At 31.3% G+C, this 116,715-nt stretch overlaps 12 protein-coding genes across 18 annotated transcripts; 6 read left to right on the top strand and 6 right to left on the bottom strand.

Moving 5' to 3' along the window:
• The first annotated feature begins 3,391 nt into the window (after positions 1–3,391).
• On the top strand, positions 3,392–4,968 carry LOC137828838 (UDP-glycosyltransferase 84B2). The gene has a single exon (XM_068635572.2). The coding sequence runs from the start codon at positions 3,442–3,444 to the stop codon at positions 4,864–4,866; it is 1,425 nt and encodes a 474-aa protein (XP_068491673.2). The 5' UTR covers positions 3,392–3,441; the 3' UTR covers positions 4,867–4,968.
• An 11,773-nt stretch (positions 4,969–16,741) lies between these two features.
• Positions 16,742–18,527, top strand: LOC137827820 (UDP-glycosyltransferase 84B2). The gene has a single exon (XM_068634160.2). It carries the CDS (start codon positions 16,936–16,938, stop codon positions 18,358–18,360), a length of 1,425 nt encoding a protein of 474 aa, XP_068490261.1. The 5' UTR covers positions 16,742–16,935; the 3' UTR covers positions 18,361–18,527.
• Positions 18,528–25,109: 6,582 nt separating this feature from the next.
• LOC137827819 (gallate 1-beta-glucosyltransferase) lies at positions 25,110–26,805 on the bottom strand. Its single transcript, XM_068634159.2, has one exon. The coding sequence runs from the start codon at positions 26,643–26,645 to the stop codon at positions 25,185–25,187; it is 1,461 nt and encodes a 486-aa protein (XP_068490260.1). The 5' UTR covers positions 26,646–26,805; the 3' UTR covers positions 25,110–25,184.
• Positions 26,806–33,744: 6,939 nt separating this feature from the next.
• LOC137828808 (gallate 1-beta-glucosyltransferase 84A24) lies at positions 33,745–35,823 on the top strand. The gene has a single exon (XM_068635520.2). The coding sequence runs from the start codon at positions 34,201–34,203 to the stop codon at positions 35,710–35,712; it is 1,512 nt and encodes a 503-aa protein (XP_068491621.1). The 5' UTR covers positions 33,745–34,200; the 3' UTR covers positions 35,713–35,823.
• Positions 35,824–36,856: 1,033 nt separating this feature from the next.
• On the bottom strand, positions 36,857–42,189 carry LOC137827655 (lipase 1). The gene is made up of 9 exons (XM_068633875.2): positions 41,806–42,189; positions 41,558–41,677; positions 40,710–40,850; positions 40,291–40,401; positions 40,060–40,203; positions 39,947–39,987; positions 39,777–39,853; positions 38,147–38,242; positions 36,857–37,356 (listed from the first exon to the last, which is right to left on the bottom strand). The coding sequence occupies exons 1-9, from the start codon at positions 41,974–41,976 to the stop codon at positions 37,034–37,036; spliced, it is 1,224 nt and encodes a 407-aa protein (XP_068489976.1). The 5' UTR covers positions 41,977–42,189; the 3' UTR covers positions 36,857–37,033.
• A 2,164-nt stretch (positions 42,190–44,353) lies between these two features.
• On the bottom strand, positions 44,354–50,255 carry LOC137828182 (sodium/proton antiporter 1). 3 transcript variants are annotated; one of them, XR_016522928.1, is made up of 10 exons: positions 49,837–50,158; positions 49,156–49,332; positions 48,892–49,020; positions 47,697–47,873; positions 47,067–47,173; positions 46,420–46,540; positions 46,056–46,117; positions 45,644–45,941; positions 44,870–45,164; positions 44,354–44,754 (listed from the first exon to the last, which is right to left on the bottom strand). XR_016522928.1 is itself a non-coding variant. In XM_068634646.1 (10 exons), exons 1-10 carry the CDS (start codon positions 50,077–50,079, stop codon positions 44,638–44,640), a joined length of 1,731 nt encoding a protein of 576 aa, XP_068490747.1. In that variant the 5' UTR covers positions 50,080–50,255; the 3' UTR covers positions 44,354–44,637. The 3 variants fall into 3 exon arrangements, 2 of the variants coding, with proteins under 2 accessions (XP_068490747.1, XP_090160446.1); XM_068634646.1 differs by having other exon boundaries at positions 45,644–45,946; positions 49,837–50,255; XM_090304320.1 differs by having other exon boundaries at positions 45,644–45,946; positions 49,668–49,867.
• A 2,661-nt stretch (positions 50,256–52,916) lies between these two features.
• Positions 52,917–55,316, top strand: SEP1 (stress enhanced protein 1). Of its 2 annotated transcripts, none has more exons than XM_068637639.2 (4): positions 52,917–53,116; positions 53,205–53,306; positions 54,281–54,456; positions 54,986–55,316. In XM_068637639.2, the coding sequence occupies exons 1-4, from the start codon at positions 53,071–53,073 to the stop codon at positions 55,088–55,090; spliced, it is 429 nt and encodes a 142-aa protein (XP_068493740.2). In that variant the 5' UTR covers positions 52,917–53,070; the 3' UTR covers positions 55,091–55,316. The 2 variants fall into 2 exon arrangements, with proteins under 2 accessions (XP_068493740.2, XP_068493741.2); XM_068637640.2 differs by having other exon boundaries at positions 52,946–53,113.
• Positions 55,317–56,652: 1,336 nt separating this feature from the next.
• Positions 56,653–58,646, bottom strand: LOC137830351 (ribosome biogenesis protein). The gene is made up of 5 exons (XM_068637638.1): positions 58,482–58,646; positions 58,344–58,396; positions 58,067–58,116; positions 57,080–57,234; positions 56,653–56,979 (listed from the first exon to the last, which is right to left on the bottom strand). The coding sequence occupies exons 1-5, from the start codon at positions 58,493–58,495 to the stop codon at positions 56,781–56,783; spliced, it is 471 nt and encodes a 156-aa protein (XP_068493739.1). The 5' UTR covers positions 58,496–58,646; the 3' UTR covers positions 56,653–56,780.
• Positions 58,647–64,117: 5,471 nt separating this feature from the next.
• Positions 64,118–68,096, bottom strand: LOC150025731 (uncharacterized). Its single transcript, XM_090304311.1, has 6 exons — positions 68,091–68,096; positions 66,493–67,587; positions 66,038–66,165; positions 65,736–65,857; positions 64,359–64,657; positions 64,118–64,225 (listed from the first exon to the last, which is right to left on the bottom strand). The coding sequence occupies exons 1-6, from the start codon at positions 68,094–68,096 to the stop codon at positions 64,118–64,120; spliced, it is 1,758 nt and encodes a 585-aa protein (XP_090160437.1).
• Positions 68,097–74,353: 6,257 nt separating this feature from the next.
• LOC137828355 (Leucine-rich repeat (LRR) family protein) lies at positions 74,354–76,178 on the bottom strand. The gene has a single exon (XM_068634886.2). The coding sequence runs from the start codon at positions 75,726–75,728 to the stop codon at positions 74,529–74,531; it is 1,200 nt and encodes a 399-aa protein (XP_068490987.2). The 5' UTR covers positions 75,729–76,178; the 3' UTR covers positions 74,354–74,528.
• Positions 76,179–97,425: 21,247 nt separating this feature from the next.
• On the top strand, positions 97,426–102,711 carry LOC137828305 (cyclase-like protein 2). 2 transcript variants are annotated; one of them, XM_068634806.1, is made up of 7 exons: positions 97,426–98,003; positions 98,222–98,266; positions 98,848–98,920; positions 99,926–100,023; positions 101,275–101,345; positions 102,190–102,361; positions 102,441–102,711. In XM_068634806.1, exons 1-6 carry the CDS (start codon positions 97,583–97,585, stop codon positions 102,313–102,315), a joined length of 834 nt encoding a protein of 277 aa, XP_068490907.1. In that variant the 5' UTR covers positions 97,426–97,582; the 3' UTR covers positions 102,316–102,361; positions 102,441–102,711. The 2 variants fall into 2 exon arrangements, 1 of the variants encoding a protein (XP_068490907.1); XR_016522927.1 differs by having other exon boundaries at positions 97,428–98,003; positions 99,139–100,023.
• A 690-nt stretch (positions 102,712–103,401) lies between these two features.
• Positions 103,402–107,771, top strand: LOC137828304 (cyclase-like protein 2). Of its 3 annotated transcripts, none has more exons than XM_090304318.1 (7): positions 103,402–103,901; positions 104,542–104,586; positions 104,710–104,782; positions 105,313–105,410; positions 105,781–105,851; positions 106,873–107,002; positions 107,736–107,771. In XM_090304318.1, exons 1-6 carry the CDS (start codon positions 103,550–103,552, stop codon positions 106,999–107,001), a joined length of 768 nt encoding a protein of 255 aa, XP_090160444.1. In that variant the 5' UTR covers positions 103,402–103,549; the 3' UTR covers position 107,002; positions 107,736–107,771. The 3 variants fall into 3 exon arrangements, with proteins under 3 accessions (XP_090160444.1, XP_068490906.1, XP_090160443.1); XM_068634805.2 differs by having other exon boundaries at positions 107,355–107,771; XM_090304317.1 differs by having other exon boundaries at positions 107,334–107,771.
• The last annotated feature ends 8,944 nt before the right edge of the window (positions 107,772–116,715 follow it).

The following is a 116,715-nucleotide window of genomic DNA, read 5'->3' as shown; positions in this document are numbered from 1 at the left end:
TTTTTTTAACAATTTCGAAGAATTTAAGAATTTAATTTATTTTGGATTTTTAATAATTTCGGATTTGCATTTATTTAGGATTTTGAATAATTTTGAAATTTTATTTATTTCACATTTTTACTTAAGTACAACATTCAATAATTTAGGATTTGTATTTATTTAGAAGTTTGAATAATTTAGAAATCTTATTTATTGAAAATTTTAATTTAGGTAAGACATTAAATAATTTAAATTTGTATTTATTTATGATTTTGAATAATTTATGAATTTTATTTATTTAAAATTTTAATTTATGTATAGCATCAAATAATTTAAGGTATGTATTTATTTAAGATTTTGAATAATTTTGAAATTTAATTTATTTTTTGTTTTTTTATTTAAATTTATTTGACATTTGAATTTCAAATTTAATTACCTTTTTCCCAAATTTTCAAATTTTGCAGCAACCCAAAAACACCTCATTTCTTGCTTGTATTACCTTTTGCTTTATGATTCTCATGCAAAATCTTCTAAAAAAACAGTTGCACAAAAACATCCAAAACACTGTCAATTGAAACGCAAAAAAAATGCAATTAAGATTTCACAATAAAAAAAAATAATGGAGGAAAATGGAGTTAACAATATGTACATAAAGATATATAAATGCAAACAAAACTGAACAGAAAACATTAAAAAAAATTGCAAAACGAAAAAAAAATGAGAACAAGAATAATCGAACTCAGTGTACAAAACTTAATACCTATAATGACAAACTCAGAAAGATGGAGGGACATGACATGAAGCAATGATGAGCAGTATCCATCATTAGATGTAATTAATGATGAAAACTAAAACCACAACAAAGAAAAAAAAATATCAACAAAAATAGAGAAATCAAACCGTAAAATAGATGAAGAGAATGAAAAAAATATATAAGCAAAAAACTTTTAGTAGAAAACCTTAAAAAACTGCATAAGTTGTGAAAAACTAAACAATTAGAAAACAAATAACATAAAAAAAAATAATTGAAAACAAACAGACTGTGTTTGGATGAGAGAGTGGAAATGAGAGAATGAATTTGAGATGATTTGAAGAGAAAGTGTAAAGAAAGTTAGGGTGTTTGGATTAAGATAAATAGAGTAGAAAGTGTGAGGAAAATTTATGAAAGTATGTGAGTGATGTGATGAATGTGATTAAAATTATATATTTTTTAATTAATAAAAATGTAAATTTACTAATTTATTCTTATATTTAGAAATTTTTAATTAAATATTAATTAAATATTTATAATTATAAATATTTAATAAAAACTTATTTTTCTATTAAATAATATTATTATTTTATCTTTACTCTTTTGTAATTAATATAATTATTACATAAATTTAATTTTTTATTATTAAAAAATATATTTTTTTACTATTTTTTATATTTATAATTTATTATATATAAAATATAATTAATTATTTTTATTTTATAATAATTATTTTTTATAATTTTGATTATATTTTAATATTTAAATTGTAATTTTATTTTAAATAAAATAATGATAATTTAAATATAAATAAGAAAAGTAAAAAAGTAAAATAAAATAAAATAATTAAATAAATATATATGTAGACAACTTTCTTCACATATTTGCGAAGGAAGTTTTGAAAGTAAAAATTGTCTCAATTTTTGTGTTTTTAAAAAAAAAAATCTTGGTTTTCCAACTTTCTGCGCTGCCCATTAAATTTTTGTCTTTCCATCATGAGAAACAAACAGAACCTCTGTTTGTTTCAGGGCGATGGAAGGAAGGTATTTACTATGAGCGAAGAAATTGTGAAAATCAATACACATACAGCCAAATATACAGAGAAATCGAAAAAAAAAATTCAATCAAAACTTTCTTCGCTGGATTGCAAAGAAAGTTACAATTTACTAAATATATATTTATTTAATTAATTAATTACAATTTACGTTTTTATCCTTTTCATTTTACATTTAAATTATTATTATTTTTATTTAAATAAATTTATAATTTAAATATAAAATTATAAAAAATAATTATTATAAATAACATAATTAATCATATTATATATAATAAATTATAAATATAAATAATAATAATAAAAAATACTTGTTAATAATATAGAAATAAATTTATATAATAATTATATTAATTAAAAAATAAAGATAAAAATAATAATATATTTAATGTAAAAATAAGTTTTTATCAAATATTTATAATTATAAATATTTAAATAATATTTTAATTAAAATAATTATAATTTATAAATAAATAAATCAAATTAATTTTTAACAAATTTTAGATATAAGGGTAAATTTGTAAACTTACATTCTTATCTATTAAAAAAAATATAATTTCAATCATACCTATCACATCACTCACCAACTTTCATAAACTTTCCCTACACTTTCCATTCTATTTACTTTAATCCAAACACCTTAACTTTCTTTACACTTTCCCTTCAAATCATCTCAAATCCACTCTCTCATTTCCACTCATCCAAATAAAACATAAAAGAGATAAAGAGAATGAGTACAAAAGATAAAAATCAAAAACTTTAGAGAGAGAACAAAGAATGTATAAACAAAGAGAGAGAAAAAAACATGACAAACACTAAAAAAATAATAATAAAAAAGATTAAGATAATAAAATAAATAAAAGCAAACATCATAAAAGAGATAAAGGAGAAGAAGAAAATCGCCAAAAAAGATAAAAGGAAACAACTTTGATAAAAAAATCCTAAAAAATACAAAAACGCAACAGAAATATGATAAAAAAATCTTATAAACTGCATCAGTTGAAAAAAAAACCCGTAAGAGCCAAAAATATAAAAAACAATATAAAAAAAAATTAGAATTGCCATTTTAAAATTCAAAATACGTGCCAAATGAAAAATACTGCAAAGAAGAGATTGATGGTATTGCAACGAGCAAAAGGTACACTTGCCAAATTTGTGAAAGAGGAAAGAGAACAGAAAAGTGGGAGTTTTAAAAGGAATGAAGAGGATTTGGGTTTTAAAGAAATGAGAGAACGAAGGGAGGGAGAAGAAATAGTGTTTATATGAGCATTACGTGGCACTCTGTGCTTCGGCAACGTGTCAATGTTTGATTGGATGGTATTGCTATTTTGGGTAAAAATGTTTTGAATTTTTTTGCCGAAATTTTGTGTGACGACTTTGCTTTGAAGTGGGCAGTATGTGTATTATTTAATGATTTATTGATTGACGTGTATTAATTATTTATTTATTGATTGATGTGTATTAATTATTAATTTATTGGTGTGTATTATTTATTGATATGACCAAGGTCTGAATCGGTAATTTTGTGTCGGATTGCCCCGTGTGGAACAAGTTATGCAGTGTAGTCGGGCATTATAAAGGGACCCTATTGCAATTTTCTTTCCACGTCTCTCCTTTACTTCAGCAACACCGTTTTCGATAAGGTCACTCTGAATCCATGGCTTCCAAAGACAAAACTCAGGAAGACCTACACGTTCTTCTCGTCGCTTTTTCCGCCCAAGGTCACATCAATCCTTTGCTTAGGCTAGGCAATACCCTACTAGCCCGAGGCCTCCACGTCACCCTTGCCACCACCGAATTAGTTTACCACCGCGTCTTCAAATCCTCCACCGCACACGCCGCCGACACCGTCCCCACTTCCATCACCACCAATGGGATCCAAATCATTTTCTTCTCCGATGGCTTTGGAATCGGCCAAAACACGGCCACTGTCGACTCATACATGGAACTCGTAGGAAAATTCGGACCCGTTAACCTCTCCGACGTCATAAAAAACCACTTCCTTAACACTTCCAAAAAACTCGCTTGCATCATCAACAACCCATTTGTGCCATGGGTTGCAGATGTAGCTGCCAGCTACAACATCCCTTGTGCATGTCTGTGGATCCAACCCTGCGCTCTCTACGCCATATACTACCGTTTCTACAACAGCTTGAACGAATTCCCCACTCTCGAAAACCCTTCCATGAGTGTCAACTTACCCGGTCTTCCATTGCTACAGCCCCAAGACCTTCCTTCTTTTGTTCTCCCATCAAACCCTTTTGGAAGCATGCCCAAGGTGCTGGCAGAGATGCTCCAACACATGAGAAAGCTCAAGTGGGTACTCGCAAACTCTTTCTATGAGTTGGAGAAAGATGTAATAGATTCCATGGCTGAGTTATGCCCCATAACAGCGGTTGGTCCACTAGTTCCTCCCTCCTTACTGGGCGAAGACGAAAACGAAGATGTGGGAATCGAAATGTGGAAACCACAGGACTCGTGCATGGAGTGGCTCACCCACCAACCTCCTTCTTCGGTTATATACGTCTCCTTTGGGAGCCTCATTGTGTTTACCGCTAAGCAACTGGAGAGCATAGCCAAAGCTTTGAAGAACAGCAACAAACCTTTTCTTTGGGTGATTAAGAATAAAGAAGGAGAGGAACCGGTTCCGCTGCCAGAAGGATTTGTTGAAGAGAGCAAAGAGCAAGGAATGGTGGTCCCATGGTGTCCGCAAACCAAGGTCTTGAGTCACCCTGCGATAGCTTGTTTCTTAACGCACTGTGGGTGGAACTCCATGTTGGAAGCCATAACCACGGGCACGCCCATGATTGCTTGGCCTCAGTGGACCGACCAACCCACAAACGCCAAACTGATTTCCGATGTTTTTCGTGTGGGGGTTCGGCTCACGCCGGGGAGTGATGGGTTTGTGGCGACGGAGGAAGTGGAACGGGCATTTGAAGAGGTTTTTGCGGCGGAGGAGTTCAAGAGAAACGCGTCGGAGCTGAAACGGGCGGCCAGAGAAGCGGTGGCTCACGGTGGCTCGTCGGACCGAAATATCCAATCGTTTGTGGATGAAATTATTGGTGGGAAATTAGATATTTAGTTCTTGTAGACGACTCTGCAACTGAGTGCAACTAGGTATCTGTCACTGTTGGTTTTTATTTTAAGGGAGTGCAATATTTTTAAGAATTTTCCAAAACGGTAATTTTTTTGTTTGAATATGAGTATATCCCCAATTCAATTTTTGAATACTAAAATCGGCAGCCATGCATACACATTAAAAAAAATCATATATATATATATATATATATATATATATATATATCTATATATAATATTTTTTAATTTTATAATATATAATATTGTTTCTTTGGATCCTTTGGAGATATTTAGTACTTCAACAATATTGTCCTCAGTATTTCATTAAATTCCTAACATTTATTTTCAATAGGATTTGATATTTTATCTGAAAAAAAATAAAAAATAATGATGATTCGTATTTGATATTTTATGTGACGACAACAAAAAGAAAATAATAATGATGATATCCTAATCCTACCTTCTCTCAGATGAACGAGATAACATCAAAGATCTTCATGTGGAACATAATTTTATAAATAATTACTGTATTTGTTAAATTATTTATTTTTTAAATTAAATTGTTATGTTTGTGTACTTCCATTTAATGTAATGTCAGTTTTCAATGTTTTTTTTAAACATATTTTTTTCAATTAAGGTTGTCTGTTTTAACTTTTTCGTTAAAGTTTTCTGGGTTATTTAGGATTTATTAAGCATCCGAAATAATTTTAATGTATTAAAAACTAAAAAGTTATATTTAATTTTTAATTATATAATAAAAAATTATCTTCTAAAATATATTAATAGGTGATAACTTCGAAAATACCTCTCAAAATTTAATTTGATGTATACCACGATATTTTACAAAATATTTCAGACATATTTTCTTATTTCAACATCTAATAACTTCCCTGAAGATATTTTATAAAAAATAATTTTCTTTAATTACATATATAAAAAGATTACAATTAATAAATTAAACTTATTTAATTTCTTAATATTTTTATTTTTTCAAATTTTAAATATTCAAAAATGTATATCAAATTATGATATATTAAAAAAATAAAAAATGTATATTTCATATACGGTTTTACCTAAAAATTGTATATGAAATATAAGAATTTTATATTTTTTTAAAAATTTATACATTATTATATATTATAAAATTAAAAAATGTAAATGAGATAACACATTTACGTTTAAAAAAAAACGTACTTTACATTTACAATTTACCTATTTTCGAAAAAAAAATTAGTCATTTTAAAAAATTCGTAAAGAAATTACACATCTTGAAAAAAACCGTTTACACCTCTCTCTCAACAAATTTATTTTAATAATATATTAAGAGAATATTTGAGTGGGTTGGTCAATTCATCATTCTTCTCCAAATGAACTCCTTCTTATCTTTTTGTTCCTTTATCTCTCAATCTCCAGTAAGTTCAGACTTAGATAATATTTGCAAAAGGCACTCCGACGTTCAAGTCAGAATTTAGTATTCGACAGTCGATATCGAGGTCAATGTGTAATGACATACTTGATTCTTGAAATTTGTGCTTATTTATATGATTTCATATGTCATTTCTTATTGGGCTAGATTAGGGAGGTAGTCATGTTTAGAAGTACATTACCCAACTCTTGATCCTTGAATAGTACACTTGCCCCCCAGACTCGAGGATATTTAATCCGAAGAGTCTTTGTCCAAGACCGTCGTGACAGTTGGACTTCCCGAGGTCTGACATGACGTTGGTGACACCGAACAAGTGACGTGATGCGCATTAATGACAAGATTTTTGGGGTGTCAATTGACAAGGACCGTTGGATCGAGGGAGATCCAACGATTGAGATAAGAATGATGATTCGTCTTCTGAGCCCCTTGAAGGCTATAAATAATGGTCCCCTATAGTGTCGAGTCACTTCTTCCTTGCTCAGACACTCAAAACATATTCATCCTGGCACACTGTGTTCCTTATTAGAGAGGTTAGTCATGTCTTCCCTGTCTTCTTCTTTGTCTTCCTCCCTTCCTTCTTCTTCCTCGTCCTCGTCCTCCTCTTCTTTTGGTTCCTCCACGACCGAGCCCTTGGCGGTTGGGGCAATTCAGGTATTGTCCCCTGTGGAGGATGTTGTGAGGGCAGATGACCCGGCGGGTGGTTCCGACAGTTCGGATCCACTAGCACAGTCGTTCCAGCTCTTGGGGATTGACTAGGTAGACCCTAAGGTAACTGGGTTTGCCTTTGTTTTCTTATACGGTTCTTCCATCTCTTCTTTTATGGGGAAGCATATCATTTTGAAGCCGGACTCCGATGATAATATTTTTGCCATAGATTATTGTAAACCGACCGACATCATCTGTATGGGTCAATCTCATTCAGAGGGTCATTTTTTCTTTGTATATTCCTGTCTTTTTTTCAACCTTCATGTCGCCCTACCCCTTGATAATTTGAGATTGGTGACCATGTCACCCCTACATCCAGATTTTCTAGCCTAGAGTTCTATTGGCAATTTAAACTAGCTTCACTTACCTGAACTTGAACGGATGCTTCCTAAGAGCTCCAAACTACCAAAAGCTAATGGTAGCCTAACCTGCACCACAAAGTCCTGATAAAAAATCTAACTATACCACTAGGGCCTTGAGCTAACAAAGACTACTTCTAAAGATAAAAACATCACATGCAAACTTAAACTAAAGACAAACCTAACCAGATCAAAACTAACTCAAAGAAAAAAGGAGTCAATAATGAACTTACTCTATTTTTAGATTTTGATAACGCAATCTTGTAGAGTTCACTGCCATGAGTTCAATAACTTCGATCGTCAAACTGATAAGAGAGGCGGTCAAAACTTAGAGAGAATGGAGAGGAAAGGAAAAAGAAACAAAAATGAAATTACTTTATCAGAAATTCTGATTGGGCAGTTTGATAGTCTTCGTTGTCAAAAGTCTAATGACATACTCTGATTGTCAAATTGATGAGTGAGGATGTCAGAATCTTAGAAAGAAGATTGAGGAAAAGAAAATTAAGTTTTTGGAGAGATAATGATTCTTTTACAATGAAACCCGAATAACTAAATTTCTATTTATATGCTCTTTTAAATTTAATAATAAAATATATAAGTGTCATTTAATTATACCACATTTACCCTAAAACTATTTTTCTCGATCCTAAAAAAACGAATACAATAAACAATGTAATAAAGAAACTTAATATAATAGTATTATATTGATAAATAATAAAATTTGATTTGATTAATACTCATATCAACTAGTTTAGATATTATTCAAATAAAAATATATACAACTTCTAATAAATAAGTAAATAAACAGAAACATTATTTTTTCTAATATATATATCTTATAATGCATTTTTTTTTCTGACGACGTGTTTCTCACCTCTATGGATATATTCATACCACTTAGAACATTTCTAGTACACTTTTCACACATTTATGACTGTACATACCTAATTATGATTGGGTACATTCAAATCAATAACTACACATTTAATATAATATTTAAGGCACATAAATCAAACAATAACTATCCATCTAATATTATATTTAAGACACATAAATCATACTATAAATTGGTTATAAGTTACTAGCGGTTATATGTTATTGTTATAAAATCTATTTATATCTCATGTTAACCATTGAATGCTTTTCTTAATGGTTTGAGTCCAACAAGACCTATAAATAGGTGATGACTCTATCAGTAAGGGGATACACTAGACTCTATTTTATACTCTTACTCTTAGATCTCTTTGTTAAGAATTTATCATCAATCTTTGTGCTTCTACTGACTTAAGCATCAGAGAATCTTTTACAGGTGGACCTCCCCTTCTAATCGGAGAACTGTTCCTTGGGGAACACATAGTCCTTGTCGAGTTGCACTCCCGAGTTTATTTTCGGTAGAAACATTTGGCGCCCTTCATGGTGTTGGGAATTAAATGATAGTTGGAATTGAAAACTGAAAAACCTTTATTAGAGAAACTGTGTGTTATATGATGTACACAAATGAACATAAGTGCACACCTATTTATACACTCTTTTATTTAGCTTATTCCAACACTCTTCCTTAAGCTAAATTCTGCAACACTTCTAACTCCTAACCACTCTCTTAGTTCTTCAAATTTGTCTAGTCTAAGTGGTTTGGTGAAAATATCAGTCACTTGCTCCTTGGTGTTGCAATGTTTCACTTCTAACTTTCCTTTTCCAACTTGTTCCCTTAAGAAATGGAACTTGGTCTCTATGTGTTTACTTCTCCCATGTGAGATTGGATTCTTTGCAAGGTTGATGGCTGATTGGTTGTCCACACAAAGTTGCACAGGCTTGACATGATCCAGCTTCAAATCATTAAGCACAGATTCAAGCCAAACACATTGACAAGCTGTCTCTGCTGCAGCTATGTACTCTGCCTCACAAGATGAGAGAGCAACTACAGTTTGCTTCTTAGAACACCAAGAAATTGGTGCTTTCAGATATTTGAAAAAATATCCATAGGTGCTCTTCCTTCCCACTTTATCACCACACCAGTCTGAATCACTCCAAGCCTCCAAACAGTCTTCAGATTTATTCAAGCTTACTGGAAACAGTAAGCCATACCCTGTTGTCTCCTTAAGATACCTCAATATGTGCTTTGCTGCTGCCATATGAGAGACTCTTGAATTACTCATGAATCTGCTTATTAGTCCAACTGCATAGCTTATGTCAGGCCTGCTGTTGCAGATGAACCTCAAACTTCCAACAATCTGTTTAAACAAAGTACTATCTACTGTAATCTCCTCCAAGGCTTCTGTCAGTTTCAAATTTCCAGCAGCAGGCACCCTAGCTCCATTGCATTGATTCATATTGAATCTGTTGAGCACTTCATTAATGTACTTCCTTTGATGCAGGATAATACCTTGATCTGTGTATACAAATTCCATTCCCAGAAAATAGCTAAGCATTCCCAAATCTGTCATTTCAAAAACAGCCTTCAATCTATTTTTGAATTGCTCAATCTCTGTCATTGAGCTCCCTGTGATTAACAAATCATCCACATATAGACATACATAGATTAAGCTTTGACTTTGTGACTCTCTTACATAAACTTCATATTCTATTGAACACTTTGTGAAGCCTAGCTTGAGCAAAAACGAATCTATCAGTTTATTCCACACTCTAGGAGCTTGTTTGAGTCCATAAAGTGCTTTCTTAAGTTTGAACACTTTGTGGCTGGCATCCTTTGCTTCAAAACCTGGTGGCTGAGTCACATAAACCTCCTTTTCTAAAATTCCATTCAAGAATGCAAATTTAACATCCATTTGATAGATTTTCCAGTTTCTAGAATTGGCCACAACAATCACCAATCTAATGGTTTCCAATCTAGCCACTGGTGCATAGACTTCAGTGTAGTCTATTCCATGTTTCTGCAGAAAACCCTTAGCAACTAATCTTGCTTTATGCTTGGCTATGCTGCCATCAGACTTGAGTTTTATCTTGAAAACCCATTTGACATCAATTGGTCTTTTTCCCTTTGGCAAAGCCACTAATTCCCAGGTTTCATTTCTCTCCAGTGAGTCCAGCACTTCAATCATTGCACTCTTCCACTTTCTATCAACTATTGCTTCCTTCCAAGTGATTGGCTCAATGTCTGCCACAAATGCTAAGTGAACCAACTCTCCTTCATCAGTGATCAAATTATCACTGTAAACTTCATGACCTGCTAATCTGGAAGAAGGAAATCTTTGCCTTTGTGATCTTCTAGATTCTGGCTCAACAGTATTTTCATGTTCTTCATCTTGTTGTTGTCCACTGTCTTCTAAAAAACAATGAATCTATTTTACAGATTTACTCCAATTCCAGGATGCATTCTCATCTACAACAACATCTCTGCTGATGAGAATTTGCTAGTTTACTGGGTTGAACAACCTGTAAGCACCTGTTGGATGATATCCAATTAAGATAAGAGCTTCACTCTTATCTTCCAACTTCTTCCTCTTCTCATCTGGAATATGCCTACAGCACAAGGAACCAAAAATTTTCAAATGACTAACAGTTGGTTTAAGTCCAGACCAAACTGTTTCTGGTACAGCTGCCTCCAATTTTTTTGTAGGACACCTATTGAGAATATAGGCTGCAGTGGTGACAACCTTTCCCCAAAAGCTATGAGGCAGCCCTTTGCCTTTGAGCATGCACCTTGCCATATCAAGCAAAGTTCTATTTCTTCTCTCTGCAATTCCATTATGTTGTGGAGTGTAAGGAGTTGTAACTTCATGTTCAATTCCTTTTGCAGCACAAAATTCTTCCATCTCTTTGGAATTGAATTCTCCACCTCCATCAGTTCTGAAAATGGTTAAGGCATAGCCTGATTGCCTTTCAACCTTAGCACATAATTTTACAAATCTTCCAAACACCTCACCTTTCTCCTTTAATAGGTAGATCTAGATTTTTCTGGTGAATTCATCCACAAAAGTAAGAAAATACCTATTACCTCCAAGTGAATTGCTATCAAGAGGGCCACATACATCTTAGTATACAACCTCCAAAGGCTTCTTTGCTCTTTGCAGTACAGAGTTCTTGAAATTCTTTTTTGATTGCTTCCCAAATAGGCAACCTTCACAAGTCTTATGAGATAGGTTGATTGGTGGCAACCCTGTGACCATTTGTTTACTGCTCAGTTGGTTCAAACTCTTGAAATTCAAATGGCCAAATATGTAGTGCCACACCAAATTTGTTTCCTCCTTATTCCCAATTGAAGACAAGCATTGTGCAGTTGATGTATTAAGATTAGTCTTAAAAGTCCTATTTTTAGACAAAGGTGCCTTAAGAACTAACCTTGATTTCTGATCATAGATCTTGATAGAATTCTGCTCCATTGACATTTTGAATCCCTTTTCCAGTAGTTGGTCTAAGCTGAGAAGATTATTCTTCATTAATGGCACATATAGGACATCATTCATACAACCAACTCTTCCATCTTTACAAGTGAATCTGACCTTGCCAATTCCTTCAGCAAAGATCATACTATTATCTGCAAATCTCACACTGTTTTTGACATTAGAATCAAAATCAATAATCCACTCCCTGTTTCCAGTCATATGATTGGAACAGCCTGTGTCTAAGTACCAACTTGAAGCATCTTCATCTTGATTTGTAGTGGCCATCAATAATACTTGATCTAAATCAGAATCTTCATCTTCTTGAGCTAGATGTGCTTCATCTTTCTTGGAAAATTTTCCAGTGTTGTTACTGTTATCAGCTCCCCAACATTCAGCTGCAAAATGACCATACTTTCCACAATTATAACACTGCAGTTTTCTTTTATCATGGAATTTCTTGGATCCATGATCTTGACTCCCTCTACCAGCAGCCAATTTCTGCTTCTGCACACTATTTTGACTCTGGTTCTAATTGCTTGAAGCAGGCCAATCACTTGATTGACCTCCTCTTCCTCTTCCTTTCTTTTTCCAGCCATTTCTTCCTCTGCCTCTGCCAGCAGTTTGAGCCTGGAAAACTTGCTCTACCACCTTTTCTTTACCTTTTCTTGAAAGTAACTGCTGCTCATGTGCTTCAAGAGAATTCTGCAGTTCTTCTACTGTCATTTCACCAAGATCCTTGGATTCTTCAATTGCCACAACAATGTGATCAAAAGCAGGAGTCAAAGTTCTAAGAATCTTCTCAACCACCTTTGATTCAGGCAGCTGCTCATCACAACCTCGCATGGAATTTGCAATTGCTTGGATTTTACCAAAGTAATCACACACTGATTCTTGTTCAGTCATGGACAGCAATTCAAATTGTCTTCTGAGTGATTGCAACCTCACCTTCTTAACCCTACCAGTATTTCCATAGGTATGTTCCAGTATGTCCCAAATATGCTTGGCAGATTCAGCTTTTGAGATTTTCTGGAAAATGGCAGCTGAGACACACTGATGCAGTAACATCCGTGCCTTGCAATCAATCTTTTGATTTTCTTTTGACTGCTTCTCAGACTTTTTCTTCTGCTCCTCTGTTTCAAGCTTGGTTGAATCTTGAAACCCAATCTTGACAGCTTCTTCTAATTCTTGAAAACCAAAAATGGCTTCCATCTTCACAATCCAATCATCATAATCTTTCCCATCAAACACTGGAAGACTCCCTGGAACCACACCAAATGCAGCCATGACAGTTATCACCTACAGCAGTCAACCTTCAATTCTTGGCTTGCAAAACAGCAGATCCTCCTCTGCTCAAAGTTCCAGCAACAGTCTTACCCTCACTGCCAAGAAACCACACAAGTCTCATCTCTATGCTCTGGATACCACTCTGTTGGGAATTAAATGATAGTTGGAATTGAAAACTAAAAAACCTTTATTAGAGAAACTGTGTGTTATATGATGTACACAAATGAACATAAATGCACACCTATTTATACACTATTCTATTTATCTTATTCCAACACATGGGACCCTGGTAAAACTTTTCCCATGACCGCTACAGAAATCCAAACATACACTCTTAATATGAATATCCAATAGGAAAATGCAAATCAGTCGATAGGGGACCCCTAGAACAAATGAGGAAGACCTACCTAGAACTGTGAAAGACGCCATTGGTCAAATGCAGGAAAAAATGGAACGAGATTTGGCATCCCTAAGAGAGCAACATAGGGCATAATTGTTTGTACTGCATGATCAGATAACTTGTAGGGACAACAACAACATCACTCAGGGTGATCAGCAACATTCAGAGCATATCGTCGAATCCAGGAGGGTACCCCCAAAAAAGTTGAATTAGCAGGAGAGGTCAATATCTCGTACTTCCACTAGAAAATCATCTTCGAGGGGAACCCCACCGAGATCCACATAGTGCAAGACAAAGCGAGGGAGTCGTGGCCACGGGGATCAACCCTTCAAGGCACTTCCTGACTTGTTCATCAACCGCACAATGATGACCAACCTAAGGTGTTTTCATCCCTTCACGAATGAGGTTAGGAGGGCCCAATTGTCCCATAGATGGAGTTGGCCCAATCTAGAGAAATACTCAACCTCAGATCCCAAGGTACATGTTAAAGCCTATATGACCTAATCTACACTATTCTAGAAGGACATGGATGTGCACTGCAAGCTGTTTCCCACCACTTTGGCCAGGGTGTCCTTGAAATGGTATTCCTTTACCCATAAACTAGGTAGACTCATTTGACATGTTATGTGGCAGGTTCCTTGCCAGGTTCGCAAATTGCAAGCCCGTGGCCTCCACCTCGGCATCCTTGCACAATGTCATGCAAGGGAAGACAAAAGGCTTGAGACAGTTCATGGCCCAGTTCACTCGAGCTACTTTGACCATACCCGACCTGCACTCGGTGGTCTCCATGCACACCCTGCTAGTGGGTGCTAAGTGTACGGAAATTCTTGGACACTCTATATGGGAAACCCCCCAAGGACATGGATCAACTACGGGTTAGGGCGACAAGATATATGATCATTGAGGAGAACGTAGATGCTCGGAGAAGGATAATGAAGGCACCAACCTCAAAGGCCTTCTCAAATATTTAAAGAAAGAGGTCGGGGAAGTTTGAAAATTACGCCCTCATGAATGCCTCGGAGGAGATCATACTCCGAGAGGCCTTAATCCTTCAGGGTACCAGAATAAGCATTGTAGCTATCACCAAAATATAGGTCATAACACGAAGGAGTTGGTCCAATTAGGGGCCTTAAACCACTTGATACAATAGATCGAGTCAGGGAGGAGGCTGCAAAGCATATAATAACCCATAGGTATAATTCACGTGTTAGAGCTCGGGTGCTCCACAAGAGGGACCTCGTTTGGAGAAAGGTTGACGAGGCAAGAAGGTGCAAAGACGAGGGAAAACTCGCACCCAAATGGGATGACCCATATTGAATAGTGGATAGCCTACAAAACGGAGCGTATAAACTCCAGGAACTAAGTGACAAGTTGATTCCAAGAACGTGGAACATAACCCATCTAAATGTGTACAACAGTTAAAGACGGAAAACTTGTACTTTGTTTCCTTAGCTTGGGTTTTTTCTCCTAAGGACGGTTTTGCCAAGCAAAGTTTTAACGAGGTAAGCTCGGCAGAATAATGTCCTTTTTTTCTCGATACAATCTCGTCAAGTTCAATCAAGAACTAAAAATGCTCAACGAAGAGCACAACAACTCGTTCAACCAAGAGCGAAGCAAAAATAATACAAGTTCAATCAAAAACTAAAAATTCTCAACCAAAAGCACAACAACTCGTTCAACCAAGAGCTAAGGAAAATAATGAAAGTTTAATTAAGAACTAAAAACACTCAACCAAGAGCACAACAACTCGTTCAATGAAGAGCGAAGAATCAACAACTAGAAACGCTCAACCAAGAGCACGAAAACACGCTCAACCAAGAGCAAAGCAAAATAATACAAGTTCAATCTAGAACTAAAAACGCTCAACAAAAGAGCCCAACAACTCGTTCAACCAAGACCGGAGCAAAATAATGTAAGTTCAATCAATAACTAAAAACGATCAACCAAGAGCACAACAACTCGTTCAACCAAGAGCGAAGAATCAAGAACTAGAAATGTTCAACCAGGAGCAAATTAAAATAATGCAAGTTCAATCAAGAACGAAGCATGTTCAATCACGAGCATATCTAAAAACCAAATCCAAACGAGTCCAAGTTGAACTCGTTTATCCTTCAAATTGATCCACCTCTACTTCTTCTCGGATTTCGAGCTGGGGGACTTATGTACATACCCCTAATTACGATCGGGTACATTCAAACCAATAATCGCTCGTTTAATATAATATTTTAGGCAATCAAACACTAAATGCTCGTTTAATATTATATTTAAGACACATAAATTAGACCATAAATCAGTTATAAGTTACTTGTGGTTATAGGTTACTATCATAAAATTCATTTATATCTCACTATAACCATTTAATGTTTTTCTTAATGATCTGAGTACAACCAGACCTATAAATAGGTGATGACTCACTTAGTAAGGGGACAGACTAAACTCTATTTATACTCGTATACTCTTATTCTCAGCTCTCTGTTACTCCTACTGACTTAAGCATAAACGAACATTCTCGCATACCAATTGAAAACTTGTTTCCTGATAAACACACGATCCTTGTCGAGTTGCATTCCCGAATTTATTTGGATAAAAAAAAAATATTTCACATGTGTTAGAAAGTGGTGTTTTCCTATCATAGCCACCACCCAAATTCAAATCCATTAATTTATTAAAAAAAACTCATTTTTTACTTATCATTATAAATAATTAAAATTATAAAAGCAACACACAAAAATACCATAACAACATTTTGTCGAATATTGTTGACATATGTGATCCACCATATGTTGTTTCCTTCTATGTTTAAAATTATTTTTTATCTTTCTTATTACAATCTCATTTACTTACTAAATATAGAGTATGTAGTAGAATTTTGTGTATGTGAAGAGCATGAAATTAAAAGCATATTTTAGACAACATTGCAAATTTATCATGTTCCACAAGTAACCAACACATGCACCTCGTAATGATGATTTCAAAATTACACTATGCTATTTTATTTATGTCATATTACTTATGCCCTGTGCAGAATTTTAACCAATAAGTTATGATATATTAAATCTTAATTTTGGGTTATATGTTTTGTCATTACATATCTCTACCTATACAACATATGGAACCTAGTTATTTTACAATAACAAAGTTTATTCTCTTGTTTTAATAAAAGAATGATAACTTTAACTTTAACCGGATGTATCCGCGTGGGACATGATATTGTAGTATTATATTATTGGGTAATATTATATTCGGAATCCTTTTTTTATAAAATCATATTATAACTTTTTAATATTATTATTTTAATGTCTTTTTATAATATTTAATTATAGATTTATTATATATATATATATATAAATTAATCAAATTAAAAGTTGGATACAACATTCATCGTTTCAAATTCAAAGTATGATTTCTCTAGAATCGGTAATTATGTGTCGGATTGACCCGTGTGCAGCAAGATATGTCGAGTAGACGGCCATTATAAAGGGCAACTATGCAGTCCTCTTTCAACGTCTCTCCTTAACTCCACCATCACCGTTTTCGTTAAGGTCACTGTGAATCCATGGCTTCCAAGGACAAAACCCAGGAAGACCTACACGTTCTTCTCGTCGCTTTTTCAGCCCAAGGTCACATCAACCCTTTGCTTAGGCTAGGCAAAACCCTCCAAGCTCGAGGCCTTCAAGTCACCCTTGCCACCACCGAATTAGTTTACCACCGCGTCTTCAAATCCTCCACCGCAGACGCCCCCGACACCGTCCCAACTTCCATCACCACCGACGGGATCGAAATCATTTTCTTCTCCGATGGCTTTGGAACCGGCCAAAACAGGGGTACCCTCGACTCCTTCATGGAACACATAGGAAAATTCGGACCCGTTAACGTCTCCAACGTCATAAAAAACCACTTCATTAACACTTCCAGAAAACTCGCCTGCATCATCAACAACCCCTTTGTTCCATGGGTTGCAGATGTAGCTGCCAGCTACAACATCCCTTGTGCATGTCTGTGGATCCAACCCTGCGCTCTCTACGCCATATACTACCGTTTCTACAACAACTTAAACGAATTCCCCACTCTCGAAAACCCTTCCATGAGTGTCAACTTACCCGGTCTTCCATTGCTACAACCCCAAGACCTTCCTTCTTTTGTTCTCCCATCAAACCCTTTTGGAAGCATGCCCAAGGTGCTGGCGGAGATGCTCCAACACATGAAAAAGCTCAAGTGGGTACTCGCAAACTCTTTCTATGAGTTGGAGAAAGAAGTAATAGATTCCATGGGTGAGTTATGCCCCATAACAACGGTTGGTCCACTAGTCCCTCCCTCCTTACTTGGCGAAGACGAAAACGAAGATGTGGGAATCGAAATGTGGAAACCACAGGACTCGTGCATGGAGTGGCTCACCCACCAACCTCCTTCTTCGGTTATATACGTCTCGTTTGGGAGCCTCATTGTGTTTACCGCTAAGCAACTAGAGAGCATAGCCAAAGCTTTGAAGAACAGCAACAAACCTTTTCTTTGGGTGATTAAGAATAAAGAAGGAGAGGAACCGGTTCCGCTGCCAGAAGGATTTGTTGAAGAGAGCAAAGAACAAGGAATGGTGGTCCCATGGTGCCCGCAAACCAAGGTCTTGAGTCACCCTGCGATCGCTTGTTTCTTAACGCACTGTGGGTGGAACTCCATGTTGGAAGCCATAACCACCGGCACACCCATGATTGCTTGGCCTCAGTGGACCGACCAACCCACAAACGCCAAACTGATTTCCGATGTGTTTCGTGTGGGGGTTCGGCTCACGCCGGGGAGTGATGGGTTTGTGGCGACGGAGGAGGTGGAACGGGCTTTTGAAGAGGTTTTTGCGGCGGAGGAGTTCAAGAGAAACGCGTCGGAGCTGAAACGGGCGGCCAGAGAAGCGGTGGCTCACGGTGGCTCGTCGGACCGAAATATCCAATCGTTTGTGGATGAAATTATTGGTGGGAAATTAAATACTTAGTTCTTGCAGACGACTCTGCAACTTTGGTGTCTGTCATTGTTGGATGTTGAAAAACTATAGTTCTACACTTCCATCTCAACAATTTTATTTTAATAATATATTAATAATTTAATTAAAAAATAAGAAAATATAGTTAATCTAATGAATCGTGAAAGGTTTACTTATTTCTGGTTAATTGTCAGTGATTAATGTTTTTCCCATTTATTATCCATTCATATTATTTTATTATTTTGAAATAACTATCGTATTTTAATTTTTAAATACTATTTTTCTATTATTTCAATAAATTTAAAAATTAATTACTAAACTGAATAATTTAGTTCGTAATTATAATTAATAACATTATTTGCATGTCTATTTTATGACAAAATAGTAATTACTAATAAAATTTACAATGCATACATTTTTTTTAAAATGTAACAATTAATATAATATATTTAAAAGGTGGTATAATGTGTTTTACAATAAAAAAACAGATTAATATTTTTTTATAAAAATCACAAAAAGGTGATGTAGCATTTTAGAAAATTTGAAGTTTAATTCTTTTCACTTATAGTTATATGTTTAATAAAAAAAAATACTTTTAGTCTTTACACATTTAGTTTTCACCTTCTATTACATCGTTAAGATTTTTTTTTTATGAGTTAATAATAATAAACTACCGTATCATTTTTTATCTATTTTGGTCTTCTGAGTATTTGATAAAAAAAATCTTAAAAATTTCACTTATTTCTGCATAAGTTTTAGTTCGATAACATCAGTATAATTTATAAAAAAATTATTTAATTTAATTATTAATTATTATATATTACACAAACATTTTTAAAAGAATGATAATTATTTATCATTTGTTCTTGTGTTACGGACATTGATACTATACGGACACGAACACAAAAGATACATAATTTCTAAAATGGAGGATATGGAAACACAGATTTATATATTATATAATTATAAATTATATAAGTTGACAATAAAGATTTATGTGCACAAATATGTTTTAAATTATTTTTTGGAGATGTTTTTTATAACTGGTTCACAAGGATTTGTTTTTTAGTTTTATAATCATAATAAAAAATTTATACAATAAATTTGAATTTTTAGAAAATTGATGTATTTTTCTTTTTTAAAATTGTGTTAGAACCGTACTAGAATTGTGATAAATCCAACAAATATTTTTTGAATTGGACATTTCACGGATACGTGTCATACAAATATCGATATCGAACACCAACATAATATTTAAGTGAATTGTCCGAGTTTCATATTATTAATGTACTTATCATGATCTTTAGTTGGTGCAAGAAAACTTATTTTCTTTTTTTATAAAAATTCCTTAAATACCTCATTTTATTTTATAAAAATTTCTTAAATATCTCATTTTATTTTATTTACTCTTTAATGATAATAAAATTTATTAGACATGATAACACTCGTTTCAAAACTATCTTAATTAATTAAACAATAATAAATAAAGATATTTAACTTTTGACGAATTAGTATTTTTTAATTTGTCACATCAACTTTGAGACTTCTCAATGGACGTTTATGGGATCACATGATTCTGTTTGTGTGGCAGGGTTCAATTGATTTTTCAATGTCTTATTATATTATTATTCTGTGTTGTCATTTTCTAGTATCTCTTTTCTAGAAGCTCTCCTATAATATAAGACCATATTTTACTATAATTATATTATTTAATACTAAAGCGAGAGTTTATTTTACGAAGTAGTTTTTTAATTACAAAAATACATAAATTCTAGAAACATAATATATCTAATAATGTAATATACATATAATATTTAATTATTATATAAAAAATATATACAAATAATTTATACAATATTTCAAAAAATATAGATATATACATATATATATATAGTTTTTAATATATACACATATATAATACAAAATAATCAAAATAAAACATAAGAACTCACTCAAAAACTCTTTCACCTGAAACATTATTTATTTCCGTAAACAATAATACGATTATCATAAATAAATAATAATAATAAAAATTATAAAATAAAATATAATTTTAATAATAGTAAATTCATAAAATACTAATAATAAAATTGTAAAAAAAAAGTAATAGTAAAAATTAATAACTAAAATAATAAGAAAATTAGAATTTAATATTTCTCATTAGATTTCTTTCATTTTCCACATCATAAAATTTTGCACCCTGATCCAAACACAAACTTAAGAGAATATTACCTAAAGAAAACTATAACACATATCATAAGTTAAATAATTTAAGATAAATATCAAAAGTTAAATAATTTGAGATAAAGGAAACCTTGAAATATTCAGTAAATTAAAAAAACACACAAAGAATATTTATAGCAAAATGAAATTTACTTTAAACAAATTATGATCAATTAAATATAATTTACCTTTAGGCATTTCCTAACAGATAGAAAACTTATTAAGAAAAATATGTACTTAGTCATTTTCTAACTGATAGAATACTATTAAGAAAAACTGCATCCGAAAGTCATAGAAAAGATTAAAATACAGAATGTTCTACTAGGGAGATGAGACCTAGAGAACTATTGAAGTTTTCTTTTCCTTCCTTCGGTCGTGAACTGGGATTCTTCTCGTCCTCGTGTTTCTCCTTCGGCACTCGGTCTCGAGTGAACACCGGATGGTGGGGTACCTGCAAAGGCACTTCGACGCTCAAGTCAATAAAACGGGTGGTCAGCTCTCAGGTAGGTGAACAGTAATAAATGACATACCTTATTCATTGGGATGCGTGCTATTTATATTATTCTAATGGGCCTATCTTGTTGGGTCTGTTTATCGAAGTAGATACCGCTTAGGGTTGTATTACGTAATTCTTAATGATGGATTAACTTAATTGATCTTGGTTTGAGCGTTAACGGTAATAGGGGTCGGTCGTCGGCCAAGTTCCCCTAGTATGGGTTGGCCATCGGCCAAATTCCAATGGTCGCGGTCGTCTCGACCAAGTCTTCTAAGGTCTCAGCCAAGTGGGTCATCGGCCTCGTCATCTCGGTCAAATCTCTCAAGTCTTCGCCAAGTTCCCCTGATTTCGGTCAGGTAGACTCGGTCTCGGGCAGCCAGGTGGGTCTCGGTCTCGCCCATACCGGTACACTGAACATTTTCCTTCTAAAACAAAATAATTTTCTTTTTGTCTTCTAAAAGTGTTTTTGGAAATTTTTCTGAAATACGCATTTAGTTCCATTTAAAAGACGAAAGCGAACACCCATTCACAGTACCATTTGCATTGTGTTGATTTTGATTCGAACAAAATTAGCGTGTGTCCACAAAATAGAAGCCAAAAACAAGTACTTGGTTGAGACACGCAGTGAAACTTCTTTTTGTTGTGTTGTGAGAGTATCAACGTTAATGTTTTGTTCAAAAGGATGGGGATTTGAACAGTCGTTTGGGGATGTGAATAGCAATATCATAATTAGGATAGTGCTGTGGACCATTATTGAACAAAAATGAAGATGATAGTTTCACAATTTTTGTATACAATTCTGTCTCATAGATTTAAAAATAAATATATATAATAAAAAATAAATTTATAATTACATAATAAAAAATATTTTATAATTACATAATATAAAAAAGTATTAAAATAATAATATTAAGAGATAACTTGTAATTATTTAATAAAAAATATATTAAAATAATAGTATTAAGAGTTATAACGTGTTTATTGTATAAAAAATTAGATTATCGATGTATCATTGTTTAAAAAAAACAGATTTGAGCCGTTTTCGACCTTCACAGTTTGTTCGGGCACTTTCATAAATTATTTCAGAATTAAAATAATTTTATAAAGTAGAATCAAAATAGATTGAATACTCTTTCTAGTGAGAAGATAAATTATGATGAATAATTCTCAACCAAATAAAAAAAGTATCAAATGATAGAATGATAGGGTGCTATTAAAAAAAATTAAAAACTTGTTACAAATTATAAAAACTGATATTTTTAATAATTTACTACAATATAATTGGTTTAGCTCAATTAAAAAAATTAAATTAAATTGTATTTATTAAATAACAATATAGAATATAATGTTATATTATTAAATATATGTTATTTAAGCTTATGATGTGAAACAAACCCATATATGGAATCTGAGCTGTCAAATGAGAGTTTCTACCACTCATACATGATAAGATTATGCTTCCTGTGTTACACATCCACATTTCAAGCATGAATATCACTTTGTATTTTTAAAGTTGAGATATAGTTTATAAATATTTTCTTCAAATAACGTACATGTCCTTCTTTTTATATAATGCATGCTATTAAAACTCTAAAAATAATATTTTTGTCTTTAACTAATTTTTTAATCAAATGAATTTTTAATTTTCTTGATTTCTTAATGAAGTATTAATCATTCCTATATCATATTATTTTAAATAAATATATCTTTCTGAGATTTCCAGAGCTATACAAATTTAAATGTTTTTATTTTATTCATAATTCTATCATCCATAAAGTAAACTTTTACAAACCAGTACTTTTTTAAAACTTTGCATTCATAATTTAATAGTCTATTTATATTTTAAAGCATAAATATGAAGAAATACTACAAACAAGATACGTGTGTAACATTTCTTAGCGAGAAGAAACAAGGAACAATGTCAAATTGTTGATGGAAGCAGCCAACACCACTACGTATTGAAAGATGTTGACTATATTTATATTATTGCAACATAGGTACTGACGTGCCTCAATATTCATATTTATTTTTATTTTTATAATTTATATATAATTATTTTTAATATTAAAATCGAATAAATGATATTATTATTTACATACTTATTGTTATAATTGTTATAAAAAATAAAAATAAAATCAGTAATAACAAATATGGAATTATAAGTAACTATTCAGTAAAAGTAAAAAATAATATTTTTTATTCAAATTATTTCATAAATAAATTAATAGTTCTGCTGATTCAAATATTTCGTAAATAAAAGAAAAATCATTCTGCTAATTCAAAAAGAAAAGTAACAAATAGAAAATTATATTTAAAATTGTCTACAAAATAAGTAAAAAATTCTCTTTATATTTCACTGTTCTTTTAAAAAAATTATATAAAAAAAATAGTTACAAAATAATAAAAATAAGAATAAAATAGAAATAAAATAAAATATTAATATATAAAATATTAATAAAATGTAACTGATTTTGAAAATAAACCAAACCGCTCCTCTACCTCTCTTTCAATTCATAACTGTTCCTCCACATCTCTTCCAATTCAAAACCACTCATCCACCCCTCTTTCAATTCAAAACCGTCTTCACTACATATACTAAATATTGTAGAAAAAAATAAAAAATGACACATGATATATAGGTATAGATTATTTTTTTATTTTTTTTTACTGTTAGTATGTTTATTATTATTATTACGTTTATTATTATTATTTTTTATTATTATTAATTTTAGTGTTATTATTATTATTATCATCATCATAAAAATAACCTTTTACAAGAGAGTTTACTTTTCTAGTATACTTGAAATGATCAATAGACAGGAATACGTAGAGATTTCATCATATTTTCTCTATAATCTTATTATGATATTTTCCTTTAAAACTTATCTTAACACTTTATCATCAAGACTTATAAATGTTTTATAAAGGATTTCGCATTATACATGTTTTCTAGTTTTTTCTATAGTCTTATTATGATCTTTTACTTTAAAATTTATCTTAACCCTAAACTCTAAATAGACACAAATATCCATCAGAACAGTTGATGTTGCTTTAAGTGTGAGGGGTCGTGATCGAATTATGAGAATTACTTTTTGAGCGTGCTCAAACTTAATTTTAAAAAGTATAAATGTTAAGTTATTGTTGAAAATAACCAAATTTTCTTTAAAATATCAACTTGACAGGAAGCATTACATTACTAAGTTTTATAAAACGAAAATATCTAAATATAATTTTATAAAGGTCTTTTCTAAACATGTGGTTTGAGGAAGAAACACTTTTATCCTAGCTAGTCAAATCGAATTTGCTAAAGTTTAAGATCTTTGACCACAAGAGCAAATCCAGTTTTAGCAGAGAAAAGATATCACATTTGCTTTATCCAAACACAATTTTAAACTGTCTCTCCTGTTTTCTCTAATTTAATACTTTATCGCTTAAAATCAATTTAATTAAAGTTTTCAAACTGAGAAAAAAAAAACCACCTTCACATAGATATAATCCTAAAAAAATTAATGGTTTATGTGGAGATGAGAGCTAGAGAACTATTGAAGTTTTCGTCTTTCTCATTCGGTCGGACAACTTGTTATGGTTTCACTGAGATCTTTCTCGCCTTCGTGTTTCTCCTTTGATTATCGATCTCGGGTGAATACCAAATGAATTACTTGCAGAAGACACTCCAACGCTCAAGTCAATAAAACAGGTGATTAGGTTTCAGGTAGGTGTCCAATAATAAATGATACTATTTATATTATTTTAATAAATTTACCTTATTAGGTCTGATTACTGAAATAGATCACACTTAGAATAGTATTACTTGATTCTTAAAATACTTTAGTTTTACTAACTTGTTTTGAACGTTAATGATTATATGTACTGATCGACCTAACCGTGCATAGTTTCTCAACCAGCTCGGTCAGAACGTCAGCGCGTGTATCTAAGTGATCTCCGAAAAAAAAAAAAGGACCGAAAATACATTAATAAAAAAAAAAGCATATAAATACAAATAGAGAGAGAACCGTAGTATTTGTTTAAACAGTGGGCAGAATTAATTTAACTTTTGCATTCAATTATCACTGAGATATTTAAACATTTATTTGTCAATTACACCCTCACAACACACTTACTTCTTTTCATGAGAAGACGCCTCCTCCACCCTAACAGTGGAGCTCTTTTTTACGTCTTCCACAAACGCATCAAGATTCTTGGCAGAGGAGCCATTTGCAGTCACTGCACCCTCTGCAGCTCTCTTCCACTTCAATGCCTTCTGCTTTAACTCTTCGGCTTTTGGCCCTATTGTTGCTTCCAATAAACGCTTCTTCACCTCTTCTCTGCTCACAACTTTGTTTTCAGCCTGCCCGTAACCCAGTTTAATCCCCACCCCATAAACATCCACCAAGAACTTTGCATTTGTCACCTGGTCACCCCATGCTGGAAATGTCAACATCGGCACTCCCAATGTTAGACCTTCCATTGAAGAATTCCAACCACAATGTGTCACAAAACACACCACCGAAGGATGGGCCAGCACCTCCTCTTGTGGGCTCCACTGCACCACTTTACCCTTCCCTCTCGTCTCCTCCAAGAACCCATCAGGAAGAACATAAGGCGGAATCCCAAACTCCTTATTGGGTGGTTTTAAAACCCACAAGAACGAGACTTGAGAGTCCATTAATCCATGTGCAATTTCGGTCACTTGTTCTTGAGGCAAGCTCACAATACTCCCAAAGGAAATGTACACCACAGATGCAGCTGCCCTCGAGTTCAACCACTCTATGCAATCATCGCTCTTCATAAAATCACCACGGATATCACTTGTGTCTGTTGCTCTTGGGATCTTGAACAAAGGACCGATGGGTCTTATATGCACCAACTTTGAAAGATAGTTTATGTGATCACGCTCTAGTTCCTCAAAACTATCCACCAGCACACAGAACGGCTTCGACAAGTTCTTAAACTGTTCCAATATAACTGTCCCCAGAGCTGGATATGGACTAAATGGATGCAGAAAGTCTGGAATTTCATTGTATTTAAGGACCACACAAGGTAATTGAACGTCAACATAAGGATCGACATCAGAGGGAAAAGTTGTCAGCTTGTGGTAATAACTATAGTAAGCGGTGAAGACAGCAGCAGATTGAACCCATAACATGGCAGAAGGAACACCATGGTCAGCAGCTACATCACAAACCCATGGAACAAAGGGGTTGTTTATGATGCACGAAAGTGGGTGGTGTGCTTCGGCATGCTCCTTGATCACTCGGGAAACATACTGCCTCCCAAAGTGCTCAATCTGAGCACTGAAGTCAGTGAGAGTTCTCTTCTTGGAACCATCACCATCACCATCCATTCTGCCACCATCTTCAAAGAAATCGAACTTGAGAAAACCTTCACCGACGGGAGTGACTGATTGGTGAGAGATGTTGTTAGCTGTTCGCATGAGTTTGCCAGCTGTCTCCGCCGTGGAGAAGGTTACAAAGAAACCCTTAGCAGCAAGGATCTTGGCAAGTCTAAGGAGAGGGTTTATGTGACCTTGTCCTGGGAAGGACACCATAAGCACGTGAATATGAGCTTCAGACCCCATTAATCACTCACCTTGCTTTTTCCTTAGGATGAATAGGAGGGGTTAAATAGGAGGAAGAAGGAGGTGTTAGAACTCACTTTTTCTGACACGCTTCTTCTATTGTGAAAGCTATCTCAAATAAAGGGGATATACTTTTACAGCCATAAAGTAAAGACCAGGACTGATAGACACTTGTCATTCATTTATTTAACAATTAAATATATTATTATTTTATTTTTAAATTTTATTTATATTAATTATCTTTAAAAAATATAATATTTTATTATTTATAAACCGAAAATGAGAAAAAAAGTAACAAATAATTTCTTCCTAAAATAAAATATATTTTTTATACATTTCAAAATATTAATTTTAACTTAAAATATCAATATATTATTATATTGTTAAAATAGTTATGAAGTGAGTATATTTGTTTTAGTTAGGTTATGATTAGATTGGGGAGAAGATTTGATGGAGTAAATTTGAGAGAAAGTGTAAAGAAAATGAGGTTGTTTAGATTATGGTATATTAAAGTGGATTTGTGAGGAAGGTTGATTGAAGTTAGTGAGTGATAGAATGATTTTAAAGAGATTTTTTTTTAATGTATAAAATGTAAGTTTATAAATTTATCTTTTTCTTAAAAAATATTTAAATAATAAAATATGAGATATTTTTGTATAAATTTTAATTAATTAAAATTTAATAAATATATAAAAAGTATTTTCATAAAATCAAATCAAATAAAAATTAAAATATTTTTTATTATTGTTAATATTATTATTTAATAATTTGTTTTAATTATTATTAAGTATGTAATTTGTATTTATTATTATTATTTTAGTTACTATTATTATTTATAATTTTTTTACTTTTTTATATATAGTATTTCTATTTTATTTTAAATATATTATTATTATTTCATAATTTTTACATGTGTATAAAAAATAATTGTTAAGGATAGTTTTTACCTTTTTATGATATGATGTAAATATTTTAGGATTTGATTGTTTTTCTTCTCTTGGCACATGAGATGATTTTTGGTTTTCTTTTACACCGCATTTTTTACCGTAAAAATCAGTGGAAACAAATAAAAAAATTTCTTGTTTTTCAATCCGAATGTGTTCACTCGGAAGCAAAGAGAAACTTAGTTTTTCTTTCTGATACCGCACTTCTATCGATCACCTCCGATCTAGGAAAAAGAAAAAGTATATTTAGTCTTGTTACGATTTTAATATAAGTTAGAAAATATATAAAATTATTTTTAATATTAATTAGATTTTAAAATATGGTAAATTATTTTTAATTGAGTGAGTTATTATTTAAAAAAAAATATTGTATTAATTATTTAAAAAATTATATTTTAATTTTCACTTTTGTTATTTATTATGGATGATCCGATTGTTTATTTTACAAACTCAAATAAAATATTCTAAACTTAGTGAAATACAACTTTTAAAATTATAATACTTTTTTCAAAAAATACGTTGTTTTATTTTATAAATTACGTATTAGAATAAAAAATTAAATTAATACTAAATAATAATGTTTGATAAAGATAATTAGAGTTTATTACTTTTATTATTTAAGTTTATGTTGCTTTGTTTGAGATTGAAAAATCAAACGGTCATACTAATTGGACACTAATTGGAGTTGAGAATAAAAGAATTAATTATAAAATATATTTTTTAAACATTTTAACATTTTTTTAATGAAGACTTAATTGAAAATAATTAAATTTATGAAAAATTTAAAATTTAATTAAATTAAATTTGTTTTTTATTTGGAGATATTATATAAATAAATATAAATATTATTTTTTTTAATGTTAAAAACTTTGTAATAATGAAAAATAAAAAATCTACAAAAAAATACATAACGTACTTAACAATAGAATTTTTTTTCACAAAACATTATATTTAAATAAATTATAACTCATAAACATAATAATTATACACAATATATTAATATAAACACAACAACAAATTTCATAAACATAATAATTATACACAATATATTAATAAAAAACAATAACAAATTAAATAAAGACAAAAATTCTGAAATTAAAAAAAAATTAAACATATATTATAAAATTAGAAAATAAATCACATATTATATAAATAAAAATAATAATATTTTTTAATATTAAAAAATCTTACAGTAATGGAAAATAAAAAAAAATACTATAATAGGAGAATAAATTAGGATAAATTTAGAAATAATACATGCTGATGTTTTTTTTTTCTACATCTCTTCATTTTGATAGGAGAGAATATTTATTGTTCACAAGTATATCCTTTTCTTCTTTTCTCCCACAAAATTCTAGATTTAAATAGTTGATATCCCCTTACTTCTTTACCTGTAAACAATACATACACAGAAGCAAAAAGATCCTTAATTTTACTTTCATAAGACATGTGCGATAAATTTGACTACAACCATTGTGTTATGTCTCCACAAAGCTACAAAAACATAAAAATTAAGTCCTCTGATATGATAGATCCATATGACTTGTCAAACCACAAATTCGATCATATGAATTTTCCTCAAATCTCACATATGAAATATCTAATAAAATTCAAAATACAGTAATATAAAATCATTTACATTAAAAACATCAATCACACATTATTAACATTTAATCAATAATTCTTTATAATTATATAGATCATATATAAAGTTGATTCTTATCTTAATCGAGAGCTAATATAAAACTTTTATGTTGAATAGTTTTCTTAACTTGATACAAAATTATACTTAAACGGTATTGAAAATATATAATAACGAAATGCATTCTACAATGCTGCACCATTGTATTTAGGGTGATACAATGAAATCTATTATTCAAATATCAACCACATCCCTATGACAAAACTCATGCAAATATGTCTATTAATAAATATTCTATAAGCCTTTTATACCTCTATTGGATCAACCACATTTTTATCCATAGAAATTTGATGCAAATTTTACTATGTTTTTTTTATTCAAAAAAATTACTAAAAAAAATTATTAAATAAAAATTAATCTTAGAGACTAAAATAATTAGTTACTATTTGACTAAATTAAAGACTCTTTTATAAATTAAAAAAATTATTGGTATATAAAGTAGTTTCTACTATTAATAAAAATTTTAAATTTTTTTTTAAATTAATATTTAACTATTAGCTACAAAAGTTTTAGTTAGTTAGTATTTTATATTCTAAATTACTGCGGATGAGGTTGGAGCGAGGATTAGCGAGCGGGTACCTTATTTGTTTCCTCGGTTTTGGAGGTGCCTATGCGGATAGAGGAGCGGGTAGATAACAAATTGCCATCTTCACACAAATGTGCGGATTTGAGAGGATTACACGTAGGAGCATACATTTTTACATTAATACCCTTGCCCTAACATTTGCATGCATCACAATTTTCTCAGATAGGGCAATGTGCAAGGAATCAAAGCATTCTGGAAAAGGTAAAATCGATTTTGCATGCAATGTGTAGAACAAAACTCGATTTTGTCATATAGGAAAATCGATTTTGGATATTTTGTATGGAAAGAAGAATCAATTCTTGTTTAGCTTTTAGTCATGAAAATCGATTTTGGAAATTTTGTACTCACGAGAGAATCGATTCTCATGCATTTGTAAAACACCCACAATCGATTTTGTTTTTTTTTTGTGCCATTGAGAATCGATTCTCCTTGCATTTAAACTGCATAGAGAATCGATTCTCTTACTGTGTTTTTATTTTATTTTATTTTTTTAAAATTTATATTTATATTTTCTCTTGCTTTTCAAATTAGGTCTTCAGTGGTTGGAGTTTTGTAGTTGAAACCTAAAAAAAATATTATAACTTATTGTTTAAGTATTTTTAATAAGAAAAGTAAATTTGTAAACTTACATTTTACACCTTTAAAAAAATTATAAATTCTCTTCAAACTATCATATCACTCACAAATTTCAATAAACCATTCTCACAAATCCACTTTATCATCCCTCAATCCAAACAACTTCACACATTCTCACACATTCTATATAATATTTACAAATCCACTCGCCCCATCCTCACAAATTCTTTCCCCAATCCAAACAGACTCTTATCCAAACAACCTCATATATCCTCACACATTCTCTTTAATCCTCACAAATCCACTCCCTTCCCTTCCTACATATTTACTATTCAATCCGAACATAATAGAGACTAATTTATAATCTAAAATATTAGTATCTAGAATTTTGGAAGTTAACTTAGATACTGATTTAAAAACCATTTTATATTTTTTTTATTAATAATAAAAACCACTTCAAATATCAATAATTTTTTAGTTTGTAAAATAATATCGAATTTAGTCAATATAGTGACTAATTATTTTTTATCTCTAAATTTAATTATTATTTAATAATTTTTTTATGGATTATTATAATAAAAAATTAAAAGTTATGTGTAGGTGGTCTAATTTAAAAACTAAACACATTAGTAGAAGCTATACTAACACAATTTCATTTTTTCAACCCAAGTCAAACACATGATATAAAAAAAAATCATTCATACAAATAAACCAAAAACAAAATACTAAATATATGAGAAAGAAAAAGCCTTACTGGCAAATTAGATTCTTTTTACTTAAATGATTTTAAACTCTACCACTTCCAAGCCTTGCGTTATAATCAAAGAAAGAAAAAAATGACAACAGAAATTCAAAGATAACTAAAAGATTTCTAAAGCTTAAAGAGAGGAAATGTTTCGAAAAAAAATATTTTATCCAATACATAATATGTAACATGTATAACTTTCACATAATACAATATTTATTCTTCATTTAACCTTAAATTTCTCCTTTCTCTACGATATTGTTACTTTAATTTGTTTTATATTTTAAAAATGATTGTTTTATATTTTGGAAATCTCATATCGATCAGAAATTGAGACATTTCATTGTATATAAATAAATGTAAACCTCATCTTATGAACCGGTTTTATGGAATTAAGTTAGGTTTAAAATCCAACTCATAATATTATATAATATATATAATATATACCTTTTATAGCATTTAAAAAAAACATTTATATTTTATTTAATTTAAATTTATAAAACAGGCCTTTACATATTTCATCAAACAATGTATAATTTTTAAGAAAAAAAATATTATTTCCTTGAAAATATTCTCTGAGAATCAAACAAACAATTAGCTAATGTTAAAAAAAAAACAAGTTGTTGCCTAGAAGTTATCGTTCTACAATCAAAAGATATTTGTATATACAAATATTCAAACAGTGTGCAGTGGTTTTCATGACTACAAATTTGTTTTACTCGTTACTTCCTAACCACGCAAACCCACTTTCTACGGATAAATATTAAAACATAAAATTTTATATCACTTTAATTTATTCAAAGTCATGTGTTTTGAAAAGTTTATGAGACCAATCACATGCATAGGTTGTATTTAGAAATTGTGTGCTTTTGTTATGTGAAATTTTATGTGTCAACTACCAAAAGTGTCTTTGTCTCTGCAACTTTTTTTTATTTTTTTTATTTCAATTGTTATTTATTAAAAATAAATACAAAAAAAATTGATTTACGTGGTAGATGGTTATTTTCATGCCGAATTAAAAAGTCAGTAGTCATAAGTCAAAAGTCATAACCTAAACCACCCACCCACCACATCCGTCTTGGCCACGTACCTTCCTTGTATCCCTCTGCACACTTACAAATATAAAATAGACAATAAAAGACACCAAAAGCACAGAAAATAAAAGATTAAAAGAATAATAAATATTTTAAATAATGTGTTAAAAGCAAATTCTAAATGAGTTGTATAAATTAAATATAATCACACTCAACCCACACACATATATACCAACGGAAACAAACAACGCATTTCTTTTTTATTCAATTTTTTTTTATAATAATAAAAATTTAATATATATACAAAAATAATATTGGATTAGTTAAAATTGAAAAATAAAAAATAACATATAAAAGAAAATTATGAATTGATTAAATAATTCTTTTTTCTTTTTTTCTGGTTTGATTCTCTCTTTTTCAAACTTTTTTCTTTTTTCATTGGTAGTTTTGGGATTGTAGAGTGTGATAGTGTTCACATTAAGGTTAAGATTGACTTGATAGTAAATACAAAATAATGATGATTTTATCCAAGAATATAGTTGCTTGAAATAGAGTGATTAGAAATTAAGGTGATTTTATTTGATATGTGATATTTGGTGTGAGAAAGGTTGAGGGTTTGATCTCTCTTTTTTGTTGTTGTCTTAAAATAATGGATTGAGGTAATAGTGGAGAATTAATTTGCATATAAAAATTATTCATTAATATTAATTTAAAAAATTAAAAAATAATTTTATTTTTTAAATAATTTATATAAAATGACAAAATATTTCATTATACTAATAAAATGAGATATATTAAATAAGGATAGAATGATAAAAAAAAGTTATAGAAAAAGAAACGGTTATAAAATGGAATCCTTTTTATATATCAAATATTTGAATACTAATGAATATAACGGTTGGAGCTTCTATTTGTTTAAAACTCCATTAGTATAATAAACTAATCTACCCTTTTATTTTATCATGTCACATGAGTAAGGATGATGATAGGTTAAAGCATTAAAATAGTTTAGTTCTTTTTAAGAATTTATAAAAATTAGTTTTTGTTTTTTGCAAAATTAGTGAGATAGACTACTCGTATTTCGAGACACAATATATTTAATTTAAACCTTTTTCTATATAAAGAAATTATAAAGAGTATTGTAAAATATGATACAAAAATTTTGAGCTGGTTTTGATTGAAAACTACCTTTAATCAACATTATCATTTTGAATAAAAAAAATGGAAAATGGCCAATAATCATATTGTCATGTCGATTTTCCCTAAAGGTATATATGTGGCTCCTTAAAATTGGGGACACGATTTAATTTGATGGTTGGAAGTGCTAATTAGCAAAACCTAATAAGGTTGCGGGTGTTTAATTAACATGTGGATATAGTGAATTTGGTGGTAAGCAGATAAGATTAATGTTTTGGATGTCAACGAATATAATGATTCTTCTAATGTTTTTTCCAAACTCTTGTCCACCACCGAGTACTTATCCGGTGATGCTCATCTCCATAGTTTCATTGTCTCTCGACGAATTCCTTTGTTATGAGACTGAGTTAAAAGTTGTTGTTCTCATGGGTTGTGATCCCTCCCAGATCACCAAGCGAGATCGTCATTGCTGTGTTCGACGTGACAGCGTACCGGGAACAACTCCGCCTCTAACAGCAAAGACCGTGTGCAGTCGCTGTCGTGGATGATGGCGCGGAACTAGTCGGCGTCAAAACAGATCCACACAACTCTCAAAACGCTGCCATTTAATGATTGAACTGTCGGAAAACCCTTCGCGAAAATTAAAGACGAAACTCGAAATTTGGGTCATATATTACGTCGGTTATATCATCAATATATCAATATAAAACTATCATCTTCCTTCGTTTGTTAAATGACTTCGTTGTTAAATGTATAAAAAAATATAATGTCAAACTATCATCTTCATTCCTCTTTCATGATTCTTTTAATCAATGGTTTTATGATATATAAATGAGACAGTGGTTGCACATTATTGTTATACACTCCAAGAAGAAGAAAAGTGGGCGAAGGAAGAAGAAAATGGAGTCTGAAGCTCTTATTCACGTGCTCATGGTGTCCTACCCAGGACAAGGTCACATAAACCCTCTCCTCAGACTTGCTAAGTTCCTTGCTGCTAAGGGTTTCTTTGTAACCTTCTCCACGGCGGAGATAGTCGGCAAACTCATGCGAACAGCTAACAACATCTCTCACGAATCAGTCACTCCCGTCGGTGAAGGTTTTCTTAAGTTCGATTTCTTTGAAGAAGGTGGCATGACGGATGGTGATGGTGATGGTTCCAAGATGAAAACTCTCAGTGACTTCATTGCTCAGATTGAGCACTGTGGGAGGCAATATGTTTCCCGAGTGATCAAGGAGCATGCTGAGGCACACCACCCAATTTCGTGCATCATAAACAACCCCTTTGTTCCATGGGTTAGTGATGTAGCTGCTGAGCATGGTATTCCTTCTGCCATGTTATGGGTTCAATCTGCTGCTGTCTTCACTGCTTACTATAGTTATTTCCACAAACTGGCAACTTTTCCTTCTCTTGTTGATCCTTATGTTGATGTTCAATTACCTTGTGTAGTCCTTAAATATAATGAAATTCCAAACTTTCTGCATCCATTTAGTCCATATCCAGCTCTGGCGACAGTTATATTGGAACAGTTTAAGAACTTGTCCAAGCTATTCTGTGTGCTGGTGGATAGTTTTGAGGAACTGGAGTGTGATCACATAAACTATCTTTCAAAGTTGGTGCATATAAGACCCATTGGGCCTTTGTTCAAGATCCCAACAGCAACAGACACAAGTGATATTCGTGGTGATTTTATGAAGAGAGATGATTGCATAGAGTGGTTGAACTCAAGGGAAGCTGCATCTGTGGTGTACATTTCCTTCGGGAGTGTTGTGTGCCCGCCTCAAGAACAAGTGACCGAAATTGCACATGCATTATTGGACTCTAAAATCTCGTTTTTGTGGGTTTTAAAACCACCTGCTAAGGAGTTTGGGATTCCGCCTTATGTTCTGCCTGATGGGTTCTTAGAGGAGACAAGAGGGAAGGGTAAAGTGGTGCAGTGGAGCCCACAAGAAGAAGTGCTGGCTCATCCTTCTGTGGCATGTTTTGTGACACACTGTGGTTGGAATTCTTCAATGGAAGCTCTGACATTGGGAGTGCCGATGTTGACATTTCCAGCATGGGGTGACCAGGTGACAAATGCAAAGTTCTTGGTGGATGTTTATGGGGTGGGGATTAAACTGGGTTATGGTCAGACTGAAAAGAAAATTGTAAGCAGAGATGTGGTGAATAAGTGCTTGTTGGAAGCAACAGAAGGGCCAAAAGCAGAGGAGTTGAAGCAGAAGGCATTGAAGTGGAAGAGAGCTGCAGAGGCCGCAGTGGCTGAAAATGGCTCCTCTGCCATGAATCTTGACGCGTTTGTGAAGGATATAAAAAAGCGTGGAAGTGTTAGGGTGAAGGAGATATAGGTGTACTTTGATCAAATCTTTGTTGCATGTGATAAGATAAATTAAATGGAAGTATCTCAGTGAAACATTAGCACAGGCAAAATAAATTTCCATACCTTTCAATTTGAACTACCCACTCTTCCAATTCCTTTAAAAAACATTCATCTTTTTAGCATATAAAATTATCTGTAATCTGTGTATTCTTTGGACATTTGAACGTATTGGCGAGTGGTGGTTGATCTTTCAGAGCGTCATGTTGGAGATGAACGTTGAATATCAATACTTTAGTTAAAAAAAATTTAACGTTTCCAACACTTTCACGTTACATGAACTTCAAAACAGACCATCAAACGTCAATAATTGTGGCCCTTGCACACTCCCAAAAGTGAAATCATGACCCTTCAACAAATTATTTGTTTTCAACTCAATTATTTTCATAAATATAAAAATTTATTTTTTTAATGCCCATATTAGTCTTTAAAATAGTCAAGTATTTTTTAGATGTCAAATCATTACTTTTCTTCCTCGATGGGAGATTTTTTTTGTCCAAATTGACTTAAAACATAAATAAAAATGGAAATATAAAAATGCCTACTTTTTTTATTTCTGGGTATCAATGAATCACTATTCTTGATCTTTCAAAATGAAAAATGATGAATGATAATATCTTACTCAACAGTTCTTTCGCATAGGACCATTCTCGTCGATCAACAACAAAAACAAACTCCTCACCCATGGTTGGTCTCAATATATGGACCAACCTAACGAGACAAACAACACACCGCCCTATATCTTATTTTACAAATGATACTTTGATAGTTTAAAATTAAATATATAATAAACTATAAGTTTAAAATTAAATAATAATAAAAAATTAAAATAATAATATTGACAATAAATAATAAATTAAACATAATTGAGTGGTTTCATGATTTTTTTTTTCAGTTGCTAAATAGCTTAGTTGTGTCATAACTTAGCATGCAAATTTTGTTAAGCAGGATTGCCCATTACACTAACAACTATTGGTTTTATGTTTATATTTATTTCTTTATTACCTTAATGATAATCTTGATAAATGCATTTAATTACAAATTTAGTTCAACATTTATGTCTTTGCTATGATAAATGTCCTTAGCTTTACCAATCAGCTGAAGGCAGACCTAAATGGGAAAATATGACCTTGCAATGCCGAACTTTATAGATCTGTAAATTCTTTACACGTAAAATGCAGGTTGAGTGGGGTCTACCCACAGAATATTAACATTTTAACTCTACAGAAAGTATAATGCTTTATGGACCCATAGACTTGTATCACATCCGTCGTGCCGGAAGGAAGCAAACTTTACATACTAGTAAATTTTCCGGTTGACTTGAAAAAACTAATCATAGGGTCATAAAGATCTTGTTTTGCTTGCAAGCTTAAAATGAAGTCAACATGACCGTAGTTTTCAAGATAAATCACCTCTGGTGTGGATTGCAATTCCTTGAGTGTGTGCTGGAAATCAGTTATATCTGCTAAAGCATCGTTTCCACCGTAAGCCATCCACAGAGGCAATGATTTGGGTATACGGCTAAGGTCGAACTTTGGTGGTTTGAACTTCCCGTACTCTATCATGTTTTTTAGCTTTCCATAATCATATTTGGAGAAGGTACCTTTGCGGATCACTGGTGAACAAAGGAGGTCATCAGAGACAATTCATTTAGAAGAATAATGGCACATGAAAATGAATATTGATTTCTAGACCAACACAAAAATATGTAGTAAAAGCCAGGGTGAATAACACGGTGAAAGTAGGTAAACACATTCGAAATCTCAGAACAGAAATTTCTAACTTAAGTTCAAACGACTTGCTCTTGGAAATCATCAGATATTTAATAACATCAGCTAGGAAGTGAGGAACTTTTGTACACGTGTGGTCTTTGGCAAGATAAAGGATGTAAAAAACATCATAAGCATATATCCCACCTCGTAATGGAATATAAATAACCAAAAGAAGAAAATATAGCGAACTTCACTAGCTAATCTACTTGTAAGTTTGTAAATAACAAGAACTATTTTGATGCATATTGCCAAGTACTAAGTAGGTGATCAATAATATCCACGAAGAGGTAAGCAATACAATCAAACAAAAAAATAAACCAACAAAAATTATGGTTGACGTTTAGACAAATTATCAAATTCATTTCCCTGGCTAGTGTACACACAACAAAACATTGTCTCCAGAGTTCAGACTTATTTTCGATATTTCTTATACCATCCCTACAAAGGCTAGTTTAGCTATTTGGCATCATGCAAATGCTATGATTATTATTAGACAGGATCAGAGGAAAATCTCTGATGATAAGAATTAATTGTATTCATAAGAGCAACAACTTTAACACATACTTGGGAGTTGGGACAGCCACAAAGAAAGTCTCATTAAAACGCTACTCAAATAAAGATAATGAAGCATACTCTGGAAAAGGTGGTTCAAGTTTTTGGAGGATGATGGGTGAGGTTCTTGTTCAAGATAAAACTCCACGCGTGACTCGTTGAAGCAACAATTCTTCCCTGTCATTTCACAAAAGTGTCTTGAGTAGAAGTATTTGTCAAAATAGAAAGGAAAAAAACACAGCAAAACTATTGAAACTTGTAAAATGACCCAAAAGAGCAACTTCTCATTAAATTGGTCAAAATGAGTTATTGAAATAGTTAATATGTTAGCAGACTACATCTATTAATAGAGAGAGAATATGCTTTCACAAGGCCATCAATGTAACCAGATCTGAACAGTTTAATCACCATGTTGAATTTAAGGTAAATTCAGTGAACCAGCAATGGCAAGAATTATTTTGAAGTGAAGATAGTTTTCAAGCCGATAAAACAATAGAATGAAGACACTTAATTGGGTCATTTCACTCTACTATCTTATCCTTGGAAACTTTTCTTATCCTGATTATATGACTTTGGTGCATCTCAATAACAGACAATGGCATAACGCACATACGGATTCCCACACAAAATCCAAATGCAATACACAGAAATACAAATTCAAGTTCATGAAAAGTGCATGCATGACAATAATTTAGCATACTGATAATTTTGTGATCAGTAAAAATAAAAAATTAGATAGAGTTGTAAACTAAACAAGTCTTTGCTACATAATCTTGACAAAACTAAATAAAAAATAATAATTTAGAGGATTATGAAACAGAAAAGCAAATGAGAAATTGAGAGAAACAAACTTCATTCCACGAATGGCATAGAGAGAATTGTCTTTAGAAGGGTTTTCCTTCGACATACAAACTTCCTAATATGCTCTGAATGATTCCTTCCATCCTCATTCCTACTATTTAACAAACAGATCCCCTCTGACAAACTGTCCCAAACTATTTGTCCCATCCCTTCTGTCCTAACAGAGAAGCGCACCCCCTCCATGCTCTACACTAGAGGATATAGATTTCACATAACATCCAACTCAATGATCCATCAATTTAAATTGAGTAAGCAGACAAAGTTTACGAATTCAGAAATTTGCAATTCTTTTATTTGGACCAAGTTGAACTCCCTTGCAAACTCAGAAATGTTTCAAATTGTAAGTTCCTGACGCTTGCACATAGCAGGAAGTATCACGGTTGCCGTGACAAATCAACTTATCTTAATTGGGTATGAGAGGAAAAAAGATTGAAAAATCCTTTCACGATGCAATTATCTTGTCTTCACATATCATACACACTCATCAATTTATGAATCACAGAGACAAGATGACTCAGCTCTACTAATGGATAAAAATAGACAAACGTACAACCGCAGATCCAAAAGAAAACAAAGAAATCAATCCGTTGTACTTTTAGTCCTCTCACAGACAATAGTAATAGAGAACTCCTTGATGTGGAAAATATTACTTGGATAGAACAGACGGTTTAGCATTCTCAAAGACACAATAGACTGGAGTTCTCATAATTGAATAAGGCAATAACATTCTCAACAAACAGCTAAATTCAGTATTCAGCATGAAAATTCACAGCCTAGCTCGTGAACTCGGAATCTAATACTTCTCTGAAAGTACGGAAGCATAGACTGATCCAGTGTGAAAGACATGAACCTGTTATGGATGAGAGCATGTCATTGCAACTTAGGCGGGTATCACATAAGGAAACCAAGAGATTGGCCCCCCATTCGCTGAAAGTGAAATAATAAAAATAATAAAGTGAAAATTTGCTACACAAAATAAATTGAAGAACATAAGCAAAAGAAAGTAGAAAAATGTAAAACCTTTTGAAGTTTAGTTGATGAAAACCCATGGAAAGAACCATCTGAACAAAACCAGTAATCATATCAAGGATCCATTTCCACAGTGAAAATTAATAGAACAAAGTAAGAAATACCTGATCAATGTGCATTTTAACCATTCTAAGTACAAGAGGTGCACTGACATGATCCAAGTATGATATTGGAGATAGAAGAGCTGCTGCTTCAACCTTTTCTACTATCTCCGGTTGAGTGAAGGCAGCAAAAGATATAATTGTCCCCTATGAAGCATGGGAAACATAATAAAAGTATGCTATAGCAACTGCTAAATAGCAAGTCAAAAGGACAACGTCAAGAATCATAAGTACCTGTGAATGCCCAACCACAAATATCTTTGAGTTTGTTACTGAATTGATGAAATTGATCATTTCTGCAACATCATACAGGGCTAATTCCTGCCAGCTCCAATCCCAGAATTGCTACAAAGGGATCAACCCAAGCTCAATTGATCACACATCACAGACAAGGTGAAATGTATAACAAACTTAACTAAATATTTCAGTACCGAACTTCAATGCTATATTTTCTGTTTTATCAAATACATCCTTAGTCCCTTAATAGAAAAAGAAGAATATATCCCATTTCAACCTGATATTTCTCCAATGGTTTACATTTATAAAAAAATCAGCTTCATTTGTTGAAAATAATAAAACAATTAAAACTATCACAAACAGCCAACTGACACTAAATGAATTTTATAACACGAAGGAAAAGGCAAACTATCCACCTTATTCTTCTCTGACAAAGATATATGCCCATGGCTCCAGCGTGTTCCACGCACATTTCCTACCCAAACATCAAAACCATGATCTGCAAGTATGAAGCCGAGTGATTGGTCCGGGGTATTTAGAAACCATGCGTCACCAGCCTGATCGCATCAACAAATCACTGCTTAGATTCAATCATACAGTTTAAAATTTAAAAAAGAATTTCCCACCATCAAGTGTTAGAGAATTCTCCTCCTGAAAAAGTCAAAGGTTAAAACATGATACAAAATGTTTCGACCTGAACATATCCCAACGACTCCTCAAGGTAATAATAATATAAGTTATCTCTCAAGCATTGAACATCAATCGATTTAGTTCCTGGTATATTTTCCTAACTTTGGATATTTGGGAGCCTACTTAGAATGATTTCTAATATTCAATGAACTACTTACATTTTTCTTTTACCTTAAAAGGTCCCCGTAAGAGAGAGAGTAATAATCTGAGATTAAAAATTGAGGGTTTACTCATTTCAAATTTGGTTGTAAAGGAGAAAAACTTAAAAATATCCCAAACACAGCCCAAGAACTGTGCAAACATAGAAGTGAACTATCCTAGACATCAAATCAACCACCGAACCGTTTGGATCTTCAGCAGTAAACGAAAAAAAAAAGGTGAAACTTATAATAGACCGTGGAATCCTTGAGTCAAAGCCAATCGAGTCAATATGATAAACAGAATGAGGAAATTGAAAACCAAAATATTAAGTCGGATGTGATCGACGGAAGCAAGCAAGCAGCATATTGTAGTTTAGTCAACGCATTTATTGCATGAATTGTGACGAAAGAGAAGAGTAAAATGAGGAAGCGACCATGAATAAGCCATGCAGAAGCAGAACCGGAGGACCTCGTTCTCCACGGTTCCGAAGACGAAGAGAAGAAGGAGAAGAGACGCGCTGAAGACCTAACAAGAAACCGTCCTGCGTTTGAGTCTGAGAGTAACAAAACGAACAAAGGAGTTGGTTATTCAATTTTCAGATTAAAAGAAAACAGAAACAGAATATGATATGACGATAGAAAGACAGAAGAAGTTTATTCAGAAGTGAAAGATTGCAGGCACCGTATATTCGGAACAGGGGTAACCGAAGGGGATAATGAGCTCTTGGCACAGAGTGGGTTGCTGTTTTTGGTGGCTACCACCGCCGTCGAAGCTGAGAACGGGGTTTCCGTTTCCGATCAGTACGGAGAGTGTTATGGCGAGAGTGAGGAAGAACCTCTGAATCCCCATCATCCCTCCAATGCATCCACCTGTGATCCTCTGCTTCGCTGCAACTATCACTCAATATTGCTTCCAGGTTCCACCATTCATAATCTACCACGCGCCTCTCCCCGCGCGTTCTTCTCAGAACTCCAACGTAACACTGTAAGAAACATCGGAGCTCTGAAACTGTTTATTACTCTCTCTCGCTGATGCGTGCCACAGGGTTAACCTATCATTCGCTTTATCTTCATTTTTTTTCCTTCGTTTATTTTTTTACAGCTAAAAATTTGTTTTTATATTTAAAATATTCATTTTAATTTCTCCATCTTTAAAAATATTATTTTTCAGGCTTTATAGTTTAAATTCATAAAACTAAAAAGATTACTTATGTATCTAAAATATTTTTTTATTAACTGAAGTAAACATCCATATTATCATGTATTAAATATTAAGGACTTTGGTATATTTCAAAACATACAATTATATAGATAAACCTGTCAAATCAATATATTATTATTATTTATGTACGGACCAAGTTAGAGATGTTAAAAAATCATCGATATATTAAAAATTAAAATAATATAAATAAACAATAAAATAAAATAACATTATATAAAAATTTAATAAATAAGTTCAAAACATTAAAAATATATTTTGTATTTGTAAGATGTGAAAATAAAGTCCAATTAAATTTAAAACTCAAACAATAATCACTATAAATAAGTGATCAGTTTAATAGATAAGTATAGTGTTTTTTTTATCTGATAATTAAACAAATTGATTATGACTTTATTATCCGAGCTTCTTGTAAGTACACACCCATTTAAGATTGATTTGAGAGTTGACTCAAATCCAATAGCTGAATGATAATCGACATGCAGTGTCTAAGAATATGTCCAAGTCTATAGAATATAGTAGCTAACCCAAACCGAAAGTTCAAGTTATCAATGAAAAGTCGAAAAAGAAAAAGAAAATTTAATAATAAAGTCATGTAATAACACTTTATATTTTCTATGCATATTATTTGTATTTTTTAACATTAATATATTGCATAAAATGAAATCCACATGGGTGAAAAATGTTGGAAACGTCCCATAATGACTTAAAAGACACTCGATTCAGTTGGTTGCATGTATTTTTGGAAGCATATTGATAAGGGAAGTTTCATGGAATGGTTTTGGGCAGCCAACAAAATTACCGTTTAGCAGTTATGTAAATGTGTTGAGAAGCATAATCCACGCGCACTTGAAAGCAGTGAAGAAGGATTGGATCTGTTATTATCTTATCCATCATCGTTTTCATTTGTTCATATTATAATGAATTATTAAGCATTAATAACTAAACTCTATTACTTATTCTACCAACTGTGAAGTGTATATAAAGAACTCTCTTTTATTGGTCCACGTGTTGTACTTCTGGACTGGCCTCAAAAATAATTTAGGTCCTTTTTTATTTCTCTTAGAATAAAATTAAAAATATTTCTTTTTTTCTTCTTCCTTCTTTTTCTCAGTCTCGTCACTATAAAAAGGTCAAATGAAGAAACACACATTAACATTAGATTCTTTTTAATTATTCCAAAAAATTCATTTCATATATATTCCAAAAATTTATTCTAAAAATCCTTTTTCAAAAAAACTTTTCTAGAAATTCTATTTCTTTTCTGGAAAATATTTTTCATGAATTCTAAAAAGAATGTCCCGGAAAAACTTTCAGAAAAAATAATTCAGAATCATTTAAAAAGAGAATAAATTAGTCTTTTTGAAAATTGATGGGAGCAGGGAAAAAACACCCAATTTTCTTGTTCATGGAATTGTGCAAATTAAGAGAACAAAAATGGTCAATATTTAATAATAATATTCATATACTTTTGGAGAGTAAAAGAATAATTTGATATTTTCAATATAAATTCTAATTTTTATCGTATTAAATTATCTAATAAAATTAATATGCTATTTTTACTCTATTAATACTTTTTTTAACTTAAATAAATTTACCTTTCCCATAAAAAAATTGAAAATATAAAAAAAAAATCAAGAAAACATTATTAAATTCCCACCATTCCTGTATAAGAAGCAATAATTACAAAATGATTGAAACTTTATACTGTGTATGATGAGATTGATACGTCAAAATGATTTTACATTGGTTAGGACTTGAAATTAAACAGTCCCACATTAATTAAAAATGTAATTTACATAACTATTTTATTTTTTTTCAACTTACCCGAGTTGTCTTTTTAGAATAAAATTATAGAAAACCAATGTGGTTCATTGATCAATAATTATAAACAAATTGCGTGAAAATTATTATCAATAATTATGTACCTGGAGGATTTTCAATTACATTAAATAATTATTTACTGAAAAATATTATACAGCATTATTTATAAAACTAAGGAATCAAATACTGAAAATCAAAATATTTAACTGGATAAATTAATTCGGTTATTGATCCTTTATATGGATACACATTTAGAACTTCCACATTAAATTTAAAACATTATACAATCCTAAAGAAAATATATATACATACATTATCAAGAGCATGGAAGTTTAAACAAAAGTAATCTAAACCGTTCTCATATCCTTTAGAGTTACATCTAAATAACTTTTTGTCTACCAAAATCTTAATTTTGGAACTGCTGCTTTTGATGCCATGAAAACCGAATCAAATGAGTTGTGAACTTTTTATTTATGAACCAGAAAGGAAAGGAACCTCTGCTAGAGTTGATAGGGAGATGTTGAGTTTATGAAGTGCTATATAGGCAACAATACCAGCAGCATAACCTGCAAAAGCAAAGCCACTAATCTGCAAAAAAGGAGATAAATGACTTCTGTTATGAACTACACACAACACAACACAACACAACACAAACATATCATATCAAATTATCATCGTGTCTGATGTGCACAGTAGGAAATACCTTTCGTAGGTACCAAAGGAAGTCCACCTTTTCCATCCCCATGAATGCAACTCCAGAAGCTGAACCAATAATTAACATGGAACCTCCAGTTCCAGCACAAAATGCAATCAGTTGCCAGAACACAGAATCTTGAGGGAAAGAAGTGACATCATACATTCCCATTGTTGCAGCAACCAATGGAACATTGTCTATTACTGCAGAAATGAGACCAATAGTACTTGCAATCAGTTCACTGCTAGCAATATGTGCATCAAGGTAGTTTGCTATTTCTCGAAGAATCCCTGCTGCCTCCAGGCTGCCAAACACGGTGGGCAAAATTGATGAAATAAAACCAGTTAACATGAAAAAATTAGAAATTTCAAGATGTCACATAGTCACAGTTCATGCAAAAGAGAAGATCTGTCTCATAACCATACAAGGTAAACCGGGAAAATATATCATCTTTTCCAGAAGGCAGTCCAACTATACTTTTGGGGTATCAAAGTTATGTTTGATTAAGTTTTCTGTAAACACTTGTATAAGAAGCTTTTTACAAGTTAAAATAAGTTTTTGAAAAGGCTAAATTGGATGGCTTTTACAAATTAGTTTATGGAGAAGTGCATTCTATTTTTTCTACTTTCTGGAGAAATTTATCCAAAGTCATAGCAAGTTCTCTTCTATTCAAAGGGACAATGACATATTGTTGACATTTTTTCATTGATTTAAATGCATGAACACTTGGTTATAGTCTAGAACTTGCCATAACAGAAAAGTTAAAATATATTTCCTCATTACCTGCTAACGGATAATAGAATTCCCAGGAAGAACAGTATTCCTTGAGTGTCTATCCTTGAGAGAGCCTGTGGTACTTTTAGCTTCTGTCTTTCAGATTCACCATAATGGATTGCATCTGTGAGGATCCAAAGCACACCGAGTCCGAGCAGCATCCCCATGTATGGAGGCAAACCTGTTAGAGCCTTGAATACTGGGACGAAAATCAAAGCTCCTAAACCCACTGAGAAAACAAGCTGTCCTCGAGGAGCGATTTGTTCAGATGCCAAGACATTGGAAGAATTTTGTCCCTTCTTGTTAACTTCGCTGAGCAGAAGAAGAAAAACTAACTAACATTATCTGAATTGTAATATGTGGAGCTAAATCTCACTATTCAAATAATCAACCTTTAACTTTTGCTGTGTAAAAAGAGTACCTAGTCAGAGACAATAGAGCCAGTGGAACAGCTAGAGAAACGACTGAAGGTACAAATAAACTCTACAAGTAAACAAAATGCAATCATATATACATTCGTTCATTCCGCATTGCACTTGGTTGAATCCAAGTGTTCTTCATGCAATCAAAGATCAGTAACAGAAAGACTTTCGCAAAGGAAATATTAATACAGGGCCATAAGTTATATGTTTAAAATCACTGAAACCAAAGAATATTTGAGGAAGATATTACTTATTAGTACAAATTTCATATACCACAAATTTATTGTGTAGTTTCTTTCACAGGAAAATTTTCCAGTGATTCAAGCAAACAAATCACACGGGAACAAATATCCAACAGATAACCTTCATTGTTTGAACTGTAGATATTTGGCCATGTATCCACAGCATAGTGGTTGTAACATCACCGATAGGAGTCCATGCACCCCCAGCATTTGCTGCTATTACAACAACAGCTCCAAGAATCCTGTCAGCAGAATCCAAATCAACAATCTGATGATTTGATAAGATGTAGCCAAACCATGGAATAGTTGGAGAATTCTAGAAATTGCAAATTAGAAGATTCACCCACTCCTCTAAAACCTTATGCCCTCAACAACTTTTTTTCTTCTAAAATATCACTAAATACAGATTGCAAATTTATACAAGGCCAACGCCCTTTCATATGAATCACAAGCACTAGAAGGAACTAATAAAGTAACAAGCTTAGGATTCATTTCAGGAGGAAAAATTGTCAAGATCCCTCATATGAGAATTGAGAATTTTTAGGAGAATGAAAAAATAACAAGCAAGCAAGAGTGTTGCAGTATAAAATTGCCCCAGGAAGGAGCAGAGCTATCAAGCTTATAAGTCTAGTGATCAAACCTTAGATAATGCATGATGAACGTTCCCAGTCTATCAATACTTGGTATTTCAGAAAATATGGTCATGTTTAATTCTTCACCACATGACTTAAACATTACATAGAAGTTAATAACATAACAGATACTCACTTTCGGTATTCAGATGGAGGTACTAATTTCCGCAATAGGGAAACCATAACTATGGTGGATGTAAGATTGTCTAGAACTGAACTGAGAAAAAATGTAACAAATCCAATCTGCAAATTGAACGTTAATTTGTCAACTTCCATTGTCGAGACAGAATAATTAGAGATACAAATACAGAAGATTTAGAACTTGTTGGGAAAGGGGCAGGGGGATTTGGAGTATGTCTGTGGTTCAGCTTATTTTAAAAAATAATTGTTTTTTATTCTACTTTTTGAGACCTTTAGAAGAACAATTATTTTACAAAAGCAATAAAGCAGAAAACATGCACCAAGCCTTTCGCAATCTTTTTCTTGTGATGTCTTTTATTCTTTTAAAATGCCAACATTTATAAGGATCAAAATTTGAAAAGTTGTTGCTATTGTGCAGCTTAATTGGTACAGCATCTTTTTGAGGAAAGGAGCTCTTGAATCTGAGTCCCTTCCTGCTGTGTGTATCATCCAAATTTGACCACAAACTGTAATGTTCAATAACTAATGTAATCAAATCTCCAAGAACTCTCAATTTGCCAAGAATCTGTAGGAAGCTTTTTTGGTAGGGTTGACCATGCAAGCACAAAGTAGGGAGAGAACTTACCACCCAGAGGAGGATGCGTGGATTTCGGGTTGTTATACTGTCAGTAACGAGCTTAAATCCTTGATGAGAATCAACAATCTCAACAACGGTCATTGCACCAAGCAGGAAAAATACTATTTCACTGACTTCCGCAGACGCATGTGTAAGCTCTGAAACGGCTATATCAGTTGAAGGAGCCTATATAAAATCCATACAAATAAATAGGAAATAGTAGTGGAAAATTCAATCAAAAGAAAGAGGAAGATAAAAACCGACTTCAAAACATAACATATAAACAGACCAGTTACTGGACATGTTGAAGTTCAACAAGTGAAGGGATATTGGGGATATAATTGGGGCAAAAAATATTTGTCAAGTCACAAGTCTCTACAGCTAACAGATCAGCGGGCAAACTATCATTTATTAAGTCATTGTATTCTGGGATACTGTCACTAAGGAGACAGCAACTATAGGGTCAGGAAATTACATTTTTCTACAACATATTATGTGCATCAATAGCTACAAAAAAAATGTAATTCCCATACGAAAAACTTCAAGGTAAAGTATAATATGTAGTTTGAATCAAAGCAACTTATATTCTTTAGGTCAAGAAAGCCCTCCTGAGTGTTATGATTTGTTCATAGACTGTTGTATTTGGATAACCATAGTTAGACCCATTTTTGACATGTGAAAAGTTAAGGGGAAAAGGGAGATTGCCCCCATTTACCTAATTGTATCTTAAAATTATTGCTAAGGTTAGGGGATGGGAGGAGAGCAACTCCTTATTTTTGCATCAAAATATACTGGATGAGATGAGAAAGCAATTTAGGTTCAAAAGCAATTTGAAAACATAGCATCCTTAGTTTCACCATTGAAACTGTGCTTCTACATAAAAGCGGGATATGGAAGGGTCATACTTTTGTCCTTGTTCTAATCCTTGTTTGTGCCTCCTTATCTCTTGCAAAGATGACTAAATAAACATTAAACAATCACTAAGAAAAAAGTGTATATGGTACTAGACACTTGAGCATCTCTTTTTCAATTGTGATTTACACATATGCATATATGGGAGTAGATGCATCAAGTGAATTCAAACTGTTCAGTGTCTTAGACATGATCAAACAAACAGCGATCTAAAACTTAAAAGCATGAGAATGGACACATTAAATCCAAACTAACTCAAAAATCAAAACAAAACAAAAATGTGGACATTTACCCCAAGACTCCGTATCACCCATAAGCTTACAGCCATCAACAGTCCCACGCCACTTTTATTGAAGGCTAGAGATTCTTCGAATATGATCCCTGCATATCCTAGTACAAATAGCAAAGCCATAGCAAGATCCTGCAGTCCAATGTCATAGAAAACAAATAACTACTGGAATATGCATATTTAGAAACGTTTTCCCAAGAGCGTGCACTTCATTGTGAAATGTGCAGCATAAATATCAGGATAGACCAACAGAGGACATCGATGAACCTGATTGGTGGCCACCCAAGAATGGTTAATTGCCATAGCCCCAGTTGCAGCTGCTGCTAATATTGCTAGAGCTTTGAGGGAATCAGTCTTAGGCTGGTAGCTTTCTTCAAACTCTTGTGAACTTGTTTCATCCAGTGAACATAGGGGATCACAACTTCCAGATTCCGGTGCCAAGTTCTGGTACCGTTTTCAAAGTGAACAGAGTGTGAGCATTATTAACATATAAGAAGCAGTTTCTCAAACTTGTAACAGAACTAATATGCACTCTTTCCAGATGCACATGTTAACTGACTGAATCACCAAAATTAACCATTTGATTTTACATTTAGTTTCTTTTTAAAGTTCACCCTACCACCATTTTTGTTTTTACTTTTTTTGAAAGAACTAGTCAATCCATTAAACATTACAGTGATGAAGTTATCTCCTTGATACAAAAAATCGTCACATGAAATAAACTAATTCAAAATAAAGACAGTAACTAATTCAAAATAAAGACAGTTGGAATTGAATACCCAATCAATCTACTGCAAATTTTCTATCTTTCATGGAAAAGTGAGGTGCCCTTAACCCAGATTATGCACCCCAGCATCAAATATCCAATATGGTAAACTATAAAAACACAGTGACTGAAAGGGTATTGCTAGAACTTGGTTAATGGGTCATACAGAAGAGAACCAGAACCTGTGACTGTGAACTTTGTTGAAGCTGAAACGAAGAAGATGTAGGGTCTCTTTCCTTATCTTCAGCACGTGCCAATACATTGTGACGAAGCAACCTGGGAATTGTACCCGTGAATTTGGTTCTGACAGATGAGGAGCCAAAGAAGGGTGAAGATTCAACAGAGCACAGAGCATGAAGGGGACGTTTAGAGCTTCGCAAATGCTGGAATATGGACAAGTGTGTCGCAGTTGAAAAACTAGCCATTCGAGCAACACAACCAAATGGGTGTTCTTCCTCGCATAGACGACAACCCAACGGAGTTTCATGAGTACCAAATATAACATTATTACCTAATTATGTTTTATTTTTACTCTTTGTAACCTTCTTTGATCCAAGAACCATGATTTTGACATGTTCTATGCAAGTTACCATTGTTCAATGCCAGATATTAATTTTTAAATTTTAAAAATACAATTTTTATGTTTACAAAGGTTGTATTGATGTAAAATATTGATAATAGAATAAAGTTTTTCTCATAATCTAACACAATGTAAAAAACAAACCACTATTAAACTTTTTTTAAATAAATTATTATATTATAATAAAATGATAATATTTTTAGATATTTAGTGAATGAAACTAATATTAATGTATTATTAATTTTTTATAAAAGAAGTTTATCTCCTATTTTCCATTATGTTTTTTTCATATTCAAAGCAATAACACTACTTACGAGAATCAAAACTGTATATTTACTCGTAAAAACACTATATCACTAATGTTTTGTTTGGATTAAAGGATGAGAGTGAAAAGTTGAGGGTGTGGAGGAGTGAAAGTGTGAAGAAAGTCTCGAGAAAGTTGAAAGTGTTTGGATTAGGGAATGTTAGAGTGGATATGTGAAAAAAGTTTATTGAAAAGTGTGAATGATGTGATAGTTATGAAAGTATTTTAATATATTTTAAATAGTGTAAATTGTAAGATTACAAATTTATTCTTATAAATAAATAGGAAAATGAAATATTAATTAATTTAAAGGACATTTAAGTTAATTAAAATAATTAGTATTATATTATTTAATTTCTATTACATTATGTTATATATAATAATAAATTATACTTTTATCCGTGTAAAAATATAATAAAAAAATATTATTAATTTTGTATAATTAAAATAATTGTAAGTTTTAATTATAATTTAAAAAATAATTTAACATTCTTAAATTCCATTACTATATTAATATTTTTCATTTAAAATAATGCATATAATTATTTTTTATTAATAAGACAAACTTAATTTATATTACTAATAATAATCCAAACGTAACATTCAATTTTCAGTTCTAATTACTAAAAACTAAACTGTATACATATATAAATATATATAAATTAATATGTTCAACTGTATATAATATCTTAAATTAATAAAAGATATCTAAATTAATATTTGAATTATATTTCCCTACTGTTGAAATATTAATTTAAAATAAAAAAATAAATGTTCAAAAAATACTTTTTAAAAAAAATCTATAAAGTAAAGGAATATTCTCAAAACAGAAAAGAAAATTCAATATTTTAGGACTAATATAAACTCCTATTAAACAATAAAAAACAATAATTATATTAATTTAGTCTATATTTAAATTAAATTTTAATTAAGACAAACTCATTCAAATTCTTAATAATAAAGATATTTAATTTTAAATAATATAATATAAATTCCATTACTATCTTAATATTTCTATTTTAAATTAATGCATATAATTAATTTTCATGAAAATAATTATATTATTTTTATTACTAATAATATTTTCAAAAAACATATTGATATCTGTAATTTAAATTAATGTCAAAGAAAATTAAAACTCATTTTTCATAAAATAAAAATCTTAAAAAATATAATAATAAATTATATAAACAACATAATTGATTAACCATTGCTTTTATAAAAACAGCATAATCTATTATCCAAAGTTTTCAAAAACATAATCGATTATTGTTACAGTTATAAATCCAACATAACCAATTATTCCAAACTATAATCGATTAACCTCACTTTAACACATAGTACATAATTGATTATGCTCGAAAAAAATAACAGATAATCGATTATTCACTATTTTTAACAGCGTAATCGATTATGTAATCTGTTGTTTTTCACTGATAATCGATTATGTGCTCTAAAAAAGTAAGAGAAAGCTAACTTGAGATCAAAGAAGCACTACGAAACTCACTCCCCTACCACTCTGCTACCTCATGAACCTCTACAAGCCTAGTGAACCAATTCACAACTCTGTAATCGATTATGGAATCTCATTGCATGCGTAAACGATGCATGGCAGTGGTTTGTAGTTGCACGTGTGAAGAGTTCAAATCAATAAAATGAAAGGTAGCATGGTAACTTCACGTGTGTGACGTGGCTTTCAGCTCATCCCTCCCTCCTTTCTCTTCAATCTTCAGATGATTCCCCAAAGTCTCTACTTTCTTTCCATGCGCTCCCTCACCCGCATGTCATCCTTGAAGCAAACGGGGTTGATACCCAGACATCCGTCTGCGTGAAAGTGAGTGAGTTTATAAACACAATTTACAATTTAAAAGTTTATTTACTTTTTAACTCTTTAATTAAAATTATATAATTTATTTTAGGAAACAATTATTAATGTACTTTGTTTAGCTTTCTAAACAAGAACGTAACAATTTAACAAAAAAAATAAAATTATCTTCTTTACATCTTATTATTCCAATTACTTTTTTAATTAATTAATTTTTAAATATTTGGAAATGTGTCTTTTAAATTTTCTTATATATATATATATATGAGATTTTATGTGTTCACTTTTTATAATACTAAAAATAAAAATATAACTATTAAATTAATTATTCAAATGAAAAAATATTATTAAATTTATAAAAAATATCTACATAAAAATAATATTTTAGTAAATTTGATAATATTATAATTGCATAAAAGAAATATTTTGTAATTTTTTTTACTATGAGTAATTATTTTATAGGTCATAAATTAATAAATTTAATTATATTTTTAAAATTAAAAACAATTAAAAATGTAATAAAATTATAAAATTAAAAAAAAAATCATAAAAGAGGCCACGTGTGACTGAAAGAAGTGTAAAGGAATGGTTATGGTGTGGAACAAGTATGAGCCACTAACACCGCATCACAAAACACACAAGAGATAAACATTAAAACTCTGAAATTCGTAGGTACCGCACACTTGAGATAGTTGCAATTCATCACCATGGCACTTGTTCAACCCTCTGCTTCTCTTTCTCTCTCTGTTCGTGGTAATCTCTCTCTATCATCACTCTTTCCTTCAATCAGGAACAGTTTCAAATTATTCAATTTCTAACACTCAGTTGAATTGTATTGCAGATACATGTGTTTTCACAGCACCAAAATACCCTCCCACTGCTCACTTCCCTCATAGGAATTTGATTCCAACTCGAGCATCATTCATCGCTGGCTCCCCACTGTGTAAATGTTCTAATTCCCCTGGTTTCTCTTTATCATATTTACTTACTTTATAATGTCAAAACTGCATTCATTATCATATTTGCTTACTTTATAATGTGAAAACTGCATTCAATTATGTCAGTGTCACTGCAATCCCTTCACAATAATTACAACCCTTTTCAAAATTGAATGCTCCGGCAACTTGGCCTTCTTTGCTTCTTCCTTCTTCTTTTTTTCAGATGTTATTCCAACCAAAGGATTTATTTATTTTTTTGCATCAGTTAATTGGGATTCGGGATAAAGTAGAACTTATGATCTGGAACTCTTTGTGGGGTAGTCTATCTTAGAATTGCATATTAGGAATTGAACAAAAACATGCTCATAATGTGGGAGGATTACTATAGGTTTGTGTTTCCTTTGTTAATACTCAGCACTTCTTTTGGATCCTAGACTTAATTTTAGCCACAGTGAGTTCTACTGCGAAATCTGGTATTTTCTATATTTTGAAGACTGCATTAGTTAAGCCTGTGAACTAGCTAAGTTGAAACAACTGGGAAAGATGGTAATGCTAATGCACAAATGCTATCTGAAACTTTTGCTGGGTTTTTTTTATAATTTGTTATAAACTTGCAACATTGTAGCACATCTGTAAAGCTTCTTATTTTGGATAGACTTTAGGAGTTAAGCCTCTGATCTGAACTAGCTTATTTGAAGCAGCTGTAAAAGACGGTAGTGGCACGTGAAACTGTTGATGCATTCGTTGAGGATTGTTACCTTTCTTATCTTTTTTATTTTACCACTTTCTTCTGGTTAGTTCTTAAATTGTCCTAGAACTCTTTTTAAAACTGGAAGCTTGGATTTGTAGTTTAATCCATATGTTTATGACGCATATGATGTTTCTTTCTTCCTTTTATGGGTTTTGGGGAGAATGAAACTAAAGTAATTTTGAAATAAAATAAGTTTACACAGCTAAGTATTGTTTGACTTGCTTCTAGTGATTCGAAGAAATCATGGAAGGAAATCCACATGCAAAGCAGTGCCGGTTTCGATAAGATGTGAGCAAAACACCCAGCAAGGGAACAGTTTGGATGTGTGGCTAGGCCGGCTAGCCATGATTGGCTTTGCAGTAGCCATCACTGTTGAAATTGCCACTGGGAAGGGACTCCTAGAGGTATGATACAGTATACACTATGTAGTAACTAGTGGAATATTACTTCAGGCATGACTTAGACGGAAGCACTTGTTTACATCTTTGAGCCTTAACCCAATTTATCATTTTCATCAAATGCTTAACCCTTTTTATAACCTCCACACCAGTCAAAAGTTTACTTTGATGTTCTAACTCTAATATGCTTTTTCTTTTCTACATTTATTGTGTTTATGACATCCAGTAAATTCAGCTTAAGTGTTTGGTAATAAATTAATAGTCTAATGCTATCAGCAGTTCATGATGTTTTAAACTGCTAAGCTCACAATCATGGATGTGAGTTCACATACATTTCTGATGAATCTTAAACGAAATAGAATTATTTGAAATTTTGAGCTTCAAAGTGAATGCAACTCACTGAAATCTTCAACAAGTTTACAGAGCTCCAATACTCCTTACTCCTATTTCTACCTCCTCTTCACCTATTCTAGAGAAATATTATGGCACATTTGTTGCAAAAGAATGAAAGTTATTTTGTACTTTGATTTTACAGAACTTTGGACTATCAAGTCCCCTGCCTACAGTTGCCCTCGCAGTAACAGCACTTGTGGGTGTCTTGACAGCAATTTTTATCTTCCAGTCAGCCTCAAAGAATTGATCACATATTTAGACACGTTGTGCTTGTTGTAAATTCAGAAGCTTAGAGATTTTGTTTGTCGGAGATAAAACTTTATCTTTCTTTTCTGTATTATTTGATGAAAAAATTAATTGGCATTGAAGCCTGAAAAGTCACAAGTAACTAAGCCTTATATTATAGTATGGCCTCAACTTTTCATGTTGCCTTGCCTTCATCCAATACAAACTCTATTTGTGAATTATGTTCACCTCGTTGCATTAGTTTTGAATTAAGGAGAGTTTTCACTTAATATGGTGAATCGATCAGTATAATGCATTACTCGCGCAACTAAATGAACATTAACTTAATCTGCCTCACACTCCACAACAAATTGTGTAAGTGAGGGAAAAAATAGAAAATTCACTTGTATGATATATGATATATGAGAAAGATTTGCTAAAGAAGTTGAGAAAAGAGATGATAAGTACTGTTGTATTTTTTCTTGAATAGGTTGTGAACTAAAGTTCTGAACAAAAAAAAACTCCATTTAAAGGCTAGTTTGTACACAAACCATTTTTACAAAATTTGATAATCTTTGGTTGTGTATGTTTCTCTTTCGTTCCACCTGTTGAATAAATCTGACAAGGACCAGAAATCTCAAAGTTCCTGCATGATCATGATGATGACATAGAAGAAATTCCTCTCAGAGATACAAGATTTTTATCTGAGATTTATCAAAAGTGTAAAGAACATGGAGAATTTAAGTTGTGAAGGGTAAAAACTGTATTAAAGCAAAATATGTAGTTGTTATTGCTACAGTGAATCAGACTCTTTGAATCAGAAAAATCATGACAAATTTATCTATGAATCAAGAAGATAGTACACAATTTTTTGTGGAGAACCAAGCTCCAAACCAAAGCACTTCCAAAAGCTTTAAATACTTGAGACAAGAGCTTGGAATTTGTAGGTCCAAGAGTTGAAAATATGACCATTGAAACATATTAAGCTTTTCTGTTGTTTTATTTAAAATAACAGTTAAGTTAACTGATATGAATAAATTTGTTTTTATCCTATTATTTCCGCATTTTCTTTTATCAGTTTATTGTTATCCGATCACTTTTGATAGTTTTTCTATTGTGCTCATATTCTATGAATATGTTAATTTACATATAGATAAAATAATACCTTCTACACACAAAAAAACAACAAATGATTAATACAATTTCTTCTAAAGAAACTAACAAATGATTGAGTTGTTGGTCTTAGTGACCGACTCGGTATCAAAGTTGTTAGTCTTACTTATCGACTCGGATAATTATTAATATAATTAGTTTAAACAGAAGTATCACTGATGTAGAAGGAACTTACACTTAAAGAGTAAGTTTGACGAAGTCAAATATTGATGTAGAAGGAACTCACACTTAAAGAGTAAGTTTGATGAAGTCAAATATAAGTTAGAGTCTCAGAATAAAAATATGCAAGAAGAATAACATATAAAAAGAAAAGACTCACAAACCTGTTAACTTAACTAGGTTTGCTCATGACTTATATGTCCTATATCTCCCCATGTCTTCCCCAGATAAAACCCAGCACGAATATCAACATAGAGACTAAATTACAGTAGCCATTGATTTTGCATTCATAATTAGAGAAACTAATGTTTTACATAAGTAATATAATTATGGAAAGATCTTAAAAAAACAGATCACTATAGCAGCCACACACAAAGACACTAAAATTCCATAGATTTTAGTCCAGTTGAAGCCTTTGATTTCTTCTTCTTCTTGGATCCATTTTTGTTCACTTTTTTCTGGGGCAGTTCCTCTACAACTGGTTGTGTCTTCTGTAAGTATTGCTGAATGGCGAACAGGGGATCTGCTTGAACGCTAAGCTCCTTGATAACAGCGGAAAATCGATCTCTTTCCTTCAACCTAATGAGCAAGGACAATAGGTTACAATTTACAAATACAATGATACTTATCAAATGAGAAGTTGGCAATGTAATATTGAATAATGATGAGAAACACTCACACTAACGTCTGCCTTGATTTACAATTAAGTTTGGAGTCATTCTCACCACTTGGTTGTTTCTTCTTTGATGCCTTCACCTCAGGAAGGGACTCCAAAAGTGAAGATAAGTTATATGCCTTCAATTTATTCTGACGCCTTTGTTGTTTGCTCTTTTTCTGATAGAAGACAACATTTCAGAAACTCAACAGCACTCATAAAATTGATAAGACTACAGGAGATGTATTTCTTAAAGAACATGATTCAGTCAGTAGTACGACAGCACAACAACCATATCATCAGGCCATACTCAATAAAAACTGGTAAAACTCATAAAAGATAAATCACAAGTTCAAGATAGTTCACAAAAGATAGTTCCATAAGAGACATTACCTTGGAACATGGGAATGTACTAAGTCTTCTTTTAAACAAAGAAAAATAAATGATATTCTATTATAAAATTCTATTAGTACAATCAACTATAAAGAGATCTTTGTAGATCAATGTTAATCAGGTATCCAATGCCTTCTAAAACAACATTATCACCACATACTTTTAAAGAGTACAAATGCTTTATAAAACTGAAATTAAAAAACTCCTGTTACAGATTGTTAGTCATATTAGTTGAGATTAGTCAGTAGGTTTCCACTACACTCTTAGCAATACATAAAGTTCCCTCCTGTTTCATCATTTTTTATTTTAATCAACATGACAAGCAACATATGGAACTCCTCTCAATGTTCTTTGAATACTTCTAGTCAAATCATATGGGTGTTAATTGTACAGGAATCAATATTTTCATATCCTCTGAATATTTCTTTCAGCAAAATTACAAGAATGTTTAATTATGAGTGTGGGAGAGAGAAAGGACAGAATGCCCAGCTATTGCACAGCATAAAACAGTTATTTAGCCATTAAATTAAAACCTACAACAAAGCAATTGAAGTCCTTCCACAGTTCAATCAATCCAACTTGAGACCAGTAATAATAGAGTTGAAATAAAATTCTCACCTTAGAAATAGACTTTTGGGCACTCAAGGAAGTAACAGCTTCTTTCACCTCTGCAATAACAAAAGGGATTTGATCAGAAAGGATAGAAATTTGGAACAGAAATTGACGCCTAACATGACACCAACCAAACTAAAATTTCACAATCAAACACACGCAAATAAAACAGATATAACAATACCCAACATTTTATTTAACTTTCTCAATAAACTTATTAAATATTGTTTTGATTAATTGTTAAAAATAGAAAAAGCTTTCAGAAATTAATCCAGGAACATACTGGAATAAAATTGGAGCTTCTTCTCGAAACTGTGGTCGGACTTTGAATCAGACCTACACATGTGGGAACAGTCATTAGAAACTGAAATTAAAAAAAATTGGGGAGTGGAAGAAAGGGAAGAAAAGGAAAGACATTAACTTTTTCTTGCCCATTGCTGCAAAATCTGAGAAGGAACAGATCAGACGGTGTCGTTTGGGTGTTTTGGGTTTCTCTCCACAGTGAATAATCTCCACAAAACTCTCAAGTCGCGGCGCCAAATACAGGGTTGGGTTTCAGCGGTTCTCTGCCTGAACCTTCTCCACCGTTTTAGTTATAAATATATTTTCATTTTTTTTTCTATTTTTTATGCTTTTTCTTCTCATGTATTTTGGATTTCTTTTTAATTTTTATTTAAAGATTATTTTTATAATACATTTAAATTATACTATTTTTTGCTTTATTAATGAATATTAAAGATAATTTATTTTAATAATTTTTTTCGTAACGAAGTTGGTTTTTATATTTCGTCCAAATTTTAAATTTATTATATATTTATAATAAGTAAATTATAAGAATGGATAGTAAATTAATTTTTTTTCTTATCAATAATTTTTTAAGTAATAAATTAATTTTTAATATGACTGTCTTATAATATTTATATTAATGATAAATCAAATGAAATATTTTAATATTCTATATTATATTACATGAAAAATTTGTTTGTTATTTAAAAAATTTAATGAAAATCTAAAATTTCTAAATTTTTTGAGCTAAAAGTGAAAATCATATTTAATTCTTTAAGTGAAAAAAAATTATAAAATATAGTATAATTTTAGTTAATTTTTATTTAAATGAATAACTTTTAAAAAAAGTATACTTTAAAATATTTTTAAATAATTTATTTCCATACAGAAAACTATTAATATATATATATATATAGGGGGAGTAGGAAGGGGAGATTTTTTGTGTTTGTTTTGAGAGTTTTTAGGGTGGAGAGTGGATGATTTTTTTCACTCTTCACAAAATGAAGAGATTTGCGAGGATGATGTAGGATTATTGTATTTTACCTAAATATCTTTGTGCACATTTTATTACAATATAAAAAAAAATATTACATAAGTTTATTTATTATTTATAATTTTAAAAATATTTAATTATACTATTAATAACAACATATAATTATAAATAATAAAAATAAAAAAATAAAATTATAATATCAACAGTATATATATAGTTATATAAAGTAACAAATGAATATAATAATAAATATTATTTTCATAAATTTTAATGTATTTAATAAATTTATTTCAATTTAACACAAAAATATTTTCTATTATATTTTTTAATTTTTTATTAAAAAATATAAATAATTATGAATATTATATATTAAAAATATTTAATTAATTCAAATCTGCACAAAAAAAATCATAATTCATTATTCAAATATTTTTTAATAACAAGGATAAATTTGTAAACTTACACTAAACCATTCTCACAAATCCACTCTATCATCCATCAATCCAAACAACCTCACATATCATCACACATCCTCTCTAATCCTCACAAATCCATTCTCTCCCCTTCTCACAAATCTCCTCCTCAACCCAAACAGAATCTGTGTTTAGTGTTACTAAAGGTAGGATATCACTTTTAGAATTTCAATTTTAATACATAGCATAAGTATCTCAACATAGTATTCTCTACTTAGAAATAATTCATTTTATGAGATGCAGCATATCATATCACAACATAAGCATCATATATTCTTATACATTAAAATCAATTTTAAATAGTAATATAAATTTTAATTCAACATGCATCACATTATAATAACATTCGAGTACGATATGTTGATAAAATATAACAATTTAGTGGAAAAAAATAACATTTAAAAGCATTTCAAAACAGGTTATTCAAAGTCTAGAAAATGTTGTTCAACCATCATTTATGTTTGCTAAACAAATTAAACACATGTCTAAATTTATTATGTTACCATTCTAATTGTTTAGTGTGACACCCCATAATTTACATATAACTATTACAATAAAAGTTCTACTACAAACTTGGAGTTTTTCAAAAATATTCCTAATACATGATTAGGATTATAGAAATACAAATATTTACATATCCACAACTCAAAATAAGACTCTGAAACCTCTAAGGCTCTCCTGCACCTGTATGGTCATCTGCTCGTGTACATAGTACAGTCATCGCAGTTCAAACACAACAAGAAAAACAAGGGTAAGCTAGTGAAAATAGAATTTTATAATATACACAATTAAATCAAAAGAGAAAACCAAATTACATGATCAATTTATCTAATTATTCAAATTTCAACAATAAACAATCACATACATCTCACATGGATCTACACATCCAGAATATTCAACAAACAACGTCTTCTGGAAGACCCGTATTAAGTAAGTCCTACCAGAGACTAACACCTGATCCAAAGATTACCAGCGAATCCAACAGAAAGGATCAGGGTAAGTTCAATACAACCCAAGTCGTGCATCTCATATGTCACAGTGTGCATGAACTCCCCCATCAGCTTCTCACCACCTGATATCTTAGTCTATGTGACCTAGATCATTGATGAGCATATATTTTATTCACACTCACTAGCCTTATTCATAGATTATTGGACTATAATAATAAATAAATCCATTGTTTTAATTAATATTCTTATAATTGGGTTTATTTGGGCCTTAACTATTATTATTGTTAATTTTGTCTTTTTAGAGTAAATTATCCAGAGGAAGCATCTACCTTTGTGAATGGGCCAAATATGCAAAAGTCCAAGTTGCTTCTTGAACCAAAACAGAAAAAATATTCTGAGGAGAAGAAAGAGAAAATAAAAGCTACAAGATTCCAGAAACAGAATTGGAAGCAAATCTTCTGCAAAATAAAAAGAATTATGGAAAGTAAAACTGTTTACAAAATCTAAACTGCAATATTTTCCCAAGATCTTTGGAGCAGAAAAGCCTATAAAAGGACACAAGCATCAAGTAGAAAAGAGAGAGCTTCATAGGGTTTTCTTAGTTTATTTTCTTCTTAGTAATTCTTTTGTTTTGCCTCCGCATGGAAGGCTAAACCTTTTTGGTTGATTCTTTTGTAATTCCCCATTGAGTTCTGAGGTTTTGTTCAATAAAAGTTTCGATTTTTAATTCTTTAAAGCAGTTGTTTTTATTGTCTAATCTCCTGGAAAACTGGTTTTTGTGAGAGGTTGTACTTGAACGCATGATTGAGAGTCTTCCTTATCTTAAACTTTGGTTTCTTAGTTAGTTCGCATTGTTCTAATTAATTTCTTGGGCGCATGATTCAAGGGAGAGGAGGTAAGCATTCCCATGAAGTATACGCATGGAACAAAGTGGGTATTGATTAAACTAGTAGACACATGCTTTACTGGTGAGTTTCAGTTGAATCAGATCGGCGCATGTTCAATCTGGTTTAGCTCTGTTGGAGGATTGAAAAAAGATTAATCTTTAGAGAACCTATGAAGAATTCAATGGTGGAAAAACTTGGGATCAACCGCTTTTTATTTGCTATTTTAATCTCTTTTATATTTTATGCACAACTATCTCAAACCCCCTTTTTCTCTTTATTGTTATTGCTAACTTTTATTGCTTGCAGATAGATTTTAAACCCTGGTCAATTGATTTTACTATTGGATTCGTTGGGAGACGACTTGGGGACATTTGTCCGCAATTATACTATCATCTCTCTAGTGTTAGACAAGTCTACGCTAGAATCATATTAATTTGACAGCAAAACGATAGCTATCAAATTTGGCGCCGTTGCCGGGGAATTCAATTTGATTTTGGTTATCAGGTTTTTCTTTCTTATCTGCATAATTTTTTTTTCCCAATTTTTTTTTCTGCATATTTAACCTTTATTTTCTTCCTTTTAGTTTTTATTTATTTATTATAGCAATAAAAAAACGAAAAATAAAATAAAAAATAAAAAATCTAATATTTATTCACACTCACTAGCCTTATTCATAGATTATTAGACTATAATAATAAATAAATCCATTGTTTTAATTAATATTCTTATAATTGGGTTTATTTGGACCTTAACTATTATTATTGTTAATTTTGTCTTTTTAGAGTAAATTATCCAGAGGAAGCATCTACCTTTGTGAATGGGCCAAATATGCAAAAGTCCAAGTTGCTTCTTGAACCAATCATCAGTGAAGCTCGGAGATCTCTATTACCACATAGGCATCAATACTTAATACACAGCAAACATCAGTCCATACATTATCCCAAATGTATGAATTCAATTCCATACCATTCCGTCATACAATATCATTCAAAAAGTGATCCACAATATTCAAAAGCGTAATTAACATAAAAAAACAACACTTAAATATTAAACCATCAAAATATAATATTTGTATAAATTTAAATAATATATAAACAAACAACCCAATATATAATATATAAACACACAACATCCCTGCAAGAAAAATTGAATATTGGGACCACGTCCCTTTCGCATTCAGATTTTCTATCCTAGGGTGCTATTAAAAATTAAATTTAGCTTCTCTTACCTCAATTGTTTGCTTTCCAAGCAACTTTTAGAATTTTATTCCCCACCGTTTGAATAAGCTTCAAGATTTATGGGCCTAATGCAAATTATTCAAACAAAACAAAAATTCAGTATATAATAGAATAAGTTGATAGGATTAAACTTCTCAACTGACCCCACCAAGATTGATGACTAAATTCTAAGGAAAAACAGATAACAAAGGATATTTAGAGTAAAAATGAACTTACTCTGTTTGAAAATCTGATCTGGTAAAAATGTTCCTTAACTCCTCTGCTACAACGTGGTATGATCAGATTCTAAAATAGATGAAGATTGGGAGATAAATTAAGAGAGAGGGAGAGAAGAGAATATGGAGCGAGAGAGAGAAAGAAGAAAAAAATTGTGGTGGGGGGAAGAAGGGGCTTCTTTGCACCTTTATTCTTTTTTTTTCTTTTCTTTTTTTTGAACGTTCTTACATTATCTCCAACTACAAAAATTTTCGTCCTCGAAAATGAACTTACCAAGAAAGAGGTTAGGGTATGATGCTCGTATCTCCTCTTCAATTTCCCAAGTGGAATCTCCAGAGATGAGATCCCACAATACTTTCACCATGGGAATACTCCTTCCACGAAGTTGTTTCACTTGTGAATCTAAAATTTTGATTGGCTTCACTTCAAACGACATATTTCCTTTCACTTGGATGGAATCAGACTCTAGAATGTGGTTGGGATCAGGTACATACTTTCGTAGCTGGGATACATGGAAAATATTGTGAATGTTAGCTAAAGGAGGAGACAAAGCAATTTCATAAGCCACAGGGCCTATTCTTCTAAGAATTTGATAAGGTCCTATGAACTTAGGAGTCAATTTCTTGGATTTGAGTGTTCTTCCTACACCAGTGAACAGTGTAACTCTCAAAAAGACATGCTCACCCGCAGAGAATTCTAAAAGTCTTCTTCTTTGATCTGCATAAGATTTTTGCCTACTGAGAGATATTTTCAATCTTTCCTTAATCATTTTGACTTTCTCATTGGTTTGTTGTATTAATTCTGGTCCAATTAACACACTTTCACCATCCTGAAACCAGCACAAAGGTGTCCTACACTTTCTTCCATACAATCCCTCGAAAGGAGCCATTCCTATGCTAGCTTGGTAACTATTATTGTAAGTGAACTCTACCAAAGGTAGAATTTCATCCCAACTGCCCAAATGATCTAACACACAAGTCCTAAGCAAATCCTCTAAGGACTGGATAGTTCTCTCTAATTGTCCATCAGTCTGAGGATGGTATGCTGAACTAAGTCTGAGTTTAGTCCCCAAAGCTTCTTGAAGTGTTTGCCAGAATCTCGAGGTGAATCTAGGATCTCTATCTGAAACTATGTTGGAGGGTACACCATGCAATCTGACTATTTCATCTATGTAAATCTGGGCCAACTTTCGTATAGAGATTCTCAAGTCTATGGGTAGGAAGTGTGTCGTCTTTGTCAACCTGTCCACTATGACCCAATCAGAGTCATGCTTCCTCAAAGTACGTGGTAAGTGGGTAACAAAATCCATTGAGATACTGTCCCACTTCCACACTGGAATGTCTAACTGAGTTAACATGCCTCTAGGTCGTTGATGTTTAATCTTTGATTTCTGACAAGTCAAGCAAACAGCTACAAACTTAGCTACATCTTTCTTCATGCCATGCCACCAATAAGACTTCTTGAGATCTTGATACATCTTGGTCATTCTTGGATGTAAGCTGAGTTTGCTTTTATGACCTTCAGATAACACTGTTTGCTTTAGTTCATTATCTTCTGGTATACATATTCTATTTTTGAATCTCAAAATACCATCCACTCCTAAAGAGAAGTCTTTAGCTTTGTCAGTATTTAATAAGTCCATGAAGTTCTTCAATTTTGAATCTTCCAACTGTTTCTCCTTCACCTTCTCCAGAAATTCACTAATTATAACAAGTGTATTACAACTAATGCAATTTGAAGACATGGAAACCTCCAAATTCATACTTCTGAAATCTTCAATCAATGTTAGCTCTCTAATCATAAGCGACGACATTTGTATCTTTTTACGACTCAACGCATTTGCAACAACATTTGTTTTCCCAGGATGATATATTAGCTGGAAATCATAGTCTTTTAAAAATTCAATCCATCTCCTCTGCCTCATATTTAACTCCTTCTGATCAAACAAATACTTCAAGCTTTTATGATCACTGAACACATTAAAACTAACTCCGTAAAGAAAATGTCTCCATATTTTTAAAGCAAAGACAACTGCTGCCAATTCTAGATCATGAGTTGGATAATTTCTTTCATGCACCTTTCACTGATGAGAAGCATAGGCAACAACTTTCTTATTCTGCATCAGAACACAACCCAATCCCTGATAGGAAGCATCATAGAAAACTTCAAAAGACTGATTGGTATCAGGGATTGTCAATACAGGAGCATTAGTCAACCTTCTTTTCAACTCTTCAAAACTTCTCTCACATTTTTCAGTCCATGCAAAAGGATGATCCTTTCTAGTCAATTGGGTCAAAGGAGCCACTATTTTAGAAAAACCTTCTATAAATCTCCTGTAATATCCTGCTAACCCGACAAAGCTTCTAATTTCTGTAACTGTTTTAGGACACTCCCACTGAAGTACAACCTTCACTTTAGAAGGATCTACTAATATTCCCTGTGCAGAGATGACATGACCTAAAAATTGTATTTCTGACATCCAAAAGTCACATTTTGAAAGTTTAGCATATAACTGTTTTTCTCTCAAAACTTATCAAGAAAAGGTCTGAATATCCGATTCATATAATCCATGAAAATAGCTGGAGCATTAGTCACACAAAATGGCATGACCAAAAATTCATAGTGACCATACCTTGATCTAAAAGCAGTCTCTGAACATCTTCCGCTTTCACTGAAATTTGGTGATAAACTGAGCGCAGATCTATTTTAGAAAAGACAACTGCCCCATGCAACTGATCCATCAGATCATCAATTCTAGAAAGAGGATATTTATTCTTTATTGTTAACTTGTTTAATTGTCTATAATCTATGCATAGACGTGACGAACCATCCTTCTTCTTCACTAATAGCACTGGAGCTCCCCATGGAGAAACACTAGGTCGAATGAATTGCTTCTCCAATAAGTCTTCTAGTTGTTTCTTCAATTCAGCTAACTCTGTTGGTGTCATTCGGTATGGAGAAATTGACATTGGGCCTGCTCCAGGAATCAAGTCTATTGCAAACTCTGTCTCTCTTTTAGGTGGAAGTCCAGGAATCTCATCAGGAAATACATCCATAAACTCCTGAACTACAAATATATCTTTTTGTACTTTATCAGTAACTATAGAACAAGCCAAGAGCATAAAACATTCTGCACCTTCTTGTATCTCTCTCTCAAATTGATGAGCTGAGATAACCTGCATTCCTTCTAATTTAGGGAAAATTAACTTCTTCTGAGCACAATCTATAAGGATATGATTAGCAGACAACCAATCCATTCCCAATATAACCTTCAAATCTTTTAGAGGTATACAAATCATGTTGATCTTGTATCTCTGCCCATCTATAATTACTGGACACTCAGCACACATGGAAGAAGTTACTATAATACCTTCTGTGGGTGTAGATACCACCAACTCAATTTCCAACTCTCGGACTGACAACTTAAGTTTCTTAGCACAATTAAAAGATATAAAAGAATGGGTTGCCCCAGAATCAAACAATACAGATAATTGTGTTCCAAGGATAGAACAAATACCTCTAACAAGGCTATCAGACTGTGAAGCTTCAACTCCACTAATAGCAAAAGCTCTACCAGCAGCTTTGGGTTTTTTATTACTATTTTGTTCTACTTGCTGCACTCCGACAGAATTTGGAGCTCCCAATTGGACACGACAGTCTTTTGTTGCATGACCATACATGTGACATCTATCACATGTCACATTTGACACTGGATGAGGGCAAAATCTAACAACATGTGGCCCACCGCATCTAAAACATCTGAAACTAGGTGGTGATTGAGAATTGGGTCTTCCACTGCTATAAGATTGAGGTTTGAAATAAGGTTTCTTTCTATCTTCATATTTAGGCATGCTTTTAGAAGGTCCTCCCACTTGAGGCTTAGCAAGTCTGCTACTATTTTTCAAACTCTCCACTACTTTTGCTTTCTCCACTAGAGCAGGGAAATCTCTAATAGACATAGGAATCACCACTTCTTTAAGTTCTTGCTTCAACCCAAACTCAAATTTTCTACATCTCCAAGCCTCAGTCATGGTTTGAGTGTAGAATCTAGCTAGGTGTTTGAACCTAGTAGCATATTCAGTGACTGAAAGATTTCCTTGTTCCAGCTGCATGAATTCAATTTCTTTTGCATACCTGACACTATCAGGAAAATACTCCTCCAGGAATCTTACTTTGAAGTTCTCCCAAGTGGCATCTTCTCCTTTGTCTTCCATCATTTGTCTCATGCCTATCCACCAAAACTCAACTTCTTCAATAAGCATATAGATGGCATAAGATAACTTTCTCTCTTTAGGGCATTGAGTAGCTTCAAAGATTCTTTCTATGTCTCTCACCCACTGGTCTGCCCCATCTGGATTTACCTTGCCATTAAATTTGGATGGATTATGTCTCAGAAAATCCTCCAGACTAAAGGTATGGGGTTGTTGATGAAGCTGAGATGCTTCTGCTGCTAATCTAGTTGTTTCTAATTGATGAAGGGTGGCCTGATGCTGTTGTGCCATAGTAGCACTCTGTTGTTGCAAGGCTGTTGCCATCATCTCTATTGCCCGAGCTAAGTTGGGCATATCTACTGGTGGAGGAGGAGTAGGTGGTCTACGTGCCATCTTCTAAGCACATAAAGAATTGGATTAGAAATTACTAAAAATTTCCAACTACATCTTTAAGACAAATTAACTTCAAAGAAATAATCATACGAAACAAGTAAAAACCAATCAAAACTTATCCCTAAAATGTACTCTAACTACTTAGAATTAAGATAGAAAATAATCTTGATCTAGTCATGAGTGTGCACCCTCACCACTCTATCAAGATTCTTTTCATTCTTAATACTTTCATCTTTATTCATAACAATTAACTTGACTCAAACACAAACAAGATTTCAAGAAAAACAACTTTGTCAAACATCTTATTAAAAACTTTTAACTAAGTCTTGAGGCTAGACGTAACCAAAAATCTACACAGAGGAGAAACAGAATAAACCCACTACCCTCATGTTATCCTAAGGATGAACCGCTCTGATACCATTAAATGTAACATCCCATAATTTACATATAACTATTACAATAAAAGTTCTACCAGTTTATGTACAAACTTGGAGTTTTTCAAAACATTCCTAATACATGATTAGGATTTATAGAAATACAAATATTTACATATCCACAGCTCAAAATAAGAATCTGAAACCTCTAAGGCTCTCCTGCACCTGTATGGTCATTTGCTCGTGTACATAGTATAGTCATCGCAGTTCAAACACAACAAGAAAAGCAAGGGTAAGCTAGCGAAAATAGAATTTTATAATATACACAATTAAATCAAAAGAGAAAACCAAATTACATGATCAATTTCTCAAATTATTCAAATTTCAACAATAAACAATCACATAGATCTCACATGGATCTACACATCCAGAATATTCAACAAACAACGTCTTCCGGAAGACCCGTATTAAGTAAGTCCTACTAGAGACTAACACCTAATCCAAAGATTACCAGCGAATCCAACAGAAAGGATCAGGGTAAGTTCAATACAACCCAAGTCGTGCATCTCATATGTCATGGTGTGCATGAACTCCCTCATCAGCTTCTCACCACCTGATATTTTAGTCTATGTGACTTAGATCATCAGTGAAGCTTGGAGATCTCTGTTACCACATAGGCATCAATACTTAATACACAACAAACATCAGTCCATACATTATCCCAAATGTATGAATTCAATTCCATACCATTCCGTCATACAATATCATTCAAAAGCGTAATTAACATAAAAAACAACAACACTTAAATATTAAACCATCAAAATATAATATTTTTACAAATTTAAATAATATATAAACAAACAACCCAATATATAAACACACAACATCCCTGCAAGAAAAAATGAATATTGGGACCACGTCCCTTCCGCATTCAGATTTTCTATCATAGGGTGCTATTAAAAATTAAATTTAGCTTCTCTTACCTCAATTGCTTGCTTTCCAAGCAACTTTTAGAATTTTATTCCCCACCGTTTGAATAAGCTTCAAGATTTACGGGCCTAATGCAAATTATCCAAACATAACAAAAATTCAGTATATAATAGAATAAGTTGAGAGGATTAAACTTCTCAACTGACCCCACCAAGATTGATGACTAAATCCTAAGGAAAAACAGAGAACAAAGGATATTTAGAATAAAAATGAACTTACTCTGTTTGAAAATTTGATCGGGTAGAAATATTCCTTAACTCCTCTGCTACAGCGTGGTATGATCAGATTCTAAAATAGATGAAGATTGGGAGAGAAATTAAGAGAGAGTGATAGAAGAGAATATGGAGAGAGAGAGAGAAAGAAGAAAAAAACTGTGGTGAGGGGAAGAAGGGGCATCTTTGTACCTTTATTCTCTTTTTTTTTAACGTTCTTACATTTAGTCAAGGGTTTGCTCACATAACAAACAAAAATATTGGGTTTTCACATAATTGAATTTCGTTGGGTTTTCACATAATTGAATTTCGTTCAATGAACAAATAGTAAATCTATCAGATTTTCAAATAAATGAATTTTGTTAAACAAAAAAGATGTTGCCCATAAAGTATATTAAAAAATAATTTTTACATAATTTCATAGATTGTGCCAAATTGGTCCAAATATGTTTCAATCCATTGTTTATACATATAACTGAGTAATTTATTTTAAATAAGACTATCTTGAACCAATTTGACTCACTTGAAACATTATACATTTTAGCTACCAAAATATGTAACATATTCCATCTAACTTAATTCAATTTAAAAGAATGTGATTCAAAATATCGTAGTAGTTCATACTTATAGTTCAAACATTATTAATCTCACTTACAATAACAAAGATAATTATTTTGAGATTCATCTCTTTACTAACATATTATGTTATATTAAAATTTATTTAGAATTTCATATAGACAATTTGTACAAAATCACTCTTTTCCTTACTTTCAACAATTAGTAATATATATTACAAACAAACTATATTCCTAAACCATAATTATTATCACAAATTTCTAAATAAAACATCACTAATATTATCCATGTTAAAACTCAAAACTCTTTAGATGGTATATAACAAATACATTCATTGCACAAAAACTCAAAATATTATGATCAAGTCACATTAGAGTCCAAAAAACCTATCCTAAAATGTTATCAAAATAATAACTACCTTTCATTACTTTTACATTTTGTTTATCTAAGAGTTTAAATTCTTAACTTAACTTCTCTCACCAAAATGCTAAACTTATATATAAAATACTCTAATCAACAATCTAAACTTATCATAACCTAATCTAACAAATATTCATTTTTGCCTCCAAAAACTTCACACGCAAAGCTCTAAACCTAAACACAAGTTTTCTTATAAAACCAACTCTATAAAAGAATTTCAAAAAAACAACTTCATTCGGATATTTAAAGTGAAGTCGGATATATAAAATGATTCACACTCGTATTTTTAAAAAATGTACATTTTGTCTAACTCCAAGTGTGCATACATTTATTTATTTTATGTTTAAAATAATTTTTATGTTACACATCATGTCTTTAGTTAAATTTAATCGAAATAAAATTAAGTAAAATTACGTATTTAACAATTTTTTTGAATTTCTTAAAACTAAAATAGAAAAAATATTAGAAATTCATCTATGAATTGAAAGTCACACGTGTGTACATTAAAAAAAAAAAACTCGGATAGTATCTAATTTGACTAAATGCATCTTATGATTCAAAATTCGAAATATAATTTAAATTGAGAAATAGAAAGGATTTAAATATGTTAATTTTAAAAAAATGTAATATACAAAATGGAGTAATTTAATAAAGGAAAAATGATTATTAAAAAATTCATAGGTATTTTGAGTTATATAATTTATGATAAAACATGAATTAACTTAATTATTTTAGGTAAAAAAAGTAGGCAAGATATGTTTCATTGAGTTTTGTTTAGCCAAAACCAATCATTAATCATCACTGTCTTTTCTTTGTGTGTATGATTATTATTATTATTTTACAAAGAAAATAAACAAAACTCCCAAGGCATTATTGTCGTTTATTTCAAACAAAAGTTATAAGTATTGGTTTGAAATGTAATAAACATATCCTAATCTAGTTCATGAAACTTGCCAACTAACTATTATTTAAATTGTGAAACTACCAAAATAAATAATAATAATAATAATAAGTTGTTAGCATTACATAATTATAATTAAGAAACAAAATTATTCTGCAGATTTTATTATAATGAAACCTTGAAATTTTGGAAGTTGTTAGGAATATATAATCCTTCATTGCTTTGCTTCTAAACAAAGTTGGTAGCAATTGTTTATTGTGATGTTAAAAAACGTTTGTTTTCAAGTGATTAAACATATTATCTCAATGATCCAATTCAACTAAAATATTTATATATTTAGTTTTTTTAATTGTTTGAGTAGTACCTAATTCAATTAATCGTTATGGTTGAACCGAAACAAAATCATTTATTGATGTGACATTTTAAATTTTAATATATTACTTATATATTTCATAAGAATACTCTTTTTAAGTGTCACTCTTTTTTATTATTCATAGTTTTTTTGTATGTGTTAATTATTTGTTAGTTGTGGTCTAATGGGGTCGGAAAATTTATGGATGAGGTACAACTTTTTCGCAAAATTACCAAAAATATACTTGAAAATATGATTTTGAATTTAAGAAAATTAAATATTTAATATAATAAATGTTCTCATATTTTGCTTTTGTATAATAAAAATTTAAGTTTCTACTTGAATTCCATTAATGATTGAAGTATGGTATTTAGTAATTGTCATTTATCTTTACTAAAGAGAAAATTAACATTAGTATATAATTAATGTCAAAAAAATTATTAAAGATTTTAAATTTAAAAAACAAAAAACAAAGGTGAACAAGTTTTAAATATTCTAAATTTAGAAAGAAAAATGAAAAGGGTAAAAGGCTTGCATGTAAATGTTAATTCTTTCTCTAGTAAATAAATATAACAATTACTTAAAAACTAAATAGATGTTCAATATCTTGACGGAATTCAAATAAAATCAATAAAATTAAAGTTAAATAGACGTTCAATTGTCTTGATGGAATTCAAATAAATTAATAAATTAATTTTTTTATAAATAAAACTGTAATACAAATAAAACATCTTTAACTATATTAGTTATTATTTTTAAAGATGAGTGTTTTGTATTAATATCATAGATACAAACATATTTTATTAAATAAATGTAGTCTTATTTTAACTTATATATAGACCCCATGCCTATATCAAATTAAAGATAATCAAAATTATAACAGTAACCATGTTTTGACGTGTAATATTAATTAATAAATATGGTATTATTTAAGGTTTATTCGACAAAACTAGTTCATAAGTTAGATGATAGGTAATAAATTAATTTTTAGTTAATCAGCGGGTAGCCAATAAACATCTAACTTATAAGTTTTAACTTTAAAAAAATACCTTATTAAATTAGAAGTGTTTGGTAAACTAGCTAATAAACTACCTACTAAATGTAAAATGATATAAGTACATAAATTTTATGATATAAATCAAAATTGTGCTTTTAAAAAAATATATTATTATGCAATTATTAAACTTTTTAGTACTTTTAATTATTTTAAAATTTTATTATATAAATAACATTTGTATTTTTTAAATATTTTTATATAATTACAATTTTTTAAATAATTAAATTTATTAATTATTTGTAATTATTTTTTAAAAATTGTATGTTTTTTTTTCATTTAAACAAGTCATCTCATTTAAATGAGTTGATTTAGTGAATATTAATTAAATTATTTTTTATTCCTTAATTTAAAATGGTATTTATTGAATTTATTTTTCACAATTTATATTATATGTAATTTTCAGCTAACATCATAAAATGAAGTATTTGTTATTTTAATTTGTAATATTCTTTTTAATTTGAATAAAAAAATTAAAAATGATATGAACATATTATACTTTAATAACTCAAGTATGAAAATATTTTTCTCGGTAATGATTTTATATTGTCACTAGTTTCTCTTTCGAATCTTTTACAAATAAAACAATTCACCGCTTTTCTTATTAAATTTATAGGAGAAAAAGGTTTTAAACAATATATGAGGGACTCGAAAATTATTTTCAATAATTATATTAGTTTGTTTGTTCATGTTAGAGAGATGAGACCTAGAGAACTATTAAGAAGTTTCGTCTTCCTTCTTCCTGTTGGTTGATCGTGCTACTCTCCAACCTCTTTCCTTGCTCGTTCCTCACCTTTCCTTTCTATCTTTGGATCTCGGTCGTCTCATGAGCACCAAATGGGGTACCTGTAGAAGACATTTTAATGCTCAAGTCAGCAAAGAGTACTCGGCACTCGGTTGTCAAGTATATTCAGTAATGACGTACCTTGTTTTTAGAATATGCGTTATTTATATTATTTTAATCGACTTACCTTATTGAGCCGGATTAATAGAGTTGATCGTACTTAGGAGCGTATTACCTAGTTCTTAATGGTGATTTAGCGTTAATAGATTGGGTGTGTCGGTCGACCCGCACAGACGTGCAGGACTTGGTAACTTGATCATAAAAATTAGATTATGGTATTGACCGTTTGGTCTATATCAGTACAATTTTTTTTTAAGATAGATTTTGATTAGATCTTTCAAAATACGCTTAATGAAATTGATAAGTTGATTTTTTTCATTATTAATAACTAAAATATATGAGGTAATCGAAAATCGTTTCCAATAGTTACATATTAATTTGTCGATTTCTGAAATTTCTTTTAAGATTTCGATTAAATTTTTCAAAATATGTTTAATGAACTTGATAAGTCGATTTTTTTCATTATCAACACCTAAAAATCATTCTTCACGATGATAAAAGATCAGAATATTTTCTTAAAATCGATGATTAAAATTTTTAAATGACAAAACTTTTAAATAATGAGACTCGAGAGATCGAAATCCTAGCTACTAGGAACATTCCTTACCGACTCATGTCAAGAGTGTACAATTTGAATAAAATAAAATGATATTAAATTAAGAAAATAATTTAAAATATAGTTTGAGAGTGCATTATATATATGACTTTTCTTCAACTCCAAATTATGGTGGACGCTGTTGGACCCATCACAAACTTCATATCTAAACCTTTTCAACCAAATCAACACACAACGCACATGTCTTCTCTTTTGTGTGGCATAGCTGTAATCTAATTATTTAAAAATTCAAAATGTCAACGTCATCTTCGGAAGAACAAGGAAAATATAAACAGTATTAGATTGCCATTGTCACACTGTATACTTTCTTGGACTATCATCTTTATTCAGATAGTAACGCACTTCTACAAAAAAACTTTTTTTTAACAAAAGGGTACAAACCTATCTGTTTATATTTTTATTTTATTTTAACCGACAACAGATTACGGTGTTGGTGTTGATGTTGGTCTACCACCATAGCCTCGCTTGCAAACGGAGATTGCTTTCTGTGGGGGCGAGCACAGCGGCGACGACCTGGGACACGCCTGCAGACAATTGTCCCCCAGGCTCCCGGAAACCGTCGTGCCGGCGGCGACAAGACCTGCCGGCGGATTTCCGCTGAGGAAGTTTCCGTCGAGGAAGAGCCGCCTTAAGGACTTGATGTGGCCGTACTCCAGAGGGATCGCGCCACGTAGCGCGTTGTGGCGAATGGAGAGGGACGACAGCGCGGGAAACGAGGCGAGATTCGCGGGCGCGTAGCCTCGGATTCTGTTAAACCCGAGGTCGAGCGCGACGAGGTTGCTGCGGCTGCCGGTTCCCCCGTTGGCCGCGCGTGACCCCGAGATCTGCACCGCCGTGAAGGTGTTGTTGGACAGGTTTACTTGCTGCAGCGACGGTAAAGAGAAGAGCCACGATTCTACCGTGCCGGAGAGCTTGTTATCGCTTAGCTCCACCACTTCTAACTGGTTCATCCCTTCAAAGCTCTGTTTTTGGAGAGGCCCATATAGGTAATTGGCCTTGATCGCGAGTTCGAGCAAGTTGGGTGGGAGTTTGGGGATTGAACCGGTTAGTTTGTTGAAGCTGAGATCGAGTCTGCGGAGTTTGGTGAGGGAGTTCATGGAGTTTAGCAGATACCCATAAAGAGAATTGTGTGAAAGGTCGAGAGATTGGAGCGATTTGAGGGTGGTTATGGAGGGAGGGATTGGGCCGGAGAAGAAATTGGATCGGAGGGTTAAGGTTTGGAGGTTGTAGAGAGAGGAGATTGAAGAGGGGATTGAGCCGAAGAAGCTGTTATCGGAGAGGTCAAGTGTGGTGAGTTGTGAGAGTCGAGAGATTAGTGGGGTGAGTGTGCCGGAGTAGCCTGCTGGGTCGAGAGTGATTTGGCTGATTCTTCTGGAGTCAGCGGTGCAGGTGAAGCCGCAGATGAAGCTGGTGCGGCGAGGGAGTGAGCATGGGTCGGTGGTGAAGTTCCATGAGGCGAGGCAAGAGGAGGATGCGATGGAGGAGGGTTTGATCGAGTCCTTGAAGGCTTTGAGTGCTGCAACGTCTAAGGGTGAGGTGAGGGCTTGGACTAGGATGGTGCTGTGGAAGAGGACGAGAGAGAGGGAAATGATGGTGAGGTAGAGGAAAGTGAAGGTTTGCATATTTGTGGGAGTTGGATTTAGTGTTACGGTTTCTGACAAAGTGATGCTAAAGATGGGTTGGTTTGTTGTTAATTTCTGAGGTGTTGTGTTGTGTTGTGCTGTGGTGGGGTTGGAGTGAGGATGGTCTTTGAATGATTGGTGAAATTTAGGAGGGAAGGGCCACGCTTGAGGTACAGCGTCTGATATTTTCAGGGCTAAAATAAAATCAAAGTAGACGGTGATGCTAGCTAGCTAGCTGCAGATGGGAATGGAAGGAACACTGAGAGAGGAGAAAGGTGTGCTATCTTCCACAACCAGAGGTTTAAGAGTATATATATATATGAAGAAGACAAACTATGTATCAACAAGAGAAATGATTATTCTTTCATTAACATTATCTATTCAAGAACTCTTTTATAACAATGACATGTAAGTCAATTACTACTGTTATGATAAGTAATTAAGTACATAATTTTCAACTGCTTGTCTAATTAATATTGATTAATATTTTAGGGTTTATTAATAAATATTTATGATCACACAAGATAAATTAGTACATATTTAATATTTTCATTTTAGCATCCCAAAAATGAATACCATACTAGACTAGAAATTCATTAATGTTTTTTTTTGGGATGGCGTATGACAGAAATTAGTGATAAATGTATGATTTGTTCATGTTTAATAAAGAGGTTTGACAGTGATTTGAGAAGATGAAAAGTGGGGAAGTAGTGAAAGTTGACCCCACCACATCCATCAAAAAATGAGGTGAGATTAAGTATTTTTTTGGAACAATTATAATCAATTAAATTTAGTGTTGTAATCGGTTAGAGTTTGGATGTAACAAATTACGTCTTTGATATGTAATCGTATTGGATATAATCGAATAAGGTATGAAAAATAATACATTATGGTTGTTAGATTTAAGGTTGTAATCAATTTATTGTTAGATTTAAGGTTGTAATCAATTATATCCTCCTATCTAATCAATTAAATTCAGTGTTGTAATCAGGGTTTGGATGTAACAAATTATATCTTCATATGTAATCGATTAAGGTATTGGATATAATCAAATAAGGTATGAAAAATAATATATTATGATCTTTTGCATAGTCCATGTTCTTAATTTAGTTTAAATTAATTTGATGGTAAATTATAGAGAAATAAAGTTGGCTTTCAAATAATAAAAATATAACATTTTAATTTGTTCTAAATTACATGTATTTTTTCTGAAATGTTTAGTAAAATATTATTTTTAAATTTGTTATAACATTAACTAGATATTATTTTTTATTTATTATCTTTGATGTAATTTAGACTCTTTTTTTGTTGAATTTAGAAAGAAAAAGGTGTATTTTTTTAAATATATGTGTGACAATTTGAATTGATTTTTTCATTTTATTTAACTGGTATGTTCAAAATTTAATCAAACCTTAATTCTTATTTTATTATTTACACCGTATTATTTGACGTATATATATATTAAAGATGAAAAAAATTATAGATATTTTATCGTAAACAAGTTTATTAAAACAAAAGAATTTCATATGAATAAAATAAAATGTCAAACACATGGAAAAAAAATTATTAAAAAAATACAAAAATATGGAAGATTAGACCAAAACTCATATGTTAACAAAAATGATACATAAGTAGACTATACCCAATACCTATTAATAAGGAATTCTAAGAACAGACTAGATGGAAGCCTATTATACTAATGAAAGGATTCAAATAAATTCTAAATTAGCCAACTTATCAGCACACTCATTCGCTTAACAAAAAAATATGAGTAACTCTAAACCTGATTTTTCCACAATAATTAAGACAAGTATTTCATTGATTACGAAGCATCCAAGGAACATTTGTCCTGACAGTAAACACAATACAAACCAAGGCAGAGTCACATTCCAGCCAGACATTAGTAATCAAATATATCATTGAAAAACAATCAACTTTACCAGTACGAGTGTTAAATACCAAAAAACTTGAGCACATTGAAATCAAACATATCATTCTTCATTGAAGATGACAAATGATTGTTGTTACTTGAACTGTCAGACTAGTTGAGATGTCAAGTAGCATAGTGATGTTGAAAGCTTTTTATAAAAAAAAATGTCAAACAACAACTAAGTGTGTATAAAAAAATAACAAAAAGCACAAAATATGAAAAACAATAAAATTATAAACGTCACTATATCATTAAACTAAATAAAATATAACCAAATTGTTCTCATATAAATAAAATAAAGAAATCCTAAAACAGTAATTAATATCATATAGAAAAAAAATCAAATAGAAAAGTCACTAAAGAAAAAATAAACACAAAATTTGTAAATGTTACTATGTTATTATATCAATTCAAACTGTGACTGGATTTAAAAAGAATCATAAACAAATCTTAAATAACAACTAATTTTGTATTACAAATTAAAATCAACAAAAAAATTAATAATTCAAATAGTAACTGAATTTTATTAAAAAATAAGAAAAAAACCCTTAAACAAATAATGTTGTACAATGTTATTTTTTTCTCTACCCTACATCAATATAGAAAATCATCAAAATACAACTAATTTTAAAGATCAAAATAATTAGTTAATTAAAGAATATTTTAGAAAATACAAAAAAATCTTAGTATCTAAAATAGTTTTTATTATTAATAAAAATTTATAAAGTATAGTTTTTAAATTAGTATCTAACCATTAGCTACCAAGATTTTATATTCTAAATTGTAAGAACTAATTGAAGGAAATAAGAAAAGACAAAAGATTATAATAACTGATTGAACGTAATTGCACAAAATTGCAAAACTGATCTTATTCAATCATATATATAATAAAATTACAATTACTGAAACTATAAAATAAGAATACTAACAGGCCTGGAAACTGACAATTAATGCAATATAACAGTAAAATAGTTTAAGGATAATAAAATCAGAATTAATAATACTAAAATCAGAATTAATAACCAACATAAATTAGTCTATAAAAGACTAATTGAAACCAATTTAAAATCTAAAACTTTAGTAGCTAATTTAGATACTAATATAAAAATTATTTTATAATTTTTTTTAATAATAAAAATTACTTTAAATACTAATAAATTTTTAATCTTTAAAATAATATATAATTTAGTTAATATAGTGACTAATTATTTTTATCTCTAAATTTAGTTGCTATTGTAATGTTTGTTCACTTCACATAATGTACAAAACTTTTGATAATATTTTTTTTCTTCAATTGATTGTTTTAAGCAATAACAACCAATACCAAGTTTTATTAATAAATATTGTTCATAATTTTAATTAAAATTATACAAATATTTTACATATGAAATTTTCGTAAATCAATTAAAACAATAAAATTGTATTATTAAAATTGTAATATTGATTGTGTGCTTTTTTTTCAATTTTCTATCTAAATATATAAATACATGTGTTAACATTTATCTTTCATATATTAACATTTATCTTTATTTAAATTCAGATCATTAATAATTTTAAGTATTTAGGAAAATGAATAAATAACACAATTTTTTTAATAAAAAGTTACAATATCATCTACAATTTTTCACTCAAATCCACACACTTTTCATACATCCAAACAACTAAATTTTCCAATCACTTTTCTCTCTTTTCCTTCCTTTTCCACTCACACCTTTTCAAAACAAATCCTAAATATCTATACAAAGTTTACCATTGTTGCAAACAAACACATGTAAGGATAAACTATTTAAGTAATATTCTAACATACGAAAAAATATATAAAAAATATGATATATGTAAACATACGAGATTCATTTTCATTCTAATACCAATATACAACAATATGATATCGTGTATGTGTAATGAAATCTTTTATCAGTTTCTCACCACATAATATTTTAATCTATGTAACTTAGATAATCATTAAAGCTATAGAATCTCTCTTAAAAGATATGTATTAATACTTAATACACAATCAAGCAATAACTCACACATTATCGCAAATGTATGACCTCAATTTCATTTAAATTTCATCATTCACATTAAAGATATTCAACAAACAAACATCAATTAGCGTCTTCCAGAAGATTTGTATTAAATAGGCTATACCATAGACTAACATATAATTCAATACCCAAGATTTAGATTTATAAGCGAATCTAAGAGAATGATTAGGGTAAGTTTAAGACATCTAATATCATGTGTCTACAGCGAGTCATAATGTGTAATGAACTCCCTCGTCGGCTTCTCAGCACTTGATATCTTAATCTACATGACTTAGATCATCAATAAAGATAAATGATCTTTGTTAAAACATAAATGTCAATACTTAATACATAATAAAACACGGACCCACATTATTCAAAATCTATAACCTCATCATTCTCAATGTGAATACAAATGTTAACCATCTTTATACAATCAAAATATATTTATGATTTTAAAATGCTCAATTATTTAACTACTCATAAAAACTCACAATTCAGCATATGATTTCAAGACTTGAAACTTTAACATTAAATTTATATTTAAACTAAAACAATCAACTTTATTAAGTAGTTTTCAAATTAATAAGCTTCAAACAATTTTCATCAATTAATATTTAATATTATATTTAATGTAATAATTATAGTAGTATTTTATATAATATTATACTCTCTCGGTTGCCTTCTATTTTTTTTACGTTTGTTTTTATTTATTAATTTTTAAATTTCAAGAAAATATTATTATTTTTAATTAATTATTGTGAGATAAAAATAGTTATGCTAATTAAAGAAAATATAATAGCTCATAAATGTATATTAAAATTTCAAATGGATAAACTTCAAACAATTTTTATCAATTAATATTTAATATTATATTTAATGTAATAATTGTAGTAGTATTTGGTGTAGTATTATACTCCCTCATTTTCCTTTTTGTTTTTTTTTAAACATCAGTTTCTTTTTATTTATTAATTTTTAAATTTCAAGAGAATATTATTATTTTTTATTTAATTATTACGAAAAAAAATAGTTATGCTAAAGAAAATATAATAGCTCATAAATGTATATTCAAATTTCAAATTGATAAACTTTAAACAATTTTAATCAATTAATATTTATTATATTTATTGTAGTAGTTATAGTAGTATTTGACATAGTGTTATACTCCCTCGGTTGCCTTCTTGATTTTATTTTAAAAATAATATATTTTTTTATTAATTTTTAAATTTTAAGAAAATATTATTTTGTTTTTATATGGGATGGGGAAGTCTTGTCTTTATTATTATTTGTATCGATCTTGTTGGTATCGGCTCTTTAAGGGTCTTGATTATTGATTTGATTACGAAAAGGATAAATTATATTAGATGCATAACTTAACTTTTTTAATATTGGTCTTACCAAATACACTTTAGCCTTTTTTAATTTTTTAATTTTTTAATTTTCTTGATTTATATATAAAATAGATTTTCTAAACTACTTTTTAGTTTATTAAAGATGGTGTTCACATACTTTTAGAATAATAATACTTAGTAGAATTTTTAGTTACAAAATTTACATGACTAAACAAAAAGTTGTGAAGTTTTTTTTTTATACTATATTTTAATTTAGTGGAAGTACTATCGTGTGAGGTGATAGTATGTAATTCTTAAACTATTAAATTTTTTTTATGAAGCTTGTTATAATAATTTCATATCTCTTAATAATTGATTAATATTATTGAAACAAGTGCTGAAAGATCATTTATTTTCATATTAACACTAATTAATAAATTGTTTTGTTTACAGTAAACTCTTTAAATTCTAAAACATAAATTGTAGATATTATTAATTTATCATAAAAATTAACTAGTTAGTGGGAATAAAATGATTTTTGTATATGACACATTAAAAACTTATCTTTACTTCCATATTATATATGTATATATAAAAGAAAAGTGATCGTTCATACTATTTTGTTCGAGTAAAATAAGATATTTTTAATTTTAAATACTTTTAGTCTTGATTTTCTTTGTTATTATGATAGAACATGTTATAAATATATATATATATATATATATATATTTATATGATTATATTGATATATGTATAAAACCACTAAAATTATTAGTAAAGAAGAATCTCGGCAATATATACAAGGTCTTATTATACACTAAAACAAAATAAAAACTATAAGAAGAAAATATATTAAATATTATTATCATGTTAATCCATTTCTATTAAGAACATGTCTAATAGGATATATTATTTGAGGCTAACATAATTATAGGAAAAGTAAAAGTTTTAGAAGTGTGGATGTCCTGGTCCGTTGGGGCTAGGACCACTTTTGACACTAATTTTGACCACATCCTTCTGTGCATGACCATTTACAATAAATTACTTCATCTGTTGTGATGGCTTCAGAAAGTTTATCTTAGGTTTCAGATTAGCATCTCCGTTCAGCATAGAGAAATGTGGACGTCCTAGTGGTTTGTTGGGACCAGGATGTCCTGGTCCGTTGCGGCTAGGATCACTGTTGAGACCCTTCCGTTGTTGTGATGGTTTGAGAAAATTTGCTTATACGTCCAACATAGAGAAAGAAAAAAAAAAGCTTAAGCATTGGAGTTTTCCAGCGAGAGTGTATAAACGCTGCTTCAACCAAATGAGACAATATAGTATTTGAAGGAGTATTATGAATTTACTTGTTCTAAATAAGATTCACTTCTATTTACAGTCTTTCTCATGAGAAACTTTGATTTTTTTTTTATATACATATATATGCATTAATTAGTAAATTCTATAATTATTAACTTATAATTATATTAATTCTTAGTAACTAATTAAATACCAATTCAAAAATTATATTATAATTTTTTAATAATAAAAACTACTTTAAATACTAATAATTTTTTAGTATTTAAAATAAATTTTGATTTAATTTATCAAATACTTTTTTTAATAAAAACTCTCAATCCAAGTAATATTTCTTTTTAATAACAAAGAATGAGGCATCTCCTGTAAAAATAATTGAATATTCCAATCACACAGGAATCAATACAAGTGTCATCCATACACATATCACTTTGATCATTATTTATTTTAATTTTTTATTTAAGTATAACATTATATAATTTAGATATATATTTATTTCAAAATTTGAATTTAGAAATTTTATTTATTTTATATTTTTATTTAAGTAGGACATTAAATAATTTATGATTTATATTTATTTTAAATTTTGAATAATTTAATAAATTTATTTATTTCATATTTTTATTTATTTCATATTTTTATTTATGTAGTATATTAAATAATTTAGAATTTGTATTTTTTAATATTTTAAATAATTTAAGAAATGTGTTTATTTTAATTTTTATTTAAGTAAAATATTAAATAATTTAGAAAGCAGGTTCTATGTGTATTGTAGATATATTTACTATTATGTTAACAGAACGAGAGAATTTTTTTTTTTATATATATATATATTACTCTTTTATTAAATGTATTTATTACAATCGCACATAAATTTTTTTTTTTTTAAAACATTTCTGCCACAAATTATTTATTTTTTCGATATTCTTATTTATATGCAGGAATTCATGATCTGGACAAGAGTGATGCGATCAACTGAGATAAAAAGTTAATTAAGAAAATAATTTAAAAAGATAATTAATAAATAATGAAGAATTAAAGTAAGATTTATGTGAAATGAAAGTTTTTATTAAAAAAAAAAGTAAGATTTGAGAATGAATGAATGAGTATCAATGTGAAGGAACTTGTTCACAACGTACTAACATAACAATGCACCAAATCCATTATAAGAAAATAGATATTTAACACTAATATTTAAAAGTTTAATCAATAAGTAAAAGTTAACTTTAATTATTCAATAACATCAAATCTGTATAGTATGTGTGATTTTAGAATTATTAACGTTAAGTTTTGGATACCGAAATGTTAATTTGTTATTATTTTTTTAATTAAAATAATTTAGTGTTAACTTGGTTAATATTAATATTTTTATTTTAAAATTTATTTAGTGTCGGTGGGTTTGATGTACATTAACATTTTTTTAATTTTTTTATTTATAAAAAACTTTCATTTTATGTATCACTATGTTATTTGATATTTCATTTAAACTGACACCTCAAGTAATAACAATCATTTGTCATCAGAAAAATAAATTATTATCCACATAAACAACTCACGAGTATATGCTTAGAATTAGTAGGATACTCAATATATTAATAGACGCTTGTTTCTTCTTAGAAAATCTGCTTAATTTAATTTATACTTTCACGATTAAGTTTAACATTTGTTTCAATTGGTAGCAAATATAATAGTCCATTAATGTGTTTAAATAAGATATCAGTAAGAGATAGAAAAGTAGAGAGAAGAGATTTCTTCTGCCTCATTAATCTTTGGCAGAAGCAGTTAGGAAATTTCACCGAATTCTGGTGTCGATGATGCATTAACAGTGGGTATTCTTGCTGCGATTGCTTGTGGGGATCAATTTCTGAACACAGGAACGTAAATTTACGAAACCCAAAACCTAAATTGAAGATTTGGGGGTTTTAGGGTTTCCTGGCGGCAGCGGAACTGGAGGTGCGGCGGTGCTACAGTGGGAGACACGGTGGTTCGCTGGTGGTGCGAGAGCTGTAGAAGACGACGTGGTGCGGGTCCTGTGCAGCAGAGGCGTTTGCGGGACGACGTCGACGAAGTGCGGTGGTTGTTGGGCTGGTGCGAGGCGTCCGGTGCGGCCGACGGCGGTGACTGCAGAGGTGGTGGCTCGCGTGACAGCGAAGGCGGTCGCTATTCCGTGTGTCTTGCGGAAGTTCTTGGCGGCAACTTGTTAGCCTTTTAAAATGGCGGAGGGCTCTGCGGGTTTCCTCATTCCATGGACTTGTTTGATGGATCGAAAAGTATGTCCTGATAATAAAGTATATTCTATGTCCGGTCAAAAGAAGACTTTTGCTCAGGCTTTGGGAAATACATGTGACATTCCTTTGTCCCAGCTCCCTACCCCTTGTATTAAGGGTGACATGATTGCTGTCCGGATTGATGAGGCAGATTACTTGGCTGGTCTTGAGGATTGCAAAACCCATCTTCATGGTCGGGTTATTCTATCTAAGGGGGATAAACCTCTCACACACCTGGATTTAACTAAAAAGTTGCAGCTGGTGTGGAAAACTCTTGGACCATGGAAAGCAATTCCTCTTGGAAAGGGTTTCTATGAGTTTGAGTTCGCTTCTATAGAGGACATGCGATGGGCTCTCGGGATGGGTTCCCTGAAGTTATCTCCTGGTTTATTGAGACTGTTTGCCTGGACAAAAGACTTTGTCCCAGCTACCATGAGGAGTACCAAAGCTCAGACCTGGGTTAGAATTTACCATTTGTCTTTAGAGTATTGGAAACCAAGGACAATATTTTCCATCGTCAGAGGCCTTGTTACTCCTTTGTCTTTGGATGAGCATACTATGAGAAAGAATAGGGGTATGTTTGCTAGAGTGCTGGTGGATATTGATATGTTGTCCCCTCTTCCTGATCATCTCTTGGTTGAACGTCCAGACTTTGCTTTTGTAGCTGGTGTGGAATATGAATGGCTCCCTCCATTTTGCTCTCATTGTAAGATGATTGGGCACGAGCTTGCTCAATGTCGAGTGATCCATGACCAGGGTCGTGTTCCTGGGTCTCAACATAAACCTTCTCAGAAGACACCTTCTGATGAACAGGAACAAGGGAGGACCACGATTCCAAACCAACGTAAAGAATATCGGCGAAAAGATCTGCAGACGAAGCTCTTAGAAGGTCCCATTGTTAATTTGAAAGTTGATGCTACTGGTGGGGTTAATGTAGGGTCACCCTTGGGTCACCTTGCTGATAAAACAAATGGACGGGAGGATGATTTTGCAGATATGCCTCCTCTTAAGGATGCTTCAGATCATGATAGGTCCTCACCCAAGCAGGGGTTGTCCACTCCCACTTTGGACTCACTTGTTGTTATGCAAGCTAAGGACTCAGAGTCACATTCAACGACTCTTATTGATGGTCATCATGTGGAGGCCTCTGCTCCTGTGATTGTACCATCTCCGTTGCGTACTACCTCTCTTCGGAAGGCTAAATCACATGCAGATACTAATCCTAATGTGGAGGTCTCTGCTATTGTGACTGTACCATCTCAGTCGCCTCATACCTCCCCTCAGAAGGCTAAATATATTGGGGATGTTAAAGCAATATCGTTGGTCCTTCAAAATCATTTTTCCTCTCTTGATGCTTTGGAAACTACAGATGTGGGAGGTGATTCTCATATGGGAGCGTCAACTATTCCGCCTACCACTGTTGGAATTAATTCTGATCATATTGAAAATCAGGTTGTTTCAAAATTTTGGGCTAACTCTAATGACATGGAGGATGATGACAGTGATAATGGGGAGGAAACAGTTCGCACTAAAAGAATTCCAGGGAGACCACCTAAGGGGACTGGTAAATCCAGGAAAACTGCTAAGGCAGTTCTCTCTACAACGTCGCAATGAAGGTCTCTTCATTTTTTTGGAATGTCAGAGGTTTGGGAAACCACAAAACTGTGGAGATGTTGCTTAATTTACTTAATCTACATAAACCTCTCCTGGTTTTTCTTGCGGAACCCATGATGCCGTACACTAATGCTTTCGATGTCCTTTTCAAATCTGTTAATATGCATTTGGTGGCTACGTCTCCTATTGTTAATAAAGTTGCTAAACTTTGGTGTTTGTCGGTTCCTAATCTTGTCCAAAATTTCTTGGTTCATGATCAATTTATCTTTGCAACTTGTCTTCTACAGGATAAAAGTTTTAGCTTTGCAGGTGTTTATGGTGCTAACACATACTTGTCTAGACGATTTTTGTGGAGGGATCTTAATTTCTTTACAGGGCCTTGGTGTATTCTGGGAGATTTTAATGCTGTGCTCTCGGCGGATGACTGTAAAGGGGGGTGGCTCCTAATCAGGTTTCTTGTAATGAATTCCTGGACTGGATTAATACTAATGACCTTTCTTGTATGCCTTTTACTGGGTCTTGTTATACTTGGTGTAACGGAAGGAGAGGGTTGCATAGAATTCATAGAAGACTGGATAGGGCTTTATGTAATGGAGTGTGTCTGGATGAATGGGATTCTTGTACTTATCAGGTTCTTGTTAAAAATTGTTCTGATCATTCCCCTATTCTTGCTAGTCTTGCTAGTAATTCTTTGCGGAAGGTTAGCACTTTTCGTTTCTTTTCTATGTGGCTTCAGGACACTTCGTGTATGAAGCTTATTCATGATTCTTGGGCTAATAAGGTTGTTGGTTGTCCTATGTTTATCTTGCAACATAAGTTAAAAAGGTTGAAACTTGAGCTCCGAGACTGGAATAAAAATTCTTTTGGTAATGTTCACAATGCAGTTCTTTTTAAGCAGGGTATCCTCCTTGGTATTCAAAAAAACTTAGAGACTGCTAGTTTGTCTGATAGTGATGGGCTTCTTTGTCAAGAAAAGATTGCTAAGGAGGAGCTTGATCATGCTCTTCACTGTCAATATTTGTTTTGGAAAGAAAGGGCTAAGATGTTACGGTTCAAGGATGGAGATCGTAATACCGCTTTTTTCCATGCTGTGGTCAAAAGGAGAAATAATTCTAGTGGGATTCATCATCTACGGATTGATAATGAGGTTACGGAGGATCCTAAAATCATTGAGGATCATATTTTGGACTTTTATAAAAATCTTTATGCTGAGTCTATTTCTAATGTTCTGGATACTGATAATATGGAAGATTTTATTGGTACTTATATTCCTGCGATGGTTTCCTCTGAGGAGAATATGATGTTGATTAAATGTCCTGATTTTTCTGAAATCAAGAATGCTGTTTTTAATCTTAACGGTAATAGTGCTCCTGGTCCTGATGGTTTTGGTGGTGTTTTCTATCATTCTTGTTGGGAAATTATTGGGACAGATGTTTGTAATGCTGTTCAACAGTTCTTTAAACAAAATTGGGTTCTCCCTGGAATGAACAGTAATGTGGTATCTCTTATTCCTAAGATTCAGGGTGCTGATTCCATTAAAGATTACAGGCCAATTGCTGTTGCTAATTTCAAATTTAAAATTATTTCCAAGATACTGGCGGATAGGCTTGCTCTTGTGGCTGCTAGAATCATTTCTCCTAATCAATATGGGTTTGTGCAGGGTAGACAGATACAGGATTGCATTGGTATTGCTTCTGAAGCTATTAACATGCTTTCTAAAAAGGTTAGAGAAGGTAATGTGGCTTACAAAGTTGATATTCATAAGGCTTTTGACACTCTGAGTTGGAAGTTCTTATTATTAGTTTTGAAACGCTTTGGTTTTCACCCCTCGTTTGTCAGTTGGATTAGTACAATTCTTCGTTCAGCTATGCTTTCTATCAGAATAAGTGGTAGTTTGGTGGGTTTTTTTCCCTGCAGTCGAGGTGTAAGACAAGGTGATCCATTGTCTCCTTTACTTTTCTGTCTTGCAGAGGAAGTTCTTAGTAGAGGTATCTCTAAGCTTGTGAATGATAAGAAGATTTTAAATATGGCTAGTCCGAAAGGTTATCTCACTCCCTCTCATATTTTGTATGCTGATGACATTTTTATTTTTTGTAGGGGGGATATTAAGTCTCTTCGAAATTTGAGTACTTTTCTTAAAACATATGGTGATTTTTCTGGTCAATATATTAATAACTCTAAAAGTAGTTTCTTCACCATGGATAATTCTCCAAGATTTGTCACCAAAATTCAAAATATTCTTTCTTGTAGTCATGGTTGTTTGCCTTTCAATTATTTAGGAGTGCCTATCTTTGTTGGTGCTCCAAAGTGTCGGTTTCTTCAACCTTTGGCTGATAAAGTCAAATTGAAGCTAGCATCTTGGAAAGGTCAATCTCTTAGCATGATGGGTCGGATCCAGCTGGTCAATACAGTGATTACTGGATTTCTAGCTTATAGTTTTAATATGTATAAATGGCCTGTTTCACTTATTAAGCAAGTTGAGCAGTGGTGTCGGAATTTTATTTGGACTGGTGATATTATGAAAAAAGGTATCGCTACCGTTAATTGGGCGAAAATTTGTTCACCTCTTGCGGATGGAGGCTTGAATATTATTAATCTTCATCATGAAAATAATGCATATCTTCTTAAGCTTGCTTGGAACTTTGCTTATAGCAACAAACCTTGGTCTTTACTCTTGAAAGCCAGAGTTCTTAAATCAAAATACGAGTTTAGAATGGTTTATAGATCCTCCTCTCTTTGGCTTGGAATTAAGCAATTTTATTCTATCATACTTGATTAAACTTCTTGGACTGTTGGTACAGGTTCTTTTATTAATTTCTGGAATGATAAATGGTGTTCTACTACTTCTTTAGCAAATATTGCAGGGTTATCTGATAGGGCTAGCATTCCAGATACAGTCTCTCAATTTTGGTCAGGTTATGATTGGAATATTCCCTTATCTTTACAGCATATGCCGCAGTTTTTTAATCATATCATGGTTAGAGAGGAACAAGATATTCCTAATTGGACTCTAGATGAGTCTGGTCGTTTCACTCTTAAATCGGCTAGGACTTTTTTCTTGGAACCAGGAGTTCCATGTGATTGGGGTAAGTTCATTTGGTCTTCATCTATTCCGCCTTCCAAAACTCTAGTACTCTGGAAAACTTTTCATGGGCGACTTCCTACGGATAAGCATATTCAGAATAAGGGTTTGCATATATGTTCTATGTGTACGCTTTGTGAAAAGCATGAAGAATCTATTCAACATCTATTTTTTGAATGTTCTACTGCATTACATATTTGGAGTTGGGTTCGACAGATTTTTCTTACTTCTCATTTCTCTAATAAGGATGATCTTCTTTCTTTTATTAAGAGTGATGGTAGTCCTTTGGTTAAATTGATTAAGCTTGCTGTGACAACCTTTTCTATATGGATGATATGGCGTATGAGGAATTATGCTAGATTTCAGGAAAAGATTGAAGTTTCTAAGGCTATTTCGGTAATTAAAGATTTAACTTGTCTAGTGGGAAATTCGTCTAAAGCTTCAATGAAGAATGATATGTTGGATTTCAACGTGATTAAGTTTTTTGGTATTAAGACTCGTAGTGGGAAAGTTCTTCGTCCTCTTCCTGTTAGATGGGAATTTCCTTCACCAGGTTGGGTTAAAATTAACACGGATGGGGCTGCTAGGGGGTATCCTGGTCTTGCTTCTTGTGGAGGTATTTTTCGTGGGAGTATGAGAGAATTTATTGGTGCTTTTTCAGGGTTTCTTGAAGTTCAGACTGCTTTGGTTGCTGAGTTTTATGGAGTTATACATGCTATGGAGGAAGCTCAAAAGATGGGACTTACAAATGTTTGGCTTGAATGTGATTCGGTCTTGGTTTGTGCTGCGTTTACTGCTAGGACTAATGTTCCGTGGATGCTTCGTAATCGATGGAATTCTTGTCTTAATTACTGTGGGACAATCAGGTTTAGGGTTACTCATATTTTTCGGGAGGGGAATGCATGTGCTGATAAGTTGGCTAATTTAGGGTTCATTCATAGAGAATCATTTCATTGGTATAATAAACTTCCATCTAGTCTGTTTTTAGAATTCTTTATGAATAAGTATAGTCTACCTATGTATCGTTTTTGTTAACATGTGAGTTTTGGTCTAGTCCCCCATATTTTTGTATTTTCTTTCTTTTTCTTTTTTTTAATAATACTTTTTTTCATGTGATGGCAGATGATTGTTGTTACTTGAGGTGTCAGCCTTGCTGAGATGACAAGTTGCATTGTGATGCCTAACATGAGAACTTTTATAAAAAAAAGATGATAATTAGAAAAGAAAAAATTCATAATGAACAAACTTGGAAATAAACTTCATTCTATACCCTTTTTAATCATCTTTTATATTGCACTAAACAATCACAAATCTTCTTTACTTTATTATTATTGTTAATCTTTATCTCATTTTTTTTCATCATTTTTATTTTAATCTATCACACAATTCTCTCAATATGTTAAATTAATTTCTCATATTTCAACCAAAAATATAAATCAATTTATACACTCAACCTAATTCATTATAGCCTACGATATTCACACACAAATGTCACCACAAATAAAAATAAATATTCTTTCTTTTATGCTCATTAATTCTCATCAATTTAGCTTACAACGATTAACCACACCAATATTACTACATTTTTCTCTTTCTTTCATTTATATATGAATACAATCTACAACTAAAATAGATACATGTGTCTACTTGTCCATTAATGAGAGTAAAAAACAAAAATTAATGATTATTTTTTTATTTCCAGTGACATTTGTGTGTGAATATCATATGTATGATTAATTATCTTAGGGTGTATGAATTGATATTTTCCTCGGTTGAAATATGAGAAAATAATTTACCATCTTGAGAAATTTGTGCGATAGATTCAAAGAAATTATTCAAGAAAATATTAAATTAATTTTTAAATTATGAAGCTTGGATACTTTTCTTAAATGGCGTGACCAATACTCGTATCGGACACCGACACTCATATGACGCTTGTAGGACACGTATCCATGAAGTGTCTAATTCAAAAAGTATTTGTTAGATTTCTGACAATTCTATGACGGTTCTAACACAATTTTAAAAAAGAAAAATACATTAATTTTCTCAAAATTCAAAAATTGTTATTATGATTATAAAAATAAAAAAACAAATCCTTGTGAATCAGTCATGACAAAACATCTTTTTGCTCCAAAAAATAATCTGGAACATACTTGTGCACATAAATTTTTATTGTCAAATTATATAATTTATAATTATATAATATATAGATCCGTGTCCCCGTAACTTACATTTTAAAATTTTTATGTATCTCCGTATCCGTGTCATCTCCGTATCCGTGTCAGCGTCTGTGCTACATCATGATTAAATTATAATGTTATTGGTGTTGTTCAAACTGACTTTAACGTGACATAATTTTTTTTTAAATAATTGTAAAATTGTTTTAATTATTTAATTAAATTAATATTTATGTTAACGTAAAGTTAAATCATGTTAATAAAGTCTTTTTAAGATTAGAGGCTAACAAAGTTAGCTTTAGCCGATTCTAATGCAATATATAGTAAATCTTTTTAAAAAGTCAATAAATATAAAACATTAGCATCAATCAAACAAACTTTAAATAAAATTAATTTTAAAATAATAAAATGTTAGTATTAAAAATAATATTAAATTAAATAAATTTTAAAATAAAAAATATTAATGTTGATAAAATTAACACTAAGTTAAATAAAATTTAAAATAATAAATATTCATGTACATCAAATCGACATTAAATAAATTTTAAAATAAAAATATTAATATTAATAAAATTAATATTAAATTATATTAACTGAGATATAAATTTTATAATAATACCTAAGATAAAAGTTTTTATAAAAAAAATTATTTTAAATTATTTTAATTCAAAATTAATAATAATTGAACATTGACTTACTGTGGGTATCCAAAAGTTAACGTAAATAATTCTAACACCATACATACTATACAAAATTGATGATATTGATTAATTAAAGTTCACTTTTACTTATTAATTGAATTTTTAAATATTAATGTTAAATATCTATCTTTTTATAATGAATTTTGTGTATTATTATGTTAGTTTAGTACGCTTGTGACTTGATTAAGTCTCTTCACATTAATACTGGTATTCATTCATTCATTCTCTTACCACACTAATCTTACTTTAATTTTTCATTATTTATTAATTATATTTTTACATTGTTTTCTTAAATAACAATTTATCTCAATTAGTCGATACCATGGATTCCTGCATATAAACAAGAATGTCATAAATATAAATAATTTGTTACAGAAATGTTTAAAAATCAAATAAACTTTATGTTCGATTGTAATAAATACATTTAATATAAGAGAAATATATATCTTTTATTTTTCTTTTATTTTTCTCTCATTCTGTTGATACACTAGTAAATATATCTACAATACACATAGAATCTACTTTCTAAATTATTTAATATTTTACTTAACTTAAAATAAATAAAATTATTAAATTATTCAAAATTTTAAACAAATACAAATTCTAAATTATTTAGTATACTGCATAAATAAAAATATGAAATAAATAAAATCCTTAAATTATTCAAAATCTTAAATAAATACAAATTATAAATTATTTAATTTTCTATTAAATAAAAATAAAATAAATAAAATTTATAAATTCTAAATTTAAAATAAATATATATCTAAATTATATAATATCATATTTAAATAAAAAATTAAAATAAATAATGATGAAAGTTATATGTGTACGGATGACACTTGATTTATTCTAGTCACAATGATAATAATATTTTTAAATAAAATACTTTATTTAAGAGCTTGAACATGTAATATAAATATTTGGTAAACTAGTTAATACAATGTAAATGATATTAAAGTATTTGGTAAATTAAATTAAATATTATTTTAAACTTTAAAGTAATTTTTATTATTAATAAAATTTATAATCTAGTTTATAAATTGGTATCTAATTAGATAATTTTAGTTACCAAATAATAATAATTATAGAATTTACTAATTAATGCGTATATATATGTATATAAAAAAGAAAGAAATCAAAGTTACTCATGAGAAAGACTATAAATAGAAGTGAATCTTATTTAGAACAAGTAAAATCAAAATACTCCTTCAAGTACTAGATTGTCTTATTTGGTTGAAGCAGCGTTTATACACTCTTATCATGACTGAAAACTTCAATGCTTAGGCTTCTTTCTTATTTTTTTTCTTTCTTTCTCTATGCTGAACGGAGATGCTAATTTTCTCAAACCATCACAACAACTGAAGGGTCTCAACAGTGGTCCTAGTCCCGACGGATCAGGACATCCACATTTCTCTGTGCTGAACGGAAACCATCACAACAACGGAAGGGTCTCAACAGTGGTCCTAGCCCCGACGGATCAGGACATCCACATTTCTCTATGCTGAACGGAGATGCTAATTTTCTCAAACCATCACAACAACGGAAGGGTCTCAACAGTGGTCCTAGCCCCGACGGATCAGGGCATCCACATTTCTCTATGCTGAACGGAGATACTAATTTTCTCAGACCATCACAACAACCGAAGGGTCTTAACAGTGATCCTAGCCCCGACGAATCAAGACATCCACATTTCTAAAACTTGTACTTTTCCTGTAATTATGTTAGCCTGAGATCATACATGCTATTAGACATTTTCTTAATAAAAATGGGTTAACATGATAATAATATTTAATATATTTTTTTCTTATAATTTTTATTCTGCTTTAGTGTAACACCTTCATATATATTGTCGAGATTCTTCATTACCAATAACTTTAGTGGTTTTATAAATATATCAATATAAATATATAGATATATACCATCTAAACTACATAAAATTCATTTTAATCCTATTAACTAGCTAATTCTTATGATAAATTAATAATATCTACAATTTATGTTTTAGAATTTAAAGAGTCTATTGTAAATAATTGATTAATTAATGTTAATATGAAAATAAATGATTCAATGATCTCTCACCACTTATTTCGATAATATTAATCAATTATTAGAGATATGAAATTATTATAGCAAGTTCCGTCAAAAAAAAAAACATTTAAAAGTTTACACTAACACTTCACAAGATAGTCTTTCCACTACTAAACTAAAATAGAGTATAAGAAAAAAAAAATTCACAACTTTTTGTTTAGTCATGTAATTTTTTTAACTAAAAATTCTTCTAAGTATTATTATTCTAAAGGTATCTTTAATTTAATTAAAAACGTGAACACCATCTTTATAATAAACTAAAAGTAGTTTAGAAAACATATTTTATATATAAATCAAGAAAAATAAAATAAAAAATTAAAAAAGAGTTAGAGTGTATTAGGTAAAATCAATGTTAAAAAAAAGTAATTAACATTAACTAATATTCTACGTTAACAATTGAAGTAATCAATATTTCATTATATAATCATAGAAGTTACAATATCTTCTAAATATATTTATTTTGTCATTCTTTTATGCAACATTCTTGTGCATACTTGAAATATTACAAATGTGCACGAGAAATTATTTGTCTCTTGTTTTTTAATAAAACAATTATTTTTCTTTAATAAAATATGTATGTATCTGATTAAATATATATACTTGAGTAGTAAACAACAAATCCTTAATATTATGATACACTTGAAAAATAATAGTATATTTTTCAAATTATCATATTATATTTTTCCTCCCGGTCTTCTAAAGTTAATAATAACGATTCACAACACACATATTTTAATATAAAAAATCATTAAATATATTAATAACAATTAAAGAATGTCACTGACTTTTGATCGTCAATAAGACTAACATATTTTACTAACCAATATCATGTTAATATAATAATATTTGTGTTAATTGGGTCAGAATATTTTATAATTTTTTTATAAATAGGTAAATTATATCTAACCTAAATACATATATAATAATATTTATTATTTTCAATAAGTAAAAAATAATTTTAAGTGTGATACACTCCACATTACTAAGATGATACAAATAAACGAGACTACACAGATAAATAAGATTACGAGAAATAAATATTTCTCATCCATACAAAACACATGTATTTTATTTTTTTAAATAAAAGGTTTTACGTTAGACATGCAACTTGACATCTTAGTTATGTTGACACATCAAGTAACAACAATCATCTGTCATCACATAAAAAAAAAAGAAAATACAAAAATAAGAAATTAGACTAAAACCCATATGTTAACAAAAACGATACATAGATAAAGTATATGTATTTATAAAGAATTATAAGAACAAACTAAATCAGCACACACATTTTTTTCACGAAAAATATGAGTAATTCTAAATCTGATTTTCACAAATAATTAAGACAAGTATTTTTTACAAAACACATGTATAATAGTGTTTAAAATTTTAATTATAATCCATTTTGTACAATAATTCAAATAAAGCTTATTTGCTGATATATTAAGAAAACAAAAGAAAAAGAAAAGTAAATAAGTGGACAGAATAATTACTAAAAATAGAAATATATATTATTTTTTTATTAAAGTTTATTTATTCGTAAATAATTCTGAGGAAATTCTTGATTGTTCTAACATAACATTCTTCTATGTAGGAATCCATGATGTGGATGACAGTGGTGCGATCATCTGACATGCAAAGTTAATTAAAAAAATAATGAAAGAAGATAATTAATAAATAATGAAGATTAATTTCATTAAATTTAAATAAAAGTTACGTGTAATAATATAATATATTAAATACTACATTAACATAATATCAAATACTTCATTAAAACAATACAAAAACTACACTAAATGTCAAATACTAAAATAAACATAATGCATCTGCGTTTACTGCTAGGACTACTGTTCCGTGAATGCTTCGTAATCGATGGAATACTTGTCTTAATTTCTGTAGGACAATCAGGTTTAGGGTTACTCATATTTTTCGTGAGGGAAATGCATGTGCTGATAAGTTGGCTAATTTAGGGTTCATTCATAGACAATCATTTCATTGGTATAATAGACTTCCATCTAGTCTGTTCTTATAATTCTTTATGAATAGGTATAGTCTACCTATGTATCGTTTTTGTTAACATGTGGGTTTTGGTCTAGTCCCCCCATATTTTTGTATTTTCTTTCTTTTTCCTTTTTTTAATAATATTTTTTTCATGTGATGGCAGATGATTGTTGTTAATTGAGATGTCAGCCTAGTGCTATATTAGATATATACTGCTCTTTTTTTTATAAAAGTTGCATAGTGATGCCTAACATGAAAATTTCCATTAAAATAAAATAAACATAATGCATAATATAAATACTATATTAGATATATACTGCTCTTTTTTTTATAAAAGTTGTTTTAAGATTTTTTTCATCTAAATTAATATAAATATTTATTTTACTAATTTTAATATAATTTTAAATGATAGTTGTCTCTTATATTTCTTTTAATTTTTTATTTTAGTATACATTTATGAGCTATTATATTTTCTTTAGCATAACTATTTTTTTTTCTTCATGATAATTAAATTAAAAATAATAATATTTTATCAAAATTTAAAAATTAATAAATAAATAAAACTAATGTTTTTTTAAAAACAATTATATCAAATACTACTACATTAAATATAATATTAATTATGAAAATTATTTGAAGTTTATCAATTTAAAATTTTAATATACATTTATGAGCTATTATATTTTTTTAGCATAGCTATATTTCTTCTTCATAATAATTAAATTTAAAAAATAAATATTCTTTTGAAATTTAAAAATTATTTTATATAATTAAGGTATAACTAATTTACATTTTTACACAAAAATCTCAATAAATTTTAAGGATCAAATTAACATGTCACATGTTAAGAAACCAACACTTATTATTTAGCCAAACAAGAATAATATATATTGAGTTTTTATATTTTAAAATTTTAAGTTTTAATTTTCATAATTTTTAGTTATTTCGTTTTTTTTTAAATAAAATAAAAAATGCTTTACTAAAATATAAATATCCTTTTATTAAAAACATAAAAAAATATGGAAGTCTTTTAAATATTTGAGTTGTGTGATTATTATTTTAATAAAAACATTATAAGAAAATGAAGGTGTATGTTAAAACCAAAAAATATGAATATAAAACATAGTAACTTAAACAAATTAAGAGTATTTTAGGAGCACTGAAACAAGAGGATGAAAATGAAACTAAGTAAAACAAAATCAATCTACTACCATTCAATTTTTGTTTTTTGATTGTCAAAATAAAAAAAATAAAAAAACATTTTGTCAAAGAGATTGGGATGAAGAATTGAAGAAATAGAGGCACCAATTGCAACATGGTTCATTCATTCAGCTCACTGAACCATGAACTCTCTATCACTCTTTGCCTTCCTCTGCGCAATTTCTGCGCATTCCATCGCCGTCTCTGCGAACTCCGCTGCGTATCCTTCCATCCCCGGCGCGGACGCCGACGATGAGTGCTCCCTCCGCGGCGGGGGCGGCGACGCTCTGGTTCCTCCGCGGCGAGAAGTGTACGACGACGGGCGAATCTTCGACATCAGCCACAGGTACGTGCCTGAGATGCCGGTTTGGGAATCGACGGAGGGGCTCGGGGAAGACTTTCTGTGGCTTGCAATTAGCATGAAGAATGGCTCGCGCGCTAACAGCTCCAAATTCACGCTCGGTGCTCACACCGGCACTCATGTCGACGCGCCGGGTCACTTTTACGACAATTACTATGACGCCGGCTTCGACGTTGACTCGCTTGACCTAACAGTCCTCAACGGTAACGTATCGATCCTCTCTCCGTGCAACTTCTATCATTTGTCAATTTCTTCAACTCAACTTCAGATTCTCACAATTTAATAATTATTTTCGTTCATGTTATTATAGTGTTAATTTGATGTTGTTCTCCTTTGGTTTCATTCTTAAATACTGTGTTTATTGATTACCAATTAGTTTTAGATGCAGACAACTGATACACTGCGTTTTATGTGTTAATAGGCCTTGCACTTGTGATTGATGCTCCACGGGATAAAAACATTACCGGTACGTGTTACTAATGATCCAGTTTGTTTTTTCTGCCTTTTGTTTTTGTTTTGTTGAACTCCTGCATTCTGTGTATTGAGTGGGTGGGATATATTTTTTTCTTTTCTGATTAATTTCTTTTACACACAATATCCTGTTTGTATTAACTTTTTCATAAACATTTGTTGGAGACGAATATAAACTAGTAAAACACATTGACCTTTCTTCATACTAAAATAAACTTCTGCACCTTAGTTCTTGGAGAAGTTAGATGAAAAAGCTTTTATAAATTTTAAATGCATAAGTTGATTGCTGAATTCATTTCACCTTCTTTTTTATTCTCTTATAAATACTTGTAAAGAAGTTTATTCAAATAAAGTCTTAATGCTAGACCTTCCTACACAGTAAATTTGTTTAAAAGTTGTACTCGTCTTACCCTTGTTATTCTCAAGTCTGAAGTTGGATTGATGTTTTACTTTCCCATGTTCATACTGTTTTTGATTTATTTGTTTATTTTGAATACCTGTTATAAAATGCAAAAGCTTGTCCTTATCATTTTGTCACGTTTAACTGAAGCATTACCAAATTTCTCCTTTTTCTAGCTGAGGTTATGAAGTCCTTGAATATCCCTAAAGGTGTACGTCGTGTGCTTTTCAGAACTTTAAATACCGACAGGTGAGTTCTATAAGTTACATTACATGTATCATGACTACAGTAGGAGGAATTTCTTCTTGTTAATTTAATAAATCTTCAGACTTGCTTTTTGAAGTGCTTCTCTGAGGCAGCTTCATAGTTCTCGCATATACATGAATTGAAACGTGTTTTGTGCATCGTTTTTTTTAGATTATTACAATATTTATCTTGAGAATCATCTCTATGATTTTAACTTGCAGTTATGAAAAATGAGTTCTAAGAAGGAAATTATGTTGTTCCCGAATCCTGAAGTTACATGGTCTCTTATAGTTTTGAAAATGGAGGGAACAACAATTTTATTCTGCAAATTGCACTGCAATCATTTACAACGTCAGTTTTTTGGTACCTTTTTATGTTCAAATTCAATTTTGGGTTGCTCCTTTCTCGTCATTGTTGGGTGTCTGTGGATCTAATATGTTAACCTGCACACACGTAATTCCTTAATTGTAGTTTCCTTCATTTTATGTGTATGGTCTGTTATGAATAGGGTATTAGAATTTAGAGAATGGAGAGGAAGAGGCCGGTTGCTGGAAGTAATAAGAATGGTTAATTACCAATTATGCATAATGATTTATTGACTCCTAATGGGAATTTGAAAAACTGAAAAGTGAAAACAGAGTGCATGACTATTTATGTTAAAAGAATTTTTGTAAGTCATTATGAACTTTAAATTAGGATTACAAAAAAAAAACATCATTTTACCAACTTTAATATGGTTTTTATGGAGGACTATGGAGGAAATGCAAGGTAGGGGAAGGTTTTGAATAATATAAATTTAATAAAAATGTTTATAGTGCCTTCCTCCCCTTACCCATATCCAAACACATTTAAGTTTTTATTTATTTGATCATGTATTTTAAATCTTGATGATTAATGAATGATAATATCATTTTAGCCTGAAATTTCAACATTTTGCTTAAACTATATACTGATATTTAGTTTTTTAATTAGAAACTACATATAAGTTAATCACTGCTGAATTGTTAGGCGACTCATGTTTAAGAAAGAATTTGATACAAGCTATGTGGGATTCAAGGAGGATGGTGCAAAATGGCTGGTACAGAACACTGACATCAAACTTGTAGGTGAGATATAGATGACTTCTTAAGATTTAGGTTACTTATTCCCTCCCTAAAGCATTTCCTCTGATTCTTGTTCCACTCATGACTGGTCCGTTATCCAAGCCTGCATTTTTGTTTTCCTCTTATAAAACAATCTTCTAATTGCTTCTAAGTGGAGTCATTTAGTTATTATATAGCTTTCCTTGTCACATTTTTTAACTCACTTTTTGTTCCAGTCATTTCTTGTCTTGACTATATCTTACTTTGTCAATTCAGATAACATCCATTTTTTAAGCATACATTTATCTTTTTATCGTCTTTACGAGTGCATGGTAGTTATTAGTATTTATTTGCAATTTAGGAATGAATCAAGATGAGTTGATGTCAATTGATTCTATTCTTTGTGGTTATGAATTAATAAATAAATAGTTGCAAATGCACAAGGTTCAAAGTGCATATGATTATTTTGTATTACTGACATCACTCTTTCTTTAAATTTCATCCGTGAACTGTATATTCGATCAGCTATTTCACCTGCAGTGTTGTATATAATCATCATGTGTTTCTATATCTCCAAATGTATATTTTGGTGATTCTATGAGGCCCAACTATTATAGATTCCTTGCCCTTGATTGGTTAGTTAAGAAGTCAATATACTTGTATTCCTCATACCAACGTAGTTACAGAAAATATTCTTTGTTGTGGTAACATCACTTTGTCCTTAACTTGGCCAACCAAAAAGGAGCCCTTTTTTTCATAGAAAAGTAATTTCCTTCGGATCTCTCTCCAACTTGTGGATGACCTTGAACTGTATTCATTGAAGTTACATTATCTGTATAACCAGTTTTTTTCCCACTGAACTAAAGATTGGATCTGGTTGGTTTGAGAAAACATTTTCTGTTTTCATTTTTAGAAGATGCCACCTTATTTTTTACTGTATTTCATTTTTACAAATGTTTATACCAAAAACAGTGAAAACAACCTATTATTTTATTTATATTTTCTGTTTTCGTAAGTCCTATACACTGAACTTTTAAAAAATTAAAAATTAGGGTTAAATTTGATAATGACAGCGCATTTTTTCTTCATTCTCTTGCCCTCTCTCTCTCTCTCACCCTGTCCTTATTTCAGGATATAAAAATAGCAAATGGAAATACCTTGTATAAGGGAACAACTTCAGTGATTGTTCCAATTTATCGTAGTCATATTTCTGTTTTTTTTCCTTGTGAAAGTTGTTATTGCACTAATTCAATTTCCTTTTTATGAAAATGGCAGGAATTGATTACTTATCTGCTGCTGCTTATGATCACTCGGTTCAATCTCATCTTGCTTTTCTGGAAAGCAGGGTAAGAAATTCTCTACCTTATGGTTGAAATTTATGCACCTGTTACTCCTTATTAATAACAAGCTACTCATTCCACTCACTATTGTGTTGAAAAATTATAAAACTACAAATAAGATCTGGGCCCTAAATATGTTAATTAGTGCCTAACATTGGGATCATTTTCCTTGTTAAACTTTTGTACTTGTATTCGTAATGGTGTGGTGGGTTAGATGTCTAAACTCTGATTTTTGGTACTCTTGTTGTCAGTGAATCTCATTTAGATTTAGTGTTTCCAGCAAGTTTATGGCAATATCAGTTTATCTGTATGTATCATTTGATGACTTATTCAGGGAAAATAGCTATTTGTATTGAATTGCTTTTTTAGTTGTGCTTCTCAAATTAATGTATCTTTTAAGAAGCCTAACTAGATTTTTCGATTGTGTATAAACTTTAAGAATCACTTAATAACTATCACCATTGCTAAATTCTTGTACTCATTATTCTTAGTATAAATTTCTAGCCGGTCAGGTTTATCACTCTAACAGAGAACTTTGAGTTTCCACTGCTTAACCTGTCCTTTTTGTTAATTCATAATGATTTTAGTTGATTCATCTTTACATAATGTTCCAGCCTTACCTTACCCAAATTTATGGTGCATTAGCATTCTTATATTTGAGGCTCTTACCTCTAGATAAATAAACTTTAGTTTATTTGGAAAGATATTTGTAGCTTAAATACGTGGAAGATGCAGTTGTGTAAACAGAAGAGATTGTTAGTGTCTTGACTTCCTCCTTCTTTGAAAGAAAAGTTAAAAATTCCATCATTTGTGACTTGGATAAGAGCCTGACAAATTTCAAATGCTTCAGGAGATCATTCTTGTGGAAGGCCTGAAGCTTGATGATGTCCCAGCAGGAGCATATTCACTCAGTTGCTTGCCTCTTAGGTTGGTTCACTCTGAAGCATCACCAATACGATGCATTCTGACCAGATGATGGGGTCCATGCTAGTTTGTGGTCAAACCTGATTTTCAATTACACGGTATGATTATATTACGAGAATGTGCCATATTTTTCATATTCCTTCTGTGAATTATCCTTATCCTTATTATTTTGTCAAGATGCTGATGCTGAAGGTTGAAACTGCCGCAACGTAGTCTGAATATAGTTTAGGTCCACAAGAAGCATTTTGATGAGAATTGCAAGCTAAGCTGATAGCAGTATGTTGAATTGCCTTCTTTTACTTCCTTGGGTTGGAAACTACTGGATACCCTTTGTTTAATGTCTCATCTCAATTATTGTGATTAAACTTCGGCTGTGGACTGTAATAAACTTATGTTTTTAATATTGACCTAGGTTCCTTGAAAATGATTATTATCTTAAATATTTAAATTTTGATCATGATAAGCAATAGAGAGATTAAGTCAAACACATCATGCCTTTCTAAGCCATTTTTAAAAACTAAAAAAAAAACGAATCATACATGTTTTTATTTTCATTTCTTTGTTATAAGAAACTTCTCTTTTTCTAAAAATGATGTGGTTAACCACATGTTACAAATCTTTAAAATGGGAAAATAAATTCCAAGAAGAATGTTAGTTAAGGAATCATATCAAAACTTCTTTTATAATTATATATTTTCATACTTAACATTTTACATATATCCACAAGTATAATATACGTCAAATTAAGTTTATCTAAAATATCAATCAATTTTTAAATTAATAAAAAAATACAGACTTGATTTATTTAATCAAAATTGTTATGTTTAAGAATTAAATTATTAATTATAATCCTTTAAAGTGGTAATAGACTAAAAATGTATTTTCAGCAATATATCTTACAACTAAACAAAATTTAGTCATGCAATTGTAATTATTAGGCTTCATAATTCCGATATATCATGATTTTAATGAGTATAAAATATTTTTTCCTTCTATTAAACTTCCTCTGGAAGTTTTTCTCCCAACGTAATTTTTTTTAAAAATATTCTTGTTACACTGTTTTTTAATAATAAGTTATTGCATACAGTAATTGAAAAAAAAAGATTATTTTTATGCAATAATAATAATTTTTAAAAAAATATCGAAATGATTTTCAATTAATGAATAAAATAGAAGTAGTTCCGTCTCAAAATGAAATACGTGGTAGAAAAATATCTCATCGAACTTAAAGGGGATTGGACGTGAACTGATACTGTTTGCGTGGCTGATTGTTAACAAATCTGACGATGAAGTGTGTAGTGTTGCTGTCAGTGGTTGCGTGCGCCTTCGCGGTGGCGGTTTGGGCGGCGAACGGCGATGACAGCCTGGTTCCGCCGCGACGGGAAGTGTACGGCAATGGCCGAATATTCGACATCACTCACCGGTACCACCCCGAGATGCCGGAGTTTGAATCGAAGCACGGCATAGGGCAGTTCCTGTGGCTTCCGAAGAGCATGAAGAACGGTTCCATCGCTAACAACTCCGAAATGAAGCTCCCAACCCACACCGGCACGCACGTCGACGCTCCCGGCCACTTCTTCGACCACTACTTGGACGCCGGCTTCGACGTCGACACGCTCGACTTGGATATACTCAACGGTCACTTTTCTTTTATCATTCCTTTCTTTTTCGTACTCTTTTCTACTGTCTGGATATCCTATAACGAAGGAAAGAGATATTTAATTCCATTGCATGAAAACAAAATGGAAGGGAAAGAATGAGTTATAACTTTTTTTTTTATTTCCGTAATTATTTTAGATATGATATCACTGATGAATATCATAAAATTTGCAAATATAAAGTAATTACTTTATTTTAATTGAAAACCTTTTTGTTCCATCAAGTCCACCCTAAATTTGGGAGAAAAATTGTGATGCAGTAATAATGAGATGAGATGAATCATGATCTATTTTCATCCATTATCTTCAATTCCTATTTTTATGAACCAAACGATTGAATAACTTTCTTTTCCACTTCATCTCTTTCCATTCCGTCTTCTACCGCCAATCCAAACCTACCCTCAGGAATAAAGGATAAGAGTAGTTTCAAACACTTTTTTCCTCAACCCAAATCACTTATACTAAATAAATACTCCTTTTAAGGACAAATTGTGAGGTTCCTGGTTCAAAATGGACAATACCTGAGATGTATAGATTCTAATTGTGCAATAGCCCTGAGTTTAGAATACATGTAATAATCTTACTATCATTTGGTCTAAATGCTGATTGTTTGTGTGCAGGACCTGCTCTGTTAGTCGATGTTCCAAGAGATAGTAATATAACTGGTATGCTTTTTTTTCTTCATGTGGTGTATGAGGATTGGACAGCATTGGCAACTTTGTGGTTTTAGAATTATTTTCTCTACTGTAATACTATTACCCGATGGAAATGTGTTGTCCTTTTTTCAGCTCAAGTTATGAAGTCGTTAAATATTCCAAGAGGTACAATACGTGTTCTCTTCCGAACGTTAAATACAGACAGGTAATTACCTACAGGTTTAGCAAGTATTACAATGTTTTGTTAACACTGGGCTATTCAAACATTGCTGCTATGGAGGTACTTAAAGATTATTAAATTTGAGGTAACAATTTTGAAATATAATGTGTGGTGTTCTTGGACTCATGTTATGTGTTTGCTTCAAATATGTTTTCGAAGTCTGTGTAAAATTTTCGTGTGAGGGAACTTATTATATTTATATACTTCATCAGTATAATAATAATAGTTTTTTTCAATGCTTTTGTCAACAATTTGGTTATCTCTTTTTTATTTATTTTAATTTCTGTATGAGTGAGACTTGAGTGCAGCTATTTATATTTTTATTCATTGTACTTGTGTCAATGACTGTATTCTCCTTTATTAAAAGAGTAGAGGTGGATGATAAACAATTTTTTTTTAATTATGATTGCCAAGTTTGCATAAGATTTGTCCAAGCCAAGTTATCATTTTCACAATCATTGAATTTCATTGCTAATTTGAAATCAAATGTTGAACTAAACGTGTTGAATTATTAGGCGGCTTATGTTTCAGAAGGAATGTGACACAAGCTATGTAGGATTCTCAGTGGATGGAGCAAAGTGGCTTGTGGAGAACACTGATATTAAACTTATAGGTAGGTATAAGTGTGGTTTTACTTTTTTAATATTTGGCTGCAGTTTCCCATGGTCACTTTTCCTGTCACTTGTCTCAAGCCCAATAGCTGGATCTAGTTTGTACATGTTAGGTTATATGTTTAGTAATTCGATAAACACTACAAAATATTCTTCTTCCTTTCCTTTCTCTGTCTTTTCTTGTCATCTCTGAAACATCAGAACCCACTTCTGGACTGCTAATTGTGATTCACTATTTTTTTTTTTCATTTTCATTCCATGTTTTTAGTTGAGCACATCTCCCCCAACCTTTCTTTCTTGTTCAGCTTTTCTGCGTTTTTTTTCCTACCTCAATTATGTTGCCTGACATTTATTTTCTGTGGTGTAATGCAGGAGTTGATTACCTATCTGTTGCTTCTTATGATTACTTGATTTCATCTCACCTTGTTCTTTTAAAAGATAGGGTAAGAAAAAGTTCCTTTTGTGGTGAGAGTTTGTGTGTTGTTATGTTTCAACATTGATTACTAATCATCCCCTGCCCCTTTTTAGTGAAAGTCAATCTTATCTTGGGGATTATACCGTCAAAGTACCACTAAGTATTTTTCAATCTCTGTATTTGTTTGTGGTGGCTTCTGTACACAAGTGGAATCTTTGACTTTTATTACTTGTGATGTATGTAGCTATGAACATCATTCGCTCTTTCTACCCCTATTGGTGTATCATAATACCAGTTAATCTTTCTCTCTATGTTATAGCTATAATGTGCTCTTGTCAAACTGTTAACTGGCAAGTATTTGGCTTTGAAAGCAGACCTCCTAAAGATGGTTGGAAGTTTAGTTATCAGTGTTGATATTCTCTTTGCTGTAATTTTATCAATACATATAATAAAATTTTCTAAGATAGTCCACATGACAATTTATCAGAGCTTTATTTCCTTCTAAAAATAATAATGACCTTATTGTAATTTTACTGCAAAATTAATGATTTATTTGGATGACTTTCTAGATTCTTTTCACGTAATGTTTTAGTCAGTTCAAAACTTATCAAGCTTATTTGCAATCTGTTCCTAAACTTTGGATATACCTGTATAGGTTCCTGGAAAAGGATATCCTAATAAGTATAGTTTTACACCGTACATGTCAATGAGGACTCTAAAGAGTTACTGTCTTTAATTTTGAAGCATTTTATAGCAGCTAACTATTAGTAGTCTGAGTATTTTCTCAATGTTAACACCTTAGCTTACACAATGTCTCCATCCATGCCAGTCCCAATTTATAATTTGATTTGATGTTTGCTTGTGTTAAGATATTTTACTGTTTAGTTTGAAAGATAGTTGCCAACAAGTCAGTAAAAATGTATTTTAACGAGATTGGTAGTTGTGTCTTCAGATTCCCTGGTATGAACCAGATTGAATATGTTTCATTTGTTGCTTGGATAAGAAACAGAATCAATGTGAACAAGTCCTAACAACTGCAAATGTTTCAGGAAATCATTCCTGTTGAGGGCTTGAAGCTTGATGATGTTCCTGCAGGATTTTATTCGGTCCATTGCTTACCTCTTAGGTTGTCTGGTGCTGAGGGATCACCAATTCGGTGCATTCTGATTAAGAATTAAGGTAAGTGTGAGAGCTTGGGATGGACAAACTTTGATTTGCCTCTTTATTTCATTAGGGGAGAGGGGTTTGAAAAGGGCATCTGATAACTATTGTTTGGTGTCTTGGTTTTGATTGAATTCTCACAATGATATATAGATAACTTCATAATACAAACACCAATTTGACACTTGTTTTTCTCAATCTTTTTCTTCTTGTCAACCCATTCACTTATCAAATTTACTTTTCGTTCTCTTCTATTTCTTTCTTTTTAGGTGTCAAATAGTGTTTGGGTGTTCTTTAATATTTGTCTTCTACACAAAAAATAAATATTCAGTGAATAAATAGCAAACAGAGTATGTTGAAATCGCTGCAGGAAACAGTGTTGTGTCAAATGCAGCAGGAGGTGCAAATCATCAGGGGTTTATGCATGTACAAGGCGAGAGGGATGCAAAAATCTTAGTATTACGTTGGATTTGGTATCCTTGTGTCTGTTAGGATGGAACTGATAAATTCAGTGGTTCGGTTATGGAGCAAGATAGTAAATCAAGGTGTTGTGCATCGAGTTTTGTGGCTTAGGTTCACTGTTACTAGATACACGCACAAGACAGTATTTTTTAGATATAGCATTATGCTTAATTTTGTCTTCTCTTGTCTGATAAGTTGGAACAGTGGTGTGTATCTTTGTAGAGCAAGATGGTATCAATAATATTTTTGAATTCTAGGGGTTTATGCGTACACTTGTAACCATGAACAGGCACTTCAATTTGACAAGTCTCTTTGAACAAGAAAAGATCGTGTACATAGATCATTTACACAGAGCAATACCTGGTCTCAGTTTGTTATTGAAAATGGCTGCCTGGGGCTCAAATTCAATTGACAGTAAAGGCTACTGTACATTGATGATGAACTCGTCTATTTGGCCAGAGAAGGGTATCTACTCGATTGAAAGCATGTTGCTGTAATTGGTCCATAGTCGCATTATGTTCACTATGACACTTATTTTTGCAGGATTCCCCTACCATGGCTACCTATTTGTAATTCAAATCAATTAATTCGCACCCCATCACCCCTCAGTCACTGGTAGACTTTTTCAATAGATGAAAAGAAAAGAAAAAATAGTTTGAATTATAAGTTCTAACAAAGTCTTAATTACTAATTCATTTCTTGCTGTGAATTTGTGCACAATGTTCAGGATTATTGTATGTTTTCCTATCTTACTACTGTCACTTTTGGTGTCATCATTTCTCAATCTTGAAATCTTGACATCCAGTGCTGGATGCTAGAATTGAACAAAAATATTCTGAAACACTACAGCTTGTAAGTTGATGGAAGAAATCAACTCCACTCTGGATATTTTCATCTTCATATGATTTTCATACATTGTGGAGTAGTCTATATTTTAATCTTTGATGTCAAATGAACTATGTATGAACAATCTAATTCTTTATTGGGTGAAAGATAGAGGTTATACTCAACCAACCTAGCATATTACAGCACTGTTTAGTCGATGTATATCTCTAAGTTTTCACAGCGGCAAAAGAGGAATATAAGAGTCACAGTGAAGAGTAAATTAGAGGGACAGAGAAGTCAGACTGGAGATCAAAACAGGAACAGTAGAACAGGCGAGTATGAAGGATTGATCTTGAACTTCAATTCAAAGAGTAACACAGTGTTAGAACTGTTCCCTGCAAGGAACTTGACAAAATTCTATTATATAAAATGGATAACTAGTATGTAGAACATGCGAGTATGAAAGATTGATCTTGAACTTCAATTCAAGAGTAACTCAGTGTTAGAACTGTTCCCTGCAAGGAAGTTGACAAAATTCTATTATATAAAATGGATAACTAGTAAAAAAAAAGTGACACGCTCTCTTTCAGTTTTCAGGTTTAGTTTTTTATGATCTTCAGTTTTTAAATGATTTACGAAACAAAACTAACGATTTCTTTTTTAAAATTTCAGGTTTACTGTTTAATATAAATTCCAGCATTACAATGTTGAGAAGATAAATTAATGACCTTTTGCTCTTACCAACAAATTAAAGGTTCACCACAGTCACTCTGTTCATTTCCTAGACCAAAGCTTTTATACATAGGCTTGGTGGGGTACATTACAAAGTAAACCCACTGAAATTGTACTTTACTTCTAACAAATACACAATTATTGTTTCAATAGTTGTTGGTATAGAGCACCAAAATATACATGAAAGTTGATTAATAGAATATCACGGGCAATAATGTTATTCTGGCAATTATGACTATCTTGCAATTGTAACATTTGTAAAGAAAAACAAAATAATTTAATTTAGGGAATAAGAATTAACTGCTTATGTGAACCTTTATTTGTCGGTGAGAGCAAAAGGTAATTAGTTTATCAAAAGGATTATAAGTGTTTGTTACTATTTTATCTTATATGAATTTAAATTTTTTAATTAGGTTCATAAAAGGTGTTTCTAATACTCATCTTAGTAAATAAATAAATAAATAAAAGTTAGAATTTCTAATAACCGGTTTGAATCTCAGTTATATTATAGCATGTAATTTCTTGAATAAATGTTGTTGTAATTGTGCATGGTCAAGTTATGATTACTACCACGGCTACCAATGTGTAATTCAAATCAATCAATTCAAACTCTATAAATCCTTCCATCACTGTCTTATCAGCAGCACAGTAATGTATAAAAAAAACCTTGCAATTAAGGTTGATTCTCCCAGAATGGTAGCAAACAAAATGAAAAAAAAAAAACTGTCAGGGAAAGATGTATTACTGAATACGGCTCTTCAGTTATCCTCATAGAAAGATGTAACACTCACTATAACTCCTTTTGTTATCTGCATAGAAAGATGTAATACTCAGTATAGCTCCTTTTGTTATCTGCATGTACTGTTACATTTTGTCTACTTTGTATCTTGTTCAATTTTTCGTTTAAATGTCGATATATGAAACAAACAGTTGGATAGCATGTTTACCAAGTTTTATTTTGAAGTGGGGGTGTGAGATAACATGATTATGTTTTTAATTGATTTGCTTTATAAACAGAAGTTTCTATTAGAGTTAATCATCTTTGACAGCAAAAGTTGCTTTTTCCCTTTTATGATTTGATCTTGATCAACTGTGTACAGAAAGTTTTCACAGGTATTTAGAATCATTATTGTATCTTCACATCTGGCATGCATTCACAACCTATTATTGATTCTCTTTTTGGGGATGATTATTTTCCTTCAATCTTGGTCGCTGAAAAAACTGCGCTTGTGTGATGAAACATTGAGGCCAATGATTCTCAAAATATGTTGAACTGTTTTGTTCATTCACTCATTACGTGTGCAGCCTTTCTTACACGTTTTAACATCAAAAGAATATGATTTTATTTGCACAGATTTGTACAATTTTTTTTCTTTTTTAAAGTTTGTTCTGTTGAAATAAATTATTACATATAAATGAAATTTGTAATATAACCAATCCCATGTAAATCTTTTGGAATGAATTGCCTTGGATTGTGGTGCATGAACTATCCAGATCAATTCAAAACATGTGAGGGCTCATATTTATAACTGCTGCAATTATGGCCCTATGAATTTATTGGAGAGATTCTTCTAAAATTAATATGGAATGTTGGAACAGAAATCTATTTTGACCAAGTAAGGTCTTTCATGGTTTGAATGCATGTAAAGATTAATAGATAGAAAGGACAACAAAAAACAGATAGAATTCAAAGTTCTAACAAAGCCTCAGTCAAATTGAAAAATGATCACTCTATATACATAATTAGTTTCTGGCAGCTATTCAGGACTACTCACTCTACCTACTATTCTGAGATAACTTGCTGCAGTCATTTAATATGTCATCATTTCCTTAAAATCTTGACATGCCAAGATGGAAGAAAAAATTGTACAAAAATCAAATTCTTTACGTCTCACTTAGTTCATCTATTTTTTTACCCAATTGTTTCACAGCTGGGATTTGGGACTTCTGCTGGCATACATGATGCACAACAGCTAAAAATGTACCATGAAAAGAGTCACGGGTTCTATCTTTCTGTGAAGCATTGTGCCATGTGGGTCGAGTAACACGACCTGCAGGTGATAGTATATGAAGTGACAAGCCCCAAGGAATGGCTCATAACTTACTGGACCATATCTTAACTCATCCACATTCTCCTATTCTCATCGTACAAGTTTTTAAATATTACACGGATGAAAAATAAAAATAGACTAACAGCTTGTATGGTTAAGAAATTATTAGAGTCTTTAGAAGGTAGAAAAGGAAACTATATATTTGTAGGAGTTTCTACTTCGATGTAGATTATGGATCTACATTAGACTTGCTGCGAAGTGAAACAAATCATACACTAATGTGATGTGATTGTACCCCGTTGTAACAAGTAAACTATGAAAACTTTTACTACAGTATCATCAAGTAAACCAAATCTATGCAGACACACAAAAGAGGACTTGCTTGTTGCCAAGTTCTTGGGGTGTTTTCCTTGATCAAACAAAGACATTGTACTTTATCAACGATTAGATTTCCAAAACAATGAAATGTATTACAATTTAGACATAGAAAACAAGAGTAATTGCTTGATCTGTCCAACGTGCTGTTCCTCTCATTTGTAAGAAAAAAAGAAATTAGAAACAGCCTTCTCTGTTGGAGATAGTGTGTGCTGCGTGGCGTAGGATTTGACTTTTCATTATCTACGTACACAACACACATGCTGCATGTTTTGTTTTGTGTATTTGTTGGCGTCCTCTGGTTGTCGCTTTATACCAACAGTGTTTTGTACCAGGAACAAACACTTAAGGTGATGATTACCCCAGATAAGGCCATATTTAGGGTGTTCATCATTTATCACTATTCACTTGTCAACTAGCATATGTTCACTGTTAGATAGTGTTTAAGGCTTTGAAAACTTAACTTGTGATAGTGCTAGGGTCACTCTTGTCTGTCACAAGATACCCAAATCTTTGTCTGATGAGCCAGACATGCTTGCAGCATGACAGCCAAGTTTCACAGATTTGGGACACAAGCCATGCTGGGGTTCATAGCTGGCCCCTAAAACATCAAAAACTTCTCTTGTCCTTTTCTTCTGACTTTGTAAAGGAACCTAAGAGAGAGACCTTGAAGGGATCCATATCCTCCTTGCTTAACAATAAATTTTGCCTTGTTAGAAGAGAGGGAAAGAGATTTAACCTTGTTTCTCTGCATTGGACCACCTAAACGCATCACTGTTTCTGCCTTTTTGTTTTGGCATTCAATGCTACTTGTCTACTTCTCCTTTATAAACGTTTTCTTTTCCATATAAGACATTACAGCAATATGGTGGGGTACCTCCTTAAGGCGCCAAGAAGATTATTTTCGGTCTCATGCTATGAGGTTCTAAACTAGTAACCTCAGTGCCTTTCCTCAATTTATTGATCTTCTGCACTTAGTTATTGTAAGTAGGTAATGAAACCAAACACTCATAAAAGAACTTGTTCTCAGTTCCTTTAATTTTTGAGACTGAGTAAAGTCCCTTATTTATTATCCTATTCCAACTCATCAATGCATGTTTATCTATTTCCTGAAGGATTGATACCATCTCATTGTTGCTCTTCCTCAGACCCTCTGCATACAAACTTATAAGATTTTCTTTTATCAGCAAAAAGAAAAATTAAAATAAACACAAATCATTTTAAGAATGTTTGAACCCTATTATATCTAACAAGTTATAAACCTACATAACCTCCAAAAAAATCTTACAAATAGGAGTGGCTATCCTTACAAACTTACAAGATTGTAAAGATATTATCTGAAAAAAAGAGAAAAAAAAAAGAACTTAGGAAGCTTGTAGCTTTCAGGACTTTAGTAAAGCCAAAGATTTTCCCCTCTTAATATTTCAAATGCTAAGAAAGCTTAATTTAAATGTGTGGACTTTGGACCACAATGTTCTGAATAGGGTTCATTTTAATATAAGAAATAGCGATGTACATATTGTACACATTTATATATATGTGTGTGGCATAATGAATTTTACTCGTACAAGTTCAGGATAACATGGCCAAATCTAATTATGTTTCTAGTGTTGGCATTTTTGTCTCTGCTTGGAAAGATGGTGACCAGTTAGAATAGGATCGTTTCCTAGCACATTGGATGCCGATTGCTGGTAGCAAACATTAACTGTAACAATTAAAAAAGGAACGTTGTGATAATAATTTTGTTCACGCATTAGGTGTGGAAATGCTAGTTGACAGAGGTTTGGGGGCTACATTTCTGATCCATTGGGGCCATTCATAACAGTGATGCATCAACTGCTTGGAATCCTTGGTATTTGGGACCATATGAATCTTGGATAGTTCCTTCTGAGTTTGAGAAGCAAACATCAACACCTTGGTTTAGAATGTAGTTGGCTGTAAATTTGTCTGTGCCAGAACCAACTTTACATCAACTTGAAAAGATTACGGTGTCAAACTGAAAGAATCAGAATTCTTTTCTGCTTTTCAGATACAATAAAACGCCATGTTTGACCTCTCTCTATTAACTAACAGTTGAAACCTTACCATAAAAACTTTTATTTTTAGTGTAAACCACCAATTAGTCTATTCCTTGAATATTACAGTTAAATGACAACAACGACTTCTACGATACCAGGTAAATTTTGTCCTTATTGATTTTGTGTCAAATTAGTCTTTAAAATTATAGTTGCAATTCTTACTCCAGTAGAAAAGAATCACTATAAATGATTCATCTAAAATATTTAACACAAACAGATGTCCAAAACTCATACTTTGGCCATAAGAACTTAACTTTGGTTCTCATATGTTTTCTTTCTTACCCTTATCCTGATGTTAGAAACCTGGAAACTTGTGATGAGTTGTTTATTATTCTATAAAGCAATTACAATTACTGTCAGAATAACGTACAGGAAATTATACTGTCAACAAAAAGGTTGGTGAGAATTTCCACTGAGAGGCAGGTAAACACATGAATTCAAAACTTCAAATCGTTGTAGAATTTACTTGTTTAAAATGTTGACTTAATTCTTTTGATTGATTTAGCACATAACAGACAAACTTATAGCTCAATGATGTGACATATTACCTTATTATGGAGAGGAATATTACTTCTCCCTGCCCTAATTGTCTTTGTTGTGGAGCAGTCAAACTCTTTCCTGTTTCATCTGCTTTGGTGAAAAAGAAAAACAAATTTTGAAATATTTTTTTGGTGAAAAACCTAAGATATAGTAATTCATGATGGAAATAGTTACACGGGAATTCATGATGATGAACAATGGTTATCATTTTCTGGTATCATGCAATCGATCAAACTATGATAAATCCTATATCAGCATTACTTTTTTGTTGGTGAAATCTCCACACTATATCCCTGCTCCTAATTTTTGGCAAATGGAAACAATTTTTTTATTAGACATGGTGAAACTGCAAGATAAACTATTATATTCATTAAGTAGTACTCACAATTAATCACACCATTAATTGCTCTTACAATATTTTCACTTTTGCTTGTAATAAATAGCAGTGCAATTATTAATGGGAGTGGGGAAATTATTAATGGTGAGAGTTGAATAATTTGTAGCATTTTGGAATGGTTTACAGAAAGAATGGTCACCGGCTTCAACTTTCCAGAAGTAGATTCGGCTGTGTAGCTATGAATTGGCTATTTTATCAAAGATTGAAGAGTATGTATGTTTTATTGTGCAGCCTAAGCAGTGTGTTTCTGTGTAGTCTAGAAAATTGTGTGGGGTCCACAAGCATATATGGCCCTCTTTTATTGTTCTTTTAGACTTTACAGCTGTAAGCATGAAAAGACCAGAGGAAAATTACATTGAGGAGTTTTAGCCCAAATCTGTGTTCATTTGAATTTATTAAGCAATGGCAAACACAGGATGAGACTAGGTCAAAAGAGAAAGTTCAAAATCACCAAGCTAAGCCCCAAGCCAAAGCATCATATTATTCTACAATTATTGGGGTGGGGGCATGCATTACTGATCTCATAACCTTTGGTCCTTCCTTAGGACTAAGGCTGTTTCCTTTTGGAAAAACATTTTCCCCTCTTGAATTTTTCTCCCTCTGACTCATGAAGTCATGATCACTATCATCCATCTAGTACCATCTTTAAACTGCTAAACTTAAAGTAGAGAAAAATATTAACAGAAACAGAGACAATCTTCCTACAAAATCAGATTTTGTCCCCCATAATAAAATCCCCCTCCTTTATGCATTGGATCATAATTTACAATTAATGGGTGTTTTGTCAAAGCCACCAAAAAACCAAAATCATTATATCAGTACTACTTTTCTTGTTTACTACACTCACTCCATTTCATCATGGAGACAAACAAATATGGCTCTCTATGCCTTTAAACTACTCCAAGAAAAACTGTTCTAACATACTACACTAAACCATTATGTGTGCCATTCTTATTCCATCATGTTCACATACCAAGCGGTATTACATACACCAACTTTATAGAAATAATTTGTGTTATACACGTGAAAAAAGCAGAATGAACTTTATTTTTGTTTTCACACGAGAACAAAGACAAAAATAAAAAATAAACAATTGCAAAGAGAACAACCTAAAGGTGAAGCATGCACTATAGTGAATCCACTAGAATGATCATCATGAATCTTTGCATTCATAAAAGAAAAAGGGGTAGGAAGAAAAACAGAAAAGAAAAAAAAAATCTCCACGCAACTTAGAGAAAGGGAAGGTCTACGGAATGTTATCCACATGGGGTATGCCACCTTTCTTGTTTCTGTAAAAAGGGTGTGTGCACTTAATCATAGTTAGTCTAATCCAACTAACGACTAACAAAGCAAATGTTGCATAAGTGTTGAAAAGTTAATTAATCCTGTGTATCCCACTACTTTGAATTAGTTGTAAAAGTGTCTCCCCCATATTCTTCGCTATGTTCTTCGCTTCTCATTAGTGCTATATCAGACATCATTAATAAATTGTCTCCTACTATTGACTGCAAATGCATTAGTTGTTGTGCAATTAGACTAGATAATTGAACAGATAAAGTGTGACAACTAATACCAGCTAGCCAAGAACCAGCAAAAACTAATTCCAACTCGGTTTTGTTTGTAACTTTATATATATAAAACATGCAGACTTTGTTTTCAAATTATCCATCACTGAGATCATCAAGATATGCTATCTATTTACATCGATCACATCAGAAGGAAATTAACATAAGTTGTATTCTGACAAGTTATGTATCGATAAGCATATTATTGGACATAAAAGAAAAATTGCTTGGATACCATAATAAGCAATCTGTGAAAAGTTATAATATTATAATTAGAGTTAGAATGAGACATTTTGAAGTGGTCATCACGTTTGAGAATTTCAATTTAATTGATTAAACTAAAGTAACGCTACAGTCTAAATTTTATTGCGCTGGATTGGCAGAGATGTACAGGAGCTGACCACACACTATAAGTCATGTAAACCAAAATAAATTAAGATAGCATGTTCGTCCTTACATGCCTCTAAGATTGTGCAGAAGGAAGAGAATGCAATAAATATTGCACAGTGACAACTCCTTTGAAGTTTCCAACTAAAAGGTTCCAATGTACGAAATGCTTATTTAATGCTATCTTACTCTAATAATCCACCGAAAAATGGCATGCAAAGACAACAATATGTGCTACAAAATACATGTATAATTAAGTAGGGACATATGAGAGCAAGCCCCTACAAACAGACCAGGCTATTGTTCATGCCCTTCTGGA

Source organism: Phaseolus vulgaris, chromosome 7, assembly GCF_051622355.1.
Source record: "Phaseolus vulgaris cultivar YP4 chromosome 7, ASM5162235v1, whole genome shotgun sequence".
NCBI lineage: Eukaryota > Viridiplantae > Streptophyta > Magnoliopsida > Fabales > Fabaceae > Phaseolus > Phaseolus vulgaris.
Note: the sequence above shows the minus strand (reverse complement) of the source record. Positions and strands in the feature narration are given on the sequence as shown.

Coding starts and splice junctions, on each gene's coding strand:
- LOC137827820 (XM_068634160.2), top strand. CDS start 16,936: ATGGCTTCCAAGGACAAAACCCAGGAAGACCTACACGTTCTTCTCGTC.
- LOC137828305 (XM_068634806.1), top strand. CDS start 97,583: ATGAACTCTCTATCACTCTTTGCCTTCCTCTGCGCAATTTCTGCGCAT. Junction 98,004..98,221: donor TGACCTAACAGTCCTCAACG/GTAACGTATCGA, acceptor ATGTGTTAATAG/GCCTTGCACTTGTGATTGAT. Junction 100,024..101,274: donor CACTGACATCAAACTTGTAG/GTGAGATATAGA, acceptor TGAAAATGGCAG/GAATTGATTACTTATCTGCT.
- LOC137827819 (XM_068634159.2), bottom strand. CDS start 26,645: ATGGGGTCTGAAGCTCATATTCACGTGCTTATGGTGTCCTTCCCAGGA.
- LOC137828355 (XM_068634886.2), bottom strand. CDS start 75,728: ATGCAAACCTTCACTTTCCTCTACCTCACCATCATTTCCCTCTCTCTC.
- SEP1 (XM_068637639.2), top strand. CDS start 53,071: ATGGCACTTGTTCAACCCTCTGCTTCTCTTTCTCTCTCTGTTCGTG. Junction 53,307..54,280: donor CATCGCTGGCTCCCCACTGT/GTAAATGTTCTA, acceptor ACTTGCTTCTAG/TGATTCGAAGAAATCATGGA. Junction 54,457..54,985: donor CTGGGAAGGGACTCCTAGAG/GTATGATACAGT, acceptor TTGATTTTACAG/AACTTTGGACTATCAAGTCC.
- LOC137827655 (XM_068633875.2), bottom strand. CDS start 41,976: ATGATGGGGATTCAGAGGTTCTTCCTCACTCTCGCCATAACACTCTCC. Junction 41,678..41,805: donor ACCCCTGTTCCGAATATACG/GTGCCTGCAATC, acceptor TGTTACTCTCAG/ACTCAAACGCAGGACGGTTT. Junction 40,851..41,557: donor TTCTGCATGGCTTATTCATG/GTCGCTTCCTCA, acceptor TGATGCGATCAG/GCTGGTGACGCATGGTTTCT.
- LOC137828808 (XM_068635520.2), top strand. CDS start 34,201: ATGAGACAGTGGTTGCACATTATTGTTATACACTCCAAGAAGAAGAAA.
- LOC137828304 (XM_090304318.1), top strand. CDS start 103,550: ATGAAGTGTGTAGTGTTGCTGTCAGTGGTTGCGTGCGCCTTCGCGGTG. Junction 103,902..104,541: donor CGACTTGGATATACTCAACG/GTCACTTTTCTT, acceptor GTTTGTGTGCAG/GACCTGCTCTGTTAGTCGAT. Junction 105,411..105,780: donor CACTGATATTAAACTTATAG/GTAGGTATAAGT, acceptor GGTGTAATGCAG/GAGTTGATTACCTATCTGTT.
- LOC137828838 (XM_068635572.2), top strand. CDS start 3,442: ATGGCTTCCAAAGACAAAACTCAGGAAGACCTACACGTTCTTCTCGTC.
- LOC137828182 (XM_068634646.1), bottom strand. CDS start 50,079: ATGGCTAGTTTTTCAACTGCGACACACTTGTCCATATTCCAGCATTTG. Junction 49,333..49,836: donor AACAAAGTTCACAGTCACAG/GTTCTGGTTCTC, acceptor AAACGGTACCAG/AACTTGGCACCGGAATCTGG. Junction 46,118..46,419: donor CTACAGTTCAAACAATGAAG/GTTATCTGTTGG, acceptor GTTTACTTGTAG/AGTTTATTTGTACCTTCAGT.
- LOC150025731 (XM_090304311.1), bottom strand. Junction 65,858..66,037: donor TACCGAATGACACCAACAGA/GTTAGCTGAATT, acceptor TCCTCTTTCTAG/AATTGATGATCTGATGGATC. Junction 64,658..65,735: donor GAGACTGCTTTTAGATCAAG/GTATGGTCACTA, acceptor TATGTATACCAG/AAGATAATGAACTAAAGCAA.
- LOC137830351 (XM_068637638.1), bottom strand. Junction 58,117..58,343: donor GAAGCTCCAATTTTATTCCA/GTATGTTCCTGG, acceptor TTGTTATTGCAG/AGGTGAAAGAAGCTGTTACT. Junction 56,980..57,079: donor AAATCAAGGCAGACGTTAGT/GTGAGTGTTTCT, acceptor CTTGCTCATTAG/GTTGAAGGAAAGAGATCGAT.